General features: G+C 34.4%; 3 protein-coding genes across 6 annotated transcripts; 2 read left to right on the top strand and 1 right to left on the bottom strand.

Moving 5' to 3' along the window:
- The first annotated feature begins 8,311 nt into the window (after positions 1-8,311).
- LOC136033150 (M-phase phosphoprotein 6-like) lies at positions 8,312-15,051 on the top strand. Its single transcript, XM_065713801.1, has 3 exons — positions 8,312-8,482; positions 11,688-11,788; positions 14,558-15,051. Exons 1-3 carry the CDS (start codon positions 8,438-8,440, stop codon positions 14,994-14,996), a joined length of 585 nt encoding a protein of 194 aa, XP_065569873.1. The 5' UTR covers positions 8,312-8,437; the 3' UTR covers positions 14,997-15,051.
- Positions 15,052-24,463: 9,412 nt separating this feature from the next.
- Positions 24,464-72,825, bottom strand: LOC136033149 (nuclear receptor coactivator 5-like). 3 transcript variants are annotated; one of them, XM_065713798.1, is made up of 10 exons: positions 72,771-72,825; positions 60,547-60,680; positions 57,745-57,852; positions 53,148-53,294; positions 51,147-51,295; positions 44,934-45,253; positions 43,978-44,040; positions 35,967-36,166; positions 31,828-32,253; positions 24,464-24,877 (listed from the first exon to the last, which is right to left on the bottom strand). In XM_065713798.1, the coding sequence occupies exons 1-10, from the start codon at positions 72,788-72,790 to the stop codon at positions 24,555-24,557; spliced, it is 1,890 nt and encodes a 629-aa protein (XP_065569870.1). In that variant the 5' UTR covers positions 72,791-72,825; the 3' UTR covers positions 24,464-24,554. The 3 variants fall into 3 exon arrangements, with proteins under 3 accessions (XP_065569870.1, XP_065569872.1, XP_065569871.1); XM_065713800.1 differs by having other exon boundaries at positions 72,709-72,802; XM_065713799.1 differs by lacking the exon at positions 72,771-72,825 and adding an exon at positions 69,509-69,527.
- A 7,855-nt stretch (positions 72,826-80,680) lies between these two features.
- LOC136033148 (enoyl-CoA delta isomerase 2-like) lies at positions 80,681-122,767 on the top strand. Of its 2 annotated transcripts, XM_065713795.1 has the most exons (9): positions 80,681-80,753; positions 88,192-88,330; positions 90,732-90,890; positions 97,631-97,816; positions 100,327-100,499; positions 111,478-111,598; positions 115,159-115,248; positions 116,819-116,962; positions 122,513-122,767. In XM_065713795.1, exons 2-9 carry the CDS (start codon positions 88,229-88,231, stop codon positions 122,666-122,668), a joined length of 1,131 nt encoding a protein of 376 aa, XP_065569867.1. In that variant the 5' UTR covers positions 80,681-80,753; positions 88,192-88,228; the 3' UTR covers positions 122,669-122,767. The 2 variants fall into 2 exon arrangements, with proteins under 2 accessions (XP_065569867.1, XP_065569869.1); XM_065713797.1 differs by lacking the exon at positions 88,192-88,330 and having other exon boundaries at positions 80,692-80,753.
- The last annotated feature ends 1,108 nt before the right edge of the window (positions 122,768-123,875 follow it).

Here is a 123,875-nt window from a genome sequence, read left to right as displayed (position 1 = left end):
GCATGCTGAACAGTCACCTTTGCCGAAAGCTGAATATCAGTCCTTCCACTAAACTGCGGATTTCCAACGCCCTTGTCGGTCCTGTAATGCTTTACGAAGCTGAGACATGGTATGCTTCAGCCGCAATCCTATAGGTCGATGTATTTCAGTCGAAGAGCCTGAAAAAGATCGAAGGTATAAGGTGGTTTGATTCCTTGAGTAATGAGAAGCTGCTGCGGCTCATCAAGCAGTCTCGGCTTTCTACTGAAACAGCTGAGTGTACTTTACGGCGATTTGGACACCTACTGCGAATGTCCCTGCACTTACCCTCAAAGACCGTCTTTGACTTTGAACTTATGAAAGCCGGTAGGAAGCGACCTCGTGGCCGATCAAAGAAACAATGGTCCGACAGCCTTTCCGAGTTCCTAGCAATGGCAAATATCAGACCGAGCAAAGTGCAGACGCTCGCACTGGACCAAAGTGGATAGAGGAGGCAGACACCAGTCTCTACGTTAAGCAGCGACCGGCAGGAGATCTAAGTCAAGTTATGTTGAGTCCTCTTATTTTATAGTAAGCAAAGGAGAATTTGTCCAATGGAATATAGTAAGCATTAAATGGAAATTAACTAGAACACTTCACGAAAAGAAAAGTTATTCCAAACTATAGTCTATCAATGTGCTAGATCTAAAAACGGTCTAGAAAGGTATACAGGCTTTTGCTTGTGTCTTTATTCGTTTAAGCTGCGTAATAGTGCAAATAGGACTAATTTGGTTAGTTATGTTGTAGTTTTGGTTTCAAATGGGTAAATTGTGAAAGTTAAGTTCTTTTATATTCTGTTAAATATAGTACACATTAGCTAAAAATTAACCAGATCAACCAAAAGAAATAAAAAAATCTTAATTTTAAAATAGATTCAAAAGGTTATGCAGGCTTTTTCACAGGAATAATTAATGATAAACCTTTGTGATATCATAGTTAGACTAGTTCACGGTTTTAATTTAATTACTTTTTTATGTTGCGACTAGAAACGTAGGAACAATATCTATAAACTTCAAGAGACTCGTAATGAAATTTATGTATCAGCCTATTCTTTACGATCAGACGCTTTAAAATAGCTAAGAGGCAACACAAATCAAATGTTTCTATCAACTTTTATCGCGAAGAAATGAAATTTTTTCTCTAAGACAGACAATAAGCTTCAGCAAACTTCTTTTCTATACAAATACAATAACGGGCTCAACCCTATGGAATTTGACGACGTGTCGACTTTTTTTTATGAGGCGACTTTAGATCTGGCTCATGAAGTGAAATTTGGCTCTTCTCAGAACCTAATTTGAGAGCTATAAACCTAACTTAAGAACTATACCTAGCTTAACCTAATTTAGATTTTAACTTAACTTAAGAACTATAAGTTAAGAGCTTGAAACCCCGATCACGAAGTAAAATTTGGCACTTCTCAGAACCTAACGTAAGAGCTATAAACCTAACTTAAGAACTATACATAACTAAACCTAACTGAGAACTGAACCTAACCCAAGGGCTATAAACTTAAGGTCTTAAGAGCTTTAAATCCGGCTCATGAAGTGAAATCTGGATTTTCTCAGCACCTAATTTAAGAGCTATACTTCATGTTCTAACTGTCGGAACGTTGTTTCTACATAATACTTAGCTCTATGCTAAGAGGAAAATGAAAAAAAAACGTCGGATTTTCAAAAATCCTATAAGGCCTGACTAGATTTATTGCTAGATTGTTTTTTTTTTCAAGCGATATTTACAAAAAAAAGCAATTTTCTTGTGCTATGGAAAAGCACAACTTCCTCTCACGTATAACAACCGTAAACCTTGTTCTTTCAAAATTAGAATCTCAAATCGTCAAAATAAACTGTACTCTGTATAACAATTTTTCTAATATGACAACAATATAGTGGAAATTCTATTCTTAACTATAAGTTAAGAGCTTGAAACCCCGATCACGAAGTAAAATTTGGCACTTCTCAGAACCTAACGTAAGAGCTATAAACCTAACTTAAGAACTATACATAACTAAACCTAACTGAGAACTGAACCTAACCCAAGGGCTATAAACTCAAGGTCTTAAGAGCTTTAAATCCGGCTCATGAAGTGAAATATGGATTTTCCCAGCACCTAATTTAAGAGCTATACTTCATATTCTAACTGTCGGAACGTTCTCTCTATATAATGCTTAGCTCTATGCTAAGAGGAAAATGAAAAAAAACCGCCGCATTTTCAAAATCCTATAAGGCCTGACTAGATGTACTGCTAGAATGTTTTTTTTTTTAAGTGATATTTACAAAAAAAAAAAAAATTCTTTGTGATATGGAAAAGCACAACTTCCTCTCACGTGGAACAACTGTGAACCTTGCCCTTTCAAAATTAGAACCTCAATCGTCAAAACAAACTGTGCTCTGTATAACAATTTTTCTAATATGACAACAACGTAGTTGAAATTCTAGTGTTTTGACGTGAAATTTTTACTGTAACAATGTAACAACAGAAAAGGTTCGAAGAACAATTGAATATTCTTATAATGACGGTTAACAAAGCAGCAAACAGTTGGATATTAGGGTCACTTCAAATGCCGTCTTTAAGCTGTAAATTATAACACAAAAACAACAGAACACAGTTGTCAGAACACAAAAACAAGCTGGCAAAGAAAAAAATTGAGGAAAAAAGCCTGTATTATATCGAAATCAGATTAAGTAAAACTGACTTGAAATAATAATGAAGGGCTTCGTCAATATCTTAGAAGCTCCGCGGATCCAAACGTGGGAAACAGAGATTCCTGGCCTAATAAATCAAATATTCAGACCCTTTTTTACGATACTTCCAGTTTATGGACAAAGAAAAACTGACAATTACTAATACTACTTTTACTGATATATTGTTGTAACCCCAAGCCATCCATAGCCAATGGAGCTTCATGTGCTCTTGTTCCACTCTACTCTATTCAAAGCTTTACTTTTTCCCCTTTTTGATAAGTTCCTACCTCTTCAAAATATTTTTTTTATATCTCCCCACCCCATTCAAAGATTGGTTTCATTTTGTTTGGCCCCAGCTTGTTTACCAAAAACTGCAATTTTTGGCAAGCCATCATTAGTAAGAAATCACCTAACTACTTTACACTTCCTTGAATCAGAGCTGTGGAAAGGGAGATAGAACTGTTTTTTATACAATTTGTTCTTTGATATATGATCATTCAAACTAATACCTAAAAGTATTCTTATGTAATCCCTCTGGAAATAGCCTACTTCTCAAAGCATCCACATTTCAGAGCCATAATTGACTGCTCTCATTACCATATCCTACTCTACATTCCAGGCTTAACAAAAAGTAACTAAAAGTTAAAAAAAAATTAATTTTATTCTAGCTGGCGCTATCGGAGTAGCTGGAACGACAGAAAAGTAACTTCAAACTTGCTTTTTTTAGTAACTTACTAAAGATGAGCATCTTAAGGGAAGTAACTGTGTATGATTATCACCATTGGTGCTACTAAAAGTTTAAAAAGTTTTGACAGTATTATTAGACTTAATTATAGAGAAAGGATAATAAATTCATTGAAACTTATGAAGATTACGTCCTTACAAACGTAGTAAGCCTGTAGTTACTTCACTACCGTTGCTGGTGGATTTTAAGTAACTTCTGTATTTAGAGTAAAGTCACTACAGTTTGCAAACTGAATGCGTTGCAAAATGTATCTTCCGATTCCACCAAACTTCTTTCAAATACTAACTAATTAATCTTCCAATTGTTTATAGGTTATACTAAAAAACCAAAGAATATATACTGCGTGACTTAATGAAAAAAATAGTCATTTCCCTAACTACGCAATTATCTGTAGGATGACATTATTTTGCTTTGATTTGGCGTTATTTTGTTTGCCAGAATTGTAGCAGGGTTATTCTTAAATTGTTTTTCATTAAAAATTACTTTATTAAAAGTCATAATTACTTGAACTATTAAGTTAATAGTTTAAAGTAAAGTTGATATCTTTATATTTTTTTTTTTATTTTGTTAATTGACTCAAACTTTGAACTGAACTAAAGTTTTGTCTATTAATTAATTGTTTTTAAAGATCCTGTGGTGTGGGAGACCAAAACGTAGCTAGTTCCACTTGTAGTGTTTTGTCGTTTATTTTTATGTTGGTTCCGGTAAATGGTTTCATGCTCCATACTCTTACTCTTTTTATTTATTTATTTTAGCACATCCTCAAAAGCTCCACTTTTGTTGTGCTACTATATAAAAATAATTATTTTCAATAAAATTGTTCTGCCACTACTACTGCTACAACCACAATATCAATGCTAAAATTTTCTGGTTTTATAATAAATCTTCGCAGAACATCTACAACCTTGTTTTCTATTTGATTCTTGAGTCTGCACTACTATAGCTTCTACCAATATATTTAAAATACCAAGTTTTGTTGTATATTGTAGTGGTTTGTTGTTTATTTTTATGTTGGTTTCAGGAAATGGTCTCATGCTCCATACTCTTTTTCTCTTTTTTCTTTTCTTTTCTTTTTTTTTATTGTAGCACATCCTCGCAAGCTCCGCTTTTGTTGTGCTGGTATATAAAAATGATTATTTTCAATAAAGTTGTTCACTACTGCTGCTACTACTACTGCAAGGAATCCTAGTTGCTCCACTAAAAGCGTGTTTTTGCAACCAATGTGCTACACTTGCTGCTAACGATCTTCTACTAGCTCATAGAAACAGAATGTAGTAGTTGTAGTAGTAGACATGTTTAATAGCAAAAACTTGGCAGCTATCGCCGATTGGCGTTTCTTTACAACATATTAAAAATCAAACTACACTTGTAAATATAAATCAAACTATAAACATTAACTCTTATTGTACATATCGACGAAAACCGGGACGAAAGAATTACCATATCGGTTTGTTCTTGCTTTAATGGGAACTAACTTATCTTGCTTTCTCGTTCTTGATGGTAGAGGTTGATCAGGTAGAATGTCACGGTGCTGAGATCTAGAAAGCAAATAACTATTAAATTGAACATTAAATTATTTATAAAATTAAATCAAAATTAAACTAAAATTAAATTAATAACTCACAAAAATATAGTACCAGCAATTTGCCCAGACATATTAATCGTGTGGTAAATTTCAAAATGGAACTGTCAAACATATAGCCATTATTTTAAAATACAAAACAAGCAAAGTATTGCACGAATTTACAAAACAAAAGCCGTCTACAATTGTTCTTTCAAAGAAGATATTTGTATATTTTCTTTCCATTTGTCGACTTTTTTATTTTCGTCCTAAAAATACTATCACAATTTTCTCCAATAGCATGTTGAATATTAGAAAAGTTGACCTATTGTTGGAGAATTGTTGTAACAATTATATATTGGCTTGTAGAAGCCTAGTTGCTGGCAAAGTTGTGAAAAATAGCTCTTCGTTAAAAAAGCAGAAACGCATCAAAATTTTAAAGGCGGAATTAGTTTCGAATTGAATTTATAGTGAAATTATTTTCAAAAATTAAACATAGGCTATACTTCCCTTACTCTTTTTTCTTCATTCCCCCTTTCCATTCACGCAATCTATTATAACAAAAATTGTCGACCGTTTGTTTCAGATAATTAGCATTAGTGAAATAATTTAACGAAACTTAACTGATTATGCAAAACTGAAAGTATTCGAACCGAAAGTACTCGGTTTTGCTGAAAGTTAAACCTTATTTTAGTTTTCTGTCGACCAAACATATTATTATACAGAGAACCCCTATGGGTGGGGGAACTGGGGCTACTTCCCCAGGGTTGCTCAGCCTTAGGCAGGCGCCACAATAGATTATCTTTGCACTGTCAATGTAGTATCATAAAATATTAGGAATTTTCACAAGACGTCAAAATGTACTGCAGTTTAGAATCAAGTAAATATTAGATTGAAATTCAGTGGTATACTCTTTGTGAATCCAGTTCTTACGAGTATAATCTTATTAGCGAATATTTTAGAAAACCACACAAGATACCGCTAGTATTAACGTTTTGAAAAATGTACAATACTAAGGAGTAGCGTTTTTTTCCGTCATTTTAAGTCATGCATGCGCAATTAATAGGCTGGCCTTTTCAATGAAAAGGTGACGTATTTTTGGCAGATTATTTGAAGTTTCTAAAACAACAGCATCAAACGATGACAACTTGCTTTGCCAAGTCACCAATTAGCAGATTAAGTGAGATGCCATGTAGCTGCATAAATCTTATGCTAATATATTCCGACATACGGAGAAAGCTTCTCAAAAATGCTCAATTTGAGTGTTAATCTAGAAAGTAAACCTAGTTTGAAAGCTGACGTAAAATACACTTCTGTCGAATAAACAGGGGTGTTTCAACTTAGAAAACACTGTGTCTGCCCAGTCTTTTAGAAAGTTTTCCAATGTCAAAATAGCGTACCGTAGTATCTGTAGCTCAAATTATTTTGATGATGTTGATGAAGAATAATGTGGAACTTTTAAGTTACGGAATTGGACTCTAACAATATTCGCTATCTTTAACCATACAATTTTAGTAGCGTTTATTTTCAACATTTAGTGGTATATTCATCATACGCTATTTTGACTTTATTTGCAACGCTGCCTCAGCCATTTCAGTTCTTTCAATTTAACCTCGGAGATTAAAAGAACGTTACTGTTATTGCTGGTCTTTTCCCTGAAAATAAAAGATTCCAGACTTTTGTCATTTGTGAATTAAAATAAGCATTGAGAACGGGTCTTTTTCTGTTTGTAGATTCAAAAATAAAAATTGAATTTCTCCTTTATGAATAGGCATTCGTAAGTGTAAGTTTCCTTACATCCCCCCATGCCTCCTAATCTATTGGCCACTTCATGGATACGTAGACGGATAATATTTTAGTTTTTTGTGGTTGTCAAAAAATAAAATTTATTGATTTTTGTCAACATTGCTTTTGAATAATCAATTCTTCAATCCGCGTAAAAAGCTACTTTCCCGAGTTTCGCTTGTCACTCGCTTCTGAAAACAAAATTTGGAAATAAGGGAGGATATGGAATTCTGGAAACTAAGATTATGGAATTCTGGAAAGATTTTAATAAATTGAAAAACTGATACCATCACTGACGGAGCAATGTTACCCAGCAGAACTAAATATTTTGAAAGAAGAGCTTATCTTTAGTTTTTTACACTTTCGGTGTCATTTCAACTTAAAAGAAAATGAATTCTGGGTCTAATGGGTAACTTTAACACTGTCAGTGATACTATTAGCTTTTGATTTTAATAAAATTAACGTTAAAGCGTTATACTCCTATTTAAAATTTTCCAGGAGGAAGTAGATTTATTTTATATTATTCTTGTTACTTAGTAGAACTAGATAAAAAGAAATCGAAAATATGGTAAATGTAGTCTAATCTGTGATGCCAGATTTTAAAGTTACAACAGTTTCTAAATCATAAACAGATAATTTTACATATTTAATCCAAAACAAAAGGTGCAGAACAGAAACCAACAGAGCAGAACAATTTTATTCAAATGTGTTAGGCTGTAGGTAACTTAATTTTATTTCATAAAACATATTTAGTTTAATTTCTTAGTGTTCAGATCTAATATCAAATTTTCTAAAGTATGTATCCTTTTAATTCTAAACTATTTTCGTTGATCTTAAAATATCTGAGCTTAATTTAATATACACATTGTGCGCTAGTAAAAAAATACAAAATTATAGAATAAACCTATTTCAGCCATTAAAATATACCATTTTTTTGCAAAATCGGTTTCGAATCTTCGTTTCAACATAAATCAAAACTTGTGACACCCCAAAAATTAAATAAATTGAACCATAGTATATCAAGTTCTATATAGTCACCTTGAAGCGTTTGCTGGAAAATTATTTTATGGTGTTTGTTGTATTTCATAGAAACTAACTTGGTCTCCTTTGTCAGAGTCCTATATCTTTTTGGCGGATACCGTAGATAAAGGGCCCATTTTCATGAGGATGGGAGTTGAAGTGACGTTCATCTTCTACCTTCATGAAAACCATGATTTGTTCAATAAACAAGTGGATTTCTCCATCCGATTCTAATCGAGTTTCAAGGCAGAGATGAATTTTAGCTCTTCATCATGTTCAACAACAGATTCATGATAGGCCTATTTTAGTTGAACAATTGTAGCGCAGGAGCATAGGCTTACGTGATATGATATTTACCCAGTTCTCGCCCTCATGAAAATGGCCCCAAAATGTATATTCTTACACAAAAAAAATAAATAGCTGAAACATAAAAATTGTCAAGTATCATCTATTTATTTAAATCTTACAAAAAATCTAGATGTCAGCTACTACACACAAAATTCGAAAACACATTAGCGAGGCTTTTTCGAGATAATTTAAATAAGTCACTGCAATCTAAGTTGTGAAGTTAACTGAGATATTAAGCAGTAAATAAATACCCATATTTCATATATTGATTGTGGAAAGATGTCTCGAAAAGCCAAACTATCTAGGAATCTTTTGGCAATGAAGGTATGACTTTTTTTGGTCAAGTTTCTAAATTAGGCTAGGCTTACATTTATTAGACTAGGGTAAAACTCCTAGTAGATAACTGTATCTGACGTAATTCAGTTGCATATGAACTCTTCTTTGAAAAGTGCTATAATAGCAAGTGATGGTGCAAGATTTGACCTGAAATAAGCCTATTAGGTTTGGGCAAGATAGGTCCATCCAGTCCTCACACAACTAATCACCATTTTAGTACTTATATTAGTGGTATATTATATTATATTATATGGTATAGTGTGTAAATGTATGACCATTCAACTTCATAAGGAGACATGTTTAGAAAACAATTCTTACTTCATAATAGCCTATGCAAAATAATCTTATTTAACATATTTTCCAGTTGGAGAACCTTTATCTTCACTTCTGTACTTTTTTTCCAGTTCTTTTTTAAGAAATTCATAATTTTTCACAATAGCATTTCATTCAATTTTGAAAATTTGGCTAAACACACTTAATGCCATTGCTAAAAAAAACTTTGGTAAAATTCTAGTTAATTGACTTCTTGCTATCTTGGAACGGATTTAGGTTAGGAAAATGAAACTTTCAGGGATGGGTCTACAGGCTAAAGTATGTCCCAGGAAGGTATTTTGAAGTACCCAACTCCACTCCTTCTCCCTCTAGAGAGCCCTGAAATTTGCCTACATGACAGGGTTATACCTATTGAAATTTTGACAAAACAACATTTTACCTGAATTTTCAGTTACTAGTTGCTTTTTCTCTGCCTTTAGTTCTGAAAATGCAATTCCTGTTATTTGAGTAGAATTTTGAGTCATATCAATGCTTTTTTTTCAAAATTTAGGAAATGTATTTGCATATCTTTAAAACCTTATAAAATGGCATTGAGCAAAGTTATGAAGCTGAAAACAATTTTGTTGTACTTCAATTAAGCAGAAGATCTATTTTTCAAGGTTTCACTTTTCATAACAGACATATTTTTAAAAGTCATTAAAGGTCAGGGCCCTCTAGAGGGAGAAGGAGCATAGATAGGTACTTCAAAATACCTTCCCAGGACATACTTTAGCCTGTAGATCCATCCCTGAAAGTTTCATTTTCCTAACCTAAACCCTTTCTGAGATAGCAAGAAAAAATTAACTAGAATTTTACCAAAACTTCTAGAAACTTTGTGTGGCAAGGGTTCTGTGATCTATAAAAAGTTTTATAGGATGGCATAAAATGCTTATCAAAGGCATGGCTTTTTTCAAAAATTTCATTACAGAAAAAAGAAGTGAAGATAAAGGTTCTCCTTCTGGGAAATATGTTAATTAGAGTTATTTTGTATATCATGAAATAAGAAATGTTTTCTTAACATGTCTCAAGGTGGAATGGTCATATATTTACACCCAGTATAGGTCTAGATTAGAAGTCATTGAGAAGGAAACATATTAAGAAAGAATTCTTACTTCATAATATGCAGAATAATAGTAGCTAATACATATTTTATGCTCTCTGCTACTACTCCCCCCTTAATATACAAATATATAGCCAAAATTAGATGTTTTCCATCCATTTTCCTAATTCATCTGTCTTGTTTCAATTGATGTACCTATAAATTGAATCAATTGACAAAACAAGAAACAGAAAAACAAGAGTGATGTGTTGCAGAATGCATTGGAAATACATAGTCTAGGCTAGACTATATTTGCACTTGAGGGGGTGGAATAGGGATCAAAGTATAGTAGAGTTGCATTCAAAATGTGTTAGCTAAGATTATTCTGGATAGTATGAGTTTAGAATTGTTTTCTTAACATGTTTCCTTTTCAACAGCCTTAGATCACTCCAAACCTTTATTATAAATATTGTACAGCTTCACCATTAGATTGATTTAAATTTTCTGAAAAATAAAGTGATTAATTTAAATGTCTTATCAGTAAATAATGTTGAATATTTTAAATATAATTTTAGTCAACAGTGGATTATAATCTCTGACAAACATAAAGCTTGCATCTTATCTTAGAAAATGCAGTCTAATCTGTGATGCCAGGTTTTAAAGTTACAACAGTTTCTAAATCATAAACAGACAATCTTACACATTTAATCCAAAACAAAAGGTGCAAAGCAGAACAATTTTATTCAATTGGTTAGGCTGTAGGGTAACTTTTATTTAAATGTAAATGATAAACAACAGGTTTTCCATGATTTTAGTCCCCAACTATCTAAACATGTATAGAGAATGTCCAAGATTAGGAGCCTGTTATCAATATTTAGGAAATGTATGTTTTAGTCAAGATGTTTGTCCAAGATTAGGCACTGTCCAATGCCAGGGGTCTTTCCCAATATCCATTCATTGCTTGAATTGTAGCACATCTGTTTGTTTATAGGGATTTGCAACCTGGTGAATTACATCATGTCTTAGTGAGATAAAGAGAACAATCAGGCAAATAAACTATTTAATAGTAATAATTCAAAGATGTGGATAAAATGAAAGAAACATGAAGTTTTTTTCTTGTTATTGTGTAAAGTGCTTAAGTGAATGAAACTTTAATGAATGAATCAAGAGTCTAAACCATAGCCTGGGAAGACTCTATAAAAAGTCAGTGCCCTTTGGAGAAAGAAGAGGTAGAGTTAGGTGTTTCAAAATGCCTTCCCAGTGGACCATTAATTCTCTGAATCATTTCTGAGTGTTATTTGCCTAGCTTAACCATTCTCCCCAATAGTAACCAGCCCCTAAACTAGAATTTTATCATAAAAGAGACACCACTGGTATCCTCAGGGAAGGAGGGAGGGGAGTACTGTTAGTAAACTAACATTAAAGTATTGTCATTAAAAACAGGTACAAATGCTTAGTATCACTAGAATTACCTGGGAATAAATTGGCATTTAAATAAGCTTTTCAGACCAAATCCTTCTAATTTCAATATTCCACTGCTTTAGCAACTAGGAAAACCTGTTAGAAGCCAAAAGGATCCTTTTTGGATTCCAGATGATGTTTTTCAGGAGAAGAAGCCCAAATGTGATGTTAAAATCAACCAAAAACATGGACCATTAATCAATCTTTTTTTTTATCAAAAAATCTTACTGTGGTGTTACTCCAGCATTGGTCAAAATCAAAGCTCCCAGGACAAGCTTGTCAATGTATACTTAGCTGTGTTTTCTATCACAACAGAGAAAAATCCTCTGAATAATCTTCAAAGTAAATAAAATAAATTGATCCATCTACTTTTCATTACAGTTCATGAAACGATCCAAAGATGAAACAGAAAGACAACTTGATGATGCTGAGCGGAAAGAACTGTACAAGCAGGAAATAACTGAAGAGATGATAAAGAATGGGTATGTACTTTTTTTTATTGATTAAATAAAAAATATAAAAAGTAAAGTAGCCAAAGACTTTCACTATTGAAAACCACACTGGAAGGATATGATTATAAAAGCAAATTCATACAATAAAGAAACAAACACAGGAGACCACAAAAACCTTAATAAGTGGCAAGGTTTATCAACATGGTTTGATAAATGACATAACAAGTGAAAATAAACAGAAACAGGAATGCAAAACCCATGAATATGGATACAAAAAAAGGTCAATGTTTTGACTAGATTTTAAGCTGGGGATGAGCTGTTTCAGAAGACCTATGAAACGTCTGGATAGTGACTGACAACAACATCACCAATAAATGATGGTATGATTATAAAAGCAAATTTATGCAATAAAGAAACAAACACAGGAGACCACAAAAACCTTGATAAGTGGCAAGGTTTATCAACATGGTTTGATAAATGACATAACAAGTGAAAATAAACAGGAATACAAAATCCATGAATATGGATACAAAAAAGGTCAATGTTTTGACTAGATTTTAAGCTGGGGATGAGCTGTTCCAGAAGACCTATGAAACGTCAGGATAGTGACTGGCAACAATATAGCATTTACAAACAGAAAATTATGGTTGGCTGAAGTTGTTTCACTGTTGTGAAACAAAGTGAAATTTTTTTAAGATATCAATAGATGCTTATATATCTTATAGTCAATGTGCCAAGGCAGGTAAGGACTCAGGATAGCTGTATAAGTATTTGAAATCTTAGCCAAGGAGTAGAAACGCTTTAGGGAAATAGTTTCCTCACTCTGAGCCTGGCAATCAAATAATACATGCTGAATTGTTTCATCTGTTGAGAAGCAGACACGGCATAAAGGGAAATTAATTTCAGTTGGTAATATAGCACAGTATGTAGTCTAGTATGAAATGGGAGTAAAATTAGTTGAATAAAAAGCCATCATTTATCTTTATGTTTAGAATGTATCACTTGTATTTGTAATGTTGATGTTAATATGGTGTACAACAAAGCTATTTGTTGTGCAAGATGGTGGCGTCTGGTTTTTGCAGAAAATAAATAAGTCAAACTACAATCATGCTGATTTTAAAAATTAGCATTTAATCATTTGGGACCAATGCCTAAATAATCCCTAAGCAATTATTAGCAAAAAAGATGTAGCATATCTATGCAAGTGAAGCTTGGGATAAAGGGGGAGCATCTGCGCAAAGGCCTTCTGTCATTAAATTCTTTGACTGATTATGATTTTAATAAGGTGTAGTGTGTCTATCCTTTGTGAAGTACTTAATGTGCTTTGATTTCAGGGATCTGTTATGCTAGCTTCCTATTTACAATAAACAGGCTCTGAGATCTATTTTTTGTGAAACCAAAGATGGTGGTTTCAATTATTGATTGCTGAAACCCTCCGATTTTAGGTCTCAGATTTGTAAGCTTGTTTTATCTAAGTTATTATTACTAATCAAAAGAGGTAGAACATGTCCATAAATGAGAAGTTATAGTTAGGGGAATCTCAGAGGGAATCCTAGACTCAAAGCTGTAACTATAGACCCCCCACGAATATAGAATGAGAATTGCCAACTGGTTTCAAGTAGGTGCAATCTGGGCCTCAAATTTAGGATTGATAACCCCCAAAATCCTTAAGTTCCAGTTTTGCAAAATCTGAGCACTATAATTTGTAAAATATAAACCAAATCCGTTCTCATTATGAGTTTAGAAGTTGTAATATTAGCCTCAGGTTTGTAATTAACAAGCTCGGAAGGCCTCAACCAAAATTAATTAAAAACAAATATCATTTATTAGAAGAAAAATTGCAATATTAGCCTTAGAACGGTAATCAACAAGCTCAGATCTTCTTATAAACTAGTTTTTGTGGCAATCAAACATTGTTTGTGAAAGATGTACTTTTTGTGTTTTTATCTGAGACAATCAGGTTTCTGGGGATAAATTCAGAATCATTAAAGACTATTCCATAAATAACACCTGAAATGCTTTGAACCGAAATAGGGACAGTTTGTCTGTATATACAGCGTTAGGGTGGGGAGGGGGTGTCTGGAGGGAGAAACAGGCCAAGGACTCTACTTAGGAAAATCCCTTCGTGGTTTTGATTTCAGCAAGGTTTAACCTATCCACCATTAAGGGAGTATGGACTTGACATGTTTTCAGTATCAAAGGCTATTTGCAGAATAGGTAGGCCTGCTGATGTGTTTTGATTTTGGGAAATCATACTTTATTCTTAATGATCAATATTTAATTATTGAAACATTCCATATGTTGCATGTCAAAAGAGGTACAACGTGCTTATTTTTGCGAATTTGAGGGTGGCTGAGTTGATCCACCCATGGTTCTCATTTTGAGCCCTTCAGTTATAAACATCAAAAATCCTTGTATAATAATGGTTTCTATAAGGTTGAACATTTCTATGAAAATGTGTCAATTAATCAGGTGCTTTATATAGGCTATTTACAACGTTTAGAACCCTTGCTCATGGATCTATACATATCATGTCACCCCAGAGACACATCTATTGAGTATCTCAACAATTCTGATTAAAATTACTAACTTGAAATTTTGTCCGATTCCAATGGAGATTTTCCTAGGGAAAATGGTGTGTTAAAGAGATGCTCTCCTTGATAACTCCGACCCTTAAATTTGAGATTATGGTTTCTGGTAGAAGGAACATTGTACAAAGAGAACACTTTCCTAGATTTGGTGCATATAAATATTGAATATCCTAACAGAGAAATTCTAAATGTTATCTTTTTTTTTTAGAATGAGAGTAACAATAGAGCCCAGTTACAAAATTGTTGAAGATTTAGTATTTGGTCGTATGTCTTTTGGTGGGATGAACCCCGAGGTTGAAAAAATAATGAAGAAGGCAAATGGTGAACCAGTTGAAACTGAGATAGAAGCAGATATTTCCAACAGTGAAATGGCTGCAACTTATGGCTCCCTTGTGGCAACAATCGGTAAACGTTTCAACAAAGGCAACAGAGCTGCAGTTGAAGCTGAGGAAAAATTCAGACCAATGAGACCGGGGTTCAAGAAAAACAAGGAAGGAGGAGGAGCTGGAAAGGACCCATTGCATAGGAGATACAATAGTAACGAAGGATATATCCATAAGAAAAAGCATGGCAACAAACTAAAGCAAAGGTTTAATAAGAAACAGCAAAAAGGAAATCATGGTTTCACTGGTGTTCTTGGAACCTAACACACATCCCTTTTTATATTATTGTTATTATGTAAATAAAACTTGAAAAATAGAATTCAAATGCGCTTTTTCGTATTTTGGCCCCCTCGCTATAAAAAATATTATAGGCTCTCCCTCTTAAAGGTAAGGCATGTAAGCATACCTGGGGTCGATGATGGTGACAGTTGTAGTGTTATTAATAAAAATGACGACAATGAAAGGATAAAATAGCCAAAGAGACTTTGATTGGATTGACTGAACCTGGAAAATGAAATGATATTTCAAACGCTATGATGCCTGCCACTTATGGCTAAATTTCAGAAACAGTTGATGAGTCTGTAGTAAACTCAAAGATTATGTGTAGCTTATAAGAGTGGGAACTAGCGCCAGTGTCGACGAAAACCGCCAACGCTATCTAGTGTATGCTGACACTTGACATTTTTCCCAGTGTACTAATAAGAATAACTAACTAATTAGCGCAATTAATAAAATTAGGGTATAAAAACCCTAATAAAATTAGGGTTATCAGTAATAAATGTCTGATCTCAGTTCCTGACCAAAAAACGATTACAAAACTTGAAAAAATGTCAAGAGTCGCCAAACACTAGATGGCGTTGATAGTTTTTTTTTCGATAGTAGCGCCAGTTTCCACTCTTACAAGTTACTTAATTCTCTTTGGGTAAACTGTTAAGTTGATAAAATAAAGATAGCAAAGCTTCTGCGGAAGCAATGGAAAAAATCAGAGCTATAAGATTGACATTTGGAAGAAAAAAGGGTGTTTTTTACCTTCCTGGAAGTCATGACATTGGTAGACTCGAGGATGACAATTTGAGAGAAACTTTCATGGAACAATTGAATATTCAACTAAGAAGTCTACAATGCAGAAGATGGATTGAACAATTTTGGAAAATAGGTTGTGAAATAGTAGATTTCGAAACGCCACCTGGAATATTAGTGAAAATGCTCTAAGTTTAGTAGAAAAGAGGAGGTGCTTGTACAAGAAATATTTGAGTGATAGATCATATGAAGAAAAGAGGAATGTAGGGAAAGTAGAAAAAGCATTAAAATCTAAATTAAGGAGGTGTGAAATGGAGGCCATGAATAAAATGGCTGAAGATCTAGAAGATACAACCAGACAGTATAATTGGAAGCATACCTGTATTGTATTGTATTGTCATGCTAAAAAGGTGAGAGGTACCTGTCCTAGCTAGAGATAAGAACAGGCTGCTATTAGTGATGAGGAAAAAATTGAGGGAGATGGCTAGAACATTTTTAAGATGCGCTAAATCATGGTAAAGTCACAGGAAATCCTATAAAAAATAACAAAGTTTTTTTTAGACACTTTGGAAGTAAGGGAAGATTTATTTTGCAGGAAAGAATTAGAGGCAATACTCAAAGAATTAAAAAACAATAAAACCGTAGGTATTGATAGTGCGGTATATGAACTTCTGAAATATGGAGCTTGTGAAGTCAGAGATAAATTGCTGGATATTACGAATATGGTTTATGAAAAAGAAGTACTTAGCAATTTTTAGGAAAACTTTAATTATACCCTTTAAAAAGTAGGTGATAAAAGTGAGTGTGATAAGTATCGAGGCGTTAGTTTGGTCTCTGTTGGAAGCAAATTACTTGATATGATAATGCTTGTAGGCTTACAGGTGCCATAGATAAAGTTTTGAGAGAATAGATAGTGTTTTCATATTTAGAGATTTGTCCCCTTTTGTAGGATTTCTAGGAATTACACGGGACTTTTTTTTTAAAAAGAGATATGGGATTATCCACGGTTAATTGATATATCTAGGGACTTTTCTTGTTCAAAACTGAGATACTGGGGATTTTGAAACTCAAATAAAGGATTCCTGTTTGAACGTTTTATACATAACACTGAAGAATACAAAGTTCAAATGAAGTTCTCTTTAGAATTTTGTGCTCCCATCTCAGCATGAGCTATCTCAGCTAAGCAAGGAAGGGCTCTAAAGGAGTTCAAAGAATTTTGCAACTCCGCAACATACTCTCACCGAAGCAACCATAATGGCTTTCATAAGAAGGTTGCGTGGAAAGACTGCTTGAAGGCAGCCTTGAAGCTGTATTTCACGAATATGATTTTTGATGATCAGACTCATGACTATGAAAAGGTCTTGAAACGCTTCAGAACCCTGATGAAAGCATAATTTGAGCTAATGTCTTATGCTTTCAATATGTTCAATGACTTTAATTGTTTGTTCGAGATCGAGGATGGCTTGTTTCATCGGATAAGACAAGAAGCATTAGAATTAGTCTCAACATTTGCCAGTAACTTTATCAATATGTCCTACGTAAGGACCCTTTCAAACATACTGAGATTGGATGAAGGAATGTGAATATTTTCCACATCGACAAGTCTACCCGGGAATGGAAGCATGTGACAACAGGACTCTATTTGTAAGTTACCCATTGATCAACCCAAGAGAATTGGAAATAAAGCTGCTCGAGACTTTCTGAAGTAATTTCCCAAATGCAAACACGATTTAGGTTTAGAGATGCTATTTTTGAATTTGAAAGAGTATTGGTTCCAAAGTTGGCCAGAGAGCAGCTTGAGACCTCTATCAGCCACATCAACAAATCTGGCATGCCCGGATGGGAGAAAGCAAAGATTGATGCAAATGGGATATGCCAACCCACGATCGATCTCGCAGAAAATCAGGATCCCAAAAATGCGTCAGCTAAAGAATACTAGGGATACATATTGAATCTGAAGTATGGTGCTGGAGATGTCCGTTTTCCGATTTCAAAACGCTGATCCGATGGTGATTGACTCTTCCCTTTAGCATTGTTGTAGTCAAGAGGCTATTCAAGCTAAAATTCAAGCAAAGAAGCTAAGAATCGTGAAGTCCAATGCTGCTTCAGATAAGGCAGCTTTACTGGTGTCCCATTCCTAGTGTTTTTTTTTTCTTTGTGAATAGTTAATTTAAGGATAAATACAACATTAGTCGAAACTCCGTCTTAGTTGCGATTTTAATGCGGAGATAAATATTTAACATATTTTTCTCGTCGCTCACTATTTTGGGTTTCCGGGACGTTGCTTCTCTTCGGCACAAGCAAATACCATGCCCTGCAATCCCATTCACGTGGGTTTCGTCTAGAGAACGCTCTGTGTGAGTGGAAAACTCCAAAACCGAGCGCTACTACAAATAAACCCAAGCTCATGGGAGTGGCCACTAACCATGAGTCAAGCTCGTGCTATGGCATCCATACCAAAATCGAGAGATTACGGACGAGGTTGTACACTTTAGATTCCTGTTTTTTTTTGTTTTTTTTTCAAGTTGCTGAATGATGTGTGTTGGTGACGGATCAAGACTTTGACCCTTATTTTCAGCTTTCTTCATTAATTGCAATTTACATGTGATTTAGAAATATTCGCAGTCGTTAATATTACTACAGCTTGACAAAAAAAAACTTGTATCCAATTATCCATGGGTCCAATCGAGGGAGCTTTTGAGTGGAGATACCTCGAATCTAGGTTCGATTGTGAATATGCCTAAAAGTCAGCCCCTATTTGGCATTTTATACAAAAACGGAATGGAAAAATGCCAATTATTTTATAATGGAGGCAGGTATTCTGTGGAGTGGCAGAAAAAGGAACCGAAGATGTTCATTTTTCCACTAGATTCAATCTTTGTAGAAAGTGCCAAATGGAGACTGGCTTTAAGTCCCGTGTGACTGGCTGCTTTACTTATGAATGAAAAAGTAAAAGCCCTATTAAACAAAGCGGAGAACTGTACAGTTTAGCGAATGGATTCTATTTAGAAAAAAATATTTATTAATACAGAAACAGCACCGTGTTTCATGGATTTATTTCAGATGAAACATCATGATATTTCCAGTAAAAGATAAATATCAACTGAAAACGATTGTTTTATATGATTATATGACATACATGCTTTTCAAATTGAAAATGTTATTCAATCTGTATGATAAAACCTGTGATTGCCGTACGACAAACCGCATGGATTTGTATATTTGTTTGATTACACCTTTAACACGAACAGCAGGGCAGAACTTATGAGGGATTTTTGTCGGGTAAAAAGGGATTTTCTACTTAACAGATGGGATTGAGAGAAAAAAAAAAGTAGAAACACTGAGAAGAACAGTATGTTTTCTTTGGAAGAGGATAGGATGCGTCGACTTAATTTTCACTCTGCCTGAGTCATCAGACACCTTTAGTGCTTTGCTTTATAGATTATGAGTGAGCCTTCGATTCAGCCGACAGAAGAGCTACATCAAAGGTCTTATCCTTAAATACATTAAAATAATTAGTGTTATTATTAAAAAAGGTAAAGAATACGGTATTGGACTTTAAAGTCCCTATCGGCGGTGCTTATTTTCGTTTTGTGGCCTTTCAGACAGAAAGTGTAATGGGAGGATGGGGGCCAGCTATCCTGTGCTTTCGCACGCCCTTTCTGTTTACTTTTTAAAGATTTCTGAAGGTACCCGTTTAGAGCTGGGTCGACTTTGGCTAAGCTTATAGAGTCACGCCATGGAATCAGGAGTTAACCTGGGTTGCGTTTTGTCCCCATTTATATGGATCATTTTGTTAGACTTGTGTCCTAAGGAACGCGGCAAAGGCTATGGGAGAGCATGGAATAAATTAGAAAAGTACAACTCTCCTAACTTAGACTATGCTGATGACTTGAGAGTCCTACATGAAAATTTTAGCAAAGTTATTGATTTTGTGGAAGTTTTGAGAGCTCCTGGCATAATTGTAGGCTTGATAATTAATGTTAAAAGTTTAAGTCGCTTAGACTGAGAATAAGTGTAGGTGACGTTGGGTATCGAGAAGATGATCAAGTGGATAGCTTCACTCACCTTGGTAGTATTATTAGCAAACATGGTAGATGCGGTGAAGATGTTAAGAGCAGTATACTCAAGGCACAGGGTATTTGTTTTTACAGTTGGAAAACGTTTGAAACAATAGGAAGATAAGTCTGCAAACCAAGATTAGAATATTAGAAGCTACAGTGATGACAGTGGTCAAGCATGATTCTGAAACGTGGCGCTCCGAAAGACGAAGGTTTTATTAGATGTTTTTCAGAGGAATTATCTATGGATTGTTTTGGGTACCAATCTGGCTGATTGTATTTCTAACAGTAAGCTGTGCGAAAAATGTGGTTCTATTCCGCTTTCTAGGGGTGTAATGAGAGAAAGGTTGATACGGTAATTTTTCAAACCACATTGGCCTGCTATAATATAAAGAAAGAAACGATCAAAAATGGAGTTTTTAAGGCCAAACAAAAATACTGAAAAATACGCAAAGCGAATATTTCGAGAGGACAACCGCCTCTCTCTTCAGCGCGAACAAAAAATATATTCAAGGAAATTGCCAAAAAAGATAAAGAAAAAACCAAAAGCAAACGCGGAAAATCAAAGTAAAAAAAAACAAAACAAAAAATTAAAAGATTAAAAAATTCAATTAAAGGCAAAATTAGAAGAATTAAAACCAATTAGCTAACTACCATAAAGCGAGCTATTCACAAATTTCCGCGATTTGCACAAAATCAAAAAATTTGAACTACCATCGACGGATACTAGCGAACAACTGTTGTTCGCTAGAATTCGTCGATGGCAGTTCAAATTTGTCGCCTTTTGATCGTTTTCTTTCATCGAAATTGCCAAAAAAGACAAAGAAAAAACCAAAAGCAAACGCGGAAAATCAAAGTAAAAAAAAAAAAAAAAAAAAAAAAAAAAAATTAAAAGATTAATAAAATTCAATTAAAGCCAAAATTAGAAGAATTAAAACCAATTACCTAACTACCATAAAGCGAGCTATTCACAAATATCCGCGATTTGCACAAAATCCAAAAATTTGAACTGCCATCGACGAATTCTAGCGAACAACTGTTGTTCGCTAGAATTCGTCTATGGCAGTTCAAATTTGTCGCCTTAAAAACTCCATTTTTGATCTTTTTTTCTTTATAATAAAGGTTGAGATGGCTAGGACAAGTTCTGCGGATGAAGGATCACAGATTGTCCTTTTCGTGCAGCTATTTAGAGCTAAACAAACAGCAGATCGCCGAATTGGGTGGAATCTCAATGACAATCAATAATTTCAAAATAGTATTACACTTGCGATATTTCTCTCTAGACAGTTTTCTTAAAAATCTGTTTTTTTTTCAAATTTCCACTACTGTGGGCCATGATTTGTTCTGTATTTAATCCATCACCGCAGCAGAGATAATAGGGATTTTGGGACCACACAAGTGCATGTTTCTAACCAAATTTAAAAAATTTCACGACTTAAAAAAAAATGAAATCCCTCTGCTAAGAACTCAAAATCAGAAGGAGGCGAAGAATCTATTGTAACCAGAATAAAGGACATTTTCTTTCATCGAAAAGTATTTCCATAGTTACACACTTAAAAAAGCACATTATTTTAGTAATGCCTAAATATATTTTAGAAAAAAGTTCATTTTTATCTTATTTATTTTTTTATACTCTAAAAAGGGCTTAAATATACGTTTAATTACTTACACAGAAGTATAATGAAAGTGAACTAAAACCAAGTGGTTGTGGCATCAAGCCATGGCTAATTGTAGAAAAACCCAAGACAGATAGTCCGAGTGAGTGAGAGGCAAATCTGGCATAAGCCCTTATTAAAATTGTATAAAATTATGTCAGTTCATTTATTAATAGAAAAGTCTATATCATCCGTCCATGCGTCATTCGTAGGGTAGAACTAAGATAGATAGTCATAGAATTAAGGGATGAAAGAATTGGATTGATTTTGGGTGGATGCGTGATGGACACTATCCACTGGATTTGTATACAAAATCTGCGATTGAATTCGCTTGGACTCACAGGCGAACACGGCAACACTGCTGTAATTTTTTAATCCATAAAACCTTTATTTAAAAAAAGGAAAACAAAGTATCATTCTTTATAACATGACATTAATAAGGTCAATAGCTATTTGTCATACTTTTCATCTAGTAGTTTGCGCTTCGAGTTGGAGAACACTGTTTATAGCAGATGCTTTTGGTCCCTGCACAAGTGACTGCATTAATTTCTACAACAAAGATAGAGGAGTCCTGATTTATCTCGATGTTTATCTACAATACTTTTATTTACCAGCAAGACGTTATTTGAAAGAAAATAACCTTATTTTTCCACAAGGTAGTGACACTGTCGATAGCTAGTCGTTACACTTGTGGGGATAGTCTGCACTTCGATTTGAAAGACAATGTGTTTGAAGCCAGAATGGTGACCCCCTATTCAACTGACTATCCTACCCAGTTTCTGAATCCATACTTTTCTTCGAATTATGGACTCCTATCAATGGTTTAACAATGACATTATTTAATAGCAAATGCAAAAATATGAAATTAAAACATGATCAAACAGTTCCTGGTAACGAACTGTAGTAAGGAGCGACCCGGCTCAATAGTAAACGAAACTCTAAAAGTCGGAATTTTGATGCTAATAGATACATAAAAAGAATTGGATTTTCATGCTGATTTTAAATATACAAGTTTCGTGAAATTTAATCTCTGTCATCAAAAAGAAACACCCCCTAAAAGTCATAGAATCTTAACGAAAATCACACCATTACATTCAGCATATAAGAGAACCCTATAGCAAAAATTTGAAGCTCCTATCTACAAAATGTGGAATTTCGTATTTTTTGCCAGAAGACAGATCACGGGTGCGTGTTTATTTATTATTTTTTTATTTTTTTTCCAGGGGTCATCGTATCGACCAAGTGGTCCTAGAATGTCGCAAGAGGGCTCATTCTAATGGAAATGAAAAGTTCTAGTGCCCTTTTTAAGTGACCAAAAAAATTGGAGGGCACCTAGGCCCCCTCCCACGCTCATTTTTTCCCAAAGTCAAAGGATCAAAATTTTGAGATAGCCATTTTGTTCCTCATAGTCGAAAACCATAGTAACTATGTCTTTGGGGATGACTTACTCCCCCATAGTCCCTGGGGGAGGGGCTGCAAATTATAAACTTTGACCAGTGTTTACATACAGTAATGGTTATTGAGAAGTGTACAGACGTTTTCAGGGGGATTCTTTTGGTTTGGGAGGTTGTGTTGAGGGGAGGGGGCTATGTGGGAGTATCTTTCCTTGGAGGAATATGTCATGGGGGAAGAGAAACTCAAGGAAAATGGCGGAGGATTTTCTAGCATTAATATAAAAAAAAACAATGAAAAAATAAACATGAAAAAGTTTTTTCAATTGAAAATAAGGAGTAGCATTAAAACTCAAAACGAACAGATTATTAAGCATATGAGGGGTTCTAAAAATACTTTAGCATAAAGAGCGAGGTATTTAGGAGGAGATAAATACATCGCACTTTATGCTAAAATATTTTTAGTAATTTCAACTACTTATTCTACGGCCTTTCTGATTCAGGGGTCATTCTTAAAGAATTGGGACAAAACTTAAGATTTAGTATAAAGAGCGAGGTATTAACAAGGGGACAAACCCCGTCATATACATAATAAAAATATAAGAATATAAAAGTTTGTTACGTAAGTTGCTAATTTATAAGTTACGTATATTTTTTACTAATAAAAACGTTCGTTAAAAATTAAAAGTTCTAGTTGCCTTTTTAAGTAACCGAAAAATTGGAGGGCAGCTACACCTCCTTCCCCACTCCCTTATTTCTCAAAATCGTCTGATTAAAATTAAGAGAAAGCCATTTAGCCAAATGGAGAATTAGTATGCAAACTTCATTTTAATAATTTATGTGCGGAGAGCCAAAATCAAACATGCATTAATTCAAAAACGTTCAGAAATTAAATAAAAAAACCTAGTTTTTTTTTTAACTGAAAGTAAGGAGCGACATTAAAACTTAAAACGAACAGAAATTACTCTGTATATGAAATGGGTTTTCCCCTCCGCAATCCCTCGCTCTTTACGCTAAAGTTTGACTCTTTGCCACAATTCTAATTTTCAAAACAATTAAAAACTTTAGCGTAATGAGCGAGGGATTGCGGAGGGAAAAAACCCATTTCATATTCAGAGTAATTTCTGTTCGTTTTAAGTTTAATGTCGCTCCTTACTTTCAGTTAAAAAAACTAGGTTTTTTTATTTAATATATTTTAGAATTGAAAGTAGTTCTGTCGATAGCTATTCATCATTTTCATTTACAAGTTTGTACTCGAAGACAAACTATTTGCAGCAGATGTAGTTCGATTCGTATTCGAGTAACTATAATATATTCTACAGATAACTTTGTATAGGGACTTTTCAAGTCTGAATTTCTGTCATTGTTTATCTACAACAGTTTTATTTAATGACAAATACAAAAATTTCAAATTAAAGCATTGTTTTTACAAATGACACTAATATAATATAAGTAATATTGTCGGAAGTTATAATTCGTAATGATTTGATAGTTGCCACTCGGAGTTGGAGACAAGCTATTTGCAATAGATATCGTCGATCATTCTCCAAATGACTGCAATGTATTCTACACTTACGTTCGAATCTGGACTTTTTTTTTCAGAGCCGAGGTTCGGTCATTGTTTATTTAGTGATTTTATTTAACAACAAATACAAAAATTTTGAAATTAAAACATTCATAGTTTTATACATGGTACTAATATTGTCGATAGGTTTTCGTCATATTCATTTGATAGTTTGAACTTTGAGTTGAAGATAAACTATTTGCAGCAGATACTGTCGACCCCTGTCCGAGTGACTGCAATATATTCGGTCCATTCTGAATGAGATGCTCCAGGGCCTTTTGAATACTTGGATCCGTTACAGATGCTTGTGTGCTTTGAACTGCTTCGACAGCAGGTTTTGGTGGGATATATTCTCCATTCGGTCCAACTTTACCAGAATTTATAAACTTCAAAACTCGTTTCTGGATTTCCGTGACTGTCGGATTCGTGGGAGTAGCACCAGGGACTAAGTTTGCTAAAAAAAAATATAATAAATTGGCGATTTTAAGTTAGTTTTCATCTGAATATCCTCCTTTTGATTGACCGTTCGTCACAAATTTTTAACATGACTAATAAATATTGCTTTTTCAGGAGAGCAAAAAACTCAATCATGGCCCCATATGCTTGGATAAGTTTGAACTACTGAAAGTCAAAGAGCCAAAATCATCATATAGGAATAAAAGCTACTCCTATGATTGGATCTAAGACAGAACCGTATTACTATTTTACGAAAATTTCGTAATTAAAAAATTGGCCCTTAATCTGACGAATAAGCAGCGGAGCATTTAGATCATACCCTTCTCCGGGCATAACGCCATTCTAAATTTTCCTATAATTTCCTGCATTTTCATAAAATTTTATTATTTTGTATTTTATAAGTTGTTGTACCTTCGCCACCACCCTTCTCAAGAAATCCTTATTACATTCCTGTCCTCAATGTATCTAAATTTTTTTTTTCTTGCTATGGTAGTTTTATTGTATGACCTTTTTATGACACTAGAACCAACAGAAATAAACTTTAGTGTCAAATTACATTTTATAGTCACGTTTTAGTACCTTCAATTCCTTGCACAGATTGAGAGGGTGCAAGGCTACTCCACATCAGCTAAACCTTCTTAGCCCCCCCCCCCCTTCGAAAAACTCCTGCTAGCATATCTGTTCCTAATGAATCTAAAATTGTGTTTCTTGTTTTAACAGTTTAACTCTTTATAAAAGTAGAATTCACAGAACTGAACTGTGTGTGCAAGTACGTTCTACAGGCATGTTTTAGTACCTTTAATTCCTTGCACAGATTGAGAGGGTGCAAGGCTACTCCACATCAGTTAAACCTTCGTAGCCCCCCCCCCCTTCGAAAAGCTCCTGCTAACATATCTGTTCCTAATGAATCTAAAATTGTGTTTCTTGTTTTAACAGTTTAACTCTTTATAAAAGTAGAATTCACAGAACTGAACTGTGTGTGCAAGTACGTTCTATAGGCATGTTTTAGTACCTTTAATTCCTTGCACAGATTGAGAGGGTGCAAGGCTACTCCACATCAGTTAAACCTTCGTAGCCCCCCCCCCTTCGAAAAGCTCCTGCTAACATATCTGTTCCTAATGAATCTAAAATTGTGTTTCTTGTTTTAACAGTTTAACTCTTTATAAAAGTAGAATTCACAGAACTGAACTGTGGTGTGCAAGTACGTTCTATAGGCATGTTTTAGTACCTTCAATTCCTTGCACAGGTCCAGAGGGTGTAGGGCTACTCCACATCAGTTAAACCTTCGTAGCCCCCTCCTTCGAAAAAAAAATCCTGCTAACAAATCTGTTCCTAATGAATCTAAAATTGAGTTGATTGAGTTAAATGATTTAAATTAAATCTAAAATTGAGAAAAAATGATGCAAATAATTCGGTCAAGACCTCCGCTTGACCGTCCTCAGTGCAGAATAAAACTGATAAAAATATAAGAAATCAAACCTTAAAACAAACCAGAAAACTAAAATAGGATGACTCTTTCTGAATAACGTTGAAAGGTTAACTGAATAAAAAACACAAGTCTAAATGGCATTTCACAATTTCATCTTACGTAAAGCACTCTTAAAGGCTGATCGCTTTCCAGGTGGATTATTATAAGAGATTCTTTTTGATTGCACAACATAATTTTGTGGGTGTACGTAAAAACGATCAGAAAAACAATAAACCCCAACATACACCCTTTCACCAGTACTCAGAAAGGGTCATCCTATTTTAGTTTTGTGTTTTGTTCTAAGGTTTGTTTTTTTATATTTTTATCAGTTTTATTCTGCACTGAGGACGGTAAAGCGGAGGTCTTGACCGAAATACTTGCCAAATTTTTTCAATGGCTGTTTATTGTCCTCGTTTTCTTCCTATCTTCGCAATTTTATTTTTGATCATGATTAGCCAGTGTGATCTCAGAAATTATTTACAACTAGCTTACAACCAAGTCTGTTCTTACTTATTTTGATTTGTCTAAAAAACCCGCCAACTTTATTAATCAACAAGAATTTTTACAGTATTATAGAGTAAAGAGAATTCTTCCAAATTCTCTTCATTTCCGCCTAAATCTAGGTACGCTATCCGAAAGGCAATTAATGATAGGGTTGGTTTTCAGTCATTAATCCACATTTAAAAAAGAAGAAGAAAAAAAAGGCGCCTTTTTCTTGGTAATACAATTTCAAAAACTCGACATTTTCTACAGCAAAACCTTTCACCGACATATTTTCAGCAGATTCCTAGAATAGCTCTTTCCGCCACGACTTCTGTATGGCCAAGGCTCGTTTATCAGAAAAGTTTGAAAAATTAAAATACGAAAAATTTCAGAATTCCAGATGTTCCCTACCTAGATTCTGTCCTGGTCCGGCCATTGAGAACCTATCTTCTAAAGTTCTTACACCGGAAGACACCCACGTGTTTTCTAATGGACCTAAATTTTGCCTAGCTCAAACACAAGTGAATTTCTCGGAGATAGTCTCCAGTGTGGAAGCGGGTATATTTGATTCAGGTAGTGCTGCGGAAAATCCAGATTTACTTCGAGGAGAGGTGATTAAGAATATTCTCGATTTCACTCGGTATTCCTTAAGGTCAAAAAATCAGGAAACACAAATTCTCAAAAATTTAAGAAAAGACCCACACATCATTATCACCACCACGACTGATAAAGGAAATAAAATTATTATCCTTGATAAAACTTCATATAATAAAAAGTTACAGATATTTTATCCGACACCCATACATACGAGCCCAGAGATTCAGACCCTACCGACAAGTTCACCCGTGTAGTTCGAAAGGAGCTAGGAATTTTGCAAATTGAAAGACTTATTACTCCACAAATGTATAAATTATTTTATCCTAGAGGTTGTTCCGCTCCTAAATGTTACGGTCTCCCAAAAATCCACAAAGATGAAGTTTCTCTACCCCCAATTGTGGGTTCTTATAGCTCTCCAACTGCCAGATTGAAAAAATGGTTGTCAACCCTTTTTCGCCCCCTTATGCAAACGCAAACTTCATATATTAAAAATATAGCTTACCTTGTCGAAAAATTAAAAGCCCTTGATATAAAAAAAAGATACAATTTTGGCCAGTTTCGATGCCATTTATATGTATACATCTCGTAATATTAAAAAATGTAAACTGGCTCTTCAAAGAAAATTAGAAGATAATATTGACCAAATGGACTACAAAACACTGGACATGGAAACTAATATGCGTCTCGTCCATCTTTACAATAGTTCCTCCTCGTATTTCCGATATAATAACCAATTTTTTACCCAAATCATGGCTCACCGATGGGTAAAAGCCTTTCACCATTTTTGACAACTTTCTATATAGAATTCATTGAAACCTCTGCTTTGAAAAATTTTCCTCTGAAACACCGGTTCTGGGGTCGGTTTGTGGATGATATCATTTCTATGTGGGATCATGGAGAGGAGTCACTTAACTCCTTCTTGACTCTTGGAAAGTTCGTCGGGGTAGGTATGAGGTATCGTGATATTTTCTTAAATAATTAGTTTAATGTATTTTCAGTCTATGTTTGTTGCTGTATTTTTTCACTTGTTTTGTGTGTCACCATGGCCCAATTGGGCTTTTCTTGTGAATAAATCTATCTATCTATCAATCATAGTCTCCGAATTGAATTATATGAAGGACATACTATTTTGCAATGAGTATCCCATAAAAATACTTGAAACCATTATAGACAAAAGACGAAAAAAAGCAGAAAAGAATGCATTAACTCCACAAACTCCAACAGATATCGTCCCATTCGTAGGTGATCAGAAACTTTTCACTGTTCTAACCCACTTTTCAAAATTAAGTAACAAACTGAGAAGAATCCTTAAGAAATATAAACTTAATGTCACCTTTAAAAATTCAAATACGATACAGATCTTTTTCAATAGCGGTAAAGATAAAACCAGCCCCATTTTGGATAGTGGTATTTGTAGGATTCTCTGTCCTTGTGACTGTTTTTATGCTGGAAGAACCCAACAGCAACTAGGGGAGAGGTTATCGTCCTCAATCGACAAGGCCATGGGGCTACGCCAAAGGCCTGAGATTTTATTCCACCTTGGCTCAACATCTGTACGACAATCCACACCATTTCATTTTATTTGACAACACTTCCATTATTACCCCCGTAAAAGGTCTCATGCAAGTTTTCAGGGAGGCAGTTGAGATAAAAAAGCACATTCACCGAAAGTTAGCTCTCAATAGAAACACTGGAGAAACTTCTTTAAGTCCCATTTATGATGAAAATTGTTTTTCTGATCGTTTTTACGTACACCCACAAAATTATGTTGTGCAATCAAAAAGACTCTCTGATAATAATCCACCTGGAAAGCGATCAGCCTTTAAGAGTGCTTTACGTAAGATGAAATTGTGAAATGCCATTTAGACTTGTGTTTTTTATTCAGTTACCCTTTCAACGTTATTCAGAAAGAGTCATCCTATTTTAGTTTTGTTTTAAGGTTTGGTTTCTTATATTTTTATCAGTTTTATTCTACACTGAGGACGGTCAAGCGGAGGTCTTGGACCGAAATATTTGCACAATTTTTCAATTTTTCACTGGCCGTTTATTGTCCTCGTTTTCTTCCTTTTCTTCGCGATTTTATAATCAGCGATTGTAGAAATTCAGGAGAGGTCTCATTCGAAAAAAAAAATCATAAGCTCTAATGGACTTCTTAAGAGCCAAGAGTAATGGGGGGATAATTAGGCCACCTCCTGCGCCATACTTGTCCCTAGGGTCAACCATGGCGAAACATGGGGCGATATAACGATTTCAAAGTAGTAATTTTAACCAGTAAATTCGAAAAATAAAAAATGTCTCCAAAAGTAGTTTGATCAGCATATAAAACAAGGAATTGATCAAGTTCCAAAATTAACTTTTTATGATTAATCACAACATCATAAATAGATAAACAGAAATTGCATTATTGCATAGCTCTGGTATTGACATTAAAAAAAGAAAGAAAAAAGGCACACATGAACAAAAACCTTTGTTGAAGAAAGTATAAGAGCTAAGTTCAAACTCAAAATAAACATAAATGAGTCAGTATAAAAGGGGTTCTCAAGAGTATTTGAATTATCCTTACTTCATATCTATCTACATTAGTTCTGCCCTAGGATGGATGAATGATAGTAACATGACTCCAATTAGTCATGGCTCTCAACTTCATGAAATCACATCATTTTTATACAATTCTGAAAAAGGGTTATGCCAGCTTTACCTCTCACTCAGACTATCTGTCTTGGCCTTACTCCAATTAGTCATGGCTCTTAACTTTTTCATTGCTGTCCACCAAGTTGGTTTTAATTCAAACTTTAAGCTAAAATTTCGATTAAACTTAACTGAGATTGCGCTTTATTTTCGATTAAGATTGCACGAGCCCCTTTAACATTTTGGACAATTTTCTTATCTTTTTAGATTGTGGACGTTGCAGTTTATGTTCATTTGAAAAAAAAAAGAAAAAAAAACTTTTTTACTCAAGTGCAGAAGAAGCTAGCTGGGCCTTTCTACCATGATATTGATAATGAAAAAACGATTTTTAAAATATCACCATTTTTAAAAATCAACTATGAGCCTTTGGAAATTCCGTGGCCTGATATATGAACAGCATTATAGTTACTACAAATGTGATTTTATAATTATTACAGTCACACTATAAACAAAGTAAAACAGAAAAAAATATCTCAGACCAGGCGAGTATCACTTCAGAGTCCCCCTCCCCAATAATTTCAAATTTTCAAAAACTTCTTTAGTTAACTATCTTAACTATCTTTAGTAAAAGTTTAACTACCTTTTAAATTTAAAAGAAGTTTTTTTTTCTCAAATGAGGCATACTTAACAGAGACATATTTTCGAAATGGCAATATTCTTAAGGATCTACTAGTATTCTAATATAGTTTAATTTAATCTAGTATACTCTCGACATGTGAGAGAGCCCTTCAATTAAGATCTGGCTAAAACGCCAAGCTAGCATATGCACTGAATTGAGCAGCCTAGCACTCTCTCCACATATGGCAAGGATTGAAGGGACAGTAAACGTTACTATGTAATGTACGAGCACACTCCAGTGCATTTCCAACTCTTCATCTAACATATTGAGAGTTTGTAACCACACTGTTAAGTCCAGTCCAATTGAAGTGTGCTGAAGTTCAGAAATCTAGTACCCTCTCGATATTTGGAGGGAATGAAGGTACTAAACACGTGACAACTGGACCACGAGCTGATTAGTCTGGCACCCTCTCAACATGTGAGAGGCATTGTAGGTACTAAACACGTGACTACGGGACCACGAGCTGATTGGTCTGGCACCCTCTCAACATGTGAGAGGTATTGTAGGTACTAAACACGTGACGTGAAGGTACAAAACACGTGACTGTGGGACCATGAGCTGATTACCCTGGCACGCTCTCAACGCGTGAGAGGCATTGTAGGTACTAAACGCGTGACATGTGAAGGTACTAAATACATGACATGTGAAGGTACTAAACACATGACTACGGGTTCACGAACTGATTAGCCTGGCACCCTCTCAACATGTGAGAGGCGTTGTAGTCACTATTAAAGCAACTTCAGAATGCGTTCGTACTCTTGTGCCAAACTGATCCCCTCAGTATAGACTCCTGCCTTAAGTCAGAACTATGTAATCAGATACATGCAGCATGAAGTATTGGCATAACTCATACTACTTCTGCTTCAAAATTACCTCAGACTTAAGCCCCCCTGAGACCAGTCACGGTGAAGAATGATTCATATCCATCTCCCCTTTTCCCCCCTAAATTCCCGTTTCACTAACCTCCAATGAAATATACAAGGACTCTAGAACTCTACAATCCTATCACAGCCTTATCCAAAACGGCCTGGCTATTCTTCCTCGTATCTGATAAATACAATTGCTGACTTGAAGGTGTTAACATTTTACTAACCTGGCAAAACTGGCGCAACAAGAGACGCAACTCTAGCAGGATCCTCACCATACTCTGTTCGAATTAGATTCTCTCTTTTGTCCAACAGGTATTTAATCACTTTGTCATATTCAACCAGTGTCAAAGGACGATTTTCTTGCAGGAAATTCATTATTAACTGAATGCCATGAGGATGACCATCGCCGGCAGCATTAACTACTCTATCGCCACCGACATTAGGTGGTATGTCGCGACCCCCGCTGACATTAATTGCTCTATTGTGGTCATACGGACTTCTATCTCTACGAGATCGTCGATCAGCTTCTTCAATTCTAGCAGAAACAGGATTTCGTCTTCGAAATGGGCTTCGTTCTTGAATTCTATTTCTCTTTTTGAGAATACTCTCAATGAGCGCTATTCCGTCTTCTTTTTCAACATCCCGAAACTCTATAAAAGAAAAGTATTACAAACTAAGCATTGATTGCAAAACCAAAATGTGTATTGCGCATTTTCATAATCTTAGAGGATAGCAAAAATATGTTTTTCTGGTTCTTTTGCACCGAGAATTAAAACTGAGAAAAATTACAGCGTGCAGTTGAATAATTACTGGAATAATTACTTTAATTATAGCAAAAACTCTAATTGTCATGGCTAATACCGTCATATGACTGTCTCGTCTAAAGACTGTAACTGCCTTCTGTCATGTTTCTGAAATAATAACCAAAGAGCGCATGATAAGCCGTTCTCAAAAGAAGCATTTGCAGGGGAACAAAAGGTAAATCACACTTCAATCCTTTTGATAATCATTTTTCTGTTGATCTTCCCTTTGAAAACAGCTTAGAAAACATCTCAGAAATATGAACATGTCAAATAATATCTCTAGGCCTGACAAAAATAATATAACACATTTAATTCTTTAAGGGAATTCTTGAAATAGAGGTACAACCGAGAAAATCGACAAAATCATTGAAAAAGTCTAAGATCCACCCTTCATATCGGGCAGGGCGATTTCTACTTTATATATTCCTTTTTACTCTCAGGTAACGAATAATGATGAAGTATTAGAAAAGTCAAAACATATAGCGAGCACTTTTTTATTTACCTTACTTTGCTATTGGCCCTGATTTATTGTTTGGTTAATCGGTGACATGTATCTTTTTATTTATTCCAATCCGAAATAAATTAATGAATCTCCCTTTTCCTATGATCTAAGACATACTAACAGTAAAATCATACTAATATAAATTTAGCTAACGCTGAAACTTAGTCTCAACTTAGAAACTTGATTAGGTTTGACCAACAGAACATTTCAGGAATGCTCTGATTTGTGAGTTCAGATGGAAAATTTTAAGCTTAGAATTTGCTTAGTTTTCTATAAGTTCCCGCAAGAATGTTTTCCCTGGTGTAAATAGCGGTTTATTGAAATGTAGTATAGTATCATGTACTATATGTATGTATACATGTACACTAAAATTATCAATTAGAAAAAGCATATAAAGTGCTTAAAAGGTTTATGTTATATTTATATGTAACAATTTAAACTCAATTCAAAATTCAATTCAGATTCACAACAATTTATTTATAAAAACTAAGTTTACTTATTAACTTTTCTAAATTATATTTCATAATTTTAAGCCATACATAGATTGAAATCAAAAACGAATTTTTGCTGTTCTAATATTACCTACGTATATATACAAAATCGAATGTATGTCCATCTGTGTATGTATCATGTATGCATTACATCACTGTTCATCCGATCGCCAAGAAACATTAAAAAGTTTCTGAGTACACTCTTGCGAAGGTCTTAGATATAAGCCCCTCTCCCCGAAGGCCCTCTTAAGACTTTTTTGGGGTCACTGAAATTAGAGACACCTCACCAGAAATACTGACATGTCAGCTACAGAGATTTCGAACTTGGTCGGCAAACACAGCAGTTTTACCTACTCCTGCTGTGATTTTACAGATGGTGCCATAATTTTCCATTTGGTTATATAGACAGCATTAAAATAATGCAGCATTAAAAAATTTGGGCTAGTGACGACACTGCAAGAAACCATTAACATAATAAACAAAAAATATAATAAAATAAATAATGATAATAAACAATAATAATAAACATAATAAAATAAATAAACAATCTTCTAATTTCTTCTGTCAAAGTAGCATCCCTGTATCACAATTAAATTCTTTCAAGAAGGCCTCTGATCATTAGGAACATTTCTGAGAGTATCAGCGATGGTCCTTTTCCGTTATGACACATAGAGAGATAGAGATACGCCAGTGCTATTGATTGGACGTCGAATTGACGTTTTAGTTGCTTCATCCTGTTTTACTCGGGTAGGTAGTAAGCCTGTCGCTCAGCCCCGTGACAGCAAGAACCCACCCCGTTTCACCGTAATGCCAAACAAAGCGTCAATTCACTGGGCTACCACAGGTTTCTGGCACATGTCTGAGGAAAATGTGATTCGCTTTCGCAGAAACGCCACAGTCGTAAACCAGTGAAATTGAAGGACACTTTTTACAACGGAACCAAAGGAAAGTAATCTCCTTTTCTCTTTGATAGTATTTTAAAGCAGAGCTACTAATAACAAAACTGATCTATACTGGTTCTAATACAGAGTACTTTTAGAATTGTGATGTGATCATCACTAATATTTTATCACGCTACTCTTTGCACTATTTCATTCGATGCAATATTTGGGCGTCATTCAATTACGAAAGACAAAGTATAGCTTATTACAAAGGTTTTCTAATGCGACGACTTTTACGCTAAATCTGGGAAGAGAATGCCTACTTTAGCAATACAATAAATAAATGAAAAATTTCTTAAAATAAAAGGTTCTGTTGATAGTTTTAAAACTGCTTATAATACTATTTAACCCTTTCAACAAACTCAAGTCTGTCATTAAAATTAATGCTAATTTACCAAAAGAAGTAAAAAAGGACAAAATTAGTTTGAATTTCACATAAAAATGAAAATTATGGTAAAAAGAAACTTTTATGAGGTAATCTACTGAAAAAAGCAATTCTCCTAGTTTTCACTAGTTTTATCGGGTAATTAATCTTGCGTTGTAAAATGATCCTCTTCCTCTCAAGGCACCAGCTAAGATTAATTCTTAAGCAAATATTCTTTTATGCTAGTTTGAGTTTATATTTTTGGGATTATTTTTTTTTTCTTACAAACATTAATTCTGCTTCTAATGATCATTCGTAAAGTAAAAGACTTATTCGTATACAATTATCCGCACAATGGAAGGTCCAAAATAAAATCCATATAACGAACTACCTTAAGCCTAACCGGTTAACGGTGAAAAACCAAAAATTCAAAATCAAGGCCAATTGACCTTCAAAATGCATTAAATACCCATTGACATTAAAAAAAATGCAATTATTATTTCGCCAGTATAAGAAATCAAGCGTCCTCAGTGCAAACACGAACAAATAGTGTAAAAGACAAAAGACGAAAAATTTGAAAAAAAGGAGGTAAAATAAAAAAGCAACGAAGAGCTTATTTGAAATCAGAACAAAGGATAGAAATATAAATGAAAAAACTGATTCCTATCTAGGACAAGCCTAATTCAGTTATATCCTGGATTAGACACTTGTACATTTCCAATTTTCTTTTGGTTTTTAATTGCTTTTTCGTTTATCTTCTTGACTCTTTTTAAGTCCAGATTCTAGATTTCTGTAATTTTCTTATATACTACTTTCTACGTTAACACCAATGACGCCTTGTTGTTTATAAAGACGGAATATTCCTTTTCTAGACTTCATTAGCCCGAAATCCAGTTCTCAGTTCTATTACGTTTGGAAGCTTCGCAAGCTGGGTTTTATATCGTCCATTTTACGGATATCTGAATAATAAATATACCAGTCTTTAGTAAATTTCGTTCGAAGACTACTATATTTAAATAAATACTACATTTGATAAACAATGAAATAGTGATAAAAACAAAATTAAATTTTCTTTCATCATAATTCAATATACGAAATATTTATAATTTTCTTGTTTTTTTTCTGAATCCGTTTTCCTCAAGTTATTTCTTTCTTAATTCGGTGAAATTCCCAAGTATATAAGGCAGCTAATTCAAAAGATACCGGATAAAATTTTAATCTGTCAATAATATGAGTATATAGATGGAATCAAGAGCCCTTACGTTCAGGCTTCCCTTGCAGAACATGAATATTTAATGACTGGTCTTTTGCATTATTTGGCAGTAAGACGATGCCAATTTGAACACCACGAGATGCCAGCTCATCTAGAACAGATTTAATGGGAACATCTTCGTGAGGAAAGAGGATATCCACATTGAAGCCAAGACGCTGCAGCTGAGCTTCAATTCGCTCTGCATAATTTCTGAAAAAGAACATCAACATTAGCTACAGGCTCATTTGAAACAAATCAGGGGGTAGCAAAAGTTCCAGCAGTGTCAGTTCTCATCTGTTTGTGCGACGCTTTTCTCAGACTTTCATGAGGCTGGGACAAGAGCATACGCAGGAATTCAAGGGACAAGGGGGAACTTCCCGCTTTCAGAACTCTCAGGTTGGATCTAAACGAACCTGTACCCTTAACTGATGTTCAAATTTCAAGTTAAAATAAGGCTTATCTAAATTTTTCCATGTTCTGCTTAGTATCGCTGAACCATCAGTGGTACTGGCAGTTTTTTCTCGCTCTGTCAAACTCATAATCATCGCTAAGTCATTTCTCATACTCTTTGGTAAATCGTTCTCAAGTCACAGTTTTCAATAATTTTGACTGATCTTTGACCAATGGCATCTTTATTTCCATTATAATGGCTAAAAACAGTACTTTCAACAGTTAATTCCACTATCGTCCACGGCAAAACTACCAAAGAAAGCACTATTTCGAAGCATTAATTCATACAGCCTTTGTAAGACTGGGCACTTTTCACCAGGGTTGCCAACAGAACGAGAAAAAACCCGGGCCTGAGGCTCGAATAGAAAAAGTGCGAGCTTTTGTTTAATACAGAAGTTTACATTATACGTAAAAATGTGAGAGGATGAATTGAAAAATTGGTCTCTGGGATCCAAACTCAACTCTCGACGGCACTACTTTTGTTATAATAACACCATTAGGTACCTATTTACTCAAGATTCACCTTGTCTCTCTAGAAGAGGAAGACAAATTATATCTCTAGTAGAGACACAATCTGATGACGACCATGATCACATTTGGAGTTTTTTTTAGCATTTTTGAAAGACGGTTCGCGACCCCTATAATTACCGAATTTTATACTAAATAGTGGTCAATTAGCACAGATGGGATTGCTTGCTTTCTCTTTATGTGATCCAGGGATGGCTGCATGTTCAGTAGTTCAATTTTAATGCCATCTATCCCTTTTACTGACTATTCCTGTGCTTCAAATATTATTTTAGACATTTTTATTCGAGATAGGGTCGGGCGTTGTTTCAGAAAGTGACAACAGAATGGCCTCAGATAGGTTAGCAAGAACAAACTATAATTGAGTCAATCACTTAATTTCAGACGTTTCTGAAACAAAGGATCATCATACTAAAAATATCACAAGCAGCGCAATAGCGCTGCCTAAGTAAAGAATCAACGTAGTTGAAAGGTCCGGAAAGTATGCATTTGAGAATGACAACCCCCCCCCCCACAGCCCTCAGCGCAAGGGCCGTAAATTATGCCCTGGGGGCCTATAAAATTTATACAGAAAGGGTGGTCTTATAAACTTCAGAGGGTGCTCATTGGATTGGTAATCGGAAGTTTTAATACCTCTTTTAAGAATCAGAGTAGTCGGAGGGTTGATACCTCCCACCAAACCTAGTATTTTCCCGAAATACATCTTATAGAAACTTCGAGATGGCCATTTTTTGTTGCAGAAACTTTGAAAAAGGCTAATTCAATTGAAAATTGAACGGACCAGTGCCCCTTTTAACTAACCCCCATCATTGACATCCTCTTTTCCCAAATTGAAATTGTGAGATAGCCATTTTGTTACCGATACTCCCAAACGTCTTTAGGGTGGACACAATCCCCCAGAGCCCATGGGCAAGGTTTGTAAGCTATGCCCCGGGCATATAAGGTTTTTATGAAACGGGTGGTCGCATAAGCTTTGGATCAGATGAAGGTAATTTGATTGTAAGTCCGAAGTTTTAATAGCCTTTTTAAGAGTCATAAATGAATGGGGGGCAATCCCCCCAAGCCTATCCGTAAATAGCGACGAAGACCACAATGCTTTTCCATAACAAACACACACAACTTGGAAACAATAGGGAAATTTTCCTAAGACAGTGCAACTGAATTCAGTGAATATTTCGGCCCTATGTCCAATGGCCGTCTTCAGCAAAACATAAATATATATAAACTTACATTAAAATGCGAACTTCAAAACAAAAAAATGCGAACTTAAAAAAAAACATTTTTAGTTCGCATTATCACGTAAGTATATATATATATATATATATATATATATATATATATATATATATATATATATATATATATATATATATATATAGATATATATATATATGTATATGAATATACATTTTTTTGATGTTGTGCTGAAGACGGCCCTTGGACATTGGGCCGAAATATTTACTGAATTGAATTCCACTGTCTTGAGAAAATTTCCCTACTGTTTCTAAGGTGTGTTTGTTTGCCCAAGCCTATCATCCCCAAAACATATCCGATCGAAATTTTAAGAGATAGATTTTGTTCAGCCTTGTTGAAAGCTCTGGTAATTATGTCTTCGGGAATGTCAACCTCCCAACAGTCCTCGGGACTAGGGCTTTAATCTAGGCAATTCGTTCATTGTTTACACACAGCATATGTTATTGAGAAAGGTATGCATGTTTGAACATTACTTTCCAAGAAGACGAAGAGCATTCAGGTCAGCCTTTCAGAGAATGTTGAGAGAAGTGTTGAAATAAATCAAAAACACGTTAAGTGCATAAGGATTGTCAAAAGGGTGTACCCCTGGAATAACTGAGCATATTAATTTGGAAAATTCAGGAAATGATAAGGGATGTGATCAAAACGGCAATATCGGCATGCTACCAATACTACTACAACTACCACCACTACTCTATTTAAAGTATTGAGGGGACATTCGAGCTAAATCAAAAGACACGATATGCATGCAAATTGTCAAAATAGCGTATCTAAAAAATTGTTTTCGGTATTATGTTGGAACTTTCAGAGAATGCTTAAAAGGAGAAGATCATCTCACCAAAAGGAAATATATGCACACTACTACTAATACTACTGTTAGTGCTGCATTTTCTACTACTAATATTATTATTTCTATTGATACTACTTGTAAGGCTAAAAGCACGGAAAGGAAAGTCCAATAACATGCAGGTTATCAAAAGGACATATCAACAATGTCATAGCAACGGCTAATTGTATAATGTGTCGACTTCTAGGACATGATAAGAGGGATATTCGAGGGTATGAAGGTGATTTTTTCAAGGAATTTTGAGGGGGGAAGGAGAACTGAATCACAACACTCCGTTGGTATACAGGTTGTCAAAAATGTATCACAGCAATATCATGGGAACAGTTTGGTATGTGAAGTTGAAACTAACAGGGCTTGTTACTAAATGGGCTTATTTTCTAACTACAAACTAAATGGAACTAATTTGAAAAACAATATACCCACATAGGTTGTCAAGCGGACGCATCAGAAATGCTTCAAGAACGGTTGATGGTATTAAGCTGAAACTTTCAGCGTCTGTTGAAGGGGATGTTGAAGAAACCAAAGGTGCTATGCGCATATTGCTACTAATGCTTCTACAATTATTGCTACTATGCAATCTAAGGATATTAAGGTGAAGCTTTCAAGGAATATTTAGGGGAATGTTGAACTAAATCAAAAGAAGCTATGAGCATGTGGACTTTCAAAAAGGTGACAAGGCAATGTCTGAATTTAGTAGCGAAAGTTTAGGAGGAGTTTAAATTGGACGAATTTCAATTAATAAATGCAGGTTTTCAAAGGGGCATATAAGCAATACCATAGGGAGCACTACTCTATAATAGTTAGACGAAAATTCTAAAGGAGCTAATTGGATTTAAAATTAAAAGTTTTGGTACCCTTTTAAGACTAAAAAGAGACTGGAAGCCAAGCAGCCCTCCTCTTAAGCCAAACATTTTCCAAACACTTCCAGTCAAAATTTTGAGAGAGCCATTTTGTTCAGCATTTTGCTCAACAGTCCAGCAACAATGCCTTGGGGTATTGGGTATGCCAACCCCCCACAATCATGCAATTTGCCCATTATGCTTTAAAACTAACTATTGTTTTAAGCTAAATCTAAAGGCATCGTGTTTATGGTTGCCAAGAAGACACCTCAGCAATATATCGAGAACGACTGGAAGTATTAAGTTAAAACTTTCGGGGCTAATACTATTACTACTTCTGCTCTTACAATTTAAATAAATAAAAAGAGTGTAAGTGTATCCAGGTTATCAAAGAGCATAGAATCTTTTGGAAATGACATTGTTTGATTTTTCATGCCAACTTCAGGAGTTATAAAATTAAATTTAAAAATACTGTTTGCGTCAGGATGAAGAAGTTCCTCCAACATTCCAATATCAACCCAAAATATGGATTCTTATAGAGAAAAACTGAAAAGATTTAAAATATTATTTTTTTCTATGAAAAAACTAAGTCAATAGAAAACGAACAGAAACTAATTAAAAAAAAACTTTTTCCACAAAATAAGTTTTTCAAAGAAAAGTAAAGAGCTCCACTAAGCCAAATATGAGAGGAAATAGAGTCAAATATTCTTCCAAGTGTAAAAATGTGATGAATATTAGAAAGAGGAACTCTAGTAAAGTTAAATTTTTAACCTAAAAATAAGTTGTAGGATTGGATTGGAGTCATATTCTGGAATCAAAGTGCCCCGAAGAGGCTACAGTGATGTTCCTCGAAAATTTCAAAATGCTTTAATCGAAGAATGTCCGTTTGTGTCTCAGAAGTGTAAAAAATATGATACTCCTACTAAGCCGCGGATTTCACCAGGTATTTTGAGATCATTACAGGCAAAAAATTTGCAATTTAAAAAATATGCTTTAGAACCCAATCAGGATAATAAATCAAGTTTTGTTGATTATAAAAAATATTATCAAAATTGATTCATAATGCAAAAAAGCTATATTTTGAGGCTCTGTTTTTGCAATCACAAGGTAGCCAAAAAAAGACATGGAGGTTAATTAATTCTTTAGTTGGGAAACATAAGAAGTCTTCACAACCGAGTGAAATGATTGGCCAAGATGGGATTATGGTAAATGACGAAAATGAAATTGCCGACGTCTTAAATCATCATTTTGTTAGTATAGGTGAAAAACAGCAAATTTATCATCATCATTGCCAGATTATGATTCCCACCGTAATTACCTACCACCACTTTTAGACATAACAAAGTTCCTATCTCCAGTCACTGAATCTGAGATGATGAACATTGTTAGGTTATGTTTTCTAACCTCGTGAAAATAGTTATGCCTGGTACTGCAACTGCATTTACACATATAATAAACTTTATATTTCGGACTGGAGTTTTTCACACTTCTTTGAAGTTCCAAAAGTTATTGCTCTACGTAAAGAGGATAACCATAATAATCCGTCAAGTTACCGCCCAGTTTCAAACCGTAATAATCCGTCTAGTTACCACCCAGTTTCAATACTGGTCTGGGTTTCTCTAAAATTATAGAAAGAGCGCTATATAATCGGATGTATATTTTTTTTTGGAAAATCAGAATTGTTTTCAAAGTTTCAATTTGGTTTTCGAAAGGGAAATGGGACTGAGCATCCTATGACCATTGTTAACCAGTTTGTGATTGATTGTCTTGACAGAGGAGAAATTCCTGCAGGCCTGTTCCTGGACATTCAAAAAGCCATTAAAAATATTGTGGATATTCTCCCGGCGAGTCTTCGTGTCCAGTCTTCTATATTTTTATTTAAAGTTAAATTCGACCGTGGAAATCTTCCTACATATTTTTATCAAATGAACCTGTGTTCTTTATGTCCCAAAATGTCCATTTCCACTCCATCTGGGCCTCGTCTATTAGTCCCTTTGCCAAAATGTGAGAGGGCAAGATTAGCGGTATATGGTTCCTTTGATTTGGTCTAAGCGTGTTGCTTAGATCTATAGATGTATGTTACATCTATAGATGTAATACTGTCACTTATTGACATTAGATCTCGGTTCCGAACGTTGTTCATTCAATTCTTTAAAAACAAACTTATTTTTGGTGTAGGATGGTGTCTTGTATTTATTATTTTTACTACTTGGTGATTGCTTGGATATGGTCAGCAGATGATTGGTATTATTAAGTTAGTATTGTCTCGAATGATGTGTGTTTGGCAGTAGGTTGGAGTGGCATGTCAATGTTATTTCTTTAATAAGAAAAAATAGGCAAGAATAGTTGTGCTATTTAAATAATATGATGTATCATTTTTTCTCGTTGGTATACGAGCTCTGCTCCCCGCTAACGGAAAAAAGTGTAAAACTGTGCATTTTATTGCTATTGTAATAAAGAACCTTGAAACTTGAATAAATTAATGTTTCTTGTAACAGAGTCAGACCAAAAAGAAATTCTGTCTGAAGAAATCTCAATGGAACGGACATGAGCACGCCTTGGCTCTTTATCCCATCAGCTTTACAAGGAGCAGTGATCCGCGCTAGAAAGGCTATTGTCTCTCATTTTCTTCAAAAATCAATTATTCTGTGATAAATCAGATTTCTAATATCAATACTACAATAAGCCAAGACAAACCCCGGGTTTCTTTAGCAATAAGAAAACTATTAAATTTAAGGAGCCACAAGTGACACCATTTTGCCTCACCCTCAAACACAAAAATTTGATTGAAATCATAAACAGTTGTAAATAGTAAACATGGATGGCAGCACTTTCAGCCATTTTGGAAAATGCTCCTTTTTTTGAAACTGAACTTTCTTATTAAGACTAGAAAAAAAAAACAATTTGATGATGGGGCTAGAGGAAAGTCAAACAGCTTAAGAGCTTTTTGGTACTAATTTAGGCTTCAATTTGAACCTGCTGCCTGTTAGCTTGCCAGTTTGAACACAGCTTTCAACTCGAAAGCAAAAACATAGCTTGAAGAAACAAAACTTGTCTAAACGACTTCAAGTAGTTTCTTCTGATAGACTATAAGACTCCAATCCATACAATAATGTCTAGCCCAACGACTAGCAAAAACATCCTTTTTGGTCCCATGGAGGTAGTATTTGCACCTTTTCAAAATGTAAGATCGCATCAATCACAACTCAGATCAGAATTCCACACTTTCGTGAAAATTGAAGAACTTAGACCCTTACCACTCTTTCACAAAAACTAAAAATCGAAAAAAAGAGCAAAATTAGTGTTGCTCCACTAAAACATATTCGAAATACACCCTTTAGTATACCTGCGTAGATGCATTTGACGCAACACAACGGGCTGGCTCTTTGGCCCATTTGGCATTCTTTAACTAGAAAAGTAATGTAACACGAAATAGAAAAAAATGTTTCTTCGATTGAACAAGTAAAACTGTATTAATATTTATGTTTCACATTCCAAAAGCAATATGTCAATGTAAAAATGCTCAGCAGCCCAAGCACTAAAGGGCTCTTTGGAGAACAGCAATCTATTTTCAGAAATGAAACCCTGGTTTTGGATATAAAGATACGAAATTGGATTTTGGCCATGGCAAATTGTTTTTAGTGAAAGTACTGGCAATGCTGCAGCTTTTTTGGAGGGTTAAAGAAGGTACAAAAACGTAACTGGATTACGAGAACCAATGAGCATCTACAGTTCTATGAATATACTCATATATTCGTGCCTATCTCATCATGGTAAAGGCTTCCAAGGTCACATGGTAAAATGTTTGCAAGGCTTTCTTGGTCAAAGAAAAAGAAACAATAATTTTTTTCTAACCCTACATATTATGCTAATTTCAACACGTAAAAATAGACAGACTTTCATACACTCCGTTGTCCAAATTTATCCTCTATTTCCCCAGTGGAAACTAGCTCAGACTTGCAGCACCGTAAGACAATTGCAAACAGTAGTAGTAGACATTTATAGTAGTAGTTTGTATATGTTTATATAGTAGTTTTATATATATTATTTATTATATAATTATATTAGTAATTATATATTGAATTATAGTAGTTCATTACACTTACCGAATTGAACGTGAGGTGGCAATAATTTCGCAGTCATTTTTGGATGGCGAGGCTTCTCTCACCCTAAAATAAATAAACTGGTTAAGTATTCAGAAATATAAGAGTAATAATATAATTATGAGAGCTTAAGGCAATTCTGAATGCTTCTAATAAATTTAACTATTTTTAATACAAAGAAAGAAGAGAGAGAGAGAGAGAGAGAGAGAGAGAGAGAGAGAGAGAGAGAGAGAGAGAGAGAGAGAGAGAGAGAGAGAGAGAGAGAGAGAGAGAGAGAGAGAGAGAGAGAGAGAAACCAAAGGGAGTAGATTCTGTTGATGTTTGTTTTTTTTTTATAGAAGAGAGCATGTATGGCATGTAAGTCCTATTTTTCAAACTTACACCGACACTGCTTATCACTTCGATTGGGATGAGTTTAGCCACCTCATCAAAGCTCGTTTTTCGGTCCCGCAAACTACGCTTTTTATTCTTTTTTGTACTAGGTTCCTTAAGAGAAAACCCTCCCATTCTCAAGCCGGCTGTCGGCTAGACTATTGATGGCCCCTTAAGCGTTTTGTTTTAAGACAGGGCTTATTTATCTCTTTTCATCCCTTTGTAGATGCTCTTTCCTCGGTAATGTAAAGATGTCTACGAATGTCCCCCCTTCTTTTGGATAGCCCCATTCACCAACTTTAAACCACTAGGGGAAGCAACAATCTTCCCTTAAAAGAGCAGGGCAGTCACTCATCCCTTACCAACCATCAGCAGCAGGCGGCCCTCGATCCTCAGAAACAGTATTAGGAAGAGACCTTGTTTCCCCTAGTCTGATTGCTCCTCTGGGGAACAATTTTTGCGATTCGGTTGGTGCTTGATATGTCCAGAGGTATATCTTATCCAAGGCATGATTTAAGCAGCGATTACTGGCTGCTCTTGGGTTTCTACCACCCCATCTCCAAATGGCTCTAAAAAGATAAACATACACATTTTCAGTTTCCGAAATTTTATTGCGCGGGGGCTTCCCCAGTCTGGACTCTTCTTTTGCATACCGCCTCGGGCTCGGTGATTGTCCCTCATCATAGCCACTTTCCAAAGGCTCTATTGGAGACTCCCAGTGGCCATGTGGCCTTTGATTTTGAAACCTAGGCCCAGATTCTCTAGGAAATCTTTGATTTGAATGGGCTGATCCTCTGGGTCGGAAACCCGGCCGTAGCGTGTCTTCTGAAGGACGCCTTGAAGGACCGCTCCTGGGACCCGGCACCTGGGCAGCAGATCCTCGAAAGTCCAGATCTTTCTGATGACCCTAGAAGACAAAGGACTGAATGATTGAGATAAGGAAAGAGCAAGAAATATATTTTTCATTATTCCTTATCAAAGTAACAACAATTTGCAACAATAAGACCTGCAATAGTAATAAGATAATAAGTAGGCATAATAATAGAATACTAGTCTTGTTTTAAATCCTAGCCTTAGCGTGTTTCGAGAGATATACATAACATTTTTTATTTAACATAGGACAAAATGACATTTTTCTTTATAGATAAGTAGGCCTTACCTAAGGGACTGAAACACCCCTCCCCCTCCCAAGAGGTCCCCAAAGATGAAAAAACTGTAACACAGTAAACTTGACACAGTAGCCTTGTACACTTGTGGCCTTATAACCAATCACAGCAAACTCAACATTTCGACAAATTTAAATGTTTATTTTGATTTTTTGCAAAATAACCATTGCAATAACTATTTTTGCAATAATCAAAATAACTCACTGCAGCCCAAACCGCCTGAGGCCAATGCAGCTACGCACGTTGCTCCTTTTTATCCCAGTCTGTCCAAAGCCTCCTTCTTTCCGCCCTCCCGAGAAGTTCCTATTTCCCTTGAATTTTTCTTTAGGGCATCCTTCCATTCCATTCAGGGACAACCCGCTTTTAGTTTTGCCCTATACGATTGGCCAACAAGGACAATCTGTCATTCTTCATTCTCAGAACGCGTCCTAGCCATCTCATCCTTTCTCTCATTATAGCCCTAGAAAGCGGAGTGGAACCACATTTTTCGTACAGTTTACTGTTTGAGATACGGTCAGTCAGTCAAGTACCCAAAACAATCCGTAGCTGGAAAACGTCTAGCAAAACCTTCTGTTTTCGGAGCGCCCACGCTTCAGAACCTTATTTGACCACTGTCATCACTGTAGCTCCCAATATTATAATCTTGGCTCGCAGACTTATCTCCCTATTCTTCCAAACTTTTTTATAATTGTGAAAAAGAATATTCTCGGCCATGGCTTTTCTACTTTTAACCCCTTCACTGCACCCACCAGCTTTACTAATAATGATACCAATGTGTAAGTGAAGCTTCCCACTTGATCCATCTTCTCGTTACCCAACATCAACTCTTGACTATAATTTATTCCTAGTCTTAATGATTTAGTCACTAATTTTTTAACCTTTGCTCGCACCAAAAAAAAAATCACAAAATCTCTAAAAATTCTCACACTTAGTTAATGTTTTCATTTAGGATGCTTAAATCATCATCACAATTTAAGTCTAGGATATTTTACTTCCCCATTTGATTCCGTGTTTCCCCGTTGCCTTTGCTATGTTCTTTAGGACAAAGTCCATCAAAATGATCCATATAAATGAAGATAAAACACAAGCCTGCATCACTTCTGATTCAGTACGAAACCGTCAACTAGCCTCATTTCTTACCTTAACCGCAGCAATATTATTCTCGTACATGTCACTAAGCACTTTAATATATTTATCCGGTACACCATACAAGGATAGAATATCGCTAAAGCTCTTCAATCAGATGAACGAAACGCTTGCTCATAATCTATAAAACTGAGGACTAAAGAAGTTTAAGGACTCAGGCACTCCTCAAGTACTCATCTAAGGGCCAAAATTCGGTCGAAGCATCCTCTACTACTCCTAAAACGACGCTGTTCTTCTCTTAAAACTTTATCTACAGCATCATTAAGTCTAAAAAGTATCATCATGCTGATTAATTTGCTTTCTATAGAAACCAGGTCACCGCCTCTATAGTTACCACACTCACTCTTATCGTTTTTCTTACATAGGAGTTTCATTAAAATTTTCCTAGAATCACTAGGTACTTCCCCCTTTTCAAAAATCATATTCATAATCTTCAGTAACTCATCTGTAACCTCACAACCACCATATTTAAAAAACACTCTTTGTCACACTATCAGCACCGGGGGCTTTATCATTTTTAACGTACTTGCTGTCTTCTAACTTTGTTTAGGATTGTGTCTGGTTATCATAGTCTTCTGCTGACTCTGTCGTTTCTTCGCTACCCGGCGCAAGCATCTCACTTCGAATACGAGAAGGGTTTTGATTATCGTTTTTGGCTTTAACTATCCATGTTTTACACCCATTACACCCCTGATCAGGTATGATCAGGCTGTTAAAAGGATGAGATTTAAGTAGTGTTGTAAAATTACCGTAAAATAAAAACTCGGTAAGTAAAATTGATAATATTGGTAAAATAAGGTAAAATAGACGTTTCAAAGTTGCCAGTAGCTACAAGAGCAGTGGTTCCCAAGCGATGTTAGTCTATGTTTCACCTAGACACTGATACCCCCCTCGTGGTATTTAAATCTTGTTATTCAGAATTTTACGTGTCCTCACCTGGAAGAAGCTTAAAAGATCAATAGCTTGGTATCTTTTTTTGGGTCGTCCTCTAGGCACATTTTATACTGACGAAAATTATTGTTTGAAAACAAAACCTTTTATACAACGTATAGTCGATGTCTTTTTCAAAATTAAGGTTCTAAAGTATATTTAGCCGAAGGTTGCATGTCCTGGGCCCAGCAAAATATTGCCATGACTAACCAGTGGGGCCTGTGCCCCACGTTGGGAATCACGGATCGAGAATCTCACCAATTTAATTAACAGTCTAGTGCATTTCTTTGGTTGAAACATTTTTGATGCGTTTCTAAAAGTTTTTCGTGCCCCCCCCCCCTAACAAACTCACAGATATGGCCAAGGATTATATATCCATTTTTGTCTCCAGTCTTCCCTAGTATCTCCCTTAGTATAAATTTTGTATTTATGTGAAGATTTTTCCTAAACAACTGCTGAAACACAAGGATCGCTAAATTAGAATATAAACTTGTTAAAGACGCTGCGGTCGGTAACAACTTATTTGGCAGCAATTGTTAGAAAAAAAAGGCTAAATCTTAGAAAGGGGTGCTGCAACTTTCGATTTCCAATTGACTGATCTCCCTCCAAAGTTTATTCGACCACCCCTTACATATGAAATGCCTCTGGAATAAAATAAATGAACATATTTCATTAAATTGAACCCTTAGGGAATTTACTATAGATAATGCTATACGGTTGCCTCTGACTTAAAAAGTGAAGTCGAAATTTCAATTTCCTTTCTAATGAAGATCCGGAATTATCTAAGGGGAAAATTCAATCTCTGGCGTGACGGGGTCAGTGGTGTGATTTTCTGAGTTCAGCCAGAGTCAAATTAGCTCTATATGGGTACCTGCAGAAATTTGGGCAAGGTAAGCAGGAAGGGTGTGCGGAAGCACAGGATGGCTGGCCTCCAGCCCCCCCATTGCACTTCCTAGCTGAAGGGCCACGAAACAGAGATCAGCATCGTCGGTTTGGACCTTGAGGGTCTAGTGTCGTCATACTTTCTTACTTACTAATGCATTCTGTCACCCTTCATTTGTCTTTTTGGCTATAAAACCGGTTTTTCTCATATCTTATATTCAGATCAAAAACTTGATTGTGTTCTGGCTAATTAACAAGTACAGAGAGTTCTTATCCAATCTTGTTGGTGAAAAGTCTTTCATTTTGCGTAACCTTGGCGTTTACTTTGATACCCAATTGAAATTTGATAAGCATGTTTCGGAAATTGTAAAGAATGCAAATTATCGTTTATCGTCTGTAAGGAGAAGCTTTAGTAGGCTTAACCTTCATAATTCCTTACTACTATACAAATCAATGGTCCGCCCTCTTCTTGAGTATAATACTTCTGTTTGGTTTCCATTAAGTTTAACGGATGAGCATAGGATAGAAAAGGTTCAGAGAAGGGCCACTAGATTGGTCCCATACCTTCAGCGCCTTTCCTATCCGCAGAGACTTTCTAGGCTTCAACTCCCGTCGTTGAAGTTTCGTAGACGTCGCAATGACCTTGTAAATGTATTTCGTATAATTAAAGGAGTGGATGATGTTGATCCAAATTTATTTTTTAAATTTAGCCATTATCACTCTACTCGTCAGAATGATTATAAATTATATCCCCCAAAACCACTGAAAAAAATTGGTCAATTATCTTTCGTTAGTAGAGTTGCCGGACCATGGAATGGTTTGCCTTTGGAGGTTGTCGAGACAGAGAGTGTTCGAATTTTTAAGAGTGCATTAGTAAATACGCCTTTTTATTTAGACGCTTTTGCTGTGTAGTTTCGTGTTATTTAGAAGTTTTTGCTGTTTAGTTTGTCGTTGCCAATTTACTTTAGATTAGTATTATGATTTTGTGTTTTTGCGACAAGCATTGATGCTTACCGCTATTCGTAATAATAAATAAATAAATAAATAAATAAATTTAATTTAGCTTTTTTTTTGGTTCGTCTGATTCAGTCTATCTTCTGTTTTGTTAGATTTACTTAAAAAATGTAGTTTTCCTTCTTTGTTCTGAGCACTGAAGATGGCTGGGTGAAGTCCCAGACAAAATATCTGCTTTTGTCATTGTCGCTTCTTTTCTGTAAAACGGCCAACATTACCCTCTTTTTCACGGATATTTATTTTTCTTGTTTGTTATGTGTCAATCCTGCTTGTAGCTCTTTCTGTCTTTACTGTCTTTTCTGTCTTTCTGTCTTAGTCCACAGAACTAATATAATTTTATTTCACCTAATATTTCACCATTTCAAAATTCTGATTACCTGTGCTATAATTTATAATACATTTTATTGTTTTGATGACAAGAGACCGAAGTCAGAGAGCTGACATTTTAATATAGCTATACGCAAAAAAAATTAATAAATCATATCCAAACGTGTTTTTGCCAACCTGTTAATCAGAAAGTCTTTATGCACAGTGTAGCATATTTTGAAGCTGTGAAAATCTCAACGCGTCGTAATATATGTCAGTAAAATACGTAAATTACGGAAAATATGTAAAATAGATAAAATACCAATTTTACAGGAGTCCGTAAAATCACGGTAAAATACGTAAAATACACAATTTTACCGTGACCAATTTTGCTAATTAAAACACTAGCATTAAGATGATTCAAAAGATGACTAGACTTCCATAATTTTTAAGCGTCTTCTGAAAATAGGGTTGGCGGGGGCTAGGCGGCGTTTAATGTCGGCAGTGTGCAATTATCGGTCGTTACTAGACTGCCAAGACAAAGAAATCAATCTATTGTTTCTACTTGCTCACTATTAATTATTACATTGATGGGATTTGTAGTGTCCTGACATGATTAAGTTATAATTTTACTTTTGTTTACATTAATCTGCATCCCAAACGACTTCGTTACTTGAGAGATCCTGTCTGCCTGTCTTTGGAGTTTTTGGGTGGTCGTAGCTGACTGGTCGTTATAATCAGAGTACGCTAGTTTGTCGAGAAGGATCCCACCTATTTTCGCCCCATACTCAGTGGGTATCAGGGAGAGAATGGCATGCGAGAATAGGTTTAACAAATGCGGGGATATGATGCATCCCTGGAGGATTCCGGAAGTTGTCAAGAATTCATCAGACAGCCCATTGGTAGCCAGAATTTGGCTTTTGAACTGACAGTACATGAGCTCAACGATTTTGACAATCTTATCTGAGACACCATAATGCTTTAGAACGTACAACAGACCTTTCCTCCATATGAGGTCAAAGGTGTATGGAAAATTAATGAATGGTTGACAGAACTAAATATTAAACTCAATGTACCGTTTCTTCGGTTGGCGAACAGTAAAGATCGGGTCGGAAGTTGAACGTCCTGGTTGAAACCCAGCTTGACACTAGTCAATAACATGAGTGGTGCTTGTATTCTATGGAGGAAGATCTTAGTCAGGAATTTGGTTTGGCTTGTCAGTGCAGACTAAAGTACATATTTCTTTCAAAAGAATGTTTTTAAAATTTTTCGGCTAATATAGACGAAAATCATTACCTACTATTCACTATGATAAAAAGTTTTGAAAATAAAACAGAGAACCATGTAATAAAATACCTCTGGTCCACCCAAATATTGCTTTTGCTCAATAGCTTCTGGGAATGGATCTTCAACATATTCATTTTCTGGATAGTTTTCATTTTCGGCATAGTTTTCGTCAAATGCTTCTTCAGCATAATTTCCCTTAAACGATGCATTGTAATTATCTGCAAGTAATGAAAAAGTATAAATCCAATAAATTGAGTCACCAGCCGCGCCCAATTTAACAAGCAAAAAAAGGAACAAAAAGATTTCCTCCAATAACGCATATCTGGGGACTCTTCTCCACAAATTTTTACGAACATGTGAGCAATTATGCAAAAATTTGCATTTTTCATTTAACATGATTCACAGTGCCAAGAGAATCAAGTGCTCAACACATCACTTTGTATTTGTCTTGATTTAATTACTAAGTTTGAACAAACTAGACACTTCACTAAATGAAATAGCACCTTTTGAGAGCCGCTTCAAGATGAACGTGTGGTGCCAAACGAAGCCGTTTTTTAAGCACCCTTCCATAAAAGTTTAATTTTTCTGGTAACCAGTGTGAGCTGTATTTCTTAGTCCCATTGTCATATTCTGGATATAATTGGGTGGAGCCCAGAGAGCTCTGCCAACTTCATACAGTGAGTAGGCCTGCTGTTGATCAGGTCTTTGTACCACTTGAGCAGAAAAATAATCAAACTGGGTAGCCTACAAGAAGTCCTTCTTTGAAGTAAAAGATCAATTAGACTTTTCTAGCACACGAGAAGCAGATCCTACTGAGGAAAAGGTTCCAACAAAAAATCAGCTAAAAAAAAATCTCAGGATACGAAATCTATCAACTCTCTGGTAACTTTTTGTTTTAAAGACGAGGTCTCAAACACACGAGTACTTTGATCAAAAGATAAGCAATTCTTTTGTTCTAAATTCAGTAAAGCTCTCTATTTAAGCCTCTTAAAATCAAATTAAAACCTTTTTATCGAAAGGAAATAATGAGTGACATAAAAACCTAAAACTAACAGAATTTATTCCATGTATGAAGGGCTGCTCCTGCTGTAAGGGTTTGAAAATACTTGTATTTTAATTCAACGGTCAACGGTCCTTACGGTTGAACGGTCGTTCTTAAATAATTTTGTACTAAAGTGTTAAATTTAACGTTAAGAGCAAGGTGTTAAGAAGGGGGCACCCCCCTCATATTCAGAAAAGTTTCTGTTAAGTTTAAGTTTTAATGTCACTCTTTACTTTCATTTGAGAAAAAATGTGGTTAGTAGGAGCTTGGTATGGAGCTTGAAACTTCTGCTGTAGAGTTCTCTGATACGCTGAATCTGATGGTGTGATTTTCAAGATTATATGACTTTTAAGGGGTGTTTCCCCCTATTTTCTAAAATAAGGCAAATTTTCTTAGGCTAAACTTAAAAAACCTTATATGTTTAAAATCAATATTAAAATGCAATTCTTTTGATGCAACTATTGTTATAAATTTTTTTTAGAGTTTTTCGGTTACTATTGAGCCGGGTCGCTCCTTACTACAGTTCGTTAGCATGAACTGTTTGATAAAAAATAGAACAAAACATGTGTAAATAAAGCATTTATTGAACTATAGCCAACTAAAAAACCAAGAAGCTACAAAGTTTTATGGAGAATTATATCTGGATTGGGAGAGACATATCAAGGCAAATATAATATGACAGCATTGTAAAAATCCAAATTGAAAAAGTTCCAGTTGATACTTAATAAACATGCAAACTTAATAATAATACAAATGATTATGTCAAGTTCTTGGTATATTTTGACTCCACTATATTTTCATTCATTAATTCTAGGTCAGACAAGAAACTTAGTTGTGTTTTAAAAACCGAATTTCCCTACCAAAAGTTTCAACTATAGAGATACCCAAAATGCCATTAGTGATCCTCCCACTCAAACAAGTGAATTTGTTTTTATTTTTTATACTAAAATTTTGATACCTAAACAACTTAATAATCTCTGTCCAACCTATGATAAAAAAAAGAAATAAGAAAAAAAGACAACTAATACCATCTCCACGAAAAGATCCAGATCCTGGGTTTACAGGATACCTTGATTCCATATTTATATCTAAAAGAGGCTCAGGGGGCGGGGGCGGTGGCAGACTACCTCCAATATTGCCCTTTGGTAGTGGGCTAGTTGTAGAAAACTTCAATTCTGCATGAAAAAGGGAAAAGTGTTAATGTAAATAAGGGGATGCCCAATATGAAATGACTTAATATGATCAAATCAACGTAAAAAGAAGAAATAAAAAAAGAAAATATTTTTACCACCCATAAAAACAAACGAGGGTGTTATAATGGAGTAAATAAGAGCAAAAAGAAAAAATGCAATATACATACAAGAACACAAATAAAGCTTAAACTAACACTCAATCATTCCTGGCAAAATATAGCCTACGAGACTGACCAAACTTTACAAAACATATTTCACGAAGACTCTCATTGCTGTCCATCTGCCATTATTCAACGATTCTGGCTTAGGTATGGAGTTCAGGAAGCTCAGTTCATCGTGTAAGCAAGTTAAACTTTTCTGACTCTGGTTCCCGGAATTTCTGTTCTCTTGGCGGGCGTCTAATTTATCTGCTAGATAACCCAGTTGAAGTCTTGAGTGTTTTTAAATGATCCTGAAGGCATTCTCCTTTGATAAGTAGTAAACATATTTCTAATTTGAAGGAGCTTACCAAGCGAGATTACACTTTTTGATCCTTTCATTGAAAACTCAGGGTCGATGTTCATCAACTGGTCAGTTGAGACAGACGGCTTGCAATGGAATGACTGACGTAACAAGGCTATGTGAGGTCTTATTGAATGTGAAGAACGAAATGCTTCTGAAGATATTTGGATATAAGATGGGGTAATCAAATCGTTCGTCTTGTAATACCAATATTTCGCATACCATCAGTAATGACCTATCAAGGAATCAAGAAATGGGTCCTTGAATCCCAATTGACTTATATAGGCCAGAAAGCAAAGGACCTCAGTATAAGATGATGGGAAATATTCTCAAGTGGATCCCTTTATTTTTACTCACGGTTCAACGTCTTTTACAGGTCTGTAAAAATTATACAGCTGATTTATGTACTTTGGCTCCTTGTACTTCCAGATCCAAAGGGCATATTCGCCAGATTCCATGGATGACCCAAGGCCTTCTCAAAGACTGGTGAAGAGAAAATAGCATTTAAAAGCATCACAAGTTAGCAAGTTCATCATTGAGTACCACTGCTGCTTGTCTTCGGTATTTACAACTCTAAATGAATGATTATAATAATTTCATTTGAAAAACTAAATTGCTCTATTATTTTCAAGATTTTTTGAAATCCGGAAGGGATATTGAGAAAACTTGGCAGGAACTCAGTCTTTAAGCCTTCATCTCCACCTTCTTGTGTCCCTCCAATTTTGTGGTTGATGGTTTCATTGTGCATGGTTAATTGAATGTTGAACAAGCATTTATCTGTTATTCTGCTAATTTTGGGAAAATCAACTGCTTCGTCAGTCACATCTTCTGCTTCCAAAACCATTTTTGCTTCGCTTCTTTGTCCACCTTATTTGACGTCAATAGCTCTAGAGCCAGTTTTTAAGGCAGAAAAACTAGAATCGCTAATGGATTCATCACCTGCTGACTCTTATTGTAAACTCATCCCAGATTGTAAAATTCAAACTTCTTTCTCTTATTTTGTCTTTGATAATGAATAAAAATTGAATTTTTCCAAGTCCACTTAAGTCCGCCCGAGAGCTTGTTCTACATAAGACTGAACCTCAAAGTGACCAGGCTAATCCTTGCCCAACACCATTACCTTCAATACTAAATAAATTTTCGTTTGTAAAACCTATGCTTCCCAGTGTAATTTCCTTAGTGAAACCGACAAACTTTCTTTTCATGATTTTTAGTTTAGGTTCCGAGCTAAGCACTCCAAAGAGCAGACATTTACAACTGTTTTGGATTTCGTAAATTCGGCTCCTGATTTTGGCTTGATTTCTGCAGCTGTTTTTACTGCTACTACTACTACTACTAAAAGCTCACCACACCACCAAGCCACCTGAGGCCAAGATAGCTACACACACCCCTCTCCCATCCCAATCTATTCAACCTCTTTACACCCTCCCAGGAAGTTCCTATTTCCTTTAAATCCATCCTCCATCCCCAGCGCGGACGACCTGCTTTCCATTCAGCCCTAAACAGTTGGCCAAAAAAGACAGTCTTCGACAATCTGTCATTCTTCATCCGCAAAGAGTGCTCACAACCTTTCTATCATTATAGCCTTAGAAAGTGGGATTGAACCACACTTTTTGTACAGTCAACTGTTTGAAATGCAGTCAGTTACCGGGGTAATCAGAAAAATATGTAGGCAATTTCTCTGGAAAACATCTAGCAAATCTTCGTCCGCTTTTCGGAGCGCCCATGCTTCAGAGTCATATTTGATCATTGTCCTCTCTGTAGCTTCCAAAATTCTAATCTTGGTTCGCAGACTTATCTTCCTATTCTAACAAACTTTTTTATAACTGTAAAAAAATATACCGAGCCTTGGCTATTCTATTTGTAACATCTTCACAGCTCCCACTGTTTTTACTAATTATACTACCAAGGTAAGTGAAGCTCTCCACCTTACCAATCTTTTCGTTACCCAACGCCACCTTTTCATCTTCACTTATTTCTAGCCTTAGTGACTAAGTCTTCTTAACTTTAATTTATAAACTTATTCTAGTACTCTGAATTCGCAAAACCTCAAAAAGTTCATCCATTTTGCTTACACTTTCATCTAGAATGCTTAAATCATCAGCATAATCTAAGTCCAGGAGATTCTTTCCTCCCCATTTGATTCTATGGTCTCCCATTGCTTTTACTGTGCTCCTTGAGACAAAATCCCATCAAAACGATCCATATAAAAGGGGATAGAACACAACCCTGCTTAATTCCTGATTCAATACAAAACCAGCAGCTAACTTAATTTCCTACATTAACCGTAGCAGTGTTATTCTCATACATATCACAAATCACTTTAATGTATTTGTCTGGTATACGATACAAGGATAAGATCTTTGCTAAAGCTCTTCTATTAACAAAGTCGAACGCTTGGTCATAATCAATAAAACAGAGGACCAAAGGTGTTTGATAACTCAGGCACTTTTTAATTATTAGCCTAAGAGTAAAATCTGGGCCACACCTCCTCTACCTTTTCTAGAACCGCACTGTTCTTCTCTTATAACTTTGTCTACAACATCTCTCAGTCTAAAAAATATCCTATTACTAAATAATTTGTTACCTATAGAAACCAGACTAATACCTCGATAATTACCAAACTAATTCCTGTCACCTTTCTTATACAACCGTATAATTGAGGTTTTCCTAAAATATATAGGTACTTCCCTTTTTTTTAAATCACGTTTCTAATCTTCAGTTACTTATTTCTAACCTCAGAGCCACCATATCTAATTAAATCATATTAATATATGATTTATAATCAAATTTACCACACTATCAGCACCTGGAGCCTTATTATTTTTTAATCTTTTTAGTACTGTCGCTAATTCTTCCTCACAAAACAAATCTTTCTTCACGTCCAAGGTATCACAATTTTTTTCATTTTCCTCTATATCTTTTCCTGCCACTCTATCTCGGTTTAGCACAATCGCATAATGTTCTACCCATCTCTCTCTAACTCTTTCTTATCACTAATTGTGGTCCCGTTCCCATTTTTCACTCGGACAAGTAGGGATTGATTACCCCCTCTTAATTTATCAACATGCCAGCAAAAATTTTACTATTATGTCGTCTAGCTGCAACTTCGAGATCCTCAGCAATTTAATCCAAGGCCTGTACTTCACGCCTCCTTAGTTCATATCTTAATACTTTCTCCACTTTCTTTTACATTCCTTTTGTTTTTGTAATTTGTAAATTATAAGCCTGAAGTTTGCAAATTACAAAGCTAAAATGAAAATTCTTGAACTAATAACCAAGCAATCAAAATTGCAGCACTATCATTCTAAAAAACAAAAAAACGAAAGACTCGTAATTACTAATTGTTATATTTGCTACATTCTAAAATCCTTTCAGAAACGCACCCAAGTTTTACCTCATCGTTTCTTAGGTTTATTCGTTGCATCTCAAAAATTCATCATCAAGGAAAACCAATTTTTAGTAACTGAATACAACAGATTAACCAAACACTACTGCACATGGTTTCTATAAAGCAGCACTCAAGTCTATGTGAAACCTGAGTGAAAACACTGACATCTAGCATTACGCAAAATAATCACAAAGTTGATCATAATTATCTGAATAAAAATTTTAGTCAATTTTTTTTACTTCTTATTTTTTAAATCTTTGCATTGAATTGGGTTAAGCACCAACGACTGCATACTTTTTTTAAACTCTCCATACCAGATGAATCCCAAATATATTGTGATTAATGTGACATAATTGAAGGCAAAATAAACAGTTTATTTTAAAATTTTCAAAAAAAAATCCAGATGGGATCCATATAGCAGAGGGCCTCTGTCAGAGACGGAAATAATCAATTTTATGTTCAACTTGGAGATCCGCAGAAAAGAAAAGAGACATAGCAAGAATAAATGTAAAAAAATATGTAAAATTAGCTTGTTCTTACCCAATCTGTGGTCTAGCAGGATGAGTGGAAACTTGGCATTCATGGCTTTGTTTACTGAGTTTATATGAGCGAATTGTACTATGGCATATCCATTCATACAGGAAACATCTATAAGGAAAAGTTCTAGTAATAAGCTGTCATCAAGAAAGTACCTGCACTAAGGGGGGAAAACAGGGTGCTTTTTAAGGTCAAGGATTTCTCTAGAACCAAAGTCGTCATTTTTTTAAAAAAGAAAAAATTAAGAAATATAAATTAGAAATTACAACTTCTCTTGATAATAACCACCAATTCCATTCAAGGTTGCCATGACATACCCTACTTGTTTAATTAGATATTTAATTTAGTCACCTTATCGAGTTTGGACCCTATTTTCTATTTCTTAATGCCTCTTATTGTGCATATTACTCATGCCTAGTTTATTGATAGCTTTAGTGGTTAATTTTGGTTGATCAGAGTCAATTTCTCCCAGAGTCAGTTTCTCCCACAGCCAATTTTTACGAAGTGAATGCCCTTCTTAAATGAATCATAAATTAAAGAAGGTTACCATCTGAATTAAAGATTTAAAATTCAGAAGAAGTTTTTACTTTTTTTTCATGGAAGGAGACTGCTTCAAACAATGTATGTAGTTTTTTTTTAAATCAGATTTTAAAAATGAAAGGCTTTATCATTAAAGCCTTAGTCGAAAATGGAGCATCTTAACACCCCCAGCTCCTCCAAAGAGACCGGCTCTGTTCCAATTATGTCAATCACGTATCTAGAACTTGTGCTTATTCTTCCCATCAAGTTTCATCCTGATCTCTCTACTCTAAGCATTTTCCAGGATTTCTGTTTCCCCCCTCCAGCCCCTCATGTCCCGGATCCAATTCGAGTCGAAAATAGAGCATCTGAGACATAATATCCTTCTATTTATCAAGTTTCATTTATATCCAATCACCTATTCGTAACATAAAGATACCCCAATTTTCACGTCTTCCAAGAATTCCGTTTCGTTTATAGCAAGCAAATTATCTGCGGTTGTAAGAATCATTAATCTCATTGTTCCCTATGAGTGCCAGCCAGTTTTTCATTTGTAATCTAAGATCCAGAATCGAAAAGACCATCACTGGAAATTGATCAATATGATAATTCAATAACAGAAGCTCATTCTTGCAGGGAATACATTATGATTTTAGATGACCAAGACCAGAGTTCCATTGACCTTTATTCCTCTTGAACCACCCTTGGCAAGAATGAAAAGGCGGATTTCTCTTCACTAGAATTGGGCTATATGTGCTTCATCCCCCCCCCCCCGCCGGTAGTGTGAAAAATGGCTTTTTTGTCTTGCTCTTCTTTGGCTTCCCTCTGGCTGCCACTCCAGGCCCATTCTCGATTATTCTACCTTTTGCCATAAGGATATCACGATGTTTAAATATTGGTTGTTGCAGATTAATTTCTTCTATTAAAATGTTAGAAAAAAAACACGCGCGAATAATACGCAAAATTGATATAAATATGAAACAATAGTTTGGTTATAACAACGAATTTATTAACTGAATTGATACCAGATATACTAGGAAAGGTGCTTGTGATATTGAAGCAGTTAAACAGTGAATGTGCATCAAATAAGAATGGTGGCAACAACTATGAAGCTCTAAGGATTCTATGAAGATGTGATAGACCTGATTAAAACAGCAGCAAATGCTATAACAATAATAATAGTTTATTTACTAACCATTTATAAAAGACTACAATGGAGCAAGAAAAAAGAAATAGAAAGAAATCAGACACACGATGAATTTAAGTTATTATTATGTCTTTAGGTCTTGGTACCTAAGCTAATTAATAATAATTAATTGGCATTGTTACCACTATTCCTGTTAGATGCTCAGTAGCTATGTGCTGCTCACCAATAGCCAAGCTTTTTAAATATTTGGTAAAATCTACTCACGAAATAAATATATAACTCAAACAGCATTTTGTCTTTTTGCTTCAAACATGTGTAAAGGAAGAAAAAGCACAAAAACCTTGCAACACAGTAATGTTTTCAGTAAGGTATTACAAATTAGCAAGTCTTCATTGAAGGCGCACCAAAAAACGTTAACCCTTTAGTAAACAAACCACACCTTACACTTTTATTGCCAGGAAGGGGGGAGGGGAGTGGTCTTTGCTGCACGTGGAACCTCATCCAAAAAGAAAGCGCTTTTTACTTCCTTCCATATTTTCACATAATTTATCATTTAGGCATTTTTTTTTTATTTGTCCCCTCCTCAAATAAAGGTTGGCTGCTACGCCACTATGCACCAAAAACCAAACTCATTGGCTTCTATTGAGTACAAAATACATTTTCCTCTTAAAAACCGTTATGTCCAAGTAATGGACTGTTTGAATTAAAATAGCACATTTTTGGAAAAGGTATAAAAAAACTTTTTAGTTTTTGCTACAATATACTGTATAAGCACTCAATGTTCTGCATGTTTGCTTAATATGTGTGACAAGGATTGTCAATATGTTCAAAATTCTCTTTGGCTATTGGCACAATAGTATGTTGCTTTGAATAAAATATATAAAACCAAGGATTAGATACCCCTAGAATGGAATAGGAAAATTTGTTGGCAAATTCCCAACAACAATTCTTTGATGTACATAAGATAAATCAGAAATTTCAACTGAAAAATTCCTATAAAAAAAGGATATAAAAAGGCTAAACGTTATCATTGGTTAAAAACTTAGAAACCTAAGCTGGCAAAAAATATTACTGTGCTAACTAATACTTCTTGAAGATAAATAAAAAAAATACAATGAAGATGTATTAATTACTCATACTTTCTATTTGACCAAATTGACTCATAACGTTATTCAATAGGTTTGGATGGAAGCTGAGATTACTTGTTGGCAAATTCCCAACAAAAATTCTTCGATGCACATCAGATGAATCAGACATTTCAACTGAAAGATTCCTATAAAAAAAAAAAAAAAAATATAAATTTTAACAGTCATTTCGTTATCATTGGTTAAAACACGAAGTTAAATCAGTTCAACTATGTAAATTCCATAGAAGATTGCCAAGGACTTAGAAAGAATTTTTTTAGAGTAAACTAATGTCCTTCAAAACTAATAAAAAAATATCTTTTTCACAAAATTTAAATACTTTGTTGCTAACTCTTGATAAGAACTTTAGATTAGAAATTTTTTTCATGAGCCTTGAAACTTGAAAAATTTAAGCTAGTCAGGCACAGTCAAGACTAGTCTGGAGGCCAAGGATCTTACAAGTCTTGAGAATAACTTTGCAAAACAGGAAGGTAGAGGGGTCACCATTTACGCAAGAGCATCCCTCCAGGTAGGTGCCTTTGATATAAATAGTGAGTATGAACCCTGGGTAGAACATTTATGGACAACAATTAAGCTTCATGATAGCCAACTTGTAATTGGATGTCTCTATAGAAGCACTAGTGCCCCCTGCCAAGTGAGATCAATAAAAGTACTTACCAGCTCTGTTGACCAGGTTATGAGGATTGCTACCAAAAATGTAACCATAACAGGGGACTTTATGCTACCCCAGGTGCAATGGACTGAGCGTTATGCCTTAGAAGAAGCAGATGGTCATATTAACTCATTTCTCACATGCCTACAGGATCACTCATTACACCAGGCAGTTAATTTTCCCTCTAGGTATTAAGATGGGCAAACTCCAACCGTTTTTGACCTTGTATTAGTAAGAGACCCAGAAATGATTGTCAGTATCAAGCCTGAACTACCATTTGGAGCGAGTGATCATATTACAATTGCATGTCGGCTTAGGTTGTTTCCTAAGAAAAATCAGTATGTAAGACATGTGTATATGAATTACAACCAATTTCGGCGAGAATTATCAAGAGAAGATTGGTCATTCATCAAGAATGCAGATACTCCTGAATCATGGGATAAAGTGAAAGATATTCTTGTATCATCTTATGACAAGCATACAACAATTAAACCAAGAACTTTTCCTTTTCTCACCTGTGATATTAAACTGAAAATCCAAAAAAAAGAAAAAGCAGTGGAAGCCAACCCAAGTAAATTATGATAGATTTAAGCAACTCTGTAATAAGGCTCGACTGCTTTCACAAAAACTTACAAGAGATTATGAAGAAGCAATTGCAGATGCTGCCAAACCAAATCTCAAGAAATTTTGGAGGTATGCTTTCCTTTAAAAACCCGGAAGACATTCAGTAACTGAGCTATCTTTTGATGAAACATCTAATGCCAGCCCTAAAGAAATAGCTGAGACACTGAACAATCCGTTTCAAAAAGCCTTCACTGCCCCAGATAGAGATCCCCTTTCCAATCAACCTAAGTACACAGTTGAGAAACTAATGTCACAAATTACTGCCAGTAAAGACGACGTTGAGGCTAGACTGAAAAATCTGAACCAGAACAAATCTATAGGACCTGACGGAATACACCCTCGAACATTAAAGGAAGTTCATCCAGAATTGTCATTGCCTCTTTCAGTACTTTCCAAAAATCACTGGATACAAAGATAGTGCCTTGGGACTGGCAGAATGCTAATATCACCCCTATCCACAAAGGTGGCAGCCGATTAGACCCATGTCATTACTGCCCTATTAGCATTCCATCTATTGTTGGGAAAATTCTGGAAGGAACAGTAAATACTGCCATTGTCAAACGCCTCACCTCCAACAATCTTATTACACAGAGTCAGCACTGATTTAGATCAGGACGATTCATTGATACAAATCTGATCGACGGGTACAATTTTTTCAAAGAGCTCCTAGACAGAGAAATCCCAGTAGACCTCATCTTCCAAGATTTTGCCAAAGCATTTGACAAAGTATGTCATTGTTAACTACAGGCAAAATTAATTGCAATCAGGGTAAGCCACGAGGTTGTAGAGTGAGTCATGGCATTCCTGAAAGATAGAATGCAGAGCATAAAGGTGCACAAAGAAAACGATTAGTTATGTTCCACAGATAGTACTGAAGTGGAAAGTGGAGTCCCACAGGGAGCAATCCTTGGTCCAACATTGATTTAACATCTGTATCAACGATACTCCACAATCTGTCATAAATAAAATGAACCTGTATATCGATGTTCCGGAAATCATCAGCCTGGCAAAAACAACAAAAGGGCAAGACTTATTACAAGCTGAACTAGACAAACTCGCTGATTGGGCAAAACTCTGGAGGTTAGAATTCAACATTAAGAAACGCAGGACAATTCATTTTGTCAGAAAGATTATGAAGGGTCAGTATCAAATGTGTGGAATAGATGGTGCTGGGCAAATGCTTGGTTTGTCCCATACTGAAAGAGACCTGGGTATACTTATGGATGATGAATTAAAGTTTGACCAACATGCTCAGTTAGTTGCCTCCAAAGCACTCCAGACCCTGGGAATAATAAAAAGAATGCTTGAACTCAACCAGTCAACAAGAACTAGAGGACACACCAAGAAGCTGTACTGCAAATGAGCCAAAACCAGACTACAGAACAACTTCTTCTCAAACAGAATCGTGGGGCTCTGGAGCGCCCTAAACAAAGGAGCGCTCTCAGCCCCTAGTGTGGATGCCTTCAAGGGAGCTGTGGACAAAGATTGGTCATCCAAGCCATGGCTTTGAGAATGGGATACAGTTGACACAATAGCTCAGCATCTTGACTAAGCAGCACCTACAGGATAATTCTTCATTTGCTGGACAAAGTGATTTAAGATAATTTAAGGTAACTTAAGATCACAAGTCAAGATAGAAGATCATCTTACTGGTAAAGATGAACTGGGCATGCTGCTAATTTAATGATTCTTAGCTCACTGAAAGATTTTTCCCAGTCAGTTCCAGCCTTTCCTACTTCCTAGGAAGTACAACAAATTCTCTGCACAGCACAGTAAACCTGCAAAAACTGTTGTGCTCAGTGAAATAATGACTTTATTTTCATCGTGATATACTGATACATAATTATGTTACTCTAATGGTATGTTTGGTAAAATACTAATAATGTCACAGAAGAACAAAAATAAGATATTAATCACTAATTTAGGAAAACAGTCTTCCTTTTCTCCTTCTGTCTTTCTTCTTCTTTTTTTTTTTTTTTTTTTTTTTTTTTTTTTCTTTTTTTTTTTTTTTTTTTTTTTTTTTGTGTGTTTGTGCTGTTGCATTGGTGATTTCTCTTTTCATGATATATATGATGCATAAGAGAATACTAGAAAGTCTTCAGGCTAGCAGCACTGATGAATTGTTTTCAATGAACACTGGCATCTTGTACTCTCTAGAAAGTAGCCTATTGCAAGAAAGTCTAGAATACTCTCTAGCTCAAAATTTTTGAAAAGCCAATGGGCTGATTTGAATAAGGTGGCTTTACGTTCCAATCCACACAAATACCAGCCTATCCCTAACATAATCTTCCAATAATCCCCGGGAATTCAACAAAAAGACATTGAACAAAGGTTAGCTGTCAAAAATCAAAACATTCTCTTAAAAGGGCAAGTTTAGGACTGAAGCCATTCCAACCATAATCATGTTACCACCTTGAGCATCCATTCCCCTTAAACATACTCAGAAAGCTTCAACTTTCTTAATGTCCTTCAGAACCTTCAATGCCTTTTTGTGACATTCTAGGATCAGTTGCTTGATACATTCATCCTTGAGAAAAAAAACAACAACAATTAATAAACAAGTAAACACAAATCCAAGACCATCTTTCTTAGGGAGAAAAATTCTTATTAAGTTTAGTCTTACAGATTAATGCTTATGAGCATTAGAACATTTTCCTGATTTTCATAAAAGGGGGAATCACCCCCTAAACGTCACAGTATCTTAATGAAAATCACACCACCAGATTCAGCATATCAGAAAATCCTACTGTAGGGATTTCAAGCTCCTATCAACAAAAATTTGGTATGTTGTATTTTCTTGACATAATGAAGATTGCAGGTGCATTTTCTTTTTCAGGGGTGATTTTATTGATCCAGTGGTCCTAGAATACAGTGAGAGGGCTCATTCAAACAAAAGCTAAGAGTTCTAGTGACCCTTTTAAGTGACCTAAACTATTGAAGGGCAACTAGGTCCCCTCCTCTGCTCTTTTTTCCTCCAAAATTGTCCAACAAAAGTTTTAAGATAGCCATTTTGTTCATCATAGTTGAGGAGCCCAATAAATATGCCTTTGGATATAACATTTCTCCATGGAGGTGAACCAGATTTCTAGGGATTATTTAAAAAACGATCAGAAATTAAATAAAAACTGGATTTTTCTACTGAAAGTATTGGCATTTCGCCATGGAGGTGGGGCCAGATTTCCAGGGATTATTTAAAAAACTATCAGACATAAAAAAAACTAGTTTTTTCAACCAAAAGTGAAGACCAATATTAAAACTTAAAATAAACATAAATTATTACATATATGAAGAGGGTTTTTCCCCAGTCCTTTCCCCCAGGGGAAATTTTTTTCCCCTGGGATTTAAAAAAAAAAAATTAATTTATTATTTTTAATATTTTTTAGAAAAATATTAACCTGCATTTTAGGTTAGGAGAGGGACGCATTTTTTGCTGAGGGTCTTTCCACACTGAAATATTCCATGGGGAGGGAGGTTTAAAGGGGGTGAACCTGCCTGGGGAAATTATACACTGGAGGAATTTGCAGGAATCCCTATACAAAATCCTTTTTCTATGTCTTGCTTTCTCTTTTCTGTCTCAATTTTACACTTGGAGTTATTATGGGTAATTGTCCTGGGTAAATTTTCACCAGGGTTGAATTGTCTAGAGGATATTTCTATTGGGATGACATTTCTCCATGGAGGTGGGGCCAGATTTTCAGCGATTATTTAAAAAACATTTAGAACTTAAATAAAAAACACATTTTTTCAACTGAATGTGAAGAGCAACATTAAAATAAACAGAAATTATTACATATATGAAGGAGGTTGTCCCCTCCTTAACACCTTGCTCTTTACACTAAGGTTTGGATTTTGTCCCAACTCTTTGAGAACAACTCCTGAAACACAAGGGTCGTTTAATTGAAACAATAAAAAGCTTTTTTAAAGTACTACAAATCATTAGCATGAGAAAAGAGGTGTGAGGAGGAGGGAATCCCTTTTGTACACATAATAATTTCTGTTTGTTTGAAGTTTTAATGTTCCTCCTTACTTTCAATTGAAAAAACTTGTTTTTTTTATACAATTTTTTATCAAAATCAATTTCTCTTTTTCAGATGTTTTCCCCTTTTTTATAAACAGGGCAAATTTTCTGAGGCTCATAGCTTTTGTTAATTAAGTTTGAACTTTGTCGGTTAACAGTGGTTAACTGAATTTACATTTTGGAATCAACTCATTCAAGAAGGGCATCAACCAGTTCATATAATTGACCTACAAATAAGTGAACATACAGCTTGATGCCATTTTTTATGCTTTTTCCAAACACAACAGCTTCTTTTCTTCCAAATTCAATTTTAAGCTCTTTTTGGGCCCTTGAAAATTAAAATTTTTTTCTATATTCTTAAGATATAAAAATGGATGAGAACATTTGTTTCAAACTTACTATTTCATGATAAATACATTTGGTAAAAGCTGTATAATTCTTGAACTTTGATTTGTCAAGACTAAGTTGAATACAAGAAATTCAAACAATTCTGCCATGTTTTCTTCTTATTCTGTTAGACTACTTAAAAACTGTTAATCTCACCTATATGTCAAAAAATACCAAAGCCAACAAAAGAAACATGGTGGATGGAAAATTGTTCTGAATTTTCTTTACCCAACTTAATTATGACAAATCAATGCTTAAGGATTATATAACTTTAAAAAAATGGATTAAGTAATAAAATAGTAAGTTTTGAAGCTGATATTTTAACCATTTTTGAACAAATAAAAGAAAGAAGGAAATACTCATTTTCAAGGGTCCAAAAAAGGTTTAAAACAGAATTTGCAAGAATAGGAATTACTATATTTAGAAAGTGCATAAAAAATGGCATCTAATGGTATGGCCATTTTATTGATATGGCAATTATATGAACTGCTTAATATTGGGTGAGCAACATTTGACTATTAAAGTCATTGGTCCTTTATATACTAAGCAACAAATGTTGTCATTCACTCTTATATAGCAAACACTATAAAATCAAACAAGACAATATTATGGTTCCTATAAACATGGAGAATGATAAAAAGTTTTCTGCATGACTTTTTAAACATCATAGAGAAGTATGAATAAAGTTATACAGATGACCTTTTGGTTTTCTCCTTTAATTTATATGTCCCACTAAAATGTCATACAGAAGAAATTTTATTACCCCACAAATACATAGAGAAAACAATAAAATGTCATACATGTGGCTTTTTATAGCCTGTGCATGGCTTTTTATAGCCTATACATGATTTCATGTATAGAGCAACCTAAATACAGTCATACAGATGACTTTGTACCTTGTATTACAACAGAGTAGCCTAAATATAGGCTAGCCACACAGATGATTTTTTGGTAATAGAAAATTTTTTCTTTATATTGGAGCAATAGAATATTGTCAATTATTACTTTTTAGAATACAGTTATAAAGTCATAATATCATGGTTTCTCCAGTTATTTAGAATGATAAAAAGTCATAAAGATGAGTTTGTATGTCTAATTCTTTTACAGAGCAAACATAAATAAAGTCATATAGATGACTTTTCATGTTTCATGCTATTATAGAGCAAACATGAATAAAGTCATGAAACAACTTTTCATACAACAAACATGAATACAGTCAAACAAATGGTAATTATATATTTCTACTTCTAGAGAAAAGATGATCATTACTTTTGAAAATTTAGCTGAGGCCAACAATGACCCCATGACATGAATCACTGTAAAGGAGCTTCCACAAATGAGCTTCATAATCACAATAGTTTACAAAAACACTGAAATTTCATGGTGGGTGAATCCACCAGTCAAATCAAGCAAACAAACAATTTTACGCAGATTTTATTAATAAATGTCAATTTAAATTGTATTCTGTTTTCAAGTAGGCTTTGTTGAATATTTATTAAATATGCTAACAGGTGTCTACACTTTATTTGATTCCAAACTAAAGAGAGAATGGGTTATCTAGTTTAAAAAAGGTATCAGATGTGTTTAGGGCTGTCATCTATGGGGGGAGGGGAACACCTCCAATGTTTCTGGTCACTCTGTAAAAAAAGAAGTTGGTTTAACTGTGGCACTTCATGCCATGGTTTTTCTGATGCCACTAAAATTCTTTGTCCATTTCAATACAGACCACAAAAATGCTGAAACGTCATTTACAGGGACTTCAAACATGGTTGATAAACACAGCAGTTTTACCAACTCTTGCCATAAATTTTACAGATAGTGCCACAATTTTCAAGTTCGTTAAATAAACAGCATTAAAATAATGATGTGATATGTACCAAAGTCTAAATCTTGGTTGGTAAATGCAGTGGTTTTACAGACTTGTGCAGTGATTTCACATACAGTATTTGAAACAGATATTATGCTAATTTTTGACAAAAACAATCAGTAAAAATGACCAGTCTGTTGGTCTCCCCCCCACCCCAAACATTTTGGCTAGTAACAACCCTAGATGTGTCAAAGATTTGTGATGTGAAAAATGGTGTTAAAAATTGCAATAAAACTTAAACTTCAATAAAGAAAGCAAGAGATGATGCATTAGAATATTATCCTAAATAAAGTCATACAGATGAATTTTTACCTTGTAGTATAATAGAGTAGTCTAAATAAAGAAAATGAAACTTTCAGGGACGGGTCTACAGGCTAAAGTATGTCCTGAGAAGGTATTTCGAAGTACCTACCTCCACTACTTCTCTCTCTAGAGGGCCCTGACCTTTGATGACCTTCAAAAATATGTGTGTTATAAAAGTGAAACCTTGTAAAATAGATCTTCTGCTTGAACGAAGTACAACAAAATTGTTTTCAACTTCACAACTTTGTTCTATTGTGATTTATAAGGTTTTAAAGACATGCAAATACACTTCCTAAATTTTGAAAAAAAAAAACGTTGATATGGCTCAGAATTCTACTCAAATAACAGGAGTCACACATTTTCAGAACTTAAGGCAGAGAAAAAGCAACTGGTAACTGAAAATTAAGGTAAAATGTTGTTTTGTCAAAATTTCAACAGGCATATACCTGTCATTTAGGCAAATTCCAGGAATCTCTAGAGGGAGAAGGAGTGGACATGGGTACTTTAAAATACCTTCCTGGGATATACTTTAGCCTGTAGACCCATCCCAAAAAGTTTCATTTTCCTATCCCAACCCCTTTCTGAGATAGCAAGAAGTTACTCAACTAGAATTTTACCCAACTTTTAAGTTTGCCCCATAGAAGAGGAGGGTCAACCAAGAAACAGCATAATTTCCACTTAAGACAGCTTGTTAAGAAACTAAACAATTGCCTTAAGGTTTAAGGAAAAAACCAGAAAAGTCACCTGTAAGACTTTATTCATACTACTCTAAAATAAAATGATAGCCTATATTAAAAAGTCATGTGTTTGACTTAAATCTTCATTTGAATAAAATCTTCATAAAAATTGATTGCTTGATTTGATGGCTAGATTCACTTACCATGAACCCTTAGTGTTTGTGTAAACTACTGTGGTTATGAAGTTCATTTGTGTAAGCTCCTTTACAGTGATTCACACCACAGGTAATTGTTGGCCAAAGCTGGATTTTCAAAAATCTTTAAGCAATGACCATCTTATCTCTATCAATAGAAATATATTATTATATAGGCTATATAAAATGTATACAATGTCATTTGTATGACTTTATTCATATATTTATTCTTACATTCTTTAGTGGAGACACCTTTCTATTTGGAGTTTTTGATGTTTAGTTATAAGTTGATCTTTTGGTTATGAGTTCTTGTTTAAGTTTATGAGTTTTGGATATAGGCCCCAAGTTGTTTTTTTTTCTTCTAACATACCTTCTTCTAAAATTCATACATGTTGCCAGTGTTGCTAATTAGGTTATTTCTTGTTTAGTGTCTAAACAACAAGCATTATTGCTTACCATTTCATGTATTAATAAATAAATAAATAGGCTGAAATAAAAATGTGATGTACAAAAAGTCATCTGTAGCAAATGACTTCATCTATGTTTGCTCTATAATAGCATGAAGTATAAAAAGATATCTGCATGACTTTATTTATGTTTGCCCTACAATAGCATTAGGAATAAAAAGTCATCTGTATGACTTTATGTATGTTTGCTCTAAAAAAATGAAGTATAGGCTACAAAGTCATCTGTTTGATGTTCATCATTCTAAATGATTGGAAAAAGCATAATACTGTCTTCTGTTTGACTTTATATGGCATTCTATATACTAGTAACTGGTAAAATTCTATTGCTCAGATATAAAGAATTTTTTTTCTATATTATCATATGTAGGTAACCCTTCAATATTTACCCATTGATCTTGACTGGACAAATGCATGATGGAAGCAGGGCTTCCACTTCAAAATTGTCAAAAACATTTTATCATAGCCCAAAACATGAGAACATTGAAACTTGAAAAACATGAGATTTCACATGAGAATTTTCTTTTGTTTGTTTTGAATTCAGTGTTCAAACAAAACTCAAATTCGGCAGCAGATCATTATATCACTCACTTCTATTTAAACTCAGCTTTCAACTAATAGGCACATATTCTGCACTCCTAATAGTGTCTGGTTTTTACTCACTGGGGTTTGGTGCTGCACCTACAAGGGAGATTCACCTAATTACCATATCCCATTTACTTCTTACTAGAACCTGACTCCCAAACAAGTTTTGGGGAGTCTACAACAAGGAGGAAAAATTAGCCACTAATGAGCCCGAAAATGGGTGAAAGAAGTCACCAGCAAATAAAAAAAGCATATATAGGAATAAAACAGAGTATCATCAGTTAGTTTGCTTGTTACTAAGGAACACAGCTAATATCAACTTCCAACTTAGATAACAAAAATAAATCATCAGACTAAGGCTTCATAATAGGCATTCCCCTATATTCTTCAGAAGTTGCACTGGCTTTTACCATTTTAAGTCTCTTCCACAATAGAGGATTATCCACCACTGATGGTCCAACCCTCTTGAAGCCACTCTGAGACTGGAAACATGCACCTAAAGATTCAGATGACAGAGAGTTTCTATTGTCTGTCTTGATGTTTTATAGAGTGCTGAACAACCTATCCACCACACCATTTGAAAAAGGAAGTGAAAGAAGATACCTTCTAAAGGTTCTTAAATTTCAGTGACCCACAAGGCATTTTCATTGACAAAATTTTCCACTTGAACAGCAGAGGACTTTCTAGTAGCTTAAATGGAACTTCTTGTGTACTGATGTTCCTCAACCCACTCTCTATTCTCTTCTTGTCCCAGTCTGGACTGCTGTAAAAGTGGAAGAATGGTAGCAGCATATGTGGTTCCATGTTTGTAGCCTGACATGGTTCAAGCTTGACCAAGTGCTTAAATATAGGGGCTGAAAAATCAAACCTAATCTACACTTGATTAATAAACTCCTGGTAGAACTACCTTGCTGTTCTGTGAACAATTTGGACATTAGCATCCTGTATGTGAGGTTCCTTTTCTTTGACATACTCTCAAAGAATTGTAGCTGCCTTAAAGCCAATATAGATATCCTTAATTGGCAAGTATCCAATTTCAGTGCTTACATCCAAACACATTATGTCAGATCCTTTGATATAATTGGATAATATGAAAGAAGAAGCAAAAGTATGAAGCAGCCCTTCCATTTCTATTTTGAGTTTGAACATGAGAGGGTTTTATGGCTGGAAGGTCTTATTGTATTCTTCTTCTTTTATCAGGAATATGAACCAGTCCAAAAGTATATCAAAATAATCCAGAAAAAAGGGGCTTTTGAACTTCCAGGTTTTCAGAATTTTGGGGAATTACAGAAAAAGATGAGGGGGGCTGTACCCTGGTCACCCATTTCAAATTTATGCATGGCTCAATGTTCTGGACTCCCTTTTTCCTCCACTCCCCCTGTGATTTCTGGTCTCCCCAAAACAGACCAAATTATACACATTTGAAAAGCAAAATATAATACACTTTTAATACATTTTGAACACAGTGACTTAAAATTTAAACATATTGGCACTTTGAAAACAGATTTGTCCCTTTGAAAACAGATTTGGTATGGCCTGCTTTGGCCTACATCTTAAAAGCCATCCTCCTAAATTGTGAAGCCAATTTTACTGGCACTTGAAATCGTTATTTTGATATAGACTAGGCTATTAGTCTGACAAATACCAAATGTCTATAAGATCTGTAAGAATAGTGTATTTGAATTTGTACTATAGAATTCTTGAACTGGCAACAGGTTAAGAACTGGTTTTAAGTTAAAACATGTTATTTTGGTAAAGAAACAGATAATAGAAGCATAAAAGCTGCCTAACCCCTTAGAAGTGGTCAGTAGCCTACTTCTTGGGTTGCACATGTGCAGGCATGTATAATTGTCCAGTTCGAGTAAACTTGGTATTTACCCTAAAAAAAAAACTTTCATGTAAGGTAAACCACTTCCTTATTCTACACAAATTATCCAGTGAACCTGATCTGGTCAAATCAGATGAAGTTATGAACTAAGAATCAAATCAACCCTTTTTTGAACACAACAGTGATCAGTGACAGGACAAGCTGCCGACTAAGTCATTAATTAAGGTTCGCGGGATTGAAATTCCCCTTTTATGGGCAATAAAGACATATTTTGCAATTTGCCAGAAAATTGCAAAAGATCATAAACTTCAAGTTGGACAGAGCTCAAATCAACAGAAATCGGGAGATTATATCAAATGATGGTAAACATGAGAAAATAACCTGAATATCTCTAAAAATGGGAGAAAAACATGAGACAAATTTTTTTCCCATGAGAAATCTTCCAAAAACATGAAATCTCATAGGAAAACATGAGAAGTAGAAGCCCTGGATGGAAGCTATCAAACCTAGATAAAGTCACACACCCAGAAAATTCTCGGTAAAAGATTTAACATCACCTTATCTCGCAGACCAACGCTATTTAATTTGGCAAAAATTAAACTAAAAAGCAGAATATTACTGGACTATTTTGCTTCTCATTCTTCTAAAAATGAAATGGTTCCGCAATGCAAAAATACCGGCTCTCTGAAAAAATGCATATCAGCCAACAATATTGAGAATCATAAAGAATTTACGAACGCGCTATTCACACCTTTCCTTGGTAAAAGTGAACCTTCACCTTCTCCCTCTTGGATTTTCCACAATCTGGGCTGTTATTATTTAAGCTTCTCTTTACACGGAAGCTTAGATTCTAGAAAATTTGAGAAGTTAAGACTTGCTCTTAATAATGAGTTGCCCCCATTTCATTCAGACTAAATGCCTAGTCAGTGTATTGGAGCTATTGGAGTTCCATATTGGAGCTATTCAATATAAAACAGCACAAGTTGTTGATGATCCTGGGAAAATCAAACTTACTTCGCAAAACCAATTTAAAGTTTAAGAACTAAAATCTTCTTCAAGACTGATAAGTACTTAACAACCAAAATTCTTAATGCCCTTAAGGACTAATTAGTACTTGTTTAGCAGGTTAGAAGCTCAATGATGCTGAAATTACAGTGGGCTTTTTTTGACTTAGAAATTAAAATGTAAGGAGGTTTCCTTGCTGCTAAATATCTTTGAATGGTTGAGCCTAATTGGGAATTATTGGTTATGGGGCCATCTCCCGAATATCTTTGCTTTGGACAAGCTATAAAGGAGTTTTCTATTGTTCGGTAAATGACGACTTATACTTATTGACGACATGACTGCCTGTCCATGGATTATTCTTTATGGTTGATTGTGTGTGGATATGCTGTTTGACCTATGTGATTGTATGGATGAGTAGGGTTAAGGCCTCATTCAAGTGCTGGTCTATATTAATCACTAATTTAGGAAAACAGTCTTCCTTTTCTCCTTCTGTCTTCCTTTTTTTTTTTTTTAATGTGTTTGTGCTGTTGCATTGGTGCTTTCTCTTTTCGTATATATATATATATATATATATATATATATATATATATATATATATATATATATATATATATATATATATATATATATATATATATATATATATATATATATATATATATATATATATATATATATATATATATATATGAATATAAAAGTAAGTAATCAGATTAACTCCCGTATTACCCCCGGATTAATTTCCCGTATTACCAAGCTAAGGTATGAAATATAGAGATACTGAAATTTTTTTTATTTTTCTACCAAAAGCTTCACCATTCAACTACAAAGGGGGTTCTTTCAAACAATTTCAGGGTGACACTTCCCCCTTGTGTTTAGGTATGATTGTTACTCTTAACACACTATTCGTCTTTTTTTTTTTTTTTTTTTTTTTTTTTTTTTTTTTTTTTTTTTTTTTTTTTTTTTTTGTGTTTGTGCTGTAGCATTGGTGATTTCTCTTTTCATGATATTATTCCAGGTTGGATCCAGTGCTGGTGGAAAAATTTTTTTTAGTTTTCTCCCCGACAGACCTTTACCCTGGTCCAGGTTTTTAACCTGATATTGTTAATTATTGGTGAGATGGCACTTATGCAAATTTCATGTTCTTTCATCTTTTTGTTTTTGTATTTATTGGCCTATTGACCTATTGACCTTGGCATGTTTTTTGGACTATGATTGTTGGATTTTGATTTGGATGTTGGTTTGTTTTGGATTTATTTTCAATAACTTTTTATGCAAGAAAACACAAATATTAGCCTCGGAACTCGGAACGATTTTTTGAAAGTTAGTAAGTGTAAAAGTCGTTGTTTTCTTTGTCAAGATCATTTTGTCCCACGGACTTCTGTTAAAAGTACATTGTATAATAAAAATTTTGCATGCAAGTTACGTGGTAATGTTAATTGTAGAACAACCAATGTAATTTACCTATTAGAATGTAATAAATGCTGCCTACAATATGTGGGGGAAACAACTAATAATATATATAAAAGATTTTCTGGACACAAGACAACAGTTAATAATGAAAAAACTAATAACTATCTAGTTCAACATTGTAGTAAGGGTAAATGTTCCATATCAGATATAACTGTCACAATTTTAGAAAATTTAGAATTAGAAAATTTAAATAAAGAAGAGAAGAATAATAGACTACGTAAACAGGAGGATTTCTGGATCCATACTCTTGGTACAGCTTATCCTTTTGGGCTAAAAGATCGTGTAGCAAAATATGGTGACATGTCTCATGTTGTTGTTAAATGTATTGATGGTTTTATGGACCATCCTTCTTTTACTTGTCCTACTAACCGTAAAAAACGATCGAGAGGACATAGGAAAAATAATAGAAAAAATGAATTAGATGTACATATGCTTTCTATAGATCTATGCCAGCTACTTGAATCTAGGGGTATGATTTCTGTAATAAAGTGTCTAAATAATTTATCCAAGAGGAATTTAATCAAACCTTTCTGGATTGTTAAGAATAATACAGCTCTTGATTATAATTTTAAAGTAATATGTGATACAATTTGCATTCTAACTAAAACGAAATTTATTTCAAAAAAGAAAAAGTTCGATAAGATTAGTAATAAGGATAACAGATTATATTTACCTATTAATTTTACTTGCAAGCAGATTGAAGATATTAATTTACCAGAAATTTTAAATCAGCGGCATGTGAAACAGGCCCTTCCTAGTAATTTAAATTATAATGATAGTCCAGTTTTAACTTATAAATTTTCAAAAACTATTGGGCAAATTATTTTTAATTATAATTTAATACTAAAAAAACTAGATAGCGATATAAATTGGGAACCGGTTTGTAATTGTAAGCAACTTGGCCCATTTGTAAATCCTACTTACAAACATGTTATAACAGGGGACTTGTCAATAATAAAGCAAGATGGTCTTCAAATTATAATGAATAAAGGGGCTAATTTCCGTCTTTCTCATCATCTGAAACCATCGAGTGTTCTTGATGGCTTGGAAAATGATTTTGATTTATTTATTGATAAGTGGTGTAAGAAAGAGAATAAAAATAAAGAGAGTTTTCAAAGTTGGAAGAATTTAATTATTAGTAGAGTAAGAAATAAAATATATTCTAACTTAAAAAATAGTAACACTAAATCATTATTTTATAATGCGAAGATTAAACAAGCAATTGCTAATCTAAAGAATGAATTTGTAATTGTGCCAGTGGATAAAGCTAATAATAATTTTGCCATAATTTGTCAGAAGCTGTATTGTGATATCTTAAAAAGGGAGTTATGCACAACTAATGTTTATGAAAAGGTAAATATAGAGGATGAGAATTTAATTGAAAAGACTGAAGAAATACTTTTTAAAAATTTTAATATTAAAATAAATGAGAATGATAAAAAGTTCCCTTTCCTATATTGGACTGTAAAATTTCATAAGAATCCCCCTAAACCACGATTTATTGCTGGAGCAGCTAAATGGCCAACCCGCATTGCTGCTACTGACCTCTCTTTAATTTTAAAAGAAATTGTAAATAAACTTAAAACCTATTGAATTTAGAGTGGCGAAACCCTATATAGGCCAGTGTATTCTCCCGATGAGCCCTTATGTTGGGTGTTGCCTCTGAATTATTTGTCTATATTATTTTTTCTATTGTTCGGTAAATGACGACTTATACTTATTGACGACATGACTGCCTGTCCATGGATTATTCTTTATGGTTGATTGTGTGTGGCTATGCTGTTTGACCTATGTGATTGTATGGATGAGTAGGGTTAAGGCCTCATTCAAGTGCTGGTCTATATTAATCACTAATTTAGGAAAACAGTCTTCCTTTTCTCCTTCTGTCTTTTTTTTTTTTTTTTTTTTTTTTTTTTTTTTTTTTTTTTTTGTGCTGTAGCATTGGTGATTTCTCTTTTCATGATATATATATATATATATATATATATATATATATATATATATATATATATATATATATATATATATGAAGTCAAACAGAAGACTGTGAATGCAAAGTAAGCTTTATCTTTTGGCCGAGCCAGAATCAGTTCACTTTTGTGTTGCCCTTTAAACGGATGAAATTCATGTTTTATTGCGAAAACCCAAAGCAAAAAATTAAATATCCTGTCATAATTTGAATAATTCCTTTTCTCATGGATTTGCCCATGGTACACATTGTAGCTACAACGTGCTAAAATGGCTTTTTAACAAACAAAAACCCACGAAAAAGCTTTGAATAAGCCAAGTCACAAATTTTAAATTACCCTTTCAAATTGTACATAGTCCGTTATATATAAGAAATAAAAGACACGTAAAATGACTGAAACCGCATATGTTCTAACCTATTTTTCTAACCATTCTAGAGTTGCCGGTCGTAGTGATCAATCACTTTTCAGAGTCCTTAGTTTACCTTTTCTATCGCAGTGATTTTATAAGACTCGAGATTTTTAGTGGTTCTTTGAAAAAAATAAAGTGATTTTTTCTGTTTTTGGTGATTTTTCATTTTGCGACTAATAAAGTAAATTATTTCAAGGGAGTTCTATATTATGAATTTAAATCATTGGAAGACTGAAAATTATTCTATTTTATTAAACTGTAAGGTGTCCTAAGAAATTTTAATAGTAAATGACCTGGGTTATGCCATCCACAACAAAATATATATCATTGCATGGGGAGTTTTTAGTCTATATAGATATATTTACTAAGCCTTTTAGCTACTTGAACTAAATGGCTATCTCAAAATTTAAATTGGATGTATTTGGATAAATAATGCGTGGGGGAGGGGCTGGTTGCCCTCCAATTACTTTTGACTATTAGAAAGGGCAATAGATTTCCCACAAACCAAACAGAAGGGAGGAGAAGATGACAAAGAAGGATTGCTAGTGTTATTTTGAAGTCAAAGCGGTGAAAAGACTGTATGCAGTCCGTATACCCTCATACAACTTCTGGAAATGGACCTCATAATGAAAACATCTTTGGAGGGCAGTTCACCAACAGGAAGAAGAGGTTGCAACGAACAAGTGAAGTCCTTCGACCAAAGCATAAGGAAAGAAGAAAGATAAGCCAGGTGATACAGAAGATATCTGGTCAAAAATTAAAATCAAAGGGCAGCAAAAGTGACAAGGAAATTAGCAAACTTAAATGAAATAATGACACCACCATCGTCAACAGGCACGTGTTCCTTTGACCTCTATATAGCAAAAGTAGGAACCGAAGTTCATTGTTAGGACTTAAAGAAAAAAAGAAGAGAATATAACAGGTTGATATGGAGAAAAAAGCGACAGTAGCCGAAATAAGAACGGAAAGAATTAGAACAAGCCAGGTAATACAGAAGATTTCTGGTCAAAAATAAAAATCAAATGACAATAAAAGAAAGGTTTAATTAGATTGTTCCTAGTTATACAGGCCGTGCCAAGTTATTCGGGGAGTATAGAGAGATAATGTATAGAATTGAGCATGAAAAATTGAGTAATTTTTTGTAGTTACCAATGAGAAAAAAGGATTATGGTTCGATAAGGGAAAATTTATCTGAAAACATTAGGAAGGTTGCCATGAGTATGACAGAAGGGTGTTGACCAGAAAAAGATGGACTTCGAGGTGTTTTTATAAAGAGGTCACTTAGTGCGATATTGCCCATATTAGTTCATATATTATTTAGAATCATTATCGACGAATTATCGCCTTTTATATGAAGGATATCCATGATGGCACCCATATTTGAAAAAAAGAGTCCTATGGATCGTTAAATTTGTAGGTTAATAACCTTAGCTCTTACATTTAACAAAATTCTAGAAATATTTCTTAACGACCGATTAAATGATTGGTTAGAGGGTTTTGAATTTATGAAGAGAGACAGGGAGGTTTTCGGAAAAAGAATAGAGCGTTTGTTTTAAGTCAGCTAATTGAAAATTATGATTGAGGAAAACTCAAGTTATATCTTGCATTTTCGGCCTTAATTGAAAATCTTAAGAGAGTTCACCTTAAAAAAATCCTTGAAGATGTATGGCTACCTCCCTATTTTATTCGTTTGTTTCTAAATCTATATTTTGAAATTAATGCAATATTAGGAGCAAATAGAGTAGTACTTTTGAGGCTGTTTAAAGTTAAGAAAAAAGTAAATCTGAGAAGCCCCTAAATAGGTTTGAGAAAATGGTAGGTGTGAAAGGAGGGGGGGGGGTCTCTCTTCCCGTCAATCCGTTTTGACTGTTAAAAACGGCAGGAGCCCTTTCAATTTTCAGTCGAATGAGCCCCTTTTGAAGTTTTTACAAAACCTCCTATTCGAAGTGCCCTGGTCTAAAAAAACAAAATCAAGAAAAATAAAAAATAAACATTACATTGTGCCTACATCGCTCTTCACTTATGCAATGCTATTACGCTATCTATGGCTAATTTGTTGTATAAATATTTATCTAGGCAAAAATAGATGTTAGAAATAATGTTTTTCTAGGCAATAAAATATGAAAGAAATTGGTTTTACGTAAATTATGGATAAACAAAACCAGTCTACCGAATTGTCAAGAAAATCAGACAACTTAAATCAAATTGCGACATCACCGTCGTCAATAGACACGTGTTCTTCTTACCTCTGTATAGCAAAAGTAGGAAAAGCCATGTTCATTGTTAAGATTTAGAGAAAAAAGAAGAGAGTGTAATAGGTTTATACGGAGAAAAAAAAATAGCAGAAGCTCAAATAAGAACAGAAAGAGTTAGAACAAGCTAAGGGACACAGAAGATTATTGGGCAAAAATCAAAATTGAATGAAAATAAAATAAAAGTTTAATTGGACTGTTCCAAGTTATTTAGGCTGTGCCAAGTTATTCAGAGAGTATAGAGAGGAGGTGCAAAGAATTTAGTATGAAAAATTTGAGTTATTTTGTGTAGTTTTCTATGAGAGACAAGGCTTATGGTTCGGTGAGGGAAACTTTGTCTGAAGAAATTAAGAAGGTTGTCACGAGTTTGAAATGAAGGTGTGGAGAAGTGAAAGATGGACTACCAGATCTTTTGTAAAGAGGTCGCTTAGTGCGACATTACCCCTGTTAGTTCATAACTAGTGCGATAATAAGAGTAAATAGGTCGGTACTTTTGAGGCCGTTTAAAGCTAAAAAGGAGACAATCTTATAAGCGGCTAATCATCTCAATTTTTTGGCCTTTTATTAATGATATGGAGTGAATTTTTAGGAAAAATTTGGGCTTCAAAAGTGATTCTGTGTAATACTCTGAGACTCTCTGGTCCCCCTCCCTTTTATTTTTACTTTGTAATCTTTGCCTATTTCTTTTAGCGTAAAATGTTTTCTTGCAGACTGGGTAATTATCTTGGATAGTAAATTCGTATATAAGATGACTCATCTCTGTTAAAGATATATTTTTGGACGGCTAGACTTTGGCAAGATTTGTCGGGATAGATAGGTAGAATAAGGTTACCTTATTGGAGATGACGCGAAGCTTCAGGTTTTGTTTTGTGAGGTCTAAGATTCGATGGTTCCCGTGTGTCGAACTATGGGTGGTTTTACTTTTGTCTCTGAGAAGAGAATTAATTTTAGTATTTTTGTGAAATTCGTTTTGAAAAGAAATAAACATTTCTTTGTACTGTGTGTTTCTTTTTACAAGCCTACAGTTGCAATAGCTTCATAGCCCAAAATTCAACAAAACAGACCAGACACAGGAGAAGTATCCATTAATCGAAATTCAGTGAAAATCCTATGTCTTTTACTGGACTCTGATTTCCTTGTGGAGCGCCAGTCCTCGACGTCACACTGCAGCGCTATTAATGGTTTTGGCCAGGTAAACTTGTAAAAGTTCCACTCTGGTGCCACTATGGGACGCCACAAAAAAAGTATCCTTGTCAGGGATAGGGGAGGAGAAAAAACCTTATTTTTCGGAGTGACGACGCCAAACCATCCCACAACACTAGAACAACTCCAACAGCTCCTATCAAGCCTGCCATCGTCAAGCCAATGGCTATGGATTTCAGAGCATTAATTTATGGCAACATAGCAAAATTATTAAGACTTTTAAAAATTCCACACGAGGCTTCTGATTACTTACTTAACCGAAAAGAACCAATTCTAGCATATCCAATAACGTATACATTGCTTTCAGTTAACTATTTTATTATTTATTTTAGGCTATATAAGATTGAAAATGGCAAGGCTTAGCTGTTGTGATGTGTATTTATTGAATTCTAGGCTATCCATAGGTTAGCCCTGCAGTCACCACCTAGCCTAATTTCGACAAATGTTTGTATAGGTCTAAATTTGTTTTTAGGTCTAAATTCAGAGATGGTCCCATTACTTAGCTTACTTAGAGACAAGATAAACACAATGTTCTGCCATTTTTGTGCCCTTTCCTAATAGCTTATCTAATAATCATTTCAATTGAGAGTCCAATTTAAAGTCCTTAAAAAGGCCTTAAAGTGACACCTGATTTACTCTGATAACATAGCTAGGTACCTATAAAGAAGGAAACATTTTAATAAAATTAATCATTGTCTTCCTTATTTTGTACTCCTTTTCATTATAATTGATTTACAATTGTGACAATTATTATATTTGGAAATAATTGAAAAAAAGGCCTGGGTAAAATTCTACTTTAGCAACTTTTGTCTATGTTGGAAATGGGTTATGTTCCACTCCCTCCCCCTCTAAAGGGTCCTGAGTCAATTGGCTTTGTTAAATGACTGAGTTAATTGATTCTAGTTAATTGACTTCTTGCTATCTTGGAAAGGGTTTAGGTTAGGAAAATGAAACTTTCAGGGATGAATCTACAGACTAAAATATGTCCCAGGAAGATATTTTGAAGCAACTATCTCCACTCCTTCTCCCTCTAGAGGGCTCTGAAATTTGCCTACATGACTGGTATATACCTATTGAAATTTTGACAAAACAACATTTTACCTTAATTTTCAGGTACCAGTTGCTTTTTCTCTGCTTTTAGTTCTGAAAATGCAATTCCTGTTATTTGAGTAGAATTTTGAGTCATATCAATATTTTTTTCAAAATTTAGGAAATGTATTTTTATATCTTTAAAACCTTATAAAATAGAATTGAGCAAAGTTATGAAGCTGAAAACAATTTTGTTGTACTTCAATTAAGCAGAAGATCTATTTTGCAAGGTTTCTCTTTTATAACACATTTTTTTAAAGGTCATCAAAGGTTAGGGCCCTCTAGAGGGAGAAGGAGTGGAGATAGTTGCTTCAAAATACCTTCCTAGGACATGCTTTAGTCTGTAGATTCATCCCTGAAAATTTCATTTTCCTAACCTAAACCCTTTCTGATATAGCAAGAAGTCAATTAACTAGAATTTTACCAAAAATGTGTATATTATAAAAGTGAAACCTTGCAAAATAGATCTTCTGCTTGAGTGAATTACAACAAAATTGTTTTCAGCTTCACAACTTTGCTCAATCCCAATTTATAAGGTTTTAAAGATATGCAAATACATTTCCTAAATTTTGAAAAAAAACAACATTGATATGGCTCAGAGTTCTACCCAAATAACAGGAATTGCATTTTCAGAAGTAAAGGCAGAGAAAAAGCAACTGGTAACTGAAAATTAAGGTAAAATGTTGTTTGTCAAAATTTCTAGAGGGAGAAGGAGTAGAGGTGAGTACCTCAAAACACCTTCCCAGGATATTCTTTAGCCTGTAGACCTATCCCCAAAGTTTCATTGTCCCAACCTAACCCCTTTCCAAGATAGCCAAAAGTCACTAAAGTAGAATTTTACCAGTTAGCTTAATATTCATCTCTTGTCTTAAAAAGATCAGTTTACAGCAGTATATTGTTTTTGCAGGACAAGCTTGAAACTTAGGCCTAAACTGTGAAGGATTAGGCAATATGTTACATTTGATTAGTGTCAACAACCATACACCTAGTTAGCACCACCACTCTAAAGCTCTTTCAAATTGAAATGAATTTATTGATTACTGGTTAGGTTAACAAAAGGTAAATGTCTAGTTTGAGGAAAAGAATTGAGCACAGACTCTGGATACAGTAGACTGTTTAACAAGTTTCAACTGATGACCTCTAGTTCTTGATTTAGGACCAACAGTGGGAAATAATGCTGGGAGTGTATTAGCCCTCATTAACTTGTAGGTTAAAATGCCATCACCTCTATTTCTGCTATATAAAAGAGTTGGTAGTTTCAGCTTTGCTTGTATTGCAGGGTAGGAAAGTTCCTGAATATCATATGTCACTTTGGTGGCATGTCTCTGCACATCTTCCATCACTTTTATGTCTTTTTTAATATAAGGAGAGGTTAGAGACATTCCAACTTCAAGCTTAGGATGAATAATTCCTTTATACAGGAGACTGATTACTTTAGGAGAACTAGTGGAAAGACTTAAATAAGCCATTCCAGCTTGACTTATCTGCCAGAGCTAGGGGGCTTAGTTGAAAACTATATCAGAAGAGAGCTGCCATTAAACTACAGGATTACTTCTTCACTAACAGAATAGTGAGATTGTGGAATTTGCACACCAAAGAAGCAGTCACTATCCCCAGTACTACTGCCTTTAAAAAAGCTGTTGATGGAGAATGGTCATTGAGACCATGGCAAATTCAGTGGGATGTCATTGGGACATCCAATCATTGCCATCACTAACCAGCAATTCTACAGGATTTAATCCTTATTTTGCTAGACCCTGCAATTTAAGTTATTTAAGGTAAGAGTATGCTTAATCAGTCCTATGGTTGAATTAGCACCAACTGATCGATGGATAATCCTTATATCGCTCCAAGCTGTGATTTAAGGTAATTTAAGGTAAGGTAACAGTAGACTTCTTAGCAGAAGTCTTCTTCTTCTTCTTATTCAGCAGACGGGCTTTTCAGTTGATACTATTTAGCCCTTTTCCTTTTGGCTCACTCTGTGAGATCGACAGAGCTATGGAGCTGGTTTGTCTTGTATGATTTGTATCTGCTCAGATTTCTTGAAGTATATCTTTTGATACCAGCAGTTGAATTATAAGAGAGTATATATTGATCTCTGTGCTCTGCGGGAGAGTATGGTCAGCAAGACTCTTGGCTGTTAGTGGAATTTTGTGGTGTTTGAAGCATTCTACCATTTTACGTCGCAGGGTATACTGTGCAGACGTCAGCATATTACATTCAAATAGGCAGTGATCTATTGTTTCATTCAATATTGTTTCATTCAAGAAGTGCTGAATTTTAATTCATTATCTTCTTCTTCTTCTTATTATCAATAGGGGTTCTAAGATCCTACTCAGTATTTACAGAGTAAAGTGGGTGACCTGAGAGACAATAACATTGATGGTGGCTGATTTTACCAAGGTGAATGACATGGTGCATGAGTTGGCAACATTAAATTTAAGAAGCCAAGTTTCAGCCCATTGATCAAGCAGTCCAATATTATTCTGTAGAAGGGTATGATCTTCACAGGACAAGGCTTGTCCAATGAGCTTCAGGTTGTCAGCATAGAGCATTAGTTTGCTGCTGATTGTGGAAGGAGTACCATTAATGAAGATATTAAAAAGTCTAGGACCCAAAATACTACCATGAGGAACTCCACTCAAATCATGCTTTGCTGAAGAAAGAATACAGCTGCCAGAATCACCAAATAACTGAACACATTGAGATTGCATGTAAAGCAAATTGAGGATCCAGAGCAAGACTTCTCTTCAAGCTTCACAGCACATAATTTGATTGCAAGCTGCTTGTGACAAACTTTGTCAAAAGCTTTAGGAAAGTCAAGAAGAATCATGTCAGTAGGGACCCCTGCATCAAGTATCCTAGTGATATGGTCATATGATTCAAGTAGATTGTTATCAACAGATGTCCCAGAACAAAAGCCATGCTGTGAGCTGTGCAAGAGATTATTTGCTTTAAGATATTTAATAACTACATAATCGATTATTCTTTCAAGAACCTAACAACTGCTGATGTCATGCTGATAGGTTGATAGTTTTCAGCAAGGTCCTTTCTACCTTTCTTAAATGTGGGAATGATATGGGCTGTTTTCTAATCCAGAGGTAATGATAACTTAATGAATCAATCCAGGTTTAATGATAACTTGAACAGTAAGGAAAGAGGTTGACACAAGACTGTTTGACATTCATGGAGGATACAACAAGGATGAATACAGTCTGGCCCATCCAATTTAAGCAATATAAGTTGCCTTAGAACTATTGAATCATTAATCAGAATAGGCTCCATAGTATATGATCCATCATCTATAGGACATGCAGGGGAAAATACTGGAATTATAGGAAAAAAACAGATGCAAATTGTTGGTTGAAAATTTTAAGCTCAGTTTTTGCAATTGTTGACTATTGTGTAGGATATCAGGGGCTGTGCATCTGCTGCAACATTTTTGAGGGGCATAATGCCAGAAAGATTTAGATATCCATAACATCATGAGCCAATTGTTCCTCAAACCTTCTCTTCAACTGCTTGAAATGGTTGATTGTCTGGTTATGAAGAGGTGATTGTATTTTTCTTAGGTTTTCTTTTTCCTGTAGTAATCCCATGCTCAATGTTATCAATTAATTAGCTTACTCGTTTCTGTAGTTAAAAAAGGTAGATTTTTGGCCTGTTTAGCTAAAAAACCAAGTGCATGACTTTTCAGCATGCAAAATTACAGTGTTCGCATTAGACCAACTCTCTTCAATAAGCTGATCCCAATTGACATTGGCAAGTCTTTTGGAGACTAGTTTGTAGTTGACATATTTTTGCTACTTGGAAAAGGCTTGTTTAGTGGGCAAATATAACTCTGAAAATATTACAATATGGTTGCTATTACCAATGGGTGTGGTTATTATATTTGTAATAAGAGGGGCAAGATTGCTGAGAATAACCATTTCAAGAGTTTTGGAAACTTGCCCTTCCCTGAAACGAGTTGGTTATGAAATTGTTTGACTGAGGGAATTATCAGAGAGGGTAGACAAAAAAAAGAGAATCTCTAGTGCAAAACCAAATCCACCAACTCATTGGATGTCAGGGACAGAATCATAACTTTCAAAATTGGACATCACATGTGATAACATAGCAGCCAAATTAGATTCCTTGAATGTGACAAAGTGGGGAATTCAGGTTAGAAAAGAGCTGGTAATATGTGTAAGTAGAAATAAAATAACTAGGAATATTGTTGGATACTGTGCTGTGAAATGACAAGGAAGAAAGAGTAGGTGAGCAACATAATGCAGAAGAAACACTAGAAATAGAAGCAAAAGAAAGGTCAGCATCAGACAAAAAAACATTATTATGAACACTACTAGGTAGTTGAGAGACAGGATTAGATGGTGCGAAACTATGATTGCTTAAACAATTTACAGGGGTAGAAGGGGGCAGAGCCATCAGTAGAACATTGGAGTGGTTGGGGGGATCACTCCAGCTAGCAAGCTTTTTTGTACAGTGCCACCTTTACAAATTTTCAAGTCCACTTTCCATTAGCTTTTCAGCATTTCAACTCCTCAACTATAGCTTGTGCTTTGTTCAGTCTTCCATACGACCATCACCATAGAGACAAATTGTACCTTTTGTTTCAAAAGATTTATGTATGGTTTGTTTTTTCAATTTATTTCATGACACAGAGAAAAGGAGAGACAGGGGAATGTCTTTTTGTACATGGTGCACAAAAAGAAACTTCTATTACCAATATTTTGTATATATAGAATAAACAAAATAAGTAATACATGTGACTTTATTCATGCAAATTATTTGTTAATTTAACTCCCTCATGCAAATTTCTTAAGAACTATCAGTAGTGACTTATGAGCTCTTCCCACTTTGTTTGAGGACCTTATACCTATTGAATGGCCCTGCTAGATTGATACACAGCAAAATTTTTGCAATTGTTCAGCCTTCATCCGATAGACATTATTACCTAAGGGTTGTTGGCTACTTGTAAGTCTTCTTACATTTACTGGGAGGGCATCAATATCAATTCCATAGGTTGAGGCCTGATAATTAAACAGGAAAACAGCATCATCAGTCTGAGGGGATTCCATATGCAACAATATTCAAGTGTCTTTCAAAGCACTGACACTTAGAACAAGCATTCTGACAAACATCATTCTCAGTCAAGGGGGCTACAGGAAGTTTAGATAGTTGTGTGGTCACTGTGGAAGCCACTAGGTCCTGGACAGTTGACACAGAGAATACAGATTGAAGCAAATTTTCTATATGTTATACTCTACTTACAATAGCACTGACCTGGGCAGAAATGTCACTTTTGATGTCAGTCCTCAGCTTGGAAAGGGCTAGGAATAATTGACTGGTTGTAGCAAACTCCTTTTTTAGATCTTCCCTGAAAGTTTTCAAGGAATTATTCATGACAAAAGCTAGCTTTAATATCATAGCCTGCTCACTGCTAGGGGGAGGAGGAGAGCTAACCTTACAGGTTGGACAGGACTGTGTACATGTAAGCAACAGCATCAATTTACTGAATAGTTTATATTCACCAGGGGACAGGTCTGTTCATTCACCACATATTCATTTTTCTCAATTATTATGCTCAGTGGCCAAAGACTTCTCTTTCAATTCAGTAGTACATGCTGCACATTTATCATAGCCTTTGACTGGGCTGATATGTTTGCATTTTGCCTTGTTTGACATAATAAAATACTTAGGCTATAAATAAATACATCTCTGTAATAACTTCTCAGCAGTCACTCCTTCAGAGACATAGAATTAAGGCAAATGCTTATTAAGAATTGAGGCAGCTTATGAACAATCACCTGATTATTGTTAGAAGCAAATTGTGCCACTGGTGGTTATGAACCTTTAAACTATGATTTTGAATTTGCTTCTTGACTGCTATTTATGGTTCTCTGATCTTGTAGTGTTTACTTTATTTTGACACCAATATCAATTGACACCAGAGTCATACCAATAGACCAGATACCCAAGACTGTCACAGACGTTGTTCATAAGTAAAACATGTCGAAAGACCTTTTGTTCTGCCCCAGAATACAAGCTAGAAACATTAAAATTTATGCAGAATATGGTAATTTTGGAACCACGAATGTATACATTGGCTATTAAAAGCTAGAATCATTAAAATCTATGCAGAATATGGGAATTTTGGAACCATCAGCAAATAAATTGGCTATTCAAGTACAAATTAAAAAAGAACAAAACCAAAAATTGTTAATATTAATGTTGTGACAACGTTCATGGGAAGGGACAAAGGCATACTCTACCAACTGTGGCAAGCAAAGTTGAGTAATACTAGTCTATATTTCAAGGGCAAAATACCCAAGTCCTTGTTCTTTTTATGTACTTCACCAACAACAATTTGTCTCTTTGCATGTTTGTATGGAACAAATCAGCAAGTTTGTGACTTTTGAAACTACTTCCTATTTAGTTTCACATTAATACTGTTGTCATTGGTATTCTTTTTCAGAAGAGGCTCCTTAAATTTCTTTGGAAGCTAGTTGGATATGCTTAGGCTTAGCAGATCAATTCTAGGCTTTGAAAATTTGAAGGTTAGAATGATGTCATCTATTACAGAATCTACTTCCTATTTAGTTTCACATTAATACTGTTGTCATTGGTATTCTTTTTCAGAAGAGGCTCCTTAAATTTCTTTGGAAGCTAGTTGGATATGCTTAGGCTTAGCAGATCAATTCTAGGCTTTGAAAATTTGAAGGTTAGAATGATGTCATCTATTACAGAATCTTTTCAGACAGCTCAGCAAAGATTAAAGGTAAGACTAGTGTCTTAAAATAAGTATTGAGAATAATAAAATATACTTCACTGTAGTTTTATTGCTAAAATTAAAATATAAATCCAAATCATGACAGGAGAAGAATATAGGCTACAATGAAAATAGCTCTCATTTAATGCTTATTCTAAATGCCTAACTTTTATTATGATTTGGGCTACACATGCAAAGTAATTTGATTTGCTTGATAGAAATGGTTAAAGCCCTCAAGAAGGGCATGTAGTTGATAAAAACTATGCCTGTGAATTCAAAACATCTCAACCAATAATAGTTTTTTTTTTCTGAATGCCAAATAGCTCTTTTGTTATCTTCATTTTTGTAAGAGTAATGGTATTGAAGAAGTAACTGTAGAAACATTAAAGGCTTTCTTTAGTTTTTCATTTTGAATTGTTGTGTATTTTCTTTGTCAAAACACTCCAACATTGCCCTTTCTTGCTGGAATAGCCCTTCTCTTGCTGGTAATATAATATCTTGTTGCACTATTAGCCATATATGCTACTTGTATCCAAGGGGACTATAAACTGATATCAGGCTAAGGTATTGTATTTAAATTGCAGTAACATTGAAAAAAAGGAGAAAAAAAGTAAGTTTCAACAGGAAAATAGAGCAATATTAAAACTTGACAAGCAGAAATAGCTTTGCTTAAAATTGGTGGCATAAACCCCTCACTTCTTGGCTGCAAATGCAGAATTAGGAAAAAAAGGAAATAAAAATTCTGAACAATAAGAAATTGTACTGCATAAAAGGAGTTACTCCCTTAATCCTCTGCTGTAATTGTGGCACTATGAAAAGGGCAGTGTTAAAACCAGAAATAACTAAATAAAAGAAGTGGCATCACGTTTTCAGTCATTTGCTGTAAATGTAGTATTATGAAAATGGCAGTGTTAAAACCAGAAATAGGCAGAAATAGCTCAACATAAAAGGGGTGGCATCACTTTTTCATTCCTTTGCTGTAAATGTAGTATTATGAAAAGGGCAGTGCTAAAACCAGAAATATGTAGAAATAACTCAACATAAAAGGTGTGGCATCACTTTTTCAATCATTTGTTGTAAATGTAGCATTATGAAAATGGCAGTGTTAAAACCAGAAATAGGCAGAAATAGCTCAACATAAAAGGGGTGTCATCACTTTTTCAATCCTTTGCTGTAAATGTAGTATTATGAAAATGGCAGTGTTAAAACCAGAAATTGGCAGAAATAGCTCAACATAAAAGAGGTGGCATCACTTTTTCAATCCTTTGTTGTAAATGAAGTATTATGAAAAGGGCAGTGCTAAAACCAGAAATATGTAGAAATAACTCCACATAAAAGGAGTAGGATTGCTTTACCAGTCCTTTGATGTAAATACAGCATTATTGAAATGATAATGTTAGAATTTTAAGAAGCAGAAATATCTCCATATACAAGAGGTGGTATCAGTACCCCTGCTGTAAATGGAGGATTTCGCAAAGGGCAATGTTGAAATATCAAACAACAAGAAATAATGCAACATAAATGGGGTGATATTGCTCCCTCAATCCTCTGCTGTAACTGCAACAATATGAAGAGGGCAATTTTAGAAATTTCAACAAGCAGAAATAACTTCGTGTAAAAGGTACCACATTGCTCCATAAATCTTCTGCTGTGAAAGGGCAGTCAATCCTTAAGCTAAGGGCGATATTAAAACTGTAAACAAGTAGAAATTAAATCATACAAAAAGGGGTGGTGTCACTTCCTTGATCCTTTGCTGTAAAAGTAGAATTATGAAAAGTAAATACTAAAACTTAAGTGAGATGAAATAATTCCCCATAAAAGAGTTGACACCACTCCTCAATCCACTGCTGCAAATGTGGCAGTACGAAAAGGCCAATATTATAATTCAAACAAGCAGAATAGATTCCTCTTTTGCTTGCACCATTTTAAGGTTGATTTAAAATGAAGTTGGCTTTACATAAACAATCTATGATAGGATACAAATTCATTTTTAACATTGCAATGTCTGTCTAAGTCTTTTGTGTTTTTAATAAAGGTCACTTAGATTGTTTTATTTATAGGTGTATGATAACCTGTTTCTTATACAGAGTAATTATGCTCGTTTTATATTTTAATTAATAAAAATATTATTTTTCTATATTGATTTAAAAAGATAAAGTGACATAGATATTGGTTACCGATTTAACATTGTAAAAGTAAAAATAATAGAATCCAAGTGCAATAATGGATAATTCAAGATATTTTACTAAAACGTTCATTGAGTTCTCGTCGAAAAAAGCAAACTTTCCCAACGAGTTTTTGGTTTGTGAAGAAAGGGAAAGGGTTGTGTTTAAAATTTCTTTATTATTCTGTTGAAATCGCACTAATATGAAGATATAGATAAAAAGACATATGATTTTACAATTTGCAGCATTTAAAAGATGAACCAGATAATACTACAAAATTGAAGCTCTACAGCCTATTTAAGCAAAGCACAGTTGGAAGAGTCAACTCAAAAAGACCTGGAATGCTTGACATGGTTGGCAGGGCTAAGTGGGACTCTTGGAACTCTCTTGGAGACATGACGCAGGTAGATCATTTGTATTAGAACTAACTTTAAAATCTTGGACATTCGCCTTTAATGGTGAAAAGGACCTTCCTCAAATTGACTAATTTGAGTCTGAAAATGAACTTGCTTTGTGTTTTATTCTACTACACGTGCATCTTTGTTCTGAGTCCATTAGAATGTGTTAGCAACATCTTTTTAGAAAAGGTGATGGGGTGAAAATAACTTGACGTATAATTTCTTGAAGCTGTAAGGAGATTATTTTGGGCTTCAGGTATTGGCTTTTTAGAAGAAGAAGCAAAAATTATGAGAAACTGGTAAGAGATTGAACTTTAGATGAAGCTTTAGTTTGTTTAATTGTTACTATGATTTGAAAGAGGAAAAGATAATGGAAAAAAATAACTTCCAGGTGTTGATCTTCTAGAGAAAGAAGCAAAATTATGAGAAACTGATAAGAGATGAAACTTGGGCTCTAGCATGAGTTTAATAGGAATTAGTAACAACTAGTGCCAGTAACAGAAGCATTCCCTAGCAGAATTAAAATAAAATCAACATTATCTTAGTTTTAGTGTATTATAGTCAGAATTTCAATTAAAGTTCCAAGTTTTTTTTAGAACCAACCTAAAATTTTCTGAAATGCAATTTGGTTTGTCTGCAGAATATAGGCTAGTTGGTAAACATTGAAGACAAATGTATTTTTTTACCCTTATGGTAAAATCTTTTCTTGTACCTTTGGACCAATGTATAGCAAAACGGAACAAGACCTGCAAAGGTAGCCAATATTTTTATCTAGAATTCTGTGAATAATTTTGTATGTTTCATAAATACTGCTAGATGGCATTTTTTTTCTTTTAGACACAGTTACCTGGGCAACGCTAGGTGGCACTGTCTATTTTTCATTTTTCCGAAAGACTAAGTTGAATTCCCTTCCTTAAGGCTGTAGTTAACTAAATTTTGCCTCAATATTGTCATAGCTTTATGTAATGAAACATTCAAATATTCATGTGTAATGCTAGATGCTATTAGCTGTTTTTCTTTTTCTAAAAGACAAAGTTGAGTTCCCTACCTTAAGGCTATTTGATACCTTAAAAATAATTTTGCGAGCCTCAGCGTTGGATAACTGTCTAAAAAACAAAGCGCCCTCTAGCAAATTTTCTCAACACCACAGGGAACCTCCAAAGCTGCCAAATTACTCAAATGATATTTTTTTAAATATTCAGGACGGGGGTCAGTGGCGTGACTCTGTGAGCTCAGCCAGAGTCGACCCAGCTCTAAATGGGTACCTGGAGAAACCTGGGAAAGGTAAGCAGGAAGGGTCTGCGAAAGCAAAGGATGTTTGGCAGCCAACCCCCCATTGCACTTCCTGACTGAAGGGCCACGAAACAGAGATCAGCACCACCGGTTTGGACCTTAAGGGTCTAGTGCCGTCTTACTTACTTACTTTTTTAGTTTTTACCACAGGAAACTGCCAAAGCTGTCAAATAATATTTAAATTTAATAAAATAATATATAAAAGTAATATAATATATAAATAATATAAAAATAATATTTTGTTTTGAACTGATTTTTAACATTTTTCTAGCAGGCACCCTAAAATTTTTTTAGGGACTCCCCTTTCCTGAGCTTTAAAAAGAAAATTCCACTCCGTTTAATTCAAAAGCAAAATTCACACTCTCTAATGATGTAAGTTTCATTAAATTTGAATATATTTACCTCCATCACTGAACAGGAGTAATTAAATGGTTTTACTAAGGTTTCTGAGAAGTAGGTGTTGGCTCTTAATTTTTTGTCGTTTAATTGGATCTCTTATCCAAGCTTTACTAGTTTTGGCAAGACCGCCCAATCAATCCTAAAAGAAAATTCTGTTCCGTTTAATTCAAAAGCGAAATTCACACTTTCTAATCATGTAAGTTTCATTAAATCTGAATATCATTATCTTCGTCATCAAACGGGAGTAATTAAATGGTTTTTTCTTAAGATTTCTCGGAAAGTAGGTGTTGGCTCTTAATTTTCTGTCGTTTAATTGGATCTTGGATCTCTTATCTAAGCTGTACAAGTTTTGGCAAGACCGCCCAATCAATCCTAAAAGAAAATTCTGTTCCGTTTAATTCAAAAGCGAAATTCACACTTTCTAATGATGTAAGTTTCATTAAATCTGAATATCATTATCTTCGTCATCAAACGGGAGTAATTAAATGGTTTTTTAAGATTTCTCGGAAAGTAGGTGTTGGCTTTTAATTTTCTATCGTTTAATTGGATCTTGGATCTCTTATCCAAGCTTTACAAGTTTTGGCAAGACCGCCCAATCAATCCTAAAAGAAAATTCAGCTCCTTGTAATTCAAAAGCGAAATTCACACTTTCTAATGATGTAAGTTTCATTAAATCTGAATATCTTTGTTTCCGTGACCGAACGGGAGTAACTAAATGGCTTTTCTAAGATTTCTGGGAAAGTAGGTGTTGGATCTTAATTTTCTTTCGTTTAATTGGATCTCTTATCCAAGCTTTACAAGTTATAGTAAGACTGCCCAATCAATCATAAAAGAAAATTCAGCTCCGTGTAATTCAAAAACAAAATTCGCACTTTCTAATGATGTAACTTTCATTAAGTCTGAATATCGTTATCTCCGTCACTGAACGGGAGTAATTAATTGGTTTTTCTAAGATTTACAGGAAAGTAGGTGTTGGCTCTTAGTTTTCTTTCGTTTAGTCAGATCTCTTATCCAAGCTTTACAAGTTATGGTAAGACCGCCCAATCAATCCTAAATAGTTTGGCACGTCCACTTAAAAAGTTTATAATGGGCGAGATACGGCGATTCTTTAAGATAACAAACCGCCTTAACAGTTTTTCAAACTCTTTGAAATTTAAGGAAAAACTAAAAAAAGAATAAAAGCTAATATTTAATTCAATTAAACATGTAATTTTGATGGGTAATGCTAGATTGCACTGGCTGTTTTGTTTTTCAGAAAGGTGAAGCTGATTTTGCTTTCTTATGAGTTTGGGCTTTTTGTCAAGTTGACTTGAAATTTGACCACCATTCTGGTAGATGTCGTAACCATACATTTATTCATCTATAGTAGGCTTCAAACAGCATGGGTTTTGGTTACCTCCTTTTGATTTTCCTTTTATGCTAAACGGAAATTTTCTCTCCAATAATTTTTCGATTAATCATTTATTAATACTAAAGAACAAAAAACAATTACAAACATAAAAAGGTTACTCGCCCCGATAAGCTTAGCTTGTATTGGCCACACAATACAATAATAAAACACTGGAATAAAACATGGACAATTAATCCAGATAGAGACGTTTCTGAAAATAATTTAAAAAAAGAGAAGAGATACAAATAAATTGGGAAAGAATAAAAAAAATGCAAAAGAAAACGAAGGAGAAAAATTACTGGACTTTAAAGACTTACCATGAAACTGCCTTTGAAGAGATAGAGATGTTCCTTTGAACAGGATGGAGTTCCATAGTAGAATGGATCAATAAACAGAGTCCTTTGAGCTGCTGGTGGTAATCATTTAGGTAAAGTAAATCTGCGAGAAGAACAACACAAAGAAATACCCACCTAACCCTGTCGTGAGAAAAACTGGTGCAGAGACGGTGGAAGTGTACCTAGAAAAGCAGAATGCACTAAATAAAGATTACTTTTACCCACAATACGATCCAGTGGAGCTCTTCCAGTATCATTATAAAGGTCAGAGGAATAAAGGTCAGAGGTATAGCCGAGGGAGAAGAAAAGCAACCTTCACTGCCCTATTTTGGGCTCTTTGAAGTGAGCACAGAAAAGATTCGTTAGTACTACCTTAGACAGAGCTGCAATAATAAAGGTAGGGAAAAATAGAAGCATAATAAAGAGAAAGCATAACACCTGGGGGAAGAAATTAGTTAACTTTGGTGCAACATTGAAGACTGGTGGAGGATGAGGGAACGGGTGTGAGTTGTATGGGGTTTAAAAGAAAGAAAACAGTCAAGACACACACCAAGATAGTAGCTTGTGGTATAGTATCATTCCCATAAGTCAGTATGATTGTCTCTTATACGATAAGAGGTCCTGAAATGTACAATGGCACTCTTCTGGCTATTAAGAGCCATGCCATTTGACCAGAACCAATGCTTTACTTTATCAAGAAGACCTTGAGCTACAGAAGTGGTAGATGGCAGTTCCACTGCAGCAATGAAAAAGTTACTGTCGTCAGCAAAAAGAACAAGATGCACATGGGGATGAAGACCATCAACAAGGCCGTTAATATAAGTTAAAAACAAAAGTAGTCCGAGCACAGAGCCTTGTGGGAGACCTTTCAATTTAGGCAAAGTAGACGAAGAAGTACCATTAATTGAAACATACTGAGGTCTACCTGAGATGTAAGGCCTTAACCATTCTAGTGAAACTCCATGTACTTCAAATAAAGATAGTTTACGCAGAAGAACAGGGCGGTTGACCATATCAAATGCCTTTGAAAAGTCAAGAAATAGACCCAAAACACACAACCTCTTGTCCAAATTAATTCGCACAAATTTTGTTGCATCTGAGAGTGCATGCAAAGTAGATGAAGTGGGACGTAAATCATACTGATGGTTAGTTATGAGAGAATTTCCTGCAGTCGTGTTGGTACAAAATACAAATGAATGCTACAAAAATAGAAAATACTACTTTTTCAACAACCTTAATGTCGACGGGAACAAGAGGAATATTTCTATAGTTTGAAATTAGAGACGAATTACCTTTTTATGCAAAGGTAGTCTACAACATTAGCAATTTCAAATAAATGAGGAAGAACACCTAAAGAAAGAGAGAGGTTAGTTATATGTGAGATGGGGTTAAAAACAAACTAATCAACCTTTTTAAGGACATTTTTACTCAATCCAAAACCATCAACTGAACGGCTACTTGGAAGCTGCGAAATAATGCTAGAAATTTCAGTACTACTACACGGGGAAAGGAAAAAAGGCTTTTCTGCTAAGGGAAAACTGCTTACTCAACTCTGGGGTGGGATGAGACCCATTTTAGTATTTTTTTTAGAAAAGTGGTGCCAGTATCTAGTGGTTGTAATGTAGTGCTCAGTGGTGTGACCATAGCGTTGGCCATGTACGCTATCGGAATAGGTTCCCTAGGGAACATCGAGTGTCACCGTACCGTAAAATAGCGGTGCTGTCAGTTAAAGGCTTTGATAAACGTGACTAACAGTTGTAAGATGTTTTTCATGAGTAGCGGTGACCATTTTGTTTAAAACAACGAGTGGTAACGTGACTTGGACAAACGAAAATGACGAACAGTTAGTTAATTTTGTCAAAAATCATGAAGTGTTATGCAGTATCAAATTAAAAGAGTATAGATAAGCACAGTTGAAGCACAGTTTGTGGAATGATATCAATATGATTCTTCAAAATCAGGGGTATATAGTACTAAAATAAGACCTATGTAGTTGAAAAAAAAAAATTCATTTTGTATATTATATAAATGTCTATTAACTATATTGTATTATATTAAAATCTAGGTATACCTATTGTACATATTATAGTCATATTTATTACAATATTTCAGTTATTTCACCTGCTGAATAGCCACACAGTTATTATAACAAGCCATATAACAAACATTATATGACCATAATATAACACAATACAATATATTTTAATATAATATACTAATGCAATACAGTATTTAATTAGTATAATATATTTCATGATTGCAAAGGGTCGTGCCACTTTTAATGGAACCACAGGTGGGCCGCTAGATAACAGCTCCGTCTTTCTAGGAAACCACAACTTTAAGGTGTTTGAAGTATCCCAAACCGGTTATTTAGGTCCGTTTTTCTATTACCAGGTTTATTACTAAAGTTCTTGCTAGATGCTTGGTGGCCCTTTATGCGCTGGTGTATTGCAAAGCCTTTCTGTATTAGCTGGTATCTATCGTCTAGGACCAAACGAAGAGCAGGTCCTTCCTGAATGGGGTGGAAGAACGTTGGAGGAAAGATTTAAGGGAAATATGAACTTCTTGGGAGGGCGTAAAGAGGGAGGCTTTGAATAGACTGGGATGGAGGAGGATCATGCATAGTTGGGTTGGCGCCAGGCAGCTTGGTGCTGCAGTAAGTAGTTAGTAGTAGTAGTATAGTTTTCAGGTAATAAATCTGCTGGCAGGACCAAGTATCGTTTCACATTTTTAACGGTCTTTCATATTATTTGTATTTATTGTTTTCCTATAATTATAATAGACGAAATTAACATGCAACAACAGTTATCTAAATATAAAGTCAAAGTCCCTTTTATCTTCTTAAAATCTTGTTTGCTTTAAACCAAACGAAATCATTCTTTAGTTTAGCCGAAACTATGCTTTTCTTCAACTTTAACCTGTTGAATCACAATTTCATGAAATATACATTGCTTATATTACCCTTTTATTCTATTTTGCTGAATTATTTCAGTATCATATTTGTAGGGACAAGAAAAGCTTACTACTCATTCTTGAGTTTACCTTTTCATCCTCATCTCGGTTTCAGTTATGCCAATTTCAAATTTATTTAAGTTTTGTTAATGGGGAGGAAGCAATTTCTATTCCTAGCATTTTCCTCTCTTTTTTCTATTTATTTTTTCCTAATATACTCAGTAGGGGAAGCAATGCTTGCTCGATTATTGTAGGATTCCTCTTTTATTTTTATATTTTATTTTTAATGATTTACTTTTAATATTTTTAATAACAAAAAGCAATAGTCATTATTTGTGTTTTTTACTATTAAGTATTCTATTTTAAATTTTTAATAGGGAGAGGCAATGCAAGAGTATGTGAAGTTAGTCAACGAGCTCAGTGGCTCAAATAGTACCACCGAGGAGACTACCAACAACAGTGGTAATTTAGAAGGTTATCCTGGTCTGAAAATTGAAAGGCGTGGAAAGTTACGAATAATATGCTTTGATAAGCCAAAGAAGAAGAACGCAATTGATACCCAGGTATTCCTTTTCATTAATGTAAGAAATGCTTTAGGTAGCGTAAATAATAAGCTAAAGCATATAAAAGCTATAGGAAGCATAAATATTAAATATATACAGGATATGGAGCCTTTGTTGGGATTTGTGATTGTGTTTACTGATTTATTTTGTTATTTGTTTGAAATCTATCTATTTGACAATGTGGCTTCTATGTTTTATTTTTTACTATAATGATAATTGATGTATAGCATAATAGAATATCTATGTACTATATACTATAAATAATATAATAAAATGGTATAGCATAACTTAATATATTGTATATAATATGATGAAGCATATTAAGATAATATAGTACAAAAAATGATGTATTAACTTCTTATATTAGGTATAGTAATATTTAATATAAGCAGTTAATGATATAAGTATTGATTGTGACATGAATATCATTTACTATAGCACCTTAGCACCGTTAGTAAATTTCTCCTTGCTTTATTTTTACCGAAATATGAATGACCTTATTCTTCATTTTACTCTTTTAAGCATGGATTAATGTCTTCTCGTTTAGTGTGTTGGGGGGGGGGGGGGGGTAATCAACCTCTTCCCGTAAATTAGTTTAAGTAGCTAAACGAAAGGCGAAGTGCTTCTATTTTCCTGTTCTTTTTCTGTATTTGAAGTTAAGAAGCATTATTGCTAATTTTGAAAAAGTTGAAAAAATCGTGTGAAGTCTCTTTCACGAGAGCCGAAGGCTTGAATTCTGCCCAACTAAAGTGTGGCTATAACCATTCTCATGGCTCTAAGATTATTCCGCAACATGTTTCTTCTGTTCATGGACTGAAATTCATGCACATAAAGCTTAATTTTATATGCATAGATGCAAAAGATTTTTTTGTCAATGTAACATAAAGTTGCGTGTATATAATGTACATTTAACAGAAATGAATAAATGGGAAAATAATTAATAGACCAAAAGACAAAATGGATAAAAGAAAAAATGAAATAACTATATAATGTATGATAATATTAAGACTTTGAAGGGGATTGCAAATATGTTTAGGAAGTTAAAGTGGGAAAGACCATACATAAGTAAAAGAGCAGTAGAAAAGATAAGCATAGTTTGATATTTGCAGTGTTACAACTTAGGACTAAGTATTAAAAAAAAAAAATTGACATTGAATGGATGACTAAGAAAGACCATTCATAAGTAAAAGGGCAGTGGAATAGCTAAACATGAGTTTGGTATTTGGAGAGGTACAACTTCGAGATGGGTATTAAAACTATATTTTTAGATTGAAGGGAGGAGGGGGGGATTAACGTCTTAATAAACAGATTTTTTGGGTTTACCTTGAAAAGGAGGACAGTTTTTGGGGCAATAATCTTCAACTATATGTATTTTTGGTAGAAATTTGAGATGTAGGTTTCATGACTCGTCTTTTGTAATTAGTTCGTGCTTTAGATTTAGTTTACCTTTAGAATTAGATTAGTTTTGGGTTAGACTAGTTAGACATTATTTTCAAAGTTATTTGAAAATTTGTGGAAAAATCTATTTTGTAGGTAAATTAACTGGTTTCAAGAAGGCCGAAATTAACAAAAGCTAATTTTGTAGAAAAAAGTGTAGAGTGATTTTTATACTGGATTTAGATCTGCTTTTTCTTCTGTTGAATGAGTAAAAAAGCTGTCTACTAGCAAAAACTTAGAATAGTGATACTTTTGGGAACATGAAGACCAAAATGGAATTTCGAGTCCATGAGCTAACGAATTTTGGGCTTTCATAGGTGATTTTAAAACACATTTAAATCAAAGCTAAGTAAAAAGTAATAGGGGTTGTTTAACTATAGTTTTGTGAGAAAACAGTTTAATTACCCTAAAAACGTTTTGAAAGTTTTTTGCTTCCTGTTAAGCCTCTGTGCTGTTAATACTTTAAAAAAGTATATATATATATATATATATATATATATATATATATATATATATATATATATATATATATATATATATATATATATATATATATATATATATATATATTAGTTTGTCATCGTGGTAGACCATGAAGCCGTATCAAATGAATACGCTGAAATATCTAGTCATAGACATGTCGGTACACAAGGGGAATATTGAGGGAATCCCGCCCCAAAAGTTTGACTTAAAACTGCACTTCTTTTTTATTTTGCACAAAAAAAAAATTTAGTACCCATCTTGCGTTGATAGTGTCGGACCTGTGTATGACTTTTATAACGTAGATAGAAACGAGATTAAAAAAAGGCGAGGGACTGGTTGGGAGGTGTGTTCAAGAACTTTTCTTAGTTTAAATAGAATATGTGCTTTTAGTTTGTTTCTGTTTTTGTTTAGAAACTAGACCTAACAGATTTTTTTTTGTATCGAGGTTCGTCATCATAGATATGCAAATTAAGCAAAAAAAAGCTTATTCTTTTACGTGTGAGTGTTGTTAATGCGTTATTTAAGAACAAAGATATAAACAGTATTTGACAAAATGAAGCTAGTTGATTGTCATTGAATATTTCTTTTAGATGTATCGGGATATAGTTTCGGCACTGTCCGTAGCTGCAAAGGATCCAGAAACATCAATCACTGTCTTCACAGGGACGGGTGACTATTTCTCGAGTGGAAATGACTTGTCCAATTTTGCAAATATTGAAGGCACAATAAAAGAAGCAGCCGAGAATGCTGGCCATCTTTTAAGGTAAACTCAATTACACATTTATTTGTTACCAGTAAAAGTTGGGCTGCGATTGGAATGTATTATTTAAACTACCCCCTGCCCCTTCCATGGGACGTATGAGAACCACTTTTAAGTTTATATGTCGCTGAAAACTTCTCTAAAATTAGTTTAGCTTAGTTCTAAAAAATGGATTCATTAATTGAATTTAACTAAATTTTATTAAACAAAAAAACAATACACAATTTAATCATTTGACAAGTAGCCGTCCAAGAAGAAGCAAAGCTCTGAAGACGAATGACTACAACAATCAATATCAATAAATGCAATTAAATAACTCGAAAAATTTATATATATATATTATATATATATATATATATATATATATATATATATATATATATATATATATATATATATATATATATATATATATATTTATATATAATAATAATAATAACAAGTAAAATAAATATCAAAAATCCATCTCTCTCGTAAAAAAAAAAATAGTTTACATAAATTAGTTTTCTAATATGATGAATACTTGCTAATGTTACAGTTAATACGCTATTTCTGCAGCTCAACTCTTGTGTCTTGCTTGGCGTAAAATATGCTTATTAATGGGCTCCCAAGAGATTAGCGCCAGTTATGAATTTGTTTAGACGCCTTATTTTCTCACCATCTTTACGTAATAGAGATTTTACAATTCTATAAATAAAATTCATATGTGGTCATCCAAATTAATAATGAAAGTTATGAAGTTGGTGACCAACCTAGTGACTCAGGCTTAGAATATGATCAATAAGCCCATTGTTGGCGGAATCAGCATTTTTCTTTTTTTGTTGTTAAAAAGTCATTTGTTTCTACTTTTATTACCATGTTTATTTTATTTTATTTTCCTTTTTGTTTTTTTATGGCCCTGGTATGGATGTCTTTGGGCCATGTTGGAAAAGTATGTTGGTAATGTTTATTCCGCATGGCACCTCATTCTTGCCTAGTTAACTGCGGCAAGGAAAACTCCATGTTGCAGAACCTTGGGTTGTCAGGGGACGGGAGGAGATGACCGTGAGCTTTTACCTTTTTTGTTGAATAAACGAACTCTGATGAAGTTGTTTATTTTATCTAATTAAGATATGTCTTCTTAGTAAGAGGAATGGCTTATTTTTTTTAGTCAAGTAACATTTTTTAGCTTATTGACTGCCCTCCTAGTTCTAAAAAGTGTGATCCAAGAATCATAGATTGGCGACTGAGCATGTGGGTATTTTAAATCGTGACTAAATCGACATTAGGAGGGTCGTGAATTTATCTAAGACTAGAATGTCAGGCTTATTGTACGAAAAAAATGTGAAAATATAGAAATAATCGTAACAATATTGGTACTTCCGGGGCACAAACCGCGGAAAGAGGGCCCACGGCCTTTCAATAAAAATAGCTTTACTTACATTTAAAGAAATATTAATCCATATACGGTAATGCCGCAGTTACTGGCTTCTGAAACATTGTGGGGATTTTAAATAAAGACAGTTAGCTGGTAGTTTATTAAAAATTTAAGACAGATATACAGTTGGAAAGTGTAAGCACTTGAAATTTTTTAAAATCCACAGCTTATACATGAAAAATATTAATATCTGATTTTAGTTGCCCCAAATTGCATGTTCTTATTCAACCTATCACCAACAACCACTACAACCCCAAAAAAATTTAATAGATTGTCAATGACTGATGATGTAAGACCTAATAAGATAGTTCCGGTGAAATCGCCAATCTGCCTGTAACATATATATCACCCTATACTGCTAGGGTTATGGGTATGCCCAAAGTGTACACCCTGGCGATTTGAAAGTCTATGATATCTATATTAGCAATAGTGCTAATAGTGCTGAAGTTCAATTTTGATAACCTGAAAGTAGATAGTCTTAGTAAACCGCCCAACAGCAACCACCACAAACCCCAAAAGGGGTTTGGCTGATAGATTATCGATTAATTTTTTATAGATTATAAAAATTAATCGATTATAAAAATTGTAGATTATATAAATATATAGATTATAAATATTATATAATCTATTATATAATATTATATTATATGTATAGATTATATAATTATAGATTATATAAATATTATATAAAAATAATAGATTATAAAAATTATAGATTATCGAAAGGCCGATAGATTATCGATGGCTGCTGATAAAAACCCCAGTGAAATGACAGCCTCTGGATAACAGACGCATTACCCTGTACTCCTAGAGCGATGGGTATACCCAAAGTGTACACACTGTAGGTTTGAAGGCCTGCAATAATTATGTTAATAATAGTACCATCTAATCTTTAACTGCCTGCAAGTAGATACTCGTAATAAACAATCCAAAAGCAAACACCACAATCCCCAGAAGACTGCCGATAGATTGTCAATGACTAATGAAAAAAAAACAAACAAAAACAAAAAACAATGAAATGTCAGCCTGTTGACAACAGTTTCATTACCCTATACTCTTAGGGTAATGAATATACCCAAAGTCTGCGCACTCGAGGTTTAAAATTCTCCAGTAACTATATTAACAATAGTGCCTCTAATTTTTAAGTACCTGAAAGTAGATACTCCGAGTAAACCACATTACAGCAACTACCACAACCGCCCAAAAGGCTGTCGTTAGATTATCAATGACTGATGATAAAAACCCCAGCGATATGACAGCCTGCTGGTTACAGGCTCATTACCCTATACCCATATTCCAGAGAATTTGTACCCTATGTATACATCAGAGTGTACCCTATACCCATATATAAAATGTTACATCTTTATCTTAGAAAGTTCTGCAAGATTTTACCTCTTCAACTTCTACTATATTATCTTTTGTATTTTCGATTTTTTTTCATTGTATGGATTTCGTACTGTAGGCTGTACGAAAAGTGTGGTTCAATCGCGCTTTCTAGGATTATAATGAGAGAAAGGTTGTAATGGCTAGGGCACGTTCTTCGGATGAAGGAAGACAGATTGCTGAAGATTGTCCTTTGCGGCCATTCGTGTAGGGCTAAATGGGAAGGAGACCGTCCACGGTTGGGGTGGGAGGATGTCATAAAGAGGGATTCAAGGGAAATGGGAACCTCCTGAGAGGGTGTTAAGAGGGAGGCTTTGAATAGGTTGGAATGGAGGAGAAGCGTGTGTAGCTGTGTTGGCCACAGGCGGCTTGGTGCTTCGGTGAGTTGTTAGCAGTAGTAGTATGGACTTGATCAAGCTAGTCTTCAATCGTTTGTATAACGGAATGGAGTAAATGAAAAACAACACTATTTTTCTCTATACGATCTCTTTTCTATAATGTGTTCATAATATTTATTTAACAGAATTTGGTAGCACATTCTTGATACAATGAAGTTAAATAAATGAAAACACGGTAGTATATCTTTGTTAAATGTTTTGAATATATATTTATCTAATTTATTTATTCTATTCGATGTTCGATATTTTGTTGTAATTTTAAACGATAAGCCTGAAAACTGCACGTGCTTGTTATACCGCAATTAACCAAGCCAAAAACTAAGGAAGTTACCTTGATAAGCTTTCTTACATTTTAGTTTATAAGCTCTATAATAACAGCTGATATTATTACTTTAATACATTTTTTTCTATATACGATCTCTACAATGTGTTCTTGAAATTTATTCGACAGAAATTGGTAGCACATTCTTTATACAGTGAAATTAAATAAATGAAAATACGGTAATAAATTTTTATTAAGTGTTTCGCATATATTATTATCTAATTTACTTATTCTATTCGATGTTCGATATTTTGCTTTAATTTTAAACGATAAGCCTGAAAACTACACGTGCTTGTTGCATCGAAATTAACTAAGTCAAAAGCTAAGACATTATATCTTAATAAGCATTCTTACATTTTAATTTATAAGCTCTATAATAACAGCTGATTACGACTTCAATACACAAGAAATAGATGATTTTCTAACTCCTCAAATTGTATGTTTTGCTATTACCTGCATTATTTTGCGAGAAATGTTCATATATATATATATATTTTTGAATTTTATTTATTGTAAATTTTCTGATTTTTAGCTTCCTTTTTTTTTGTTCTGTTTTCTAAAACAATAATGATTTCTTATTCCCTCCTTGTCGATGTCGCCATGATTGGTACAGGTGAAATATTAGCCATTGCTTTTGCTTTTTCTATTCGTCTTAAAAACACATTCTTTCTTGTCCTCGTCACTGGCCTTAGACTGTTTTTTTTTCTCGTTAGTTAGTCGATGCCTTTTGTCTCGTCGTCCTTGTCAATGACGCCATGTTCATTTCAGGTGAAATATTTGGGATTGTTTCTGAATATTCTGTTGGTCTTGAAAACACATCTTTTCTTGCCTTTGTCACTGGCCTTTGACCGTTTTTTCGTTAAGTTTATTTTGTATTATTTTGTATCTTCCTTTGGTATGGTTGTTGAGTTTGACCTTGATATTCTACAGCACTAATATGTGGATTCATTTTCATTAAGTTTTATCTTGCTTGCTAGCATTATTTGTTGCATAGCTCTCTCGTCATATGGTAAATTTAGCGTCGCATCAGTTCATGTGACCAATGACGTTTAATGAATAAAATTGGCAATTATGTTCAAACAAGATCGCATCCTTTGTGTAAATTAAATAAAAAAAAAAACTAGTTTTCTTAACTGAAAGTAAGGAGCGACATTAAAAGTTAAAACGAACAAAAATTACTCCGTATATGAAATGGGTTGTCCCCTCCGCAATCCCTCGCTCTTTACGCTAAAGTTTTTAATTGTTTTAAAAAGTAGAATTATGGGAAAGAGTCAAACTTTAGCGTAAAGAGCGAGGGATTGCGGAGGGGACACCCCATTTCATATACGGAGTAATTTTTGTTCGTTTTAAGTTTGAATATCGCTCCTTACTTTCAGTTAAAAAAACTAGTTTTTTTTTATTTAATTTCTGAACGTTTTTGAATTAATGTATGTTTAATTTTGGCTCTCCGCACATAAATTATTAAACTGAAATTTGAATATTAATTCTTTTTTTCGCTAAATGGCTTTCTCTTAGTTTTGATCAGACGATTTTGAGAAATAAGGGGTGGGGAAGGAGGCTTAGTTGCCCTCCAATTTTTTGGTTACTTAAAAAGGCAACTATAATTTTTAATTTTTAACGAACGTTTTTATTAGTAAAAAATATACGTAACTTAAGAATTGACTTACGTAACAAACTTTTATATTCTTATATCTTTTATTATGTATATGAGGGGGTTTGTCCCCTCGTTAGTATCTCATTCTTCACACTAAATCTTAAATTTTGTCCCAATTCTTTAAGAATGACCCCTGAATCAGAAAGGCTGTAGAATGAATAGTTGAAATTACTAAAAATACTTTAACATAAAGAATGAAGCATTTATCTCCTCCTAAATACCTCGCTCTTTATGCTAAGGTATTTTTAGAACCCCTCATATGCGTAATAATCTCTGTTCGTTTCAGGTTTTAATGCTACTCCTTACTTTCAATTGAAAAAACTTTTTCATGTTTATTTTATCATTGTTTTTTCTTATAATAATGCTAGAAAATCCTGCGCCCTTTTCATTGAATTTCTCTTCCCCCATTACATATTCCTCAAAGGAAAGATCCTCCCGCATAGCCCCCTCCCCTCAACCCCACCCCCAAACCAAAAAAATCCCCCTGAAAACGTCTGCACACTTCCCAATAACCATTACTGTGTGTAAACATTGGTCAAATTTTGTAACTTGCAGCTCCTCCCCCAGGGACTGTGGGGGAGTAAGTCATCTCCAAAGACATAGTTATTACGGTTTCCGACTATACCGAACAAAATGGCTATCTCAAGATTTTTATCCGTTGACTTGGGAAAAAATGAGCGTGGGAGGGGACCTAGGTGCCCTCCAATTTTTTTGATCACTTAAAAAGGGCACTAGAACTTTTCATTTCCGTTAGAATGAGCCCTCTTGCGACATTCTAGGACTACTTGGTCGATACGATGACCCCTGGAAAAAAAAAATAAATAAAAATAAACACGCACCCGTGATCTATCTTCTGGCAAAAAATACGAAATTCCACATTTTTGTAGAATGAAGCTTGAAATTTTTGCTATAGGGTTCTCTGATAGGCTGAATGCGATCGGGTAATTTTCGCTAAGATTCTATGACTTTTAGGGGGTGTTTACCCCTATTTTCCAAAATAAGGCAAATTTTCTCAGGCTCGTAACTTTTGATAACAAGGCCTAAATTTGATGTTTTTTATATATTTAAAATCAGCATGAAAATCTGATTCTTTTGATGTATCTTTTAGCACCAAAATTCCGTTTTTTGAGTTTCGTTTACTATTGAACCGGGTCGCTCCTTACTACAGTTCGTTACCACGAACCGTTTGATATGGATTCCAATTCATGTGACCCATAATGTCCAGTGTATAAATTTAAAAACTGATCAATCTTCAACGAAACGTTTTTATTTAGTACCAAAATTGAATGTTTTTAAGCTTTTATAAATATTAAAAAAAATTATTGCAATTTTTTACTGAAATCGTAATCAAAAATCGATTCTATTTCCCCGGTTGTCGTGTTTATAGTTATAATAATACTCTGCTAATACATTAATGATACACAAGTATTTGAGTTACTCCCACTGAGAGTCGTAGTTACTCCCGTCGTTTACCCGTGCCATAAACCCAAACTATTAACACTACTAATAACACACTGCAGCACGAAGCCATCTGAGGCCAACAAAGCTACGCACGCTCCTCCACCATCCTAATTTATTGAAAGCCTTCCTCTTTACACTCTCCCAGCAAGTTCCCAATTTCCTTAAATATTTCTTTATGACATCCTCCCACCCCAACCGCGGACGACCTGCTTTCCGTTTAGCCCTAGACGGTTGGCCTGAAAAGGATAATCTTTGGCAATCTGTCGTTCTTCATCCGCTTAACGTACCCTAGTTATCTCCACCTTTGTGTCATTATAGCCCTAGAAAGCGGGATTGAACCACACTTTTCGCACAGTCAACTGTTTGAAATACGGTCAGTCAACCGGGTACCAGAACAATCCGTAGGCAATTCCTCGGGAAAATATCTACCTAATCTTCATCTACTGTTTGGGGCGCCCATGCTTCAGAGTCATGCTTGGTCTCTGTCATCACTATAAATTCCAATATTCTAATATTGGTTTGATGACTTACCCTCCTATTATTCTAAGTTTTTTTTTTTAACTGTAATAAAATACCCTGGTCCTTGGCTATTCTACTTTTATCATCTTCACTGTTCCCACCTTCTTTACTAATAATACTATCAAGGTAAGTGAAGCTGTCCACTAGATCAGTCTTTTCGTTACCCAACGTCACCTTTTTATCTTCACTTATTCCTAGCCTTAGTGACTTAGTCTTCTTAACATTTATCAACATAATCCAAGTTCAGAAGAGTTTTCCCTAATCATTTGATTCCGTGGTCTCCCACTGCCTTTCCTGTGCTTCTTAAGACAAAATTCATCAAAACGATCCATATATAGGGGGAGAGAACACAACACTGCTTAACTCCTGATTGAATATGAAACCAGCTGCTAACCTTATTTCCTACCTTAACAGCAGCAATGGCATTCTCCTATATAGCACTAATCACTTTGTACTTGTCGTGTATACCATACAAGGATAAGAACTTCGCTAAAGCTCTTCTATCAACAGAATGAAATGCTTGCTAGTAATATATAAAGCTGAGGACCAAAGGTGTTCGATAACTCAGGCACTTCTCAGTTACAAACCTAAGAGTGATAATTTGGTCGACAAATTCTCTACCTTTTCTAAAACCACAATGTTCTTCTCTTAAAACTTTGTCTAGAGCCTCTCTCAGTTTAAAAAGTATCATATTGCCAAGTAATTTCCTACCTACAGAGATTAGACTAATGCCTTGATAATTACCACACTCACTCTTATCACCTTTCTTATAAAGTGGTTTAATTAAGGATTTCCTAAAATCGCTAGGTACTTCCTGTTTTTCAAAAATCATATTCATAACTTTCAGTAACTTATTTCTAAACTCAGAGCCGCTATATTTAAGAAACTCATTTACCACACTATCAGCACCTAGAGCCTTATTATTTTTGAATCCTTTTAGTACTGTCGCTAATTTTTTCTTACAAAACAAATCTTCCTTCAAATCCAAGGTATCACAAATTTTTTCATTTTCCTGCAACTCTATCTCATCCATGGCCTCCACTTCACACCTCCTTACAGTTTGAACGCAAAGAGTATGAAAAACATAGGTTGCCCCGTTCACCGGCGAGTCCAGGGGATTTGTCAGTCATGGGTTAACCCTGAAACTCGGTCGCCTGCCTGAGACGTTGGGTCTCAAATTTTTATTCACTTCCACCAAGTTTATTTTAATTAAAAAGAATCAACGGACTTGGTCTTGGCCTTTGGCGTTGCATTTCCAAATTTTGATAAATAAAAGCTATGGGAAAAAAAAATACAAAAATCTTGATATAACACATACTAGAATGTTTAATTAGTATCAAGAACACAAAAGTGCTTTAATATATACAAAGAAAAAATTGCTTAAAATTTTACATAGCCTAACTAGAGGCATATCTTCATTTTTATTTGACTACAGCCTTGTCTAGTGAAAAGCCAGTGTATGTCCCCTTTCGTGAGGGAATCTCATCTTCCAGACATCGTTTTTATCCATTTTGAAGTGTCTTGAGGGAATCTTCCATCCTGTGCACCATTTGTTTATCTTAAATTAGTAGGAAAGAAATCTGTGTTATGCATTAAATGAAGCTTGAGCCTTTTTTTTTGGTAGTCTAAAGGGCATTCTAGAACAGACACAACGTTTAAAAACATTCACGTTCGAACAGTAAGCTGGCTCTTATCACTGAATAGGCTTGGCAAATAATTTAAATTTGTACAACATGGATACAAGATGTTCATGGACCTCCAGCTTTATGAAGAGGAAAAGAAAATTAATCTGGCCAGGTCATCAATCAGTACATTAATAGCGACTGAATAGCTCTAAATCTTTGCAGCAAGTATTTACACAAATTCAGTACTTAAAAATCTAAAGTTTTTAGTTCAAAAACTGATATGAAATGCACCCGTTTTGAATAATTACTGTCGTTTTTTGTTGGGAAAAGCTGTAAATTCTTATAGTTTTCTGACTCACTGTTGCCGAACTTTGGGTAGTTGTTGCTCTTTTTATTTCCTGGAAAATCTTTCCAAGCATATTAAAGAAAGTCCGTGTTCTCAGCTCTAAATCATTCATGACTAAGTTCAAAATTTTCAACTTCGAAAAGCTTCCTAATTTATGCATCAGTATTCCTTCGCAAAACTTTGCATTTGGCAGCTTAGGAAGCTTATTGCTAAGTTTTTAAAACATTTCCCCTCGTTTTCTGGCACTTTCACAAAGAGTTTAATCAATCCTAGTTTGATATGGGGAGGGAGTGGAATCACTAAAATACAATCAACTAATAGCTAAAATCTTATATTCGATCTTTTAGAACAATGTTGACCCATTGCAGTCCTATTTTATCTTAGTAATGCTACTGAACTGCTTGGATATCCCAAAGATACAAACACAACAATAGTTGGTATACCTTCAATGCATTTTAAGTAATAAGATACTAACCCCAGGATCATCACACATTTTCTAAATATCAAATGCCCCCTGTTGGTGGCATGAGCCAAGAATGATATTGATTATGTCCTTTAACGTGGCGAGGTTCAAAGTGTGAATCATTCAAACTAATCATTGCTGAATGATAAAGGTCATTTATAATTAAAAAGTGCCATTAAGATTTTTGTGTTTCGAATGTTTTCACAGATCACCTCCTATTTGCAAAAGATAAATGGAATATCGAATGAGATTTAATACAGCGTGTGTCATATGTAATATTTTTTGTGTTTGTGGAATGATCCGGTGACATGGATAGTTGTACGTCAGTATTATGAATTAAAACAGCTTTGAGACGTGTTATGTTAATGATTTTTGCTTTCTTCTTGAGAGAATTTTTTTTTAAGGCGAATCTCTTCTTGTTTTTCTATTCTTCTTTTCTTCTTGTTTTTCTTTTCTTCTGTTTCCATTCTTCTTGTTTTTCTTTTCTCTGTTGTACGTCAGTATTATGAATTAAAACAGCTATGAGACGTGCTATATTAATAATTAAATAAAATATTTTTTTTTAAACTGAGAGTAAGGAGCAACATTAAAACTTAAAACTAACAGAAATTATTCCGTATAGGAAAGGGGTTGCCCCTCCTCAACACATCACTGTTAACGCTAAAGTTTGACTCTTTGTCACAACTCTACATTTTAAAACCATAAAAAACTTTAGCGTAAAGAGCGAGGTGTTGAGGAGGGGACAACCCCTTTACTATACGGAACAATTTCTGTTCGTTTTAAGTTTTAATGTCGCTCCTTACTTTCAGTTAAAAAAACTTGTTTTTTTTTATTTAATTTTTGAACGTTTTTGAATTAATGCATGTTTTGATTTTGACTCTCCGCACATAAATAATTAAAACTAAATTTGCATATTAATTTTTAATTAATATTAATATTTCAAATTTGACATTAGGGTTTTCTGATACGCTGAACCTGATGGTGTGATTTTCATTAAAATTGTATGACTTTTAGGGGGTTTTCCCCCCTATTTTCTAAAATAAGGCAAATTTTCTCAGGCTCGTAACTTTTGATGGATAAGACTAAACTTGATGAAACTTATATATTTAAAATCAGCATTAAAATGCAATTCTTTTGATGTGACTATTGATATCAAAATTCCATTTTTTATGAGTTTCGGTTACTATTAAGCCGGGTCGCTCCTTACTACAGTTCGTTACAACGAACTGTTTGATTTTTGCTTTCTTCTTTAGAGAATGTTTTTTTTTAAGGCGAGTCTCTTCTTGTTTTTCTTTTCTTCTTTTCTTCTTGTTTCCTTTTCTTCTGTTTCTATTCTTCTTGTTTTTCTTTTCTGCTGGGTTATGATCTTCTAATTAATACAGTTCTTTTTCAGGGATTTTGTTGGTGCTTTTATAGACTTTCCGAAGCCATTAATAGCTATGGTGAATGGACCTGCTGTCGGGATCAGTGTCACTCTTCTCGGTCTTTTCGACGCTGTTTATGCATCGGATAAGGTATCAGCAATTAAGAAAATCTGTAGTCTTACTAAAGGACAGTTCTTGTGCTTCAGCTCGCTGGGTAATTCAAGTTCTGTCTGAAGAAAATAAATTTGTTCAAACTAAGCGACTAGGGACAGTGCTGTGGTACAATTACTAGAATACAATTCTGACTAGTACGTCTGATTTAGATTGAAAACCTTTGAGGTTTTCCAACCTTTCTTTTTCCCCAAATTATATTCCTAAGAATACCCATAAAAAAAAATAATAAAAATAAATGAATTTGATACGGAAAAAATAACAAAAAGAAACGAAAATAATATCCATCTAAAAAGGAAAAAGAACTACTACATTTTCACCATTGGATGAACAGGAATGTCATTTCTTCGAAGACGGTTGATTCAGCTTGAGGGAGAAAAGTTGATTAATAAAACCCAAAATTTTTTTGAATTTTGCCCCAGGTAAAATAATCTTTTAAAGCAGTGAAATCTTCGGAAGCAGATGGTCATTCAAACTGAATCTGCTGAATTCTGAACTTTAACGCAATAAAATTAAGTATATGCCTTCGCGTTCTTTTGTTGGACGAGGAGAAATTTGATTACTGAAGCAAAATTTGACTTGAGACTTGAGAACGAAGTTATTCTATCAGTACGGAACTAAAACTTATGAGATTTTCTGTAACACAGCATAATTTTTGACGTTTTTTTAAATTGTCTGTCTGGGGACTCTGTGTCATCCTCTTAGCAACAGAAAATTTTCTGTAATACAGCATAATTTTTTACGTTTTTTTAATTGTCTGTCTGGGGACTGTGTGTCATCCTCTTAGCAACAGAAAATTTTCTGTAATACAGCATAATCTTTAACGTTTTTTAAATTGTCTGTCTTGGGACTCTGTGTCCTCCTCTTAGCAACAGTAAATTTTCTGTAATACAGCATAATTTTTTACGTTTTTTCAAATTGTCTGTCTGGGGACTCTGTTTCATCCTCTTAGCAACAGAAAATTTAGTTCTGTCCTAATCAAAACGTCAGCACGTTTCTCGAGAAACGTGTATTGCTTTTGGGTTGACGCGTGACGAACAATGTCCACTGGACTGGTATGCAAAATATAGCTTAACACCATCTTATTTCCATTCTTGAAAGCAGCAAATTGTGAAAATCACCCATAGAATTCTGGAGAGTGGACTCAGATCAAAGACTTGCAGACTATTCCTCAGTTTGATATTACATATTGTCTCTTGTAAACACCGTTTCTTCTGTTCTTTCTTGGTATGTTTGGCAATTGTTAGCCTTAGTAAACATGTATGTTCTTAAAATCTGCGTAGCCAAAACATTTGCTGGTTGCGAATTATTAAAGAAGAAGAAGAAAAATGATCAATTGTTGTAAATTTTCTTTCTTTGCTACTCCAGCCAAAGGGGAATTTCGCTCGACAAACTAAGCTTTAGGCCCAACTTATGGTTTTAGGTCTGTGAAGGTAAAGTTCTTGGATTTCGAAATTTTCGATTTTTGTTGAGCATCTCAATACGTTTTGGCGGGTTGTAGCATCGTTTGAAAATACGTGTGTCGCCTGAGAAATATTTTTGAGAGTGTACTTTTTGGGTCCAGTGGCTCCAAATATTGTAGAGGATTACAACTCTTGTGGTCTTACTCTTCTAGCAGTGCAAAACGGAATACCTTAGACTCCCTTAAATGAGACCTAAGGCCCCCTTAAATGTACTTATCATTTTATAATTTCGAGATTTTAGAGAATGAATCTTTTATTACGAATTTTTTTTACTTTGTTCGTGACTGAAAGCTGGCTAATACTGTTAAGGTTAACAGTTCAGCCATCGACTGGGCAGTTGGACCGCCCCATTATTGACAATTATTTGCGCCTATAGAGTTGTCATTCTGGACCCTGACAATATAGTTATAATTAATCCTAGCAACTTCATGTTTACGTTAAGTTCTATTAAAAACACTGTAGCATTGTCTGAAAGTGCAAACTGTTCAATTCTTACTTTAAATCCTACTCCTTCAAAATAACTGAACTTTTGGAATTTTATTTTATTTATTTATTTATTTTCTTTATTTCCCTCAAAAAATGAGGAGTAGGCTACAATATAATATAAAGAAAAGACAAATGATAACGCTTACAATAAAAAAATTATCAAATATTGATCAGATACTTAAAAAGAGGATAAAAAAGATACAAAAACACTTGCTAAATAATTTAGCCTATAAATCATTTAGAGCCAGAACTGTTACTAAAAAACGGAAATAAACTGTGGCCTAAAACGATAATTTTCGCCTTGTCTTCAAATGCTTTATATTTTTTCTTTATACAGACAACAGGACCCTTCACTTTAAGCTTTAAAACAATCTCAGTGTTACTAAAAGAAAGGAGGAAACCAAGTAAAAAATTGCAAAATTTAAAATAAGAAACTTTAATGGGGGAAAGATCAGAAGGTCTGAAATTACGGTAGAGGAGGGACGGGAACAATACGTGAGGCAGAGCAACAGCGCTATACATACGACCAAGGACGTTCCGATGGTAAAGACCCCGAAAACGAATTAAAAGACCAAATGCCTTGCGTAGTTTCATCTGAACATGCTGAACCAGGACTGGTTGAAAATCTCTTTTCGAAGCAGCATAAGGTAATCCCAAATAAGTGACTTTTGGCGACGACTGGAAAATAATACCATAGCCGCAATCAAGAGTCGCCCTGACATTATCCTCTAAACAATTTACAATAAAAAATTGACATTTTTCAAAACTGATAGAAAGGCCTAAACCTTTTAAACAATTAATTAAAATATTAAAATTAGAAACAAGACTAGACTTGGACCGGCTTAGAAGGATAATGTCATCAGCATATGCAATGTAAGACAGATTTCGAGATAATGAAACAAAAGAGCTGGAAAGAGAATTAAGAACAGTAGCTAAACATGAATTGAATATATAAGGAGAAATAATTCCTCCTTGTCTAATTCCTCTACCAACTTGAATTAATTTGGACTGAGATGAAGACGAACTCGGACAAATACGGATCTTTAATCCAGAATACCAAGAGCGAAGGACTCGAATGATAGCTAGGGGCAATCCAGCATGGATTAAAGCGAGCAGTGCAGATGCATGAGAAATGTTATCAAAGGCCCCTTTGATATCAACCAAGAGGGCGTATAGCGGTTGACCAGAGATTCTCGCTTCTTCAATAACTTTGCTGAAAGATGCATGGGCGTGGTCACATCCCAAACCTCTCTTGAAAACAACTTGATTAGAACCAACAACAAGAATTTCAAGAAGATCCTTAAAACACAACTCAAACACTATTGAAAGTATATTTTCAACTCTTACTAATTAAAGACTTTCAATTCTTACTAATTAAAATACTTTCAACTCTTACTAATTAAAGAACTCTTAGTCATTTTTATATATTTTATTTTGCTATTTTGAAAGTTATTTATGAATGATGTCGACTGATTATGGCAGCAAAACGTTGTAATTTTCACTTTGGAGTGTTCTGAAGGGAGAGAAAGTTTCGAACATTTTGTCATTTTGTACATACCAGGCTATCTTTCAAAGTAATTTTTTTTTCAGGCTACCTTTCAGACTCCGTTCAGCGCCCTGGGTCAAACTCCGGAGGCCTGTTCGTCGTTGACTTTTCCAAACATTATGGGATTGGCAAAGGTATGTTTGGTGTTTTATTTTTAAAGGATTGTTTTGTTTTTGAAGCATACGAATTTTTTTTTCTAACTTGAAAAAGTAAATGTACATACATTTTAGAAACAAATTTGGCCGTTTTGTTAATTAGTAGTGATTCCTTTTGACTATTGTACTTTCCCTTTCCATGATATTTTTTCTTTTTTTCCAAATTACCAGCACTTAAACTAATAAAAGAAACACAATGAAGGAATAGAGAGCGAGAGGGAGAGAGAGTGAGAGGGAGATGTAATCTCGTGCTCATAGAATTAGTGATCTTACCTCATATATCTATCGCATCAAAAAAAAAAAAAAAAAAAAAAAAAAAAAAAAAAAAAAAAAAAAAAAAAAAAAAAAAAAAAAAAAAAAAAAAAAAAAAAAAAAAAAAAAAAAAAGCGAGAGAAAAATGGAAAAGACAGGGTGTTAAAGTTTGTTTCTTTTTTGGGCAAAATTGTCTTAAATAAGATTAATGTATCCCATTTATAAAATGGTAAAATATACAATGGGTATATTTTTTTAGACAGTTATTCAAAGAAGTTTCTTTCGGGGAACTTTTTAGCAAGAACAGAGAATTACGCTGAACTAGACATATTAGCCGTAATTCACATCGAAATCATGGATACCTCCCTAGGTAAGTAGGTAGGTAGGTTTTATTTTTATCCAAAATATAAACATAAATAAAAAATTACAACACTAATAAATTATTGCAGCACAAAGAAAGTCCTAAGGAGTTGCGCTACAAATTCATATTATGATTTATATCTTATAAATAAATATCTAAACATAGTATCTCTTGATTATCCACCTAGCCTATTTTATACTAAAAAAAACAACACATACATATGAACACAACATTATCTGCAACAAGATAATCCTATTAAATATTATTTACCGGTTTCAGCCCCTACCCCACTCCATGAAACTTGCGAAAAAAAGACATCCAAAACCTCCCGCCCTTCAAAATCTATTAGTTAAATAGAATGTTTTCAATTTATTTTTGAACCCGTATAAAGTGACATACTCCCTCATGCTAGCCGGCAGACTGTTCCAAACAGAAGACCCTAGACCATGCACCACATATGATGATCTGACTGTTTTTAAATCTTCTAAACTTCATCAAAACAGCTTTTAGTTGCTTTAAAATCTTTCCGGAAGATTTTGCCACCCTGTGTGGCTGCCAAATTGGTCATCTATCTTGATGCAGCATACTAACAATCGAATTTTGCCAAATGGGTAGTGTCATTGCACAGTGAATTCTTCAAATAGATAATTAAACTAAACCCTTGGCAAAGCTCTTCTCAAAGGGAAAGTTAACCGGGCAATGCGAATCAAAAGAACCATGTTCTGATTGAACACACATTGCGCTGCTGATCCTCTACTTGAGAACCGTGGAGCAAGCATTTTTGGGAAATCACCTCATAAGCGAGCAAATTTCAGGTAAAACCGTTACACGCAACAATGCAAAATAAGCTTGCGGATTCGTATCTTACATATGATATTTAACTGCAGATTTTAACTGAATAAAAGATTTATATCGATTACTTATTTTCTTTTATAGGCGGGGGAGGTGCTGTTTTTCAATAAGAAGCTAACAGCCAAAGAGGCAAAGGACAGGGGACTAGTTACAGAGATTTTTCCTGATGCTTCCTTTCGCTCAGAAACCTTGCCGCTTGTGGAGAAGTTTTCTCAGCTACCTGTTAATGTAAGTTTTCCAAAATTCATCAAAAAAGCTTTTAATTATATAAAATAAAGAGAATATTAAAGAATAAAAAAAATATACAGGTATAAAGAATAAAAAAAAATATACAGGTATAAAGAATAAATTAAATATTTGTGGCAGTTGTCGGCTGCAGTCAACGTTAAATTATCTGATCGTTTTTATTACCGACCTATGTGTAAGTGGCAACACCGCCCTATTCGCCTCTACTTCGCCTCTAAAATCCAATCGGTAAAAAACGCCAAATGTGTTCTAGCTCTAACGGTAAATTTGGCCTAAATATTCTTTACTGTAAATAAATAGTTTGGAAGAAACCTACTAGTGTGGCAGAAACCTTGCCGCTTGTGGAGAAGTTTTCTCAGCTCCCTGTTAATGTAAGTTTTTCAAAATTCATCAGAAAAGCTTTTTATTATTAAAAAAATGAAGAGAATATCAAAGAATAAAAAAATGAGAAACAAAAAAGAAACAAAGCCGCTTGTGGCTTTTCTCAGCCACAAGTTTTCTCAGATACCTGCTTATGTAAGTTTTCCAAAATTCATCAAAGAAGCATGTAATTATTTAAAACTAAAGAGAATATTAGAGTAAATAATAAAGAGGATATTAAAGAATCAAAATATATACATATATAAAGAATAAAGTAAATAATAGTGGCAGTTGGCGGTTGCAGTCAACGTTAAATAATCCGATCGTTATTATTACCGCCCTATGTGTAAGTGGCAACACTGCCCTATTCACCTCTACTTCGCCTCTAAAATCCAATCGGTAAAAAAGGCCAAATGTGTTCTAGCTCTAACGGTAAATTTGGCCTAAATATACTTTACTGTAAATAAATAGTGTGGAAGAAACCTACTAGTGTGGCAAAAACCTTGCCGCTTGTGGAGAAGTTTTCTCAGCTCCCTGTTAATGTAAGTTTTCCAAAATTCATCAAAAAAGCTTGTAATTATTTAAAAATAAAGAGAATATTAGAGTAAATAATAAAGAGGATATTAAAGAATCAAAATATATACATATATATAAAGAATAAAGTAAATATTTGTGGCAGTTGGCGGTTGCAGTCAACGTTAAATAATCCGATCGTTATTATTACCGCCCTATGTGTAAGTGGCAACACAGTCCTATTCGCCTCTAAAATCCAATCGGTAAAAAACGCCATCTGTGTTCTAGCTCTAACGATAAATTTGGCCTAAATATACTTTACTGTAAATAAATAGCGTGGAAGAAATGATGTAGAACCTTATTTCAACAGCCTGTATCGTCTTTCGACTTTATCTGTGCTAAGGATCTAATTTATGTATCTGTTATTTATGTTTCTATTCTAAGTTATTAGCCCTTTGCTCTGGTTAATCACTACTAATTTATGTATCTGTTATTTATGTATCTGTTCTAATTTATTAGCCCTTTGCTCTGGCTAATCACTACTAATTTATGTATCAGTTCTAATTTATTTGCACTTTGCTTTGGCTAATCACTACTAATTTATTTAACTGTTATTTATGTATCTGTTCTAATTTATTAGCCATTTGTACTGGTTAATCACTACTAATTTATGTATTTGTTATTTATGTATCTGTTCTAATTTATTAGTCCTTTGTTCTGGCTAATCACTACTAATTTATGTATCTGTTCTAATTTATTAGCCCATTGCTCTGGCTAATCACTACTAATTTATGTATCTGTTCTAATTTATTAGCCCTTTGTTCTGGCTAATCACTACTAATTTATGTATCTGTTATTTATGTATCTATTCTAATTTATTAGCCCTTTGCTTGGGCTAATCACTACTAATTTATGTATCTGTTGTAATTTATTAGCCCTTTGCTCTGGCTAATCACTACTAAGGATCTAATTTATGTATCTGTTCTAATTTATTAGCCCTTTGCTCTGGCTAATCACTACTAAGGATCTGATTTATGTATCTGTTATTTATGTTTCTGTTCTATTTTATTAGCCCTTTGCTCTGGCTAATCACTACTAAGATCTTAATTTTCTGATATTATATCATCTGCTCATACTTTCGTTTTTATACTTATTTAAAAAGCTAAGATCTTGTAGCTCATTGATCTCAGCGAAAGTACTTCAATTAAAATTTGTTTGCCCAAATGGAAATTGTATAGAGGACCTTGTTGATATCCTCATCCAAATTCTTTGGCTATTTATCAGAGGAGAACGAATTTTGATTTTCTTTGGAAAACAGCCTGAGCAATTTTGAAAAGAGTTCTCAGAGTATTTAAAAAATCTTTTTGTTGTCAAAAGAGGCAAGATCTTAGTAGAGAAAAATCCTTTTTTGCAAAAGTTGTAAGACCTTTACTTATGGATTAGCCAAAAAATAGGCCTGTTGTGTTTCCCAAAAACGAAAGTATGTATATCGTGTTTTCTTGATTCTATTGGAAAGAAAGAATAGGTTTTTAAGATTTTCGCGGAAATACTATTTGTTCAAGGATTAAAAAAAAGAAGTCATAAAAATTTCGATTAAATACTAAAGTATCAATTCAGTACATAGTACTTGAGATGAGGCACAACTGGGCACCAACAGTTTTCGACGCTTGAGTTGCTGGGTTCTTTTTAAGGGGTAGGTAGCAAGTCTGTCGCCCAACCTCGTCGCAGCTTGAATCGAACCCCAGGTCCCATATTATTAAGCAGAGATCCACTACACAAGTACAAAGATTTGGTATGCAATACAGCCTATGTAAATTGAGGCTGAGCAGCCATTGGGGAGGAATATTATCAGGAAGTGGGGCTTGAAAAGGAGGATACAAGCTGGGTAACCTCAGCAATCGGTTGTTTTATGCCATTTGGGCCATAGGGTATTCCATGTTTTGTCCAACGTTTGGGAATAACTGTGAGTTAGAGCCTCTTTTGTGTATTTGTCAGGAGTTACAGAACTTGATGAGAGGACATTTTTAGGAATTGGCAAAAGGGAAGAAAAGAATGAGGGGAATGTTTGAGAGTGAAATGTGGAGGAATACGTCCTTGTAGCGGTGCACTAAGAGAGTTTTGTGCTGAGTTATAACATCAGGGAAGTCGATTCTGAAAAGATAAGTATATATGTATAATAACCAAGGGAGACCATGTCTTTTTCGTGACTTTTTTCTTATTTTTGTTTTCTTTTCTTTGTAAATCATGGCCCATGTGGCTCTTATGTTAGGGGTTGGAAACTTTAAAAATCTGTATTTAGACCAATTTTTTTGTAGTCAATAACATTTACGGTTTATAGTCACTCTTGTAGTTGGGGGGTGCTGGCTCCTCATCAAGAATAGACTTATCAAGCTCTTTGGAACTTAACTCTCCCCCTTGAGATACGTTAGAAAGATTCCCCTATATTTTTGACATTTCCGAAAGAAGTGACTACCAACTTTTCCTCTTAATTCCGTTGCTTTAAATAAATGTTTGGTATGTTTTCTAGACAACAATAATTACCATTGTCCATTTTAGTACTATATTCATTTCTAATGATTATGACCTTTTTATAGTGATAATTAGCCAAATCAGCCGGATAAAAAGACTGTAGAAGAAGATGAGTGTGATTATTAATAAATAAAATACTAACAGTGAGATTTTTTTTTTAAAGCTGACGAATTGTCTGACAACATGAACAAAACAGAGTTTAGAAAAGTTAAATTAAACAGAATAGATGGAATATTTTTGCCTATTTGATGTTGTTCTTATCAATGCTATATAAATCGCCTCTCTGCCAAAATTGTTATCAATCTGAAGAAAACATTAAGCACATTTTATTTGGATGCACTGGTTGTCAATTGAAAAAACATCGAAACATTATAGTCTGGCTAACTCTAGTTTTAGATAGGAAGTTTATTTAAATTTAATGTACCGGGCAAGATTCTATGTCGGTTGATACGCCCAAGGACAAATTGCCTTCTAATAAAGAGGAGTCAAAAGGTATTTCATGGTTTTCGGAAGGATGTATGCTTGTTCCCTCTGTAAGGAGTATAATGAAGGTTTAGATAATTTTCTCCTGGAGTAGCCTCTAGGGTGTTTTCTGATTTAGGGGGGAATACTTGGATGGATTGATTTGCAGCTTCCTGACATTCTCCGAAATAAAAATCCAACAACAACAACTTGAGTTGGTGTATATATAGATAAATGCTTAGAAGAAGGAAAATTTTATGCGATTAAGTAATTTTGTCTCTATATTAGGTATTTCTCGCTTTGCAGTCTGTTTCCGTGCTCTTTGTAATTTGTTTTGTTGGCGTTTTTCTTGTTTTGTATATATTTTTGTGTGCATATGGCAATTGGGTTTTTGAAATATTCTGATCTATCTATATATTTTTCGAATGTTTATGTGCTTCTGAAGAATTCAATACGTGAAAAGAATATTGCCGGGCTGCAACATATCTAAGAAAATTTTTGGGCTGTGATTAATCACCATTTCTCCCTTTAAATCGCCTAAGAAAATTCATCTTTAGAGGAAATGTAGAAATTTTAACCAAGACAACCCACTAGATCTCGAATAATTCATACCCATGACAAAAGCCGTTTTACAGACTGGTTCAAAGATGTGAAAGGACCTCCAGTGTGGATCCTGCATAATAATAAGAAACAAAAAAAGGTTCCTTCACATTAATTTAAAAAAAAAACGTAATTTGTCTGTTTCCAATCTACTGCATCTTCTTTTAATGTCGTCTTATTGTGTTTTACTGCAAAACAAGCTTAATCGGTTCTTGTATATGTAAAAATTGTTTTGTAAGAACCCATCACAATTTAAAATTACCCATTAAAAGTTACGACCCAGAAAAATTTGTCTAATTTTAGAAAAGGGGAGAGGGGGCACCCCTCGAAAAACATAAACTACAATGGAAATTTTACCATTACATTCAACGTAGCAAAGAACACTATTACAGGGAATTTAAGCCCTATCCATAAAAATGCGAAATTTTTGTATTTTTCTTCGATAATGGTCACCGGCGCGTGTCTGTGTTACTTTTGAAGGCAATGGCTATTAATCTCCTCTTCTCTTATTATTGTAGCCTACTTGTCCTTTAAGTTAGTACGTTAATCATTATAGTAGCCTATATAGTACAGCTAAATGTATTACGTAGTTTGCAACTTTTTGGGAGAATCCAATCCAAACTTTTTGGGAGAATCCAATCCTGTGATGAAATTAATATTTTACTTCCTGTTTTTGATGTTTGAATAACTATAGTTATTATACATCCAACAGTAAAGATGGAAACATTTCCATTGTCTGTTTATAGAAACAACAGATTTCAATTTAAATTTATTTTATGTCAAAAAGTGCGCAAAATTTTGTATTTTAAGTGCCTAAAGGCTTTTTTTGTAAAAAGTTAATTTGACAGCAATTGCGTCATCATGAACCTTTTCGAGTGCATGATAGCTAAGCAATTTCGATACCAGTGAGCAATTGCTGCCCATCTGAATGGGTGTTGTCAGCCCCGCCTTTTGTAGCCATACCTTGATTGGTCATCCATTTGCACGTCACTTTGGCAACTGTGTATGAAAAGGGCAAATGAAGGTACGGTCTGGTACAATTCAGTTCATTTGTGATATTTTTTTCAGTCTCTGGTTTATTCAAAGGAGCTAGTCCGCAGTCAGTTGAACGATCGTCTTCACAAGATAAACCAACAAGAATGCGACCGTCTCGTTGAAAGATGGCAGTCAGCTGATTGCATTGAAGCAATAATGAACTTCTTCTCAAGCAAAGCTAAAATTTAGTAATACTTATTCAATCCCCGTGTTTATTCAATCAACGTTGATGGGTTGTGTTGTTCGGGCTCTTTCTTGTTTTATAATCAAAGGAGTATGGTTTTTCAATTATTTACTACCAAATTACCACAGAAATGTAGCAGTCAAGCTATATTTTGTAGGGGAAGCAGCGCTTTTTTTTATTAAGAGGGATTAGATGCCAGGTTTGACCAATTAGGATACCCTCTAAGCCTGTCAAAGTATCAAGGACAGTGAAATGAAACATGGTTGTTTTAATTGCTTAAGTCAAACCTCACACAACCATGTATTCTTAAATTATTCAGAAAAATTAGGAATTCAACTTTTAATGAAAATACCACCATATGTAGTCATGTATTTCTTTGGTAGTAGCGGGGACCAAATTAAAAAAAGAAAGAAGAGAAACGTGAGTGAAAAAAGCAGCAATTATAATCTAGAAATATATGGTACCAAACAGTTTAAGAATCTGTAGCCAGAGGCGAGTTTAGGAGGGGGCATTCGCCCTTGCACAGAAATTTTAGAGGCGCAAAATCTCAAATAAATAATTTAAAGGTGATTTTTTTGAAATTCTACTTTCAGTAAAATAAAGTAGAGAGCCTAGTTAATAAATGAAAGTGATTAGTAAATTATTAATTAATTAATACAACATGTTTAAAAGTATTATTTATTAAGTAATAATGACTAAAACAATAAATAATAATGAAATCATGAAATTATTTAATTAATAAATAAAAAAAATAATTAATTAATTAATTGAAAATATTTTTGTTAAGAAATGAAAATTTTGTTAAAATTCGGCCTGCAAATTTTGTAGGAGACAGAGAGAGGGGGGGGGGGGGAGTGCTAATCGGGATTTTGCCCCGGGCGCAAGAGACGTCAGAAATGACCGTCATGGCAAATGTATGCCATATATGGCATGCCATGGCAAATATGGCATGGTATGCTATATGACCGCCATGGCAAAAAATGCCATGTAGTCATGTATTTTTTTTGGTAGTAGCGGGGACCAAATTGAAAAAAGAAAGAAGAGAAACGTGGGTGAAAAAAGCCACAATGATAATCTAAAAATATATGGTATCAAACAGCTTAAGAAGCTGTAACCAGAGGCGATTTTAGGAGGGGGCATTTGCCCTTGCGCAGAAGTTTTAGAGGTGCAAGAGACGTCCGAACAGTTGTAGAACTGGATGAACAGCCTGTA

The sequence above is a fragment of the Artemia franciscana genome, chromosome 11 (assembly GCF_032884065.1).
Source record: "Artemia franciscana chromosome 11, ASM3288406v1, whole genome shotgun sequence".
NCBI classification, from domain to species: domain Eukaryota; kingdom Metazoa; phylum Arthropoda; class Branchiopoda; order Anostraca; family Artemiidae; genus Artemia; species Artemia franciscana.
The sequence above is the reverse complement of the archived record's forward strand: the minus strand, read 5'-3'. Positions and strand labels throughout refer to the sequence as shown.

Bases quoted from the DNA above. Each gene is read 5' to 3' on its own strand.
- LOC136033150 (XM_065713801.1), top strand. From the start codon at position 8,438: ATGTCTCGAAAAGCCAAACTATCTAGGAATCTTTTGGCAATGAAG. The intron at 8,483-11,687 runs GTATGACTTTTT...TTTTCATTACAG, and splicing joins GGAATCTTTTGGCAATGAAG to TTCATGAAACGATCCAAAGA. The intron at 11,789-14,557 runs GTATGTACTTTT...TTTTTTTTTTAG, and splicing joins GAAGAGATGATAAAGAATGG to AATGAGAGTAACAATAGAGC.
- LOC136033148 (XM_065713795.1), top strand. From the start codon at position 88,229: ATGCTTAGGCTTAGCAGATCAATTCTAGGCTTTGAAAATTTGAAGGTT. The intron at 100,500-111,477 runs GTAAACTCAATT...GTTCTTTTTCAG, and splicing joins AATGCTGGCCATCTTTTAAG to GGATTTTGTTGGTGCTTTTA. The intron at 115,249-116,818 runs GTATGTTTGGTG...TTTCTTTTATAG, and splicing joins ACATTATGGGATTGGCAAAG to GCGGGGGAGGTGCTGTTTTT.
- LOC136033149 (XM_065713798.1), bottom strand. From the start codon at position 72,790: ATGAGAAGCAAAATAGTCCA. The intron at 51,296-53,147 runs GTATTAGTTGTC...CATTACTTGCAG, and splicing joins TGGATCTTTTCGTGGAGATG to ATAATTACAATGCATCGTTT. The intron at 24,878-31,827 runs GTTAGTAAAATG...ATTTTTTTTTAG, and splicing joins TGTTGCGCCAGTTTTGCCAG to CAAACTTAGTCCCTGGTGCT.